At 32.0% G+C, this 144,012-nt stretch overlaps 5 protein-coding genes across 6 annotated transcripts; 1 reads left to right on the forward strand and 4 right to left on the reverse strand.

The window, feature by feature from the left end:
- Positions 1–11,984: 11,984 nt before the first annotated feature.
- LOC139491513 (uncharacterized) lies at positions 11,985–20,665 on the forward strand. The gene is made up of 7 exons (XM_071279243.1): positions 11,985–12,092; positions 12,452–12,539; positions 13,303–13,379; positions 14,730–14,855; positions 16,420–16,510; positions 18,132–18,310; positions 20,363–20,665. Exons 1-7 carry the CDS (start codon positions 11,985–11,987, stop codon positions 20,555–20,557), a joined length of 864 nt encoding a protein of 287 aa, XP_071135344.1. The 3' UTR covers positions 20,558–20,665.
- Positions 20,666–21,428: 763 nt separating this feature from the next.
- LOC139491514 (uncharacterized) lies at positions 21,429–63,700 on the reverse strand. Of its 2 annotated transcripts, XM_071279245.1 has the most exons (6): positions 30,537–30,706; positions 27,919–28,287; positions 25,727–26,080; positions 23,977–24,690; positions 22,757–22,860; positions 21,429–22,355 (listed from the first exon to the last, which is right to left on the reverse strand). In XM_071279245.1, exons 1-6 carry the CDS (start codon positions 30,586–30,588, stop codon positions 21,834–21,836), a joined length of 2,115 nt encoding a protein of 704 aa, XP_071135346.1. In that variant the 5' UTR covers positions 30,589–30,706; the 3' UTR covers positions 21,429–21,833. The 2 variants fall into 2 exon arrangements, with proteins under 2 accessions (XP_071135346.1, XP_071135347.1); XM_071279246.1 differs by lacking the exons at positions 27,919–28,287; positions 30,537–30,706 and adding an exon at positions 63,392–63,700 and having other exon boundaries at positions 21,430–22,355.
- On the reverse strand, positions 35,304–61,783 carry LOC139492117 (serine-rich adhesin for platelets-like). The gene is made up of 11 exons (XM_071280257.1): positions 61,165–61,783; positions 50,093–50,446; positions 48,984–49,475; positions 47,517–47,620; positions 44,325–44,659; positions 43,587–43,655; positions 40,314–40,666; positions 39,392–39,745; positions 37,528–38,034; positions 36,027–36,130; positions 35,304–35,426 (listed from the first exon to the last, which is right to left on the reverse strand). The coding sequence occupies exons 1-11, from the start codon at positions 61,781–61,783 to the stop codon at positions 35,304–35,306; spliced, it is 3,414 nt and encodes a 1,137-aa protein (XP_071136358.1).
- A 3,135-nt stretch (positions 63,701–66,835) lies between the features above and the next one.
- LOC139492842 (uncharacterized) lies at positions 66,836–76,502 on the reverse strand. Its single transcript, XM_071280994.1, has 6 exons — positions 76,439–76,502; positions 75,229–75,609; positions 73,641–73,994; positions 71,323–72,120; positions 68,887–68,984; positions 66,836–67,251 (listed from the first exon to the last, which is right to left on the reverse strand). The coding sequence occupies exons 1-6, from the start codon at positions 76,500–76,502 to the stop codon at positions 67,195–67,197; spliced, it is 1,752 nt and encodes a 583-aa protein (XP_071137095.1). The 3' UTR covers positions 66,836–67,194.
- Positions 76,503–79,490: 2,988 nt separating this feature from the next.
- LOC139491515 (nucleoporin Nup37-like) lies at positions 79,491–96,523 on the reverse strand. Its single transcript, XM_071279247.1, has 7 exons — positions 96,329–96,523; positions 89,107–89,237; positions 88,023–88,095; positions 87,105–87,290; positions 86,512–86,693; positions 86,003–86,138; positions 79,491–79,749 (listed from the first exon to the last, which is right to left on the reverse strand). Exons 1-7 carry the CDS (start codon positions 96,479–96,481, stop codon positions 79,618–79,620), a joined length of 993 nt encoding a protein of 330 aa, XP_071135348.1. The 5' UTR covers positions 96,482–96,523; the 3' UTR covers positions 79,491–79,617.
- Positions 96,524–144,012: the final 47,489 nt, after the last annotated feature.

The following is a 144,012-nucleotide window of genomic DNA, read 5'->3' on the forward strand; positions in this document are numbered from 1 at the left end:
CAAAAGTTCAAACACAACTAACGAAGGTAAAACAACTGTCGTATATGAAATAGAAAGTATGTGATCGAGCTTCAAGCGCTTAAGCATGCGCTAAATGAGGCTTTCTTTCAAAACAGAATTGATATGTAATTTATGTTTTTTTCAAATTCACATACAGAAATATGGGTTAAATCATCGACTTTTGAATATTGACAATCACAAATTATGCAACAAAGTTTAACCAGATTCTAGGGAAAAGTTCAAATTTTCGTTTGTACTTATTATAATTATCGATTACAGCTTCTACGGAATAACTTATCATGTTCGATAACCATACATTTGCTATGCGAGTCCTTGCGCTTCTCATGAATGATTGCATATTTTGCTGAATCGCAATTATGACGGAAAGGATTAAATAACGTTTCCTCTGTGTATATTTGATTGTTTATGACGAACCACGGTTAACACACCAGTTAATTGCAGCCATGTTTCAATTTCCTGTTTGCTTAAGTACTGTTTCACATGCGGTTAATGTAACCAAGAAGACAATTTACTTGGTTTGCTATTAATACGCATATAAACAAATGGATTTCTCCAGAAATATACACCGGAAATGTCTGCTAAAACACGTATTTGTTTCATACTTTCGGATGAAGCTTTCTGGTATTGCATGATAACCGTTTTTAACTAAATGATAAAAATAAACCAGTTGTATAACAGTTTTTAATGTAACTATAATTTGGACAAATAAAAACAATCATTTGTGGGCCCTTATGAGACACAAAAAATGTACATGTAGAAAGAATTACATTTCCGTTATTTGAACTTTCATTATTCACCAATCTTTGTTGTGTCATTTGACCAGGTACCTGTATCAAATGTCTCTTAGATACATTATGTACACTATGGTAGATTCTTACCAACTCTGAGTTTGTCCCATTATAAACACTGGTATCACTCACTGTCCGTAAGATTTACATAATTGCCACTTTTCGGCTCTGTATTAAATCTGCATTTGTTCGAAGAATTGGTTGCACTGAACAATTATACTACGCTTACTCCAGGGAATATTATTGCAGTAGAAATACGTATTATTTTGTTAAACATAGCACATAAATGTACATGTATTTGCTTTCACTAATACTAGCCACGACCTATTTGCTTTCACTAATACTAGACACAACCTATTTACCTACATAACAAGCTAACACACATTTAATACTATGACAAGTTTTTAATATCAATATTTGTTTCTTGGACTGGGTTTGAACTTAGTTAACCAGTTCACAACTGAATCATTATACTAAAACAGGTGTTACAGTTGATTTTTTAAATCAATGAAATTGTTAGATATAAAAAAAAGAATAATACTTGGTATCAGAAATTGATCTTCTATATCTAATGAAAACACATTACTGGTGAAGGCTTAAATAAACTCATCATAGATACCAAGATTAAATGCTGTATTTACTTCAGACGCGCATTTCGTCTACAAAAGACTCATCAGTGTCGCTCGTATCCAAAAAAGTTAAAAAGGTCAAATAGATTAAAAGGTTGAAGAGCATTGAAGACCATCACTCCTAAAAGTTTTGCCAAATACAGCTTAAGTAGTCTATTCCTGCGGTAGAAAAGACTTTAGTTAGTATTTCAAAAATTCTAAAATGTTGTAAACAGTTAATTTATAAATATGACCATATCAATGATAATTCATGTCAGCACAGAAGTGCTGACTTTTAGGCTGGTGATACCGTCAGGGAATTAAAACTCCAACAGCAGTGGCATCGAACGCAGTGGTTGTAAATAAACTCATCATTAAAGAGTTTTAATATCGGTAATACGTTTGATTTCCATAGTCGGAGAGCAACGAACTGATGGCATAATCCAGAAACTAGAATTAATTAATTAACATTCTTTCCACTGTCAAATCCTATCCACAAGTATTCAATCTGACACATAAGACCAGAACATTATATAACTTTCTAGTTCGTTGCATTTTAGTCAAAAATATTGGTTTTAGTGAACACCGTTCGTGCGTTTAGTTACTTACTTCCAATGTTGAACAAGAGGTTGAAAAAATATGATGCTTCTAGTATATTGCAAGGATAATTTGGAAATCAAATACTTTAATTCATAATAAGCACTGCTATCACCAGTGAATTGTGATCAAGTACCAACAGTAGGCATATATAACTATGCCAATTCAATCATGATTAATTAGTTGGCAACAACATGGTGGAACTTGGCTGTTATTCTGGTCAGTGTTTGCAGATCTGGTTATTGATCATCGGACTGTGAGAGAGAAACTGAATAAACTTATGCTAAATCATCCTGGGTTGTTCTTTGTGCATTTTTAATTCTTTACAATTTGGATATATTCTATAACAAACGTCTTACTAAATGAAGCTACTGTTGTTCCTTATTTTGATTCAAGAAATACTTGTCTTGTATCTATATCCTTATTCTCATAAAGCCAATCCATACATCGGTACAGAGATAACAAATACAGCAATACATATTTACAATATGTACACAACATATCAAAAACAGATTTAGCACATAATTTCTATTGCATGTATTCTGAAAGATATTCCAAGGTCATGTGTTTGTCTTTTTTAACATTTTGATATGAGCGTCACTGATGAGTCTTATGAAGACGAAACGCGCGTCTGGCGTACTCAATTATAATCTTGGTACATTTGATAACTATTAGCATTTACTATTACTGTGAAAATTGACACCGTATCAGATACATGTACAATGTACACCATTTTGAATTGTTTCGCCATTTTCATTTCATATGTTGTGTTCCCTGTAACAAATAGTGAAATGTTAGGCTTTTTCTGCATCTAAATAAATAATTAATTATTATCATTGAATAGAACGTCAATAATGTATATGAAAAAAAAAACGTAAATTTTTTACACTTTCGTCGGCACCACAATTTAAAAATAGATACTATAAGTCGAAAAGGCATTATCTAAGGAACATAATAAGCTTAAAATATTACTTTTATAAATTGTTATTTCATGTATTTGGATGAAGAGTTGTCTCATTGGTACCCATACCACTTCTTCCTATATCTATTGAAGTATTGATTGGTTATTAAACTCCTTTTCTGGATATTGACGGTAAAATATATTGACGATATTGACAAATTGACGGTAAAAGCTGACTCGGACTTAAACTCTATATTTGTATTGGTACTATTTGGGTCTAAATTGAAAGAAAAGAAATCTAAAATCGGCTTAAATTTTGGTAAATGATATTTTATGGGCTATTTAAGTTTTACATAGAAAGAAAAATGAGTGTTATTGAAAATCATATTTACCCTGTATCGTGATAAAAAGAAAAAAAATCTTATATCTAATGAACTATTAGGTCAATTCTCAGACATATTCTGTCAGTTATAAAATAATTGTTTTTCATACAATCTGTTTGCTGTATTGCTACCTCTTTTTGTAATACAGTCAACCAGTGTTTTTAGTTTTATTCATGTGTGATTTCCTGCCATGTTTTTTATCCAACATATATTTTTGAATGTAATACGTGTTTATGTAAAGGCATAACCTCGAAAAATAATGATGTAAAAATTTTAAAGAAACCTTGGAAAGCTATAATGTGATGACAGATTAGCCTGTAAAATATATACGAAATATATCAAAAATGTCGACTGATATTACAAAACGTTGTTCCAATAACCCTGACCGTCAACCGTGGAATTCACGGTAGACTTCATCCAATGCAATAGTGTCGTTACAGATAGTATTTTTTATTTAAAACTTTTTTGGATTCGAGCGTCACTGATGAGTCTTTTGTAGACGAAACCCGCGTCTGGCGTATGTACAAAATTTTGTCCTGGTATCTATGATGAGTTTATTTATGTAAGTAGTTTATAAAAATATATTACAGTCATTTCTAATAATTTAATTCTTAATTCCATTTTAAACCGGAGTAAATAATAAAAAAACCGTTAATGACGTCACGGTCACATGACAAAATTATGTCTGTGAGCTGATAAACAAAACGACGTCAGCCAATCAGAAGACACGTTACATCGATAAGTAAATTATAATAAAATAACAAAAATACCAAACTCCAAGAAAATTCTCATCGAGAAATCCATTATCGAATGGCAATATTAAAAGCTCAGCAGTTATCAAAGGTACCAGGATTATAATTTAGTACGCCAGACGCGCGTTTCGTTTACATAAGACTCATCAGTGACGCTCATATCAAAATATTTATATATAAAGCCAAACAAGTACAAAGTTGAAGAGCACTGAGGATACAAAATTCCAAAAGAGGGACGAAAGATACCAAAGGGACAGTCAAAATGTTGTGCCAAATACGGCTAAGGTAATCTATGCCTGGGATAAGAAAATCCTTAGTTTTTCGAAAAATTTAAAGTTTTGTAAACAGAAAATTTATAAAAATTACCATATAATTGATATTCATGTCAAACACTACAAACGAAGGTAAAACAACTGTCATATATGAAGGAAAAAAAGTATGTAAAACAGCATGCGCTTAAAGATTTTTTTTTCCAAAACAGAAGTGGTATGTTGCATATGTTTATTTTCAAATTCACATACAGAATTATGGGTGAAATCATCAAATTTCAAATATGGGCAATCAATTGATATGCGACAATGTTGACCAGCTTCTATGGAATAGTTCAATTTTTCGTTTGTTATTATCATAATTATCTATTACAGCTTCTACGGAATAACTTATCATGTTCGATAACCATACATTTGTTATGAGAGTTCTTGCACTTATCATGTATGATGGCATATTTTGCTGAATCGCAATTATGACGAAAAGGGTTAAATAACGTGTCCCCTGTGTATATTGGATTGTTGATTAAACACGAACCACGGTTGACACACCAGTTAAATGCAGCCATGTTACAATTTCCTTTTTGCTTTAAAGTGTTGTTTAACTGTCGGCTAATGCAATCAAGAAGACATATAATGGCTTTTGTTTCTCCTCCCCACGCACCATCATTTCGGAGTAATGTATTCTGTTGTGAAACATCTTCTTTGTAACATTGCATCATTTTATTTACCATCCATCCATTTGATCCGAAAGTTCCTTCATCTTTCGATAAAAACAATTTACTTGATTTACTGTTATTACGCATATATTCAAATGGATTTCTCCAGAAATAAACATCGGAAATGTCTGCCAAAAAAACATATTTGTATCTTTTTGATTGCAAAAAATTCCGATAATGGATAAACCTAAAATCGTTAACTGTAAAGTCAACAGGGACATCAGTTTTCGTAAATTTAATCAAAGGTGTTTCATACTTTCGGATAAAGCTTTCTGGTAATGCGTCATGCATAATAACAGTTTTCAGCTTATGATAGAAAACAGTTGTATAAAAGTTTTTAATGTAATTAAAATTTGGACGAATGAAAACATTCCTTTGTGGGTCCTTCTGAGACACAAAGAAGGATGCAAGAATCACGTCTCCGTCATTTGTAATCTCATTGATCAGCAATCTTTGTTGTGTCATGTGACCAAGTACCTCAATCAAATGTCTCTTAGATAACTTATGTAAACTATGGTCATTTGCACTCTCATTGTTCAACAATCTTGGTTGTGTCATGTGATCAGGTTTCAGATCTGTTTTATATAATTGATGTTTACTATGGTAGATTCTTACCAATTCTGCGTCCGTCTCATTATAAACACTAGTATCCCTAAGTTGTACATCAGTGCTCCGTTTCGTCACGGTATTCAATGTGAATTTGTTGAAATAAATTAGTGTAATGAACACATATACTACAGTAACTCCAGTACAAATCTTTGCAGTAAACGCATTTTTCCTTATGTTGAACATATCAATTAAATGAATATGGATTTGTATGCTCTACTCAATACTCGGAAAACAAAACTGGTACAAGTTATGAAAGCCACGAAACCCACAGAAAACAGATGTTGATAATGGAAATAAATCATAAGTTATGATTTCAATCCTTTCGTCATACGCCTCACAGTATGCACATATGCTACAGTGATGCTTCAGTTATCATTATGTTATATTAAAAAATTATTAGGATTACCTTCTTTTTTTTCAAATGATAAAAACTTTTTTAGTTTAACATGTGTTTAGTTAAAATATATTGATTTATAAACCAACAATTGGGGACACAGATGTTTTCTAAACTTATTTTATAAATTTAGGTCCCCATGATTGTCTTCTAATTTTATAAAGGAAAAAACGTTTTTCTTGGGGTAAACAAGCTAGTGTTAGGTAAAGTAGGAATACATTGCTTTATAAACCAATCATGTATAATGTCATATTAAAAATTTGGAAATATGTATTAATTATTTTTAATATTTTGTACATTTAAGTCTGATTTTATATGTTTCTGTATATTTTGATATAACATTTTTATTTTTATATTTTACAAACTGGAGTATTTTAGTAACTTATTTTTAAATACAAAATTCAGCAATTTTAAAAATATTTAGTTAAAGGGGCACTAGCTACGAGATATATAAAAAATCTAAAGTTTGATTCTTTTGTTCAATCAATAATGAAAGTGAAATAGTGAAATAACAATTCGCTTTGTGCAGCCAAAAAGGTTCAATTTTGTCAAATTACGCTAAAAAAAACATTGATAATTTGTTATTCACTTGCAAGTGAATGAGTCGACCTCTTTAAATCCCTATTCATATGAACTTCAATTTAACCCCTAGCTAGAGATTGACAACGCATGCGTTGTACGTATACTGGTTATTTAAAGAAAAAGAATGTCAACAATGAAAGTGAAACTACGATAAATTATTTGATTACTAATTCGATGCACATAAAATCATTCTTAGACGGTTAAAAACAATGAAAAATATCTATTTTTAATCTATAAAATAAAATCAAACAGACCTATAAAAATCCAATTACACGTGTTGGTTTAATCTATTCATATCTTTATTTATGTTTACATCGCTTATATGGTCATCTGCGGTCAAATTGATAGTTAATTAGATGGCGTCTGGACTAAAATACACACGAAACGAACCTTTATATTATCTATCCCATGCTCTGTAAACTGTTTATTTTAGACTTTTGATAGTTTGGATAAACGTTTTACATTGTTATAAATCAAATATGAGAATTTGAGTCAAATGGGTGACCATGAATTTGACAGCTAGTGCCCCTTTAAGATAACAAGTTTTCAAAATTTTACTTATTCATTAATAATTCTTTTAACCTTTTTTTTTTAAGTTTCTTGAGTCTTAACTTTTTATAGTTGATTTGAAGTTGTCTGCTTTTAAACATATTTTGGTCTATTTTTTTACTTTGTAATTTTGTGTATGTACGAACTTGTGTGCTTTTGTTTTAGCATGTAAAGCGCTTAAAGTAATTGTAGTTTTATATAATGCGCTATAAAATGCCTTGTAATAATAATAATAATAATAATAATAATAATAATAATAATGATAATAATAATAATAATAATAATAATAATAATAATAATAATAATAATAATAATAATAATAATAATAATAATAATAATAATAATAATAATAATAATAATAATAATAATAATAATAATAATAATAATAATAATAATAATAATAATAATAATAATAATATTATTATTATTATATAGCATAGTAAAGGATTATGTTTGGGTTTTTTTGTGCATTGGTTATTACGACCACGTGATTTAAAGAATATTTAGAAAGGGACACTTTGAATATACATGTATTTACGGTTAATATAAAAAAAATCTTGCAAAACGATCTGTTCCTATTTACATATATATTGACGATCAATATTCAAAATCTTGCAAATACCCAGAACGAACATTGAATTCTATTTCCATATTACACTAAGAACATATGTGATACAAGATATAAGTTTGTACAAATTATAATTTGTACAGGTTTTTTACACCTACCTTCTGGCAACAGGTGATAAATCTGATAAAATGTATCAGTTTAATGTCTTAAAATTCGAACTCATTTACTTCACCTTAACATTAAGTGATATTTCCATTGTTCTAAAACAGGAAATGAGAATACCTGAATGGTTTAAATTATAATCTATTTTTTTCTCTTTATACCAAAATCATATCCATACAATGTCTTTTTTTGTTATCATAATGTTTTTTTGTATCAATGCTCAGTGTTAGACTGTATCATATGACAGATATATGCGGGGGGAGGGGGGGGGGGACAGTGTGCTTACATCTTCCATTTGTGTTAAGTGGTTCATAAACACTTCTAACTTGTACAAAAAATCTGTACAACATTACAACTTGTACACAACGCATATAAATTAAATGCTTTCAATCTGTTGACATGTGTGATGAAATTGAATTTCGGACTTTGTCTTCGTTCAATATAATCTGAACAGGTCCATATATATATATATAATGTGTTTACCTCGTGAAAAGTTTATATTTGAAACTGTGCATGGCACTGTACGTAGGGTGGTTAGTATTTTTGTATTAAGTATTATCATTAGTATGTTTTGCAGTGTTCAATCAAATAAGAATCAAAATCTCAATATGTATAGTTATTGATTATGGACTATTGACGAGATCAACACTTTCAATATATACGGACCTGTTAAGATTACATTGACCACGGAGGTTCAATATGTATATATAAAACGTATTGACTGAGTAAAAGTTATAACAACTTAATATTATTCTCCCCAAATGTAAAAAATTTCAAGATTGAGTTATATAATAAAATATAATATGAAAAATACATATACAGTAAAAATATTATGAATAAACAGTCACACAGTACCAGGACTTTTGAAGAAAAAAGCTAGTATATTTATTATAGAATACCTTCGTAAGGCATATATAAGTTAACTATGGATATTTTAAAGGAATTAAATATAATGTTTTGTTTCAACACTTGTGTCGTCTGTTCCGTATAAAATATGTTTTATGACAATAGCAACTAAGCAATGGATATTTCAAACGTAGGGTCAGTATGTCAAAATACCTCATTTTCTCGCTTTCGACCATTTTGTTTAGCCTTATCCATATGTGATTTCCTTCCAAATTATCCAACATAATATAAGTGGACTTCGTGGTTATATAAAATGTGAGTTTTGTTTGTATTTGCATTAAAAAATATCGGGTAATATTCTTATTATTTTGTTTAGATTTCTTTGCAGAAACGATTTTTATTTGTTTATAATCGTGACCAAGAAGCTGTAATAAAAAAACAGTTATATGCGCATTGCGGTATTTCTATGTCATAAATTGAAACACATTTGAGATTGTTCGTGATCCAAATTTACATACAGAAGCATACGATTTCTCGAAATTTAAAAAAAATTGAGTAAACCAAAACGGAGCAAACATCTTTACCGCAAATTTATATAGCTGATGGCATGCCTTAATAAGAAAAAAAAGTGATTTCTTCATTTCTCCCCGAAAAACCTTTAAATATGCCGATGTTTCATCCTGAAACAACTAGCCACACCATTTCAAGGCTGTAAATAGTTTTGAAAGTTTACTTCAGTCCTGGAATTGTTCAAACTGTCGTTGCTCAGTCCGCAGATAATTTAAATCTGCTTATGTTTGCTTGGATTTATATTAATCTCAACATTGTTCTTTTAAAGTTTACAAATGGGGTCTGGCTGCGCTAAATATTCATTTATATATATTAAGATCCATTTTATTACATCTTGTGATCAATTTTATTTGGCAATCGCCAATGGCAGTCAGCAGGGTTAAAGAACGTCAGTTGTTCGACCTGTTAGTCAAATGCGTTCTGTTTAAATATACTTTTTCACTTTTTTGGTCTTTTGGAAAATGTTGTTTGTGCTGTATTTAGACCCTTCTATGACGAAATTTGTTTACATGCACACGTATAAAAATTGCGGTTTTTATCCAAAGCAATCATAGGCCAGTTTGAACGTAGTTTTCAATTTAGACTTGTTTATATTTTTTCGTTTGGGCTTGTATCATATTTTCCTTCCGGTTTATATGATCTGTTGATCCTATATTGACTCTTAAAATTCAAGAGTGTATCTTAAATTGAGGGTAAATTATATGGCCTTCCAAATACCGTTTCGATCCCTAACATCACTGAAGAGACATTTGTTGTCGAAATCCGTTGTACAAATAAATATTGACACCTTATGTTTGTGGCATAATATCTTGGCCGCAAGTTTATTTTTTTTTTCTGTTTAGTATTAAATTTATATTAAGATCCATTTTGTTACATCTTGTGATCAATTTTATTTGGCAATCGCAAATGGCAGTCAGCAGGGTTAAAGAACATCAGTTGTTCGACATGTTAGTCAAATGCGTTCTGTTAAAATATACTTTTTCACTTTGTTGGTCTTTTGGAAAATGTTGTTGTGCTGTATTTAGACCCTTCTACAACGAAATTTGTTTTACATGCACACGTATAAAAATTGCGGTTTTTTTGTCCAACGCAATCATAGCTTTGAACGTATTTTTCAATTTAGACTTGTTTATATATATTTATATATATTTATCTTCCCCTTGCTACTGACGCGTTTTTTATTATGTTGTTCATAATTATTATATTAATCTTTATATTTTTATTCCTCATATCTTCATTTTTAGATTTATGAGCTTGTTTAAAGTTCCTCATACAGTTGTTTTTCGGTGTTATAAAATGATTCTCTATGTTCATAAATAGCATTTTTTTTTATTGCAATATTTACCTTCTTTCTTAATTTTTCTGAATGCCTATTCAATTTTATTTTTTTGGCAGATTCACTTTTATCATACTTTAAATTTGCGTAGACATTTCAAACTACATCTTTCGCATTTTGATGCCAAATTTGGTGTATGTTATGCATGTCGTAATTATCATATAGAAATTGTTTTAACGAATAAAAGGAATAAATATTAAAGTATTTTAAAGAAAAATACATTTTTCAATTACATTGATTCAATCAGTCATTTTAAAAAACAATTTGAAATTTAGATCTTTTTATGCTTTTCTTTATCAATAAATATAACACAATATTAATTAACCAGTTTATTTCAAACTATAATCATTTTATCCCCGAGCGAATATAACATTGGTTATAATCATAAGCTCTTTCTTATCACAGTTATAATGGAATAGAAAATGGGTGTTATGGTATAACACATTTATCCTGTCTCATAGGAAAAAAAACAAAGAGTCGTAACATCTGACAAAAATTCCGAAACCTGACCTTAACTTTTAGCGATTCTATTTTGATAATTTTCTGTATTTATAAAAATATTTGTTGTCATATTTTCGTCGTAGTTTCTTGGATATACATGTACACATGTAATATCTACTGAACTCTTATATATTGTGAGACCTCATCAAGTGTATGGTGTTGTAGTCCCAATACCTTCTACAGATCATCTCTTGTTGGCATTTGTTGACATTTGTTTTTGTATAGACCAATGGAAGTAGGTTCTTAATACTAACGATATTAAAGATCTGATCACTTTTATAGGCCACTAGTCTAAAAACCACATGTTAGGGTAGTCGGTAAGATAAATTTGTTACATAGTGTGCTAGTGGCGTATACTATATATATGGGGTCAGTACATTCCATATTGGGATTCGAGCTTCACTTTCATCCCAAATGGAATTAACTGACCCCATATATATCGTATTAGGTCACTAAAGCACACTATATAACTAATCTATTAGGTCAATTCTCAGACATGTTCTGTCAGTTATAACATACATGAGCATACATAATTGTTTTTTAATATATAATCTGTCTTCTATGTATGCTACCTTATATCATTGCTTGAATATCTTATCGAAAATGATAACCGATAAGTACTCAATTATAAGGACGTGGAATGTCCTTATGTTACATAATTTATACTAAGTGCACTTGTATTTTTTTTAACAGCCAGGTACTAATAAACAGGTAAATCGGAACGTTTATCTTCAGAATAAATCTTCTTGTTATCTATTATATGTGTATTATACACAGATATTTGTGTAAAACACTTCAGCTGTATGTTAGCAAGGATTTATATAATTTATACATGTATAAAACTAGCTTGTTGTTTGGTGCTGTCAAGATCCTAATGTCTACTTCCCCGAACAAGTTTGCCAGTTCTTTGGCTGACAGCGTCCAGAAAGGTTTTACTGATGTGAGTATATATATATCCTTAGTTATTAGATAATATATTTTTTTAATAAATATTAGTTAAAAATAGATGAAGTACGGAGACCCATTCCCGACAAGTTATATATTAGGCATATCAATATTTCAATTTGTGTTTCTCTCTGAAGTATTCTCGTTTTTTATAAAGAGGTTTTTTATGTTTGAATGGTTTTGCACTAGTCATTTTTGGGTCCTTTATAGCTTGCTGTTTGGTGAGAGATAAGGCTCCGTGTTGAAGACCATACTTTGACTTAAATGACATATTTTTACAAATTGTGACTTGGATGGAGAGTTGTCTCATTGGCACTCATACCACATCTTCTTAAACCTATTGTCAAATTCCAGGGTTCGAATTACGATGCTTACAGACCAAACTATACAGACGAAACGACAAATGAAGTTAAAAGGATGCTGTATAGTGGTTCTCAAAATGGTATGATATTATGTTTGTTAAATTACTAAATATACTGATGGATCCAACACTAGGTTATTCTTTTTAATTGTTATTATCAGATACGCAATTCTTATTAAATAAATATATCAACATTGCCTTCATTCTTTACTTCATAGTCTTATTAATATTTGCTGTTCGAAAGCTGAATTAATTACATAACTTTTAATGTTCAAATCATGTGGTATGCACCAAAACTTTGGGTTTTCCCTTCTCAATGGACGTGTTACCGTCCAATGCCTATAGCCAACGCCTAAAACAGTCTACCATTTCTATTGGTCATGTTTTGTGTTCTGTTTTGTACCTTCTGATTTGACCTCTGTCCAACCCATTACCGTGTGTGTTTGGTAATACTGTAGTTTAAATTTAAGGACAGTCGAATCTTTGGTATTTCTTTGTTTTGTATATGTTTCCATTCGTTTGATGTGTTTGAGCTTTTGATTTTACCATTTGATTATGAGCATTCTGTTTTGAATGTTCCCCGGAGTTTATAAGCTGATGTTTTCTTATCTAAAACTTCTTAAATATAAAAATGATAAAAAGACGTGGTATGATTGTCAATGAGACAATTTCCCAACACGGAACAAATGCTGTGGAAGTTAACAACTGAAGGCACCTTACGAATTTCAGCAATGAACAACAACCAATGCTGAAGTCTTATGTCACAGCTATATTGATAAGTACAAATGTTTTTGCTGTCTTTAACTAAGAACAGATAACTACCTATACTATACATCTTTTACAGATTCAAGCATGACCGTCTTAGAGCTTGGTGCTGGAACGGGAAAATTTACACAGAAAATAACGTCAAAGTTGAGCGATGTAATTTCCATGTAATCCTTAAACATGTTAAAGAAAGAAGGGGTGTAGCATATAAGGGATGACAAGTGCGTACGTGGGATAAAGGGGACAAACAATATTGACAAAAAATGGAATCTGGAGAAGAAAAAAAACGGAAATTGGGGGGAAATTTAAAATTAAGAGTGCTTTGAGAAATAAACATCTCGTGTTTTCACACCTCTTTAAGAATGTAACCTTTATAAAACATGTAATGCATCTGTTCACAATTTAGAATGTTGGTGAATTTTTTTCTAATAAGTTAAAGTGACAAATAGTGGGAATTTTCACTTCCCATGTACATATTGCGCAATGTACAAGCTTTTACATGAATAAATTGAAATAACATGAATATATTGCATATTTTAAAAATAACTAGAACACATTCGCGAAATCGCGGGCATTTAGAGCTTGGCTGAAAGTGTGTAAACTGATGTAGGGAGAATTTTTGTAAAAGATTTTATGTCTGGAGAATTTCATAAAAGGTATCAAAATTCACAGGTACTTGGAGACAGGACAATTTTTTTAAGCCCTCTCCCTTTTTCCAAAGTCCGTTATTTTTGTTTTGTTTTCTGTTAAATTCCATTATTTTTTAAGTTTAAAACAGGAAGTCTTGTATGACTTAAAGGTTAGTCTGATGACGGAAACATTATTCGGACGCCTTTATTTTCGTTTTTCTCCCAAAATAACCCAAACTGAATAGTCATAAGAACAAATGTGACTATGCATGCTACCTATAGAACACAGAGGCTTGTTGATTAATTTATTGTGGTAGGGAAGAGAAGCTACACACAAAATGAGGTCTTCTCGTTTAATTGTATAGATATATACTGACTTAATAATTGATTGGAGTAAATATTTTTGACTTTGTTCAAGTTCATGAATGGTCTCATCTTAGCTTCACAAAAATGATATTAGTGGTAGTATAAAATTGTCTTATAATTTGCTGCCTTCAAACGACACATTAGAAAGATTTTTATCTGCTTATATCGACGATTACGCGACCAAAGATTCATCTCATCATAATTTAAAGTCATGCACGATAATTTGTTGCATCAACGTAACTGTCATCACTTTTTAATTCGAATACTTCGACTGTACGATCACCACAGATGTTAAGATTTGGCGTGAAATGATTTTCTCTCGACATATCATACATTTAACATTGGCAACTGTTTTTCCTTTAAAAATTATGATTTTATAAGATTTTCAAATGCCCTTTATGTAAAACAATATTAGTGTAGAAAAAAGGGGTTAGCTGCAATATTTATTAATGGCACTTCTTGGATAAAACTACAGGACACTGAATTACTGATAATATTATATTTGTTTTAGACAGTAACATACATTGCGACAGAGCCAATGTCAGATTTTCTCAAAATTTTGAAATATAACTGCCCTGAAGTTGAGACAAAGCAGTGTGCAACAGAGAACCTACCTATAGACGATGGATCGATAAAGGTATAATATTAAAATACTCGTCACATATGCATTGGTATAGTCTCGGGGGGGGGGGGGGGGGGGGGGGGGGTATATAAAAATCGTGTAGGCGGTGCATGATTGCCAATCAGAAAAGTATTCATAGACCGAAGGACAAAGCTGTGAATGATAATGAAACTGACCGATGTGCGGTCTTCATATACAAGCGTTGATCGTGCGCACATTTTAAAGATGAAGCGCTTCGTGTAAAGCGCTTCATACGAAACGTGTTTCGGTCAACGCTTTCACATCCAAATAAACTTGAAAAAGAGGCATCAAATTCTTGAACAATAAACGGAATACATAGTAAACGTTCATTAAAATCATTAAATGTGATTTCCTATTTTGTAGTCTTTAAAACTGTCGTAGCATTTTGGGTGTTTTTATTCACTTTATTTTTGTTGTCTATATACTCCAATATGAAAATACTTTTTCTCTATTTTGGCATTTGCTAGTATTTTTAAAAGTATTAGATTATATACATTGTTTCAATGTAATCTTCTAAAAAAAACTGACTGTGTGAGATCTTCAAGCAATTTATACGTATAAAAAAAAACAAGTGACCATCACATTTTGCATAAAGCGCAGAAGTGTTTCATGCTATAAATGCGATAGTTATTTGCTTTATCCGACAATCAGTCTATTATAATGTACAAATAAAGTCTCTTGTTACCTCGCTTCCACGTTGATCAAGCGGCAAAGTGAATATTTCTGTCTGTGTGACAGTGTTTTAGGGTCCTCTTGGCGGTTCGCATTTAAACTTTTCGATTTCTTTGAAAAACGAGAGACACATATTGGGATTTACCCAACCAATTAAAATCTTTAAGAGCCGGGAGTAAATTTCACGATAAAAGATAAATGTTCCTTGTCGGATCTATCAAATTGATTTATACTCGGCGAGCCTCGCTTTTCGTCCTGTTTCGTCCTGTTTTTTAAGCTCGTACGAATAAATTTTATATTTTCCTACAATGTACATATATTGTATATTTCATGTTGTATAAACTTCCTATTAAACACAGCATTCAATTCTTATATTTACTGATTTTCGAAATAAAACAATATATGCACATTTTCAATTTGGAAGAAAAACTTAAAACACGAAAACTCGACATAAAGTGTCTAGTGGAATGAAAGTAGTATCATTCTACGTGAAATCAATTATAATACGTCATATCTACGAAGATGTCGGTTTCAAAGTAGGAAGCTCGTAAAATATAAATCAAATTTACTTTTAACAACTCTCTCTCTCCCTCTCTCTCGTTTCAACGCCATGGTAAAATAAAGAAAAGATCAAAAGACAAAGTTCACACAAAACACCAAACACATCATAGAAAACTGAAGACTGAACAACCAAAACTCCACCAAAAACCGGGGGTGGTTATAGCTGCTACAGAAGGGTAAGCAGATGCTGCTCCACATGTGGCTTTTGCGAAACATCTTGCTCACAACCTATTTGGCATATGATAAAAATTTAGCTCACTGCCATAACTGAATCAAATAAATAGATTTTAAACTGAATTTGCTGAAATTGTTGGGGGTTTTTCAGGGTATTGTTGCTGCACAGTCTTTTCATTGGTTTTCAACAAAGACATCCTTGGATGAAATGCATCGTGTCCTTACTGAAAATGGAAATGTTGGCATGTATAATCCGTATGAGGGTCTTGAACTTTAAAAAGATTTTTAAAAATGTTACGGTCGGTCATTATCGACACTTTATCTGTAAATAATTACATTACATGACTGTATATTTCAGAAGAATCCCTCATTTTGATTGGATAACAACGCTTGTGCGTCATACTAAAATTCATCTTCATATCACAATGAAGTTTAAAATTCATGATGATTTATAATGTAATTATAAGTACTGACTGCTTCTTTTAGTTATTTCATAGTGTTGTAAAAGCGTTGACCGTGCTTCATACAAAATGTACTTCGGTCAACGCTTTTACACCCCAAATGAATTTACAAAAAGAAGCTTTCAATTCTTAAATATATTTTTTTCTCGTATTAAATCGATATATTTGTATTGACTTCGAGTTAAATTTCTTAGATCTTTCAACAGCAAGGGGTACAGACGTGATACAATTCAGTTAAATTGTTCCATTGATCAGACGATTTGAAATACTGAAACACTGACTGGCAAATAGGAAATATGTCAATAAGATATTTAGATGATACTTCATGTAAAGTACCTGTAATGAGTGTTGTTTTCTGATATATTTGTTCTTTGGTAATATAAAAAAGAAAATGTGGTATGATTGCCAATGAGACAACTATCCACAAAAAAACAAAATGACACAGACATTAACAACTATAGGTCACCGTACGGCCTTCAACAATGAGCAAAGCCCATACCGCATAGTCAGCTATAAAAGGCAGTTTCCAACCAGTCACCTATTCCGAGTTATGCAATACATACCATCTATTGCTCGGTGTTGTTACGATGAAGTCTTTGGTTGTTACCATGTTTTTCGTTCATTGAATGTCTTTGTTTCCGTTTTTAATGACATTGAAAATGTGACTTTTGGAATATTAGCTCCGAACATAACCGATGATTATCTTTAAAAAAAACTAACTCTTTGAATGCAACAAAACAGTATGTCCCTATCTTTAATTTATTCTCTGTTATCTCGTGCTAGCGTGTTCGCCTCGAGTGCGGGAGATCGTGGGTTGGAATCCCCTGCTGGGTAAAACCAAATGCTAGTACTTTGAAATTGGTATTTACTGCTTCTCTGCGAAGCACGCGGCATTACGGAGTAGAAGAAAAGACTGATCGGCTCGGAGTCAGCATAATGTTTCCGGGTAGTAATGTGACATGTCTTTCTGTTGACTGTTACCTTGTGAGCTTTCACGTTAAAAGTCCGGCTCAGTATGTCGGTCTAGTACAAAGTAGGGTCAATATTCATATTACCTCAACATTTTCTCGTTATGAATATGCATATTAATTTGCCACTGGACGTTAAGCAGCCATCCATCATTGTCATTATCAATTTATTCTTTTTGGAATGTTTTAGTGTATAGATTCAGGCGGACAATTCCTCATTGGCAACCACACCCTTCACATGTTAATCTTACTTACATTACAAATGTATCTACGTTCAAACAAATGTAATGCAGAACAAAAAATACTCCCTTTTCTGTCAGAACAAGTTGAATGGAGAGTTGTTTCATTGGCACTCGTACCACATCTTCTTAAATCTATTTACATGCATATATTACATTTAAAAAAATCAATCCCTTATTACAATTCAATTTCAGTTTTACTGTGGAATTTCAATGACCGAAAGCTAGATTGGATCAATCAACTTCTCAATAGGATTGACAAAAATAGAACTGATCCTTGTCGGTACCATGGGAAGGAATGGAAAACAGCTATTGATGCTCATCCAGGATTCATGTTTGTAGAAAAGAAAATAACACAAGGACAGGTTTTCAAGGTAACACAAATATAATTTCAACATTAATATAAAGACTTGATATAAAATTTGTAAAGACAAAATATACCAAAAGGGCAAAGAAATTGGTCTACGCTTTCTCTATATGATTAAGCTGGATACAAAATCAGCAAAAAGAAGTATAGACTAAAGGCTATTGAAAACCAAAGATAAAACAATCCGTACATGTAATTGAAAAGTAAAAAAATATTGTTTGATAAGATACATTGTACCACGGTGCCCGTTGGTTTATTTTGAGAAAAGACCCATGTAAGAAGTGCACAAATCAAATTGGAAGAGCTCATTTTGTTTTCTCTTCGAATGAGTATTTCTTGGTTTTTTTCCAGATATCTGACCAAGTGTCCATATGATAGATCAACCTTGTAAACATAATTCCTTTGTAAATAAGATACTGAGATGTGGTCTTATTGCCAATGAGACAACAGTCCATGGGTCCAAATGGTGGAGATTTAAGCAAATATAGTTCACCGTACACAAGTTGTTGTTGCAGTTGTTACACAGTATTGTGGGATATCGTATGCAAAATAACAACAAGGTTTTGAATTTAAGCACTGTTCAATTAAAAAAATTATAAACGGTCCATTTAAGGTAGCACAATACAAAGATTTTTTTACTTCCAATCACTAACCTTTGAAATGCTGTAACTTTCTTATGACTGCATAGAAAATAATAAAAGAGGTATATATAGATAGATAAAAGATTAATCTTTTAAATGAATGCAATATTTTTATTATGCAATCATTATTTTATCAATTATTATGTAATTAGTGGCAAAATCTGGGTAAGTTCACTTGAATGAATTTAGCTCTATCATCTCTTTAACTATACAGAAAATTTTAACGAAATCTTAATCAACACATCATGGGCTTCAAAAGGGTGTCTCAGATTGTCTCTATTGTATTCCATTCTCTCATAAATCTCTAATTAGTGTAAACATCCTAACCACATAAAAGAAGATAATGTTTAATTAGGTGTACAATTTGTTCTATACATTCTATCTGAAATCTGAGACACTCTTTTGTAGATAATGGCCATAGGAACAACATTTAATAAAATCAACCCTCTAGGGATACCTATGCAGAAGCTAATTTCATTTGAAAGTGGAAATTTTGCGAAAAATATTTTAGACACAGTTAACATCATAATTTGTTACATAATTGTTGCATAATACTAACATTGCATTTATTTGAAAGAGTAACCTGTTAGCTATCCAAAACTAGCACTTTTATACACTTTCAAGCATTATTAAGAAAGTTACAGCATTTTAAAACTTCGGAGTTGGAGTTATAAAATCTTTGTATTGTGCTACCTTAAGTGTTAATCATTTATTGAAAGATGAATGGAAGCTAGTACAGATTTTAATCAATTTCGACATTTATTTTTTCCATAATTGAAAAAAAATAGTTTCCGACCTCAAATTTGGCGTCTGGCCAATCACAAATTTCATTCAGGTATCACCCTTAGAATGGTATATTTTTGGAGTTGTCGTAAAAGTCGGTTTGTTTGGAGTCCGAATAATGTGTCTGATTGAGGAGAGGAGCGGCCTCGGTGGCTAGTGGTCTAAGTTATCTTACTGCTGTAACGATATCAAGTCAACATTTAGGTTCTGAGTTCGAATCCTGCACTTGGCAGGTACACCCGACTCCAAATTAAACTGACTAGGATTGTATTTTTTTCTGCCGAAGGTCGGTTAATCTCTCCGAGCACCTCGATTGGTCAACCAATAAAAAATTGACCCCCACGAAAAAGTCAACAGTGCTGAAAGTGGCTTTAAAACCCTATGAATCATTCAATATATCGATAAGGGAACAAATCCACCCCAGCATGTCGATCTAGAACAAATAATGGTCCATGATCATATCGTGTTGATGAGCTTGTAATATTTGCGACTGGAAATTAAATCTCGAGTCAATGGAATCACAACTCATTTGTACATATAATCAGGTAAAAACATTTCAGTAATAAAGCTGACTAAGTTTTTGTTACGCACTTTGTTATTTTGCATCCATTTACTTTTTGTATTTGTCAATTTAGGGCGATGTGGAGTTTATGCTTCGACACTGTTCAACGCATAGTGGATTACAAAAACTTGAGGAAAAGGATAAAGAAACGGAATTAGATGAAATCCGTAAAATTTTAACAACACATCCGGAAACTGAAGGGAAAGACATCATAGAATTTCCGTTTTTTACAGATATATATTTATACAGAAAAGTTGCCAAGAAATAAACAGAGACTTAAGCCTTCGGCGGATATCGTAGCCGGGAGATAATACCAAAGCTCATATTGAAAATGATATGTTTAAATCCATAAATAAAGTATTTTTTATTACCGCATCATCAATGTACTTCATTGAGTCTAGAGACCTCTGTTGCTGAGTGGTCTAAGAAGTCGAATTACTGTATCGCTAGCCTGTCAACAATGAGATAGTGAGTTTAAATCCCGCACGTGACAGGTCTGTTCGACTCCAATCTTACTTTTTAATAGGATTGTCAGTTTTCCACCGAAAATCGGTGTTTCTCTCAAGGCCCTCATGCTTCTTCCACCAATAAAAACTGACCGCCACTAAATAGCACAATAGTCAGTTAATAATCTTATGATTCAATTATTTTTTTCATCGCTATTTGCATTAATTTTGACTTCGGTTATTGTATTGTCGTACACTATAAATTCAAATTTTGTTCAGCGTTCCTTTACAGCCGATTCCAATGAGTGTGTATGTAAATTTAATATATTTGGTTAGCTTGCTTGCTAGCTGAACCATGAAGTCATTATTATGTAAGGTAAACTACCCTTCTTTCGTAGTAGTCTAGTCCTACAGACAGATAGATTGGTTATCTGTCAGACTAGTCTACTCTTAAAGGAGGGTAGTTTGCCTTACCTAATAAAGACTTCACGGTTTCGCTAGCAAGCAAGCTACATGTAACCAAAGACATTACCTTTTCCTACAAACTCATTGAAATCGGCTGTAACAGGAATAAAACTACGAGGGAATCGATTCATTATTCCTAGTTAACTTTAATATACCCGTCTGGCGCTCTATATTTCAAAATAAAATATCGCATGTTTCATCATATACATGTCTGTATTGTGATAACGTCTTGTCGCATATTTACAAGACATGTTTGAGATTTTTATTGGTTTAATGAAATAGATAAATACAATATCAACTAGAACTGTGAGTGAAACTTACAAATTATAACCCCGGCCTGCAATACTATTAATTTCTCGTAGAAAGTAAATGCGAATATTTTCTTTTCTTGGATTGGGATTGCGTTCCTTGGTACAGATCCCCAGGAAGTATTCTACAACTGTGGGATGTTTTTTTATACCAGTTCAGCCAGTCACTTCACGAGAAGTTGCGCGGACATACCACACGGACAAACAAACATACAGACACATGAACGAACAGAGGAAGGAACGGACGGACGGACTGATGGATTTACGGACAGATAGATCCATTTATATCCCAAAAATTGTTTGCGGAAGAATGATAGTTTGTATATCATATATTTGACGACGCATCTTGCGGTTTAACATTGACTATAGTATTGATCTCTACAGATTTCTCTAAATGACCTTGAGGATCAGTTATATCTATAACGGATGTACGTCTGAACCTGTGATTCACATCAACATCCGCCAAAAAATTCCCGATGTCAGGCGAAAAAGTACTCTTTCCGTAAGATCTTGGCTTCGGAGTATACTCGGGTTCACTGTCTTTCAAAATCTGTGATAATTTCTTTTTCTTTTTCTTTTTCTTTGGTTTGATAGGTTTATCAGCAACAATTCCCGACCCTTCGTACTGTTCTTTGGGAATTTGTGTATTAGCCAATCCAGATTTTGTCTCCTTACTTTTCTTGTCTTTCTTTAACTCCTTGTCATTGAAGTTTTTTTGACGTCCTTCATTTAATCGGTGCATTAAAGGCGGAAGCTGTAATGGCTTAGCTCTGTTTTCAATATTAAAATTCTCATCAAATATAGTATGGTATAACGGATTGACATCTTCATTGGTTTCTACAGAAATCTACAAAATTATAAAATTATTATTTGTTGAATAAATTTAAAACCGAAAACATGGTTGACTTATATTTTTTCTTATTTTGTACTTTCACTGTTCTTTAGTTTTATCTCTAGTTCCAGAAAGACAATCTACGAGAAACGTTTGAAATCAATCTTTTTGGTAGTGTTGTTATGAATATTCATACGCATTGTAACAATTGTCATGGAGGGCACGTGTTGGGTTTTTTATTCAGAAATAAACAGTCGTAAACTCTGATTGAATGATGAATGTCAGTCAAACAATTGAATAAATGAGACACATCTATTTAAACATTCATTATCCGTGTTTTGTCTCTTATTTTTTTCTAAATACATGATTGCGTAATGTTTCATTGTTTTCCCCACTAGAAAATCGTTTGCACTTACCTTCTTTTTACAACACTTTTCTTTAATTTTATCTCTATGCAGAAAGAACACCATTACCAAGGCACATATCACAATTAATACAATTGAAACTCCAATGATCGTCGCTAAAAGCAGAAAGAAAAATAAATTACTTTAAAAAATTGATATATTCGCAAATGTATATTACTGTTTAAAAAGTCCTGTCTTCAATAGTTAACTTTGACGAGTACAATTGTATGTCCTATGACCATGTGATGAATAAATTGTGTCGTAAATATTTGACTTCTTTAGTTATTTAGAGACGAACATATATCCTCTAACAACGCCTCAAACTAAGGATGTATTTCATTGGACATAACATCTAGCAGGATATAACCAGAGTTCCAGCGGAGTATAAACGTTACCGTTTGTTTGTTTATTTGTTTGTTTTGTTGGGATTATTTTTTTTTTGGGGTGGGGGGTCGTTTTTGTATATTTTGTTTATAACTTTTCAAGTTTGTCTTTGAGCTTGTCGATATATAATTATTTTTGTTTTAGTCTAAACACTTTATATTAATACTTCAACATATACTACATTGTACATAGGTAGTTTAAGTCATTCGAATAGGTAATACAACATGTAAGCACTATCTACGGAAAAAACAAGTACCAAGAATTTTAACGAATGCTATTGTTTTGTCACTATATCTCTATATCTCTTTCATTCGTGTTCTTTTATCCCTGATTATTTACACTTGCTACTTTTTACCATGACTACGTGCACTTGCTAATTTTTACCATGACTGTGTGCACTTGCTACTTTTTTACCATGATTACTAACACTTGCTACTTTTAACATGACTACTTACACTAGTTCTTTTTCACCATTAATACATATACTTTCTTCTTTTTACAATGATAACTTATACTGACAATTTTTTACCCTAACTAGTATACTGGCAACATTTTACCATGATTACTTACACTTGCTACTTTTAACCCTGAATACTTACTCTTGTTTCTTGTTACATGACTACTAACGCATACTACATTTTAACATTATTACTTACTTCTCTTAACCATAATTAGTTGCACTTGCTACTGTTAATCAGGATTTCTTACCTCTCTTTATCATGATCACTAAACTATTGCCTCTCTTTGTCACGACTACTTACACTTTTTAGTTTTTACCATGATTACTACCACATATTACTCGTTGCCATGATTACGTACACTTGCTACTAATTACCGTGATTACTTACACTTGCTACTAGTTGGTGACGCTTCCTCGTTGTCAGTATCTGTGACATTTGTATGTGTCGTCTGCTCATTTAAACGAGAAGTTGTCGTTTGTAAACTCTCACTGACTGAGGATAATGTCGTAAAAGTTACATTAGCACTTATGTCTTTTTCCGTAGATGTCCATCCAAGAGAAACAAAAATTGGTTTTGTTATTGAAGTATTGGTCGTTGTTTTCAAGGTGGTTGGTTTTGAATTAGTGTTGTCTGTTGTATTCAATATCATTGCCAAAGTTCCCTTTGTTTGCATCCCACTTGGTCTTGTTATTTCATTAGTTGTAGCTGCATTCAATTCTGTTATTGTTTCTGCAGTCCCTTTTGTTCCACCGGTTGTTGTCATTGTGATTTCACTTGCCCTGGAAACTTCCATTTCTGTGCCTGTACCAGCAGTAATTGTTTTCCCGCCGGTAGTATACACAATGGTGTTGACGTCATTTGTTGAAGAGTCTGTGCGAACAACAGAAGTAGATGTTTCTGACTCGACGGTGGTGCTTTTAACTGATGAAATCAGAACAGCTGAACTGAATTTATCTCCTGTTGTAGTTTCTTGCGGCTCAGTTGTACTCTCAGTTGTGATATCGGTACTTGGACAAACTGGTAAACTAGTGGAAGGTACAACAGGTGTAGATTGCGCTGTACTGGCACACGATAATGTTAATTCTGCACCTGGAGATGTTCCTGTTAAAAAAAATCAAATTAAACACGAAAAATAATGCAAATAGTTTCCTAAACTTCTAAATATCATGCAATTACTACGAAGATTATGTGTAAAATATGAAAGGAGATGCAAGACTTATAAAAGATAAAAAGAAAGCGCGACCTATAAATATGTATGTAAAAAATCTGCCACTAAAACCATGCAGAAACAAGAAAAAAAAAGAAAAACAAAACAAATGGAATGACTTTCCACAAATCACTATATACAGTTAAAACCTAAAGCACATTAATTTAAAACAATTTGATAAGAAAAAAAATATAAACTTATAACAATTAAATCAGGATAATTATTATCTGAAGAACAAGTCCAATATTTTAAAACTAGGAAACTATGTAATAATCTAATTGTATGAAAGGAAAGAATATGACATGTTAAATAATTTCACCACGAATAAATAAAAAAATACATATTTCCTATGACTACAATGCTAAGTACGGATGATGTTTCCGCAGTGCAAGCATTATACAAGAGAATAGTTGAACATTGAGTAAGTTGTGACATAAAATCATTCACAAAGAGAATAAATTATGCTTAAATGAAGTAACCAATCAGATATGGAAAATCTACATTTAGAAAAAAACAAACATGTTTGTTTTGGTTGGAATCAGGATGTGTTTGAGTAACTAGTGTTGTTACCTGGATTTTTTTCTCTCAATCGATTTATGACTTTTAAACAGCTGTATACTACTATTGACTTTATTTGTCTTTTTTAAAGTAACGAAGTAAAAATCAAAACATACGTTTTAAAGTGCTATAGATTTGGTACAGTATTCCAGCTAAATTTTCTTGGAAATTTTTAAACATAAAAGCTTTAAATCCTTTCCATTCTACTTCGAGGTGGATTCAGTTTGTAATATTCAATTCTTTTATGTAGTCATATGCGAGGGAAAAAAATGCGCGATGATATATAATCATCCACGTTATATTAAATGCGGATGTCGTGTACATATATCACTTGACAAAAATAGAGGATATACAGTATAATGTGTAAAGTACCTTCAAGTAATATAAAATAATATCCATCTGGTGTTTCTAAGAAACTATTGATCTGTATCTGTATGAAGTGAGAGGTACTAACATAAAGCGTGGTAGGTAGGTAATCATTGTTATCATTACAGTCAAATGCCAGTACTGTAGCTCCATCAGTTATTGTTATACTTTGATTACAAGCAGTACTGGAACCCAGTCTAAGGTCTAGTGCTGTTAACCTTACAGTAGAATCACACGAAGCCTCAATGGAGCATGTGCAGGCTGTCGATCCTGTTAGAGGGGATGAAGGGAATCCAGGGTTCCATAGAAAAACTCGGCTGTCTTTTGTGTTTAAACTTGAACAAGGGTCTAGACCTTGATCTGAAAAAAAGATAAATAGTTCCAAGTTATCAAGAACATGTTAGAACTGGTGAGATGACAACACTTTCTATGTTTTTAGAAAGAAAGATCTTTGTAGGCTTCTGTTTCTTTATTCATTCGCTTTTAGAATAACAATACACATATTCATTTAGGGAAATAAAAGTATTTTCTATTTCATGTATTTCTGTTAAGCCTCGGTTACACCTTACCGGATAGCTCGAACGGACGCCTAACGGATAACTTTTTTTCAATCCGTTCATGTCCGTTAGACGTCCGTTTTTATCCGTTAGACGTCCGTCCATATCCGTTGCATGTCCGTTAATCGTACGTTTTATCCGTCGACGTCCGTTCTGTCCGGTGGAATATTTTGAGCATGTTCAAAACGTTGAACGGACGTCCAACGGATAAAATGTCCGTTGAACGTCCGTTAGGCGTCCGTTTTGTACGGTACTCATCCGTTTCGTTTCCGTTTTGTATCCGTTACGTGTCCGTTATATATCCGTTGAAGGTCTGGAAGATAAATGCATCAACGGACTTCAAACGGACGTTTAACGTAAAAATCGGATGTTGAACGGATGAGAAACAGACTTCTACCGGACGTATAACGGATAAAACGGATGATGAACGGATCTGAAACGGATAAATGCCAATTATTGGTTTGTCAGATTTCTTAAGGTTCATGCATTCTTATTATTCATAATCGATCTTAGAGTACAGGCACGTCTTCACAATCAAGCAGTTCTTATTCAGGCCAGACACTGACCTCTGGCGGAATTCTGAAGAACAAACCAAAACCAGCTACACAGAAACATTTTGAATATTTATACGATTTACATGTATTATTATTGTCGCCTTTGATTTTTCCGTATATCTTGTTCATCCGTTTTATCCGGTACGCTTCCGTTAGGTGTCCGTTGTATGCGGTACTCGGCCGTTGGATGTATGTTCGACATCCGTTCTGTCCGGTACGTTTCCGTTTCTCGTACTTTGCATATCCGGTGTGTGTCCGTTATGCATTCGTTACACTTCCGTTTTATTCGGTCAGAACATCAACGGACTCCCAACGGATAACAATTTTGTCAACGGACACCTTTTATTTTCATCCGTTAGGCGTCCGTTCGTGCTATCCGGTAAGGTGTGACAGAGGCTTTACAGTTCCTAGGCGATTGAAAACTTATATTATATATACAGTCGTGTATTGAAGTAGCTCCTATAAGTCTTTATGTTGTGTGGGTGCTATCTCATCCATTTATACCTAAAATCTTCTTTATTTGGCCTTTTTACCTTTTTTCGGATTCGAGCGTCACTGATGAGACTTTTGTAGACGAAACGCGCGTCTGGCGTATATACAAAATTAAGTCCTGGTATCTATGATGAGTTTACTTTAAACGTATACAATGATTGTAATAAATAAGTATTTGAAAATAAAGTGTCAGATATTTAAAAGGCGTCTCTATAAAAAGTAATCAAAATGTGTTCAGCTTACGTATAAAGCTTGTCATTGGTGTGAGTGTTGTTCAGTGTACAAAACTAAAAGATAGCAAGACGCAAAAATGACTGTCGCTTAAACATTTCTTGCTTAAAATGGAATGCCGTGTTCTTCTATATTGTCAACTTTTAAAAGTAAGTACCATATTGTATCAAAATCATGTAATTGGTGAATACTTGAATAATACAACAATACTCAAAATCAGTCTGGTTTTACTTGTCAATAGGGGCATATCACATTATTCATGTCGTTTAATGATTACACCTCTTTTTGCATATGGCACAGTTACATTCGTGCAAGAAAATCAAAAGACATTTACATGTGTAGATCAATCTTTTTTGTGACTTACTTGATATACAATAATAATCCATCTTCATGTAATTGGTTCTCTCCAGATAAACAGTCTGATTACAATTTGCATTTACCCATGATACTTGTATGGTGCACCCAACGTTGCCGTTGCACTGTTTATAATATTTTCTGTATGTGTCCCCTATGTAACGTATAGAACAGTCTATCGGGTCATATTGACAGCATGTTTCTGGTACAGTATTCGGTGTTGTAACTTGTATTGGACATGATGTACTCAGTTCTTTTGCCAAGGCAGTGAGACCAACGACAGCCATTTTCTCTCCAGTCGAACATGATGGTTGGAGGAAGTTTTCAAATAATATGCCGTAACATGCAGAGTATGATTTCAGTTCTAACGTCGAAGTTCCTAAATATAAATAATTGTTATAATAAATTATAATAATTGTTTTCGGCAAATGATTGGTCGAAATTTAATTAAGACGTGAAGTTTTCTTGGTTTTTCTTGAATTTATTATTGTGACGTCATGCAAAAAGGCGACCATGTGTGAAGACGTCAAATATAAAGAACACAACGTTCTGCAAATCTTTGAAAGTGAAGGACACAATCATTAGAGAAACAAATTTTAATACTATTACACGTTAATTACAATATTTCTTCACTCTCAACAGTTAGATGTGTTCTAAAAAAACAATATTCATTTCACTGCGTATTAGAGCAGACTGGTTCACGGAAGTTGTGTGGTACAAAAACAGGTACTTCAGATCTAAGCAACAGAAAGACTATGCTTTCCTGTCTTAATTTCCTAATTCTTTTTTTAACAAGACTAACTTTTCACAAGGCTTCTATTGTGATCCCAAGTCTTTAGGCTTTGATACCAAATTTACCCAAGTATTTTACTTATCGACATTGTTACAGCTATTTTGGTTAAAAAATGTTCTACCTCCTTGTTTGTTCTTTTTGGTCGGGCAGAATTAGTTGTTTTATACCTTATACTGTGAAAAAAAAAATACCGACAAATGCAACTTTTTTAGTCATAATCGATAAAAAAAAAAAAAAGTAAAATAATAATTTTTTTAATAACAATTTTTTTCTCAATATTTATACTTCATCAGAAACGCGGTTACCCACATTATAACTACATAAACACGAGAGAAACTATATCATGAAAACGAAGCAGCCTGAGTAGTTGTCTGAGGGAATTGTAACCTTGGTGCTTTCTTTCATCATGTATTTATCGAAACTAGTTTTTAAAATATCTTATTTCAGGAATCTGTGATTTACGAATTAGATAGATAACAAATGAAACATTGGAGCAGGTGGGGTAAATTGCAACTTTAAGATAAATAAAGGCAACAGTAGTTTACCGCTGTTCAAAAGTCATAAACCGATTGAGAGAAAACAAACCCTTCTTACAAACTAAAACCGAACAACATCAACTATCAGAGGAAAACAACGAAATAGCAGAACATAAAAGTGCAACAAAAACAAAAAACAATGCAACATACATAGAAACAAACTATAAGAAAAATTGATGGGCTGAACCTGGTTTTGTGACTGGCCAAACCTCCGCCCTTAATGGCAACGTTAAATATCTGGTGAAATGACAACATTTTATGACGGGAATACAGCACAAATAAATGAAAACGCACCAGAGAAGATAAATATATAAATAAATAGTATTATAGTATATTTCGACATGTTAACCACATAATAACAACGAACAACAAATTAATTAAGGACAGTACACAAAAACAGCTTTATAAAATAACGAAGTGTGTGTCTGTAACATGAATGGATCCATGCCACAAAAAGTAAAGTCAAAGGTAAATTTCTAAAAAAAAGAATGGATATAAATTTAGATTAAGTTTCTTATTATGTAATTTGATATATTTTATAACAATTACAAGAATATTAATATAAAACTGTGTTAATAATAATAATGTGTGTAACTAACTATGTCGACCTTTCTTCAAAATCAAACTGTGTAAAACAAATAAATCATGTGTACATTGTTGTTTTGAATTCTTCTAATTGTAATATGTATATAAAAATTATCTGGCAACCATTTATTCTGAAACTAAGAGATTAAAAAATATTTCTCTGAAGAATTGTTGACAAAGATTTGAATCTATTTTTGGAATATTTCCAGGAAAGAATCAACTGTAATAATTAAAAATTCTTTAAAAAATAGTTTTGATACGTTATATGGACTCCTTTACATTCAAATTTGTCTATCTTTCAGTGTTAAATCCTGGATTTTGAAATGAAGTATATTTTTATACCGTTCGACGTAAATAATTAAAATTACAAATGATTTAATCTATATTCAAATCTATAAAGAGGATGGAGAGCTGTTTCAACAGTCATTTCCCGAAATATACAGGAGAAAGTCTTAAGACTTCTTTTAATTGCTTTTTGTCTGGATAAGGAATCTTCAGAATAATTCAAAATGGAGTTACTAGTCTTCTTTAATAGAGGTAACTTTCCATCAAACATCTACTAAAAACCTATAGTCTGGATCTTTGAATATCATTTCTTTTTACGATTTATAACAATTACTTCAGAGACGTTGAATATACATCAATAAAGGCAACAGTAGTATACCGGTGATCAAAATTCAATAAACTTTCATTCTATTCAAAGTCCTTACATACCTTTCAACAAAAGAAAAAGACATCCACAAACAACCACACAGAGTTTAGACATTTCCGTCAACCATTATACTAAACACAAACATTCAAACAGGATAAACATGTATCTGCATTTTAACAAAGAACCAGAATTGAGATGTATTATTGAATGATTGTACATAGAATAATGCCCTATCTAAAGGGTCGGACGACCTAAAAATGACGGTTGGATACAATTGTTTCAATTTAAAATTTAAATGTAATCGTAATATCATCGGGTGTATTCTTAAACAACAGATTAGTTAAATGACTCCTTCCTTTATCATTATTTCAATCAAAATTTAAACACCTATTTTGAATAATGTTATAGTATACCTCAGCGGTTTTTTGAACTTTCAAAAATAACATAATAAATCTTTTAAAATAAATATGATGACATGAAAATGTGTTACTGTTCACTAGAATAAGATACATTTCACATGCAAATTGGATCCAAACATGCTGTTCCGCATTTCCCAAATACTGTGAAATTTTATTTGAGTTGATTAACTTTAAATCGGACTAAGGCCCAGAAAGATCAATCATGCATGTAAAGAGATAATTACGTATGAACTAAATAAACACAAAAATCAAAGGTTCTAATGTTGGTGTTAATATAGAAAGAACTTTTAAAATATATATAAACTTGATACAAGACAGCGCCGTCTTCTGTGTAATGTTTTCAGTTATCTCTGTAAAGATTGATTCTAATCAAACGTAATGAATTATTGAACATTTAACTATTGAAAGGATATGACTGAAAGGTTATTTTGCACAGAGAACAATCAGTAAGAATATATTTGTGATTAAAGTAATTCTTAGGTCTTTGAATGGCCTAGGTGTGAAATTAATCAAAGTGACATTGACCTTACCCTTTTAAGTTTGGCGGAAACAGCATTCGTTTTGTGTGTTTGAATTTTTGATTTTGCCATTAGGTACGGGACTTTCCGTTTTGAATTTTCCTTGCGTCTGGCGCAAATACAAAATTTCAACCAGCTGGTATCTATGATGAGTTAACTTGACGTTTGATATTACAGTTATTTTATATTTCAAACATTTAATTGTCATTGTTTTGATATATATAATTCAGGCCTGTCGATGTAATAAAATTTACTATTTGTTATTCATTTTACCGATTTTAAGATTGACAACACTACAAAGATAGAATAGTTTTCTATGTAAACACATTTGCATTATATACCTTGATGATATATGAGATATGAAAATGAAAAAAGAATTGGTTGTCTAATTAATTATCAAAGGACCAGGATTAATATTTAGTACGCCAGACGCGCGTTTCGTCTACATAAGACTCATCAGTGACGCTCATATCAAAATATGTATAAAGCCAAACAAGTACAAAGTTGAAGAGCATTGAGGATCCAAAATTCCAAAAAGTTGTGCCAAATACAGCTAAGGTTATCTATGCCTGGGATAGGAAAATCCTTAGTTTTTCGAAAAATTCAAAGTTTTGTTAACAGGAAATCTAAAAATGTCGTCAAAGATACCAAGATTATCATTTATTACGCAAAACATTACGTTTCGTATACACAGACTTATTATTCGTCATCATTTATTCTTTCTTTCTATTATCGATATCGTCCACTTGGGCAATACATCATAAATCAGTTCAGTATATAAAGTGTAAATAAGGAAGGGTTTTACCTTGAAAATATCATATAATAAATCTGAAAAATTGATTGCGTGTATTAATTGAGCTTTGAATATATCTTTGTCATTTTAGTTAAACTGTATATCATCCTTTCAAAGTATTGCCTCCTGAACTTTCTAATATTACCTTGCTTTTTGAAAAATTATCCATTTTCTCCAAATTGGAGGTGAAAACTTTTCGACTACTGTTAATTCGCTACCTGCTGCAACATTACAACACTAAAATCCGAATTAACAGTGGTCGAAATCTCAAATCAGGACAGTAAATGGACAGAGCCCCAACAACTGAGACATATGAGATTGTTTCACTTCTAATTCAAATGACATCATGGGTGTTGGAATCAATCAACTGGGGTTAATTGTCTTCACTTTAATTATACAATGATTTTCAATTTGAGCATAATTCTACAACTTTATCAAACTGGTCATCATAACAGGTAGTTTGAAATATATCAGTTAAAATTTAAATTGACGGGTGCTATGCTGTTTGAATTTTGGTCTTTTTCGTATTTATTTTTTTTTATGTCCCCGTCGTTAAGTTTGCCTCAACTAAATATTATGAAACGTATAGGCAATGCTTATCACCACAAAACTCAAATCAAGTACAAATTAGGGTAGCATCACTTTGACAGTTCCTGAGTTATGTCTCTTTATAACTTTAAATATACAAGGGATCATCTGAGTCATATGGAAACATTCCCATTTATTTTGTTTTGTTTTGCTTTTTTTTTTGTTTTGTTTGTTATGGCGCTATCTTTTTTTCAGACCTAAATTTGATTATGCCAATTGTATCTTTCTCTCCGCTTTTTAACATACAAAAAGTTATCAAAGGTATCAGGATTATGATTTAATACGCCAGACGTGCGTTTCGTCTAAATAAGACTCATCAGTAACGCTCAAATAAAATTGGTTCTAAAGCCAAACAAGTACAATGTTGAAGAGCATGGTGTAGCCAAAATTCAAAAAAAGTTGTGCCAAATACGCCTAAGGTAATATATTCCTGGGATAAGAAAATCCTTAATTTTTCCAAATATCCAAAGTTTTATACACAGGAAATTTAAAAAAAAAATTACCATATAATTGATATTCATGTCAACACCGAAGTGCTGACTACTGGGCTAGTGATAACATCGGGGACGAAACGTCCACCAGCAGTGGCATCGACCTAGTGGTGTAAAAAGTTTTCAAAGGTACCAGGATTATAATTTAATACGCCAGACGCGCGTTTCGTCTAAATAAGACTCATCAGTGACGCTCAGATCAAAGTGGTTCTAAAGCCAAACAAGTACAATGTTGAAGAGCATTGAGAAGCCATCAAAATGAGATGTGTGTTAAATTTTGATAATATTGGGGCTACCTTATATTGGTTAATAGATTACATGTGTGGTTAGCTTGTGTTTTGCTGGAATGTTGTCATTAAAACTAGATATAGAAAACACGTCCTCTTTTACAACACATTTTATATGCATCCATATTCAACAAGTATAAGAATCAGAATTCGTAAAAACAGTTGTGAACGGCAAACATTGATACGTTTGTAAACTAGGGGTCTAATTATTATTTACTTTGCATCCCTGTATTTCTAGAAATTATACTAGTGCCAGTATAGAGATAAAATAGTCATGTGGATTATATGAGTAGAGATCAGATGACCAACCGATATCCATCCAATTATTTTTTGGCATCACATGTAGACTTTTTGACAGTGTTTGTGTATTCACAAACATTCAAATTTGAAAACTGACGCCACATATGGGCACGACCATCTCATCTGGTCCCTGAAACTAAAGATGACTACGTCAAATTTCAAATAAATTTTCAACGTTTACCAGGCAACTCCCGTTTAGTTTCAGAATTCATAGTCTTGTTCATTCAGTTCATTGTCTTGGTAGAAATGCAATTTTAAGAAAATAACACACTTGGAGTAGCAACATCATATCTCTTCATAATAAATCATAGGGTGTGTAAGATATTATAAAATAAATATTCTATTTTTTTAATTGTTAAAAAAATATATTAACATGATAAACGAAATGCAAATTAGATGATAAGAGTTATAAAAGAGGAACGAAAAGTACCAGAGGGACAGTCAAACTCATAAATCGAAAATAAACTGACAACGCCATGGCTAAAAATGAAAAGACAAACAGACAAACAATAGTACACATGACACAACATAGAAAACCAAAGAATAAACAACACGAACCCCACCAACATCTAGCGGTGATATTAGGTGCTCGGGAAGGGTAAGCAGATTCTGCTCCACATATGGCACCCGTCGCGTTGCTTATGTGATTACAAACCCGGTAAATTGTCTAATTCGGTAGGTCACATTCATGAAAGGGAAGCATATCAGAAATATACCGATATAATTAACCAGTTGATTTAATAATATCTACCGTAGTATTGGGATCGAAACGGTTTTCTCATAATGACATTGAGGATGAGTACTATCTTTGTTTTATGTAGATCCAAACAATTAATCCATGATGACGTGAGAAACTTACCCTTCCATAAGATTTTAACTTTATATATATTTGACTTCAGTGTATGTTCACTCGTATTAATATGTCTTTTGAATGAGTAAAGCCATATCAATTGATATTTTATAGTGTGTCTGGCTAAGTTGTCATGTTACACTATTGTTTCAAATAAGGATGAAGGTTTGGTACCATTAAAACGTTTAAACCCGCTGCAACTGTTTGCACCTGTCATAAGTCAGGAATCTGATGTTCAGTAGTTGTCGTATGTTAATGAAGTTCATAAGTGTTTATGGTTTCACGTTTTTTATCAAGATAAGACCGTTGGTAAAGGTTTTACCATTTGAATGGTTTTACACTAGAATTTTTTGGGGCCCTTTATAGCTTGCTGTTCGGTGTGAGACAATGCTCCGTGTTGAAGACCGTACTTTGACCTATAATGATTAACTTTTAGAAATTGTGATTTGGATGGAGAGTTGTCTCATTGGCAGTCATACCACATCTTCTTATATCTATTGATATGTTCTCTTTCAACAACAACTCATGATATTTTATGTTTCTCTTTTGGAATTTGTTTATTTACAGATCTTTTTTCTGTAAGTTATATTTGCTGATGATCATTTCCATCAAGAGTTCTTTGGTGTCTTTCCGTAAAACAGTGATTTAAAGGAGGAATTTGATCAGGTATGTTTTCAATATCTCCCTCGTCAATTATTGAAGAAACCTACAAAAAAATGTAAATAAGGTATGAAACTTTAAAAACATAGGCTATTCGGGGTCAGTGATGATGACGTTTAGAAACACGGTATGAATGCAAAATTGCTTTTTCAAATAAAAAAAAAAACAAGGAATTTTTAATATTGAGTTCTTCTAAATAGCCCATAAAATTACTTACAGTATAATCTAAACTAATTTGGGGATTTTTATAGACTGCACCAAAAGTTCACTCATATTTTAATAAAATTAAAAGGACAGTTTAACAATTTTTAATTCATATCCACCGATGCAGATTCCTAATTCGATGTATTTCATTCATAATTTCTCATGAAAACGTAAACAATGTCGACATTTTGGACTAGACGTCATTTAATTAAGATTAACAAAAATAATTGTTTTCGCGCTCAAAAGTTTGCAAAAAATAATAATTTCTTACTGTAAATTACTGTAAACTACCAAAACAAGAAAGATTTTTCAATATTTTACATTTTTTTTTCAATTTACCTTAAAAAAAACAGAGATACTCTTGTCATTGCCTTTGAAAATAATCTTTTTGTTGTTTGAATTGGTTTTTATTTTTATTTTCTCAAGTATTGTTTATACCAACCTTCTTTTTTCGACACTTTTCTTTTATCTTATATCTGTAGACCATGAGCGATATAACCAATGCACACGTTAAAATAATTGTAGCGGTAACTCCAATGATCAAAACTGAAACCAAAACAAACAAAAGATGAATTCCAAATACAGTAATCGTCGTAATTTTTAATTAAGTTGTCCTTAGAACCCTGCAACTCAATGTAAGTTTAGCTGATTTATAGAAAAAAATCGCTAAAAATAGTTTTGGTGCACACTTTTTTTGATAGATTGACAGGTTAGATTCGGTAGGTTCTTCTACATTTTTATACACTTCATGAATTTAGCCTTTTTATTTTTTTATCCAAGCGTCACTTGTAAACAAAACGCACGTGTTGCATACAAAATGTTAAGCCTATTATCTATAATGAGTTTACTTATTTTCTTTCCATTAAACAATTCAGTTAGAAAAGTAGTATACAGTTAAATCTTAGGTTTGAAGATAACAAATGCTTTGTTTGATCCTTTGAATCAAGTGTTACCCGAACAAAGCGTCGAGAAACAAAGAAGAATCAAGTTAATGATACTATACTGTAAACTGAAAATCTGTGAACATTTTTAAAGAAACAAAAATTTAAAATATGTAATAGCGTCAAATACACCCTCCCAAAACAAATGTTTTAACGTTTTCTCGGAATAACTTTCGAATTTCTTTTAATTTCCAAATAGACTGAGAGAGCATATTTGAATAAAAGATGTGAAGTAATTGATATGCACGCTCTTTTAGTATTCTGTACTGAAACTTCCATTAAATGAATATGAATCTGAAAATAACCGAAATTTACAATATAAGGCATCTTCGAATTATTTTTGTTGGTATAAATACATGTATTATGAGATATCATTCGAGTCAAATCACGAGTGACACTCAAAGTAATTTACGAGTAGTAGTTATTGAAGACAGTAAACAGATGATATCACACTAAATAATCATAAAAACGTTAAAATTTTCCTTTAAAATTCCTGAAATGGCCATAAAAAACAAAAAAGCGGAGAAACATTCGTTATCAATGAAAAAAGTATATCAGAGGATAGAAAAAAATTACACTATACTTTCTTTATATAGATACAGGCACCATCAATCAATTACCGGTAATCAAAATCAAAAGATGATTATATCAATTGATTTTGTTTGTGAACAATTCGTTAAATTATCCAATTCGAACTCGAAAATTAAGCAAACAAAGGTAACACCGTAATAAAATATTTGTTTGAATCCATTTCAACGACAGATTGCAGAACCATGGAATCTAGAAACAGATAAACTTCGATTAACGAAACCTCCAAATATCGGTTTTTTGTTTGTTTGCGTTCTTAGGTAGTAAGATGACTAATAGTCGTCCTATCTGTAAATTTACTAGTAATTTATATTTCTAATTTTGACATTTTGACTGCAAAAGGATTTACATGACCTCTGTCGCCTCTTATTTCTCAGATATGAACTCATATTGCTTCTTTCTATTAATACTAACACACGTTTGTAGTTGGAGACGATTGTTCTTCAGTAATTGTCACATTTTTTGCCGTTGTTTGCTTAGGTGCAATAGAAGAAGTCTCTGTGATACTCTCACTGACTGATGATATTGTTGTTAAAGTTCGGTTAGCAATCGTGTCTTTTTCTGTTGAGGTAAATCCAGATGAGGCTAAATTTTGCTTGGTAGTAGTGACGATTGGCGTAGTTGTACTGTCCGTTGTGACGATTGACGTCGTTGTGATGTCTGTTGTGACGATTTGCTTCGTTTGGATGTCTGTTGTGACGATTGACATCGTTGTACTGTCTGAGGTGATGATTGGCGTCGTTTGACTGTCTGTCGTGACGATTGGCGTCGTTGTACTAACTGTTGTGACGATTGGCGTCGTTGTACTAACTGTTGTGGCATCCGTGTTATGACAGTCCGGTAAACTAGTAAAAGGTACTGTAGGTGTATTTCTGGCTGTACTTCCACAAGATAATGTTAGTTCTGCGCCGGATGAAATTCCTGTGTTGAATATAAGAATGATTTAAACTTATGATCGAAATGAAATTATTTCAAAAGAGCTTCCTTTTTATGATACAAATCCCCATAAACACAAATTAACAAGAACGAAAGTTAAGAAATTTCATAAAGCAAGGAATAACTTGAATCGGGAATAATGTCGAATTAGGAAACAGTTGACTAGAAATGAATAATCAAAACTTACCCAACTAAATAGGGCCAACCATACGCGCACGGCTAAATTTAATTGTACCTGCACTGCTATTTCACTATGTATTATCTATCAAACCTTAGCCATGCATGCATAGCTAACCATAATCAATACATCTTAGGAATAAATTAGCTTAGTCGTATTTGGCACAACTTTTTGGAATTTTGGGTCCTAGGTGATCTTCAACTTTGTACTTGTTTTGCTTTATAACTATTTTGATATGAGCGTCACTAATGAGTGATATGTAGACGAAACGCGCGTCTGGCGTACTCAATTATAATCCTGGTACCATTGATAACTATTTACTTAGTTTTCATCTTGCATTTCTTATCGATTTTCTTGAATTCAAATATTTTCTTGTTATAAATCGAAGAAGGAAACATAACCGTTTAGTGGAAAGAAAAAAATTGAAGGAAAATAACAGTGCTGTCTCTCGGTTTCTTGTTGGTGTATTTCTCTTCCACCTTCTTTAGTCATAGTGTTGTTTTCTCGCGTATGACTAATGATGTTTTACAACTGCTTATATCTCCACTATTCTGTAAGCCTTATCAATATACTTCAACAAACTAAGGAATAACAGTACTGTAAGTGAAGAGTTGCCACCGTCAATTGTAGATTTGACGGTCGCAAATGCAGTTTTACTGGCGACGCGTAGCGGAGACAGTAAAACGGAGATTTGCGACCGTCAAATCAAAATTGACGGTGGCAACTCTTCAACTACAGTACTGTTATTCCGATTCTAATGCATTTCAAAAAGAAATTGGAAAAATGTCTTAATTTGACAAATAAAAAAAAATCCGCGAAACTTCATGAATGATTTTGGCGCCAAGACGTCATGGGTAAATGTGACGTCATACAAATGAAAACTTACAAACTGGAGGTTATTACGTTACCTGTACGCTTCAAATTCGGATAAAATAACATTTAAACGGCGAATTCGAGGTAGGTGTTGTTTTATTTTCGATTATATAGTAGAAATCGAACATTTGTTGATTCAATCATTTCAAAATGGTTGTCCTTCCTTAGTTACGTCTGGTCAACTGTGGATTTGACGGCAACTTTTAGCCAATGAAAAAATTGTTACATACAAATTGCATTAGAATAACGTATCCGTGAAAACATATGATTGATAGTTAATATGCAATTTACCTTCAAGCAAGATAAAATAATATCCATCAATCGACCACCATAAGTTATCAACAACCTGTATCTGTATGAAATGAGAGGTACTGGTATATAATGTTGTAGGTATGTAATCATTGTTATCACTACAATCAAATACCATTACTGTGCTTCCATCTGTTATTGTAATGCTTTGATCACAACTTGTGGTGGTACCAAGTCTAAGATCTATAGCTTTTAATCTTATTCTAGAGGCACATGATGCTTCAACAGAGCATGTGCAGGTTGAAGTACCTGATAAAGGTAATGGGTATGCAGAGTTCCAGAGGAAAACTACGCTGTCTTTTGTATTTAAATTCGTGCAAGGATCCAGACCTTGATCTGAAAAGCAAACAGCAAAATATACATAATTCCAATAATGAAACGAGGAGAAGGATGATAAATTCAGATCGAAAACGTCAATGGTTTTTAATTGTCTGCTGACAAATTAAGCTTAATTGTTTGTCAGATATGTGTTTACATATTTAATCAGTTCCTCAAAATATTTGATATCGAAAAGATAAAACAATGATATAGGATTCTCTTTGTACCCATGACAATAATGTACATTTATTTTATTATATGATATCGAAAAAAGGGTATGAAAATGTCAACTGTGACCAAGCAATATTCAATTTGATTGTTAATTTTCCCGAAACCATTAATTGACATTTATCAGTTAAAAATACAAATCAAGTACTTTCGACCGCACTATCACTCGGCTATTCTCACAACGGCTACATTTCTAGCGATATGGAAGAGTAGTAACGATTATCTTCTGCATTGACAAATTCAAGGAAACAATGTGTTAGGACACTCAACATTGATTTCTTAACCAATATTTGGAATTGGATAAGTATAGCTACCTAAATCTATTGAAGAAATTTATATTCTACATGGTTTTACTCACCAGAAATACAGTAGTAATATATCGTCATATAATTAGTGTTGGCTAAATACACAAACTGATTACATGTTGTAGTAACTGACGCTACTTGTATGTCACAGTAAGCGTTTCCGTTACATAGTTGGTAGTAACTTCTGTACGTCGATCCAACATAAAATATATAACAATCGTCTGAATCGTATTGACAGCAGGAATCTGGTGTTACTGCAGCATTAAATATGGTGATCTCTGTTGGACATGATGTACTCAATTCTTTCGCAAAGGCATACACACCAACGACTGCTATTTTCTCTCCAATCGTACAAGTAGGTTGAAGATTTTGCAGCCCAGTGTTTCCATAACATTCAGTATAATATCTGAGTTGTATTGTCAAAATACCTAAATATAAACGATTTATATGAAAACAAGACTCGTGTATGTTTATTTAAAATTAATTTAAAAGTCATCCTTTCACTTTTTTTAAAGATTGTTTTTGGCAGGGAAAACAATTAGATAACCAATTTAAGTTATAGATAGTGCATATTTTAAGGTTATATTTTTCGTAGAACACACCGAGGGGTGTAAGGATTGGCAATCGTGACAACCTAAAAAATCAGCGAATTTTCACATGCCACGTAAAATATTTCTTCGTGACAAAAACAAAAATCATACCCTTCGAACGCGCATGTGCTCACTGCATGTTTTTGTATGATTTGTTGTTTTTATTCTTATTTTCTGTGAATATTGGTAGGTTTTCATTTTTACTTTTCGTCTTTTTTTGTTTGTCGCCATTAAACATATCAATTCAAACCTACACTAATCTAAAATAATTGGTCAACAAATAGATATCTCCGGAAAAAGTCTCAGGCACAATTTGACGGATATTTTGAACAGATGTTTAAAGTATATCTATTTATCTGCTTATGTTTAATTTCATTATTTTTTTATTTATTTCAACTTTCCTAATATTGATCTCAGTATGAAAAAAATATTAAATCATTTGTGTTAACCATGCCTCGTATCGACACTCTTCGAAATATTTTTTCCAGATGGCAACGCCTTTCTTCTTACATAGAAGTAACTATCCGCTATGCTGTATACATGCCAATATAATTATGTATATATGCATTAAACTTCTTCATAATTCGTTGAGGAAATATATACGATTACTTTCGGGGTGTTGAAAACTATGTTAACTATCTTTCAATTCTAAAAGGATTGAGAGATTTCAAATAGTTTTCAATTATTTATTTTTTTTGTCAACAGTTTTTTATGTATTTAACTAGGATTTTTAAATATGATTTACAATGACGTTAAGCAACGAAAAAAAATAATATGATGGTAAATATCTTTTTGTTTATCTTTTTGTTTTAATTAATGGAATTGTTTGCAATTGTTTTCTTACATACCTTGAAATAAAAGTAAAAAATAACCACAAACTCCCAACCTTGGTTTAGACATTTCTGTCAACAGTTGTACTGTATACAAACATAAATGAAATATACCTGATTCTGCATTTTTTAATTGCACAAAAGAAACAGGGTTGAAAAAATGGTTCAAATGTATTCGTTAAAGGAGCCAAGAATGAATGATGACTGCTGATTCAGGTTGAAATTTTAAATCTAATCATATCATCCAATTGTCTCATATAACAACTGATTGTTAACTGATGTTTGTCTTTATCATATATACAATTGAAATTTAAACACCTATCTGAATAATGTTTCCACACAGCTGGGAGCTCTTTGAAACTTTAACATTAAGTGAATAAACCATGGAAGTGATGACTTCTCAATATTGAATTTTTCAATAGAATAAGATTTATCAGAAAATATTATCCTGGGTAAATGCATCCATAGCAGGACACGTTTATCCTGTCGATGTTTACAAACTACTTCATCACGAACCCTACCAAAAACTGAGGGTGATCCCAGGTACTCAAGACGGGTAATCAGATCGTGTTCCACATATGGCATCCGTCGTGTTGCTCAAATTATTACAAACCCGGTAAATATCAATATTTATTTCTTACCTTAATTTTTTTTTTTATCTATGAGATTTTAACATCGGTAACTTTTTGTTGTCTAAATATACAACATACTGTGAAATCGTATTTATTGGATTATGATTTTTTGGTTTAAATGTTACATAGCATAAGATATCGATCAAATGCACCGAAATGTATTGTATTCATACCTTAGGCATGTGTAAGTATAACCGTTTCAAATAAACCAATTTTCTAGAAATAAGACTGTCTAATCATATCATAACCAAATGAAAACTGAATGTCGACAGTTATTCTATTGATTTGTATTTCTCAATGATGTTATAAGTTGTTATGATGTTTAACGAAATAAATTTTGAAATAAATACTGTAAATTCAGAAATTATTGCGTGCATTTGATATTGCGATTTTTCATTTTAGACTTAGATGCGATTTAAATTTTTGCAATATTGAGAAAAATCCTGCACAATTCATATAAAAAATATGAATTATCGGAACATATAGTTATTGACTTCTATATCATTTGGTCTCTGGTGGCGAGTTTTTCATTGACAATTATACCACATCTTCTTAATTAAGATAAGTTAGTTCAAAATATATGTTTCTTCTCAATTCCGGAAAATAGACACTAAATGTACCAACTAGTTATCAAAGGTACCAGGATTATAATTTAGTACGTCAGACGCGCGTTTCGTCTACATAAGACTTATCAGTGTCGCTTATATCAAAATATTTATAAATCCAAACAAGTACAAAGTTGAAGAGCATTGAGGATCCAAAATTTCAAAAAGTTGCTAAGGTAATCTATGCCTGGGATAAGAAAATCCTTAGTTTTTTCGCAGTTTTGTACACAGAAAATTTATAAAAAAAATTACCACATTATTGATATTCATGTCAACACCGAAGTGTTGACTACTGGGCTGCTGATACCCTCTTGGACGAAACGTCCACCAGCAGTGGCATCGACCCAGTGGTGTAAATAGTTATCAAAGGTACCAAAGTGACATTCAAACTAATATATCGAAAATAAACTGACAGCGCTAAAATTAACAAAAACAAAAAACAAACAACAGTATACGAAACACAACATATAAACTATAGACTGAGCAACACGAAATCAACAAAAACTAGAGGTAAGCAGATCCGTCTCTACACTTGTTCTTATATTAGTACACATCTGGTATTAAGTCTAATTCTATAGGTCGCATTCGGGAAAAATAGGACTGGATTGTAGTTATGACAATTGGTACATATTATTCGTTAATAAGATTCGGAATAATACTTTGAATTACTGTAAATCAATATTGATATATTGATCATCAAACTGGTCATGTTTTGGAGTTTCATAGTGGATATCTTTCCTGTATAATAAATCAGTTATATGAGTTGGATTCTTAAAATTTAGCTTGACTTTGAGTCTTTAAAACCAAACATTCTAAATAGTGTGCCAAACACATCTAAGTTAATAATTACTTTTAGTTAGACAAACTAAGGTCTATGGAATAATTTTTTTTTCAACCCGTTCATGGTTCTTGTCATGACTTTAAGGAAGGAAAAGACTATTGTCTTATATTTTCTATTGAATCAATTTCTGGTCCTGACATTTACAAGGAGGAAAAAGTCTTATGAATTCATTTAATATATCCTATCTATCGCTGCATATAAACAGAGTTTGAACACATATGCATATAAAAGTAAAATATAATAAACATGGAACATTTTAAAACAATTGTATTTTTTCATATCAACCAGTAGTTATAAAATGGGTCCGGTTTATTATTCATTAATCAAACATATAAAAGGTATACAAATCGAGTAAGATAAGAAGTGCCTAATTATCATCACATCAGACGTTTGAAGATATCACCAAATGTCCTATCATCTACAATAGTTACAATGAGGATCATCTATACCTATGCTGTATGTTCATGGTTATTTATATCTTTGACTCACAATAAACATCCGCCAAAAATTTCTTGATGAAAGGAGAAAATGTACTCTTTCAATAAGATCTTGGCTTTAACTTATACTCAACAAGTGTACTGTCCTTTATTTTATTATACAATTTCTTTAGTTTCCTCCTCTTTTTCTTTTGTTTGACACTGTTTTCATTAATTATTCCTGCTCCTTCGTTTTGCTTCTGAGGTACTTGTTTTTGTTTGTTTGCCAATCGAGGGTTTGTCTTTTGCGTTTTCATTATTTCTTCTATTGGTTCATTTTCTTCAGTTAGTTGTTTAGGTGGTTCATGAAGAGAGTGCTTTAAAGGTGGCAGTTGTCGAGCATGAGGTCTGTTTATGATGTTCAAATTATCGTCAAAGATAGAATGGCATGACGTATTGTCTTCTACGTCTTTACTTGTCGACGTCTACAAAAAAAAATTGTTTAAACTAGTGTTGTCAAATCGTACACTTTTGCCTAACCGGTTACTCGGATAATCGTTCGACCGATTAACCGGTTAACCAGTAACATAAGTTGGTGTTTGAAAGCCTTATCAATAGAACCCTACACATAGATATAAGATGTGGTATGAGTGTCAATTTGACAACCTTTCATCAAAATCATAAATACGCTTTTAGAATTGAAGTTTTTCCTTTGGAATTATAAGGCTTGTCTGTGAGGATTCCTGGCTAAGTTTGACTTTTAATAATCAAATACACCGTATCAAATTTAGCGTTTGTACCAACTTCAGATTAAAAATCCCCCAAAAAATCTTAATCTCGTAGAATTGAATATGTGAAATGTCTGAAACATATTATTCTTTCCTTTTCTCTTGTTGTCTCCGAAAATAATGGGGTGTGTTTCAATTTGAAATGATTAATTATAAAAAAAGAAGATGTGGTATGATTGCCAATGAGACAATTCTTCACAAGAGACCAAAATGACACAGAAATTAACAACTATAGGTCATTGTACATGCTGTACGACCTGTTTCTTCACTGTGTTTGCTTTTTTCTTAAAGAATGTTACTCGTACTTTCACGTATACATTGAGTACATTCACATTGGTATGCATTTCACAATTTTTGAATTGAAAGTTAGACTAACTACGGAGGTTGCACATTGAAATGTAGGTTTACACAATATTAGATCGAAAACGAAATAATGAAGTAATTAGTAAAATTAAATCTTATTACTGATTTAAAGTTACTGCTAAAAAAACATGTTTACTAATTATGTTTTTTAAAGATCATGCCCCGAACTCTAATAAATTTTATGTTTTTAGGATTAACAATAGCAATCAATATACTGGACAATTGATCTGTCAAACTAATTACCACGACGACAATTTTTAAATAAAACATAACTATTTAATGATTTGAATTTCAACACAAATTTATATCAAATCTATCGAAATTGAAAAAGGTCCGGTTAACCGGTTAGTGTTTTTGGTATTCGGTCGTTCGACCGATTAACCGGTTAACCGGTTAACCGTTGACAACACTAGTTTAAACCGAAGGCTGGGTCTGATCACAGTCTTTATAAATAAGATGATGACATTATGGTATGGGAATCGTTAGGTTAAATTTTACATGCAAATAACACAAACCTCCTTTTCTTGCTCGAAAACTATTTAAATCTCTATAATATATTTTATTGTTATGCATCTTTATACCTCGTTTAATGACTTACTAAATTCCCTTTGTCCTATTTAATGAGCTGACAAAATGGATAGAAAATATATAGCAACGACACTTAAGATAGATATAGATAATTGTTTGTTTATCACATGTTAATTTTTTTTACATGATATACAGTATAAATAATAGAAGTTAAATAGTAAAAACCAAAAACAATGAATCAACTTCAATAACCAGAAAGTGTCCTTCCATAAAACCGTGTATGGTTTCATAAGATGTAGCAAATTAACCTGACGATATCGGGATATGGGTATTTAGTCGGATCTTAACACGTACTTGTGATTTGTTTAAAACCGGTTTTAACGAAGAAATGTCGAAATGTTCAGAACTTAATTAAATATGATTTTGGGTAAGATGGTGTAAGCATACGATTTTTATTGCGTCTTACACTTTGAGAAGCGAATAATCTTTAGTTACTTTATTTAAATATTGTGTAAAAACGTTAATTATGAGCTATGAAAGTCAAGTGGCTCAAGCATTTTACTGACGAAGTTTTAAAAAAATGCAAAGAAATATTTTAACAGTGGGTTAGATTCATTAGTCTTTACTATCTATAGATTAACAACTTTTGGTTATATTTATAATTTAGAATCATCATTGAAGGTGGAGCGCGATTGTACAGTTAATTAATTATATTGATGTGCCATTTGTATGCAAGAGTGACATTCCGTTCTATTATGTGCCAATTCGAAAAAGTTATGCGAATATTGTCTACCTTTAACAGGTTCATTATTTTATAATTAAGTTTAGGTTTCTGATGTATCAATGTATCAATTCAATATATGTCAGTTTTTGTTATTGGTGTATCAAAAACATTGATGTACGAATATAATTTCATAAATTTGAAACGTTTAAAATGATTACTTACCAATATAAAGAACCGTTCGTCATTTTTAAAAAAGACTTTGATTGAATTTCGTATTATTTATCTTCCCTTCATGATAGATTGATTGGGAAATGAACCAAATTCTCTACAGGTAATCACAGAGAGGGACTAGGAAGCAATTTTTAATTGTAGCTTATTTAACGTTAAAAAAACTTTCCACTATAAACAAATGTTATTTTATACAAATATAAGAACCTTGTTAGCTAAATCTACAAATGTTATTAGATATTATGAATTTATATTACAATAGATTAATATGTTATAAGATGCAAAAAATAAAAAATCAGAAGGATGTTTTAAATTCTAAAATATATTTTGAAACAAATAAAAATCATATGTGATTCGTATTTATTATTATTTAAAGATAGTGTACAGTATATTGGATATAAACTTTTCTCTCGTTCAGATCATTGTAACTAATGATTTTACCGACTTTACCAGATTTGTAATAAAATGAGCAACACGACGGGTACCACATGTGGAACAGGATTTGCCCTTTAGGTGTACCTGAGATCACCTTAGTTTTCTTAAGCTCCCTATTTTGTGACTTGTGTACTAGTATATTATTGGTCTGTTTTTCTTTTTCATTTTTAGCCATGGCGTTGTCAGTCTATTTTCGATCTATGAATTTAGATGTCCCTCTGACATCTTCGCCCCTCTTTGGTGGTGTTTTATTTCTTTATTGTAGTAAATATCTACCTCCTTTTTTCCACAACTTCCTTTTATTTTATATGTGTAGAGTATCAACAATATAACAATGGCAAGAGTCACAAGCGTGGCAATGAAAGATCCTATGATCCAAGCTGAAACCAGAAGAAAAGATATGAAAAATGAAAAATAAAAATTATTTCCTTTTTGGAGGCAGCGCAGTGTTATACAATATGTAGTCTTATAAGTTTTATTTGTCTATTTTTGATAACTTTACAATGTATGTATAAATAAAGATAACAGTAGTTTACTGATAAAAGTTCTTGAGTGTTGTGTATTCATTGAGATGTATAAACGACATACAAAAGAGAAGGCTGTGCTTTGTGTAATATCGTGTCCGTCCATTTTTGTGATCATGCCTCTCTCTTAAATATGGCAGTTTTTATCAAATTGACCGCTTTATTATGTTAGCCTTTGAAGCAGTTCGTTGTTTGTTTCTTTCTGTTGTTTTCTTCTTAAAATTCCCTTGGGTTTTGGTTTGTGACCAAATTTTTTTTCAGTTGAATCGATTAATTACTACTGAACAGCGGTAAACTACTGTTGCTTTCAGTCTACATCTGTACACGAAACATATTCCTCGTTTGTTATGAGAAAGAGCGACTGAAATGACACAACATAAACATTTTAATAGTACTATCACAAATTGGTTGACCTTTACGATGTACATGTCTCAACTCATTAGCTACGTGTATTTGGGATCCTAGACCTTTTGACTTGCTCTGTACTTTTACCTATTACGTGGTAGGAGACGCTTACTTGTCGAGGCACTGGGTCTCACTACTTATTGAGATTTCCTTAGCCCTTGTTTAATAGCTTGATTTTTCATTTCTTAATCTATTTACTAGTTTTAACATCGGTGTGTAGTCGCGTCAATTTTCAAAAACTCTCGTCTTCATAATTTTTATGTTCTACCCAAAAACGACAAACATTTAAATGAAACATATAAAAGAATATTGATTTGTTAAAATGGTTTTGCATATGTGACATATCAATATGCTGTGCAGACTTGATTGTTTTGTTTATATGTATTACAGAATATAGTTATCTGATTGTACAGCATTAGGCTCACAAATAGTTCAAACGTAATACAAATAGGAATATACAAACAACTGAAAACATCAATTCTTAACAAAAATATACTGAATATTAAGTCTTGTGCTTTGTGTTGCTGAGGGGATGTATCGGACTAATTAGTTATCAAAGGTACCATGCTTTTAATTTGACTTTATGTGGATTTGCATGACCGGTGATGCATGATTACAAAATTTTTAAATATTTGAATGATACACTGTGTGTATGGTTATCCTACATTGGCTAGAGGGTTAGGAGGAGGTCTAATAATTCACCCTACCCCAACCCCAACCCCCGCATTTGTGTGCCTATCCCAAGTCAGGAGCCTTTGTTGTTAGTCTTGTATGTTTTGTTTTTTTAAGTTGGTTCATTTAATATTTCACTTACACCTGCTTGTCGACGATTCTTCGTAAGTTAAATGTCTCGGTGCTGTTTGCTCAGATACAATAGAAGACGTCTTTTGAAAACTCTCACTGACTGAGGATATCGTTGTGATGGTTCCGTTATCAATTATATCTGTTGATGACAAGCTCAAAGAGAAGACAGGTACCTGATTGGTTGAATTCATTGTCATTGGTTTAGAAACAGTTGCCTGAGAATTAGAAACTTCTGTTGGTATCGTCACGTCTGTATTTGATGCAGCTGCATTGACGCCAGTTGTTGAAGTGTCCATATCAGCAGCAGTAGAATTTGTCATAGATTCATCGTTGGTACTTTGAATAGTTGAAATTGATACATCTGAACTAATGGACACCTCAGTAATAGTGACAGGCGGTATTGTTACATCGGTACTTGGACAAACTGGTAAACTAGGTACAGTAGGTGTGACTTGAGCAGTACTACCACAAGATAATGTCAATTCTGCACCATTTGAAACTCCTGTGGTATCATAATGGAGTTAAAACTTATCACATGTAAGTAACTTGAACGAGGTTGTTTAATTTTAAAACTTGTTATTTCATATGTATTAAAAGAAACCAGGTAAACTATTCATTGTAAAGAAATAAGAACATTTAACTGTATGGCCAGAAGGAAAAATGAAAAGAAAAATAAACGAGCTAAAACGCCAAGCTGAAGGTTAACTATTATTAAATTAGATATAGGAATATGTGATGTGAGTGCCAATGAGACAACTCGCCATCCAAATAACAATTTTAAAAAAGTAAACCATTATAGGTCAATGTACGGCCTTCAACACGGAGCTCACACCGAACTAGTATGTCAAACTTATATATAGCATCAATCGGGCAAAATATGCTGGAGAATATAATTCCAATTACCTCCATGTCGCCCATTGATCATGCCCTAACTTTATTTAAGTGTTAGTGCATTTTTTTATGTAGCATTTATTCTTATTATCCTTGTTATTTAACTTATTATAATTGAATTTTCTTTTTTATTTCCTACATTTTTAGTCAGCCTTTATTTTATTTCTACTTTTATAGATCAACTTCTCATAACCAAAAGAATTAAACAGAAATTATTTGTTTACCTACCTTCAATTAAGATGAAATAATATCCATCAGCAAATCCTGAGTTATCCACAATCTGAATCTGTATGAAGTGAGAGGTACTGACATATATTGTTTCGGGTAAGTAATCGTTGTTATCACGACAATCAAACCAAATCACTGTACTTCCATCTGTTATAATTATACCTTGGTCACAAGTTGTATTTGTACCTAATCGCAAGTCTATTGCTGTTAACATTACAGTAGAGTGACATGAAGCTTCAATTGAGCATGTGCAGGTTGAAGATCCGGTTAAAGAGGATGATGGGTATCCACTGTTCCAGAGAAATACTCTACTGTCTTTCGTGTTTAAATTTGAACAAGGGTCTTGACCTTGATCTGAAGGTCAAAAAGAAATTTGATATAATGATTTATAAATTTTCAGGTGAAAAAGAAAATCGATGACGGAAATAATTTGAGTAAGCCGGATACAATTAAGTCTCTTTTAAACTTAAGGCGCATTGTTTGTATGGTACACCTGTCTATTTTTTAATAAAATTGAGAAAGGAAATGGTGAATATGTCAAAGCGACAACCACCCGACCATAGAGCAAACAACAGCCGAAGGCAACCAATGGGTCTTCAATGTAGCGAGAATTCCCGCACCCGTAGGTGTCCTTCAGCTGGCCCCTAAAATATGCATAATAGTACAGTGATAATGGACGTCATACTAAACTCCGAATTATACACAAGAAACTAAAATTTAAAATCATACAAGACTAACAAAGGCCAGAGGCTCCTGACTTGGGACAGGCGCAAAATTGCGGCGGGGTTAAACATGTTTATGAGATCTCAACCCTCCCCCTATACCTCTAGCCAATGTAGAAAAGTAAAAGAATAACAATACGCACATTAAAATTCAGTTCAAGAGAAGTCCGAGTCTGATGTCAAAAGATGTAACAAAAGAAAATAAATAAAATGACAATAATACATAAATAACAACAGACTACTAGCAGTTAACTGACATGCCAGCTCCAGACCTCAATTAAACTGATTGAAAGATTATGTCTTCATCCTATGAATATCAGGTACAATCCCTCCCGTTAGGGGTTTAGTATCATACTTTCATAAAATATATGAGAAAAATATAACCCGTGTCATGCCAACAACTGTTTTTTAGAAATAAATGTGTTTAGTTCCGATGCAAAGACCCTATCAGTGAATCAATGTTAAAGCCAAAATATGCAATCTTTAATGACCTGACAACAGTATCGTAACTATATCCCCTTTTAATAAGTCTATTTAAAGGTTTTGTTAGTTTCTGAGGAGAATACTGACATTTTTGTGCTTTATAAAGAATATTTCCATAAAATTTTGGATGTGAAATACCTGAACGTATAAGATGTCTGCATGTTGAGTTATATTTACGAATTATTTCCTTATACCGGTGATAAAATTTAGTAAATGTTTTGACCAGTTTGTGATATCGAAAACCCTGGTGTAATAATTTTTCAGTAATACATAAATTTCTCTCGCTAAAATCTAATACATTGTTACATACACGAGCGAATCGTACAAGTTGAGATATATAAACACCATAAGATGGTGACAAGGGAACGTCACCATCTAAAAATGGATAATTAACAATAGGAAATGAAAAATCATCTCTTTTATCATAAATTTTAGTATTAAGCTTCCCGTTTATGATATAGATATCAAGATCGAGGAAAGGGCAGTGGTCATTGTTATCATTAGCTTTATTTAAAGTAAGTTCTACAGGATAAATTTCTTTAGTATACATACTGAAGTCGTCATTATTTAGAGCCAATATATCATCGAAATATCTAAAAGTATTGTTAAATTTTTGTATCAAATGTTGTTTTGATGGGTCTTTGCTAATTTTAGTCATAAATTGTAACTCATAACAATACAAAAACAGGTCCGCAATAAGTGGTGCACAGTTAGTCCCCATTGGAATTCCAATAACTTGACGATATACGGAATCTCCAAAGCGAACAAAAATGTTATCAAGTAAAAATTCAAGTGCATAAATAGTATCAAAGCATGTCCAATTGACATAGTTCTTTTGTTTATTGCTACTAAAAAATGATCTAAAAGAGTTTGAACATATGTTCTCGCATTCCGACTTTTTAAATGCCCAGTTAATTAGGGATGTGAATTTTTTCTTAATAAGAATATGAGGCAAAGTGGTATATAGGGTAGAAAAATCAAAACTTTGAACAGATTCAAAATCACCAATATATGCATGCAATTTATCAAGTACTTCCAACGAGTTTTTGACACTCCAAAAGTAATTAATTCCACTATTTTCAAAGGCCTTATTTGAACAATTTATTATCAGGTTTTTTATTGTACCAAGTGTACTAGTAAGTAAAACAGACAATTTAGTAGTTGAACAATGGCTGGAAGATGAAATAAATCTATATTTGTAAGGTTTTTTGTGCAGCTTAGGAAGCCAGTACATAGTTGGGACTTTCATTGTGTTTGGTTCTGCTTGTAAAGAAGTAGCTAAAAGTTTATGTTTGTTACAGATGTCGTTTTCTGAAAATGAAGTAAGTTGGAATGTTGGTGAATTCGTGATTTCCTTTTGCAGAACCTCTATATAAAATTTACGTCAAACAATAATGATATTATTAGCAGCTTTATCAGCCGGGACAAAAACAAATTCCTTGGCTAGTTCTGTTAGTTTATTTTTGATACGCGAAATAGGGTTTTTATAGTTTTTGTTGAGGGTAAAATGTTCTTTAAAATGTTGTATTCGAATATCAACTATCTTCATTACTGAATTAAAAAAAGAGTCCAAAGATTTTTTGTCAGCTTTTTCCCGTTTTACCCATTTCAAACAGTAGGCGCGGAGTGAGTCGTTGATGATATTACGACACTCATTCCAGTTAATAGTTGACGGGGGACGATATTTAGGTCCTTTACTGAGGAATGATTTTAACTCTCGGTCGCGAACGATGTTAAGGTCTCCTGTTATAACATGGGAAATTGGTCCATAGGTGTATTCTGAATTACTGCAATTACACGACATAGGTGTATTTTCAGTGATATTTACATCTTTACACAATTGGCTATAATTAATATGTAGAGGTCAACATGCAAGACTGCATGTTGACCTCTACATATTTTTGATTTAGTAGAGTTGCTTTGTGTCTGTCTCATTGTTGTGAACCATAGATAAGTGATCAAATGCCCATCATAGGTAAGAAGAAAATTGTAAGATGTATGTGTATTTCTTTCAAGCTGCATCAGAATTAACCCAATACATATGGGAAGGGGGAGGGTCAAGAATTATATAAATATAAATAAAATTTTGGCGCTCTCACATAAGCATATTTGCACATTTGCATCAAATCAAAAGACATTTAGATCCCACTTTTAGTCACTCACCGAAAATACAATAGAAATCCATCTTCATGTAATTTGTTCTCGCCAGATACACAGTTTGATTACAGGTTGTAGGTACCCATGTCACTTGCCGAATACACTCTTCTTTTCCGTTACACTGTTGATAGTAGTTTCTATATAAGGAATTGTCGAGGGGAATAGAACAATCGACTTGGTCGAAATGACAGCATGTGTCTTTTGTTGCTGCAACATTCGATCTGGTAATTTCAAAAGGACATGATGTACTTATTTTTTTGGCCAATGCGTGCAGACCAACGACAGCCATTTTCTCTCCTGTTGCACACGATGGTTGAAGAAAATTGTCCAGTCCAATGCTGCCATAACAAGCAGTATAGGATTGAAGTTGTAGTGTCATGATTTCTAAATAAAAAAAAAACACCTACATCATCAATATAGCTACTTATTTGTACTTCAAATCAATTTTATAGTAATTTCAAATGTGATGATGAACTATTTTTAACTTTGAGAACCCGGCATCATTAACGGCTCGATTCGGATCTTCTACATTTGAAAATGTCTGTACCAATTCAGGAATATAACAGTTCTTGTCCATTCGTCTTTTATGTGTTTTGTCATTTGATTTTGCCATTTGAATATGGAATTTCCGATAAGATTTTCCTCTGGGTTCAGTATTTTTGTTATTTTACTTTTTATGATCTTGAAATCGAAGTTGTGTTAATACACATATTAAATTTGGCAGAAGTAGTTTACCATTGTTTTCAATAATTTGAGGACACAAATCAATGTGTTAATAAGAAACAGTAACAGTCCAAAATTATTGAGATCCTCTTTGTTTTAGAATGGTTTGTGTATTTTATTTCTTTCTCCCCTGGTATAGTATTATTGTTTTTATTACAACTGTATACTATTTAGCTTATTTCTTAAACATTAAATTAGAATTACGAATAAATTCCGTTGATAAGACTCTCTAAATTCAGAAGAAGAAATTTCTAGCATGACTAATAATATACACACATAATTCACGTGTTACCAATCTCTAGCTAACGTTTTAATTTGCAGTTTACATGAATACGGATTTAATGAAGTCGAATTATTCACTTGCAAGGGAATATTACTGTATCAATGTTTTTTTTGCTTATTTTGACAAAATTGATCCATACAGGCTGCTTACAGCGAATAATTATTTCACTATTTCACTTTTACAAATGATTGAACAAAAATATATCATCTTGAAGAGTTTAATATGTTTCGTAACTTTTCAAAGTCTATTTCGGCTGCTCACCAAAATTTGTCAATGTAACGGAATTGTCTGTGATGTGTGTTTACACCGTTGCCAAATCAAAAGTATTGCCATATTAACCTAATATATCCACAATGCCGTCCTCTTTTATCCAAATGTGACCTACTGAATAAGACTGATACCAGGTTATCATATAAGCAACATCACGGTTGCCACAGTTTGAGCACAGTCTGCTTTCAACTTCGGGGCACATGAGGTCATCCATGGGTCAGTTTCTAGTGTTATATGTTATGCTTTGTATACTGTTGTTTATCTTTTGTTCTTTTTCGTTTTTTGCCGTGAAGTTGTTGGTTCTTTTTTACTTTTTGCTTGTTCCTTTGGTATTTTTTTCTCTCTTTTTTTATATTAAGTCACGATTCTTATATTTGTTTTATTTTTTAACTCGGACTTATAAATTTGCATTAAAATTCAGCAAATGATGAAATGAGAAAACTTTAATCTTTTTTTTTTGGCACATGTGTTCAATGATTCCTTTACATACCTCGGAATAGGAGAAAATAATATCCATAAACTGCAACAAAAAGTTTATCCATTTCTTTCAACGCATAAATAAAAATTAGACACAAACATACACAAATGATATATATAAATCTGTATTTTGATAATTATCAAAAGAAGATAAGATTTGAAAAGATTTTAAAAGAATAACAGTATATCTGATGCGTTGAACTACTTCAGAAATTTAAATGTAATTGTTTTTGTTTGAAAATTTAAACGTTATCCTACTATTCATGTGTATTCTAAAAGCAACATATGTAAATCCTTGTCTTTATCATGAATTCAATAGAAATTCAGATAACAATCTTATTCAAAAATAGTGTTTTTGACGAAAACAATTGAAAATATATAATGTGCAAATAAACTAAAAAGTTCAATAATTGATATAACTCACCACAGATGCTATCTATTTCTAAAATACTTATTTCAAAACATAAACATTGAAAATAGCTAGTAAAAGGGTTCCGTCTTACTATTTATAAAGCATTGTCTCATTAATATTCATATGTCATGTTCTATCTTTAACCAATAATGTTTGACATATTATGTTTTGAAAATAGAAAATAATTTATTAGATATGTTATATCCATTTCGGTTCAGAAGATGACAGAATACCAACGTTGATTTAAATGTAAAAACCCTGTTTGTTTCTAAAGATGGAAATTGTATATAGTAGTTGGACATCATTGACATGAACTCCTTTCGCGATATCATCAATGCATCACTTTCGCCATGTTTTAACATTGGCCATGTTGAATTTCAAGTTTGAATATGGATTAAACTTTAAATCTAGACATACTGATACTTAAGTATTAACCGTAACCAAATATAAAACATAGGATTTCTTTCCGACTTCCCGAATACCCATTTCGACAATCAATGTTTCTTCAGTGACGATAAAGGACAAAATATATAAAAATCCAAATCCCATTAAACAGATAAAGAGTGTTAAAACCAAAAAGGGCAAAAACACATGTTAAATGTATTTCCAAAGCCTGGCATGGAATCAGAGCTTTCCACGAGGGAGATACATTTCTTAATTTTAATAATTTCTAATATTTTGTAAAAGCAAATATAAATAACAGGATCAAAGTAATAGGTGCTAGGCTGGTGATATCCTAGGGGACTAGTCAACCAACAGATGCATCGACTTTATAAAATACGTTGTCATAAAATCTTCTTAAAAGTTGGAGATTCGAAGAATAAAATTATTTATAGTCGAAAACAAACTTACAATGCCAAGATAAAAAAAAATGGACAAACGATTAAAAGACCATCAACAGTACTCAAGGCACAAAATATGAAACCATAGATTAAACTAATTCGAAACCCTCCAAAAATCAGAGATTATCACAGGTACACCGCAAGGGTAAGCAGATCTTGCTCTACATGTGAAACACATCGTGTTGCTTGTGTATGTACAAATCCGATTATAAGTCAGTAGGTCTTATTTGAGGAAACGAGGACGAGGTTATGGTGCAGTCAATTGCAACATATCCATCAGCATTGGTGAAACAGACATCTGAATCACCTCTAGAATAGGTAGTTTCAAAATAACTTTGAAGTCTCTATACATTTATTATTTTTGATACATCTTTTGGTGCATTCCGTCTTTTTGTATGATGACACCTATTCTACAAAATATAAAAACGTTGGGTTGTTACTTACACAAAACGTAAGATGAACATATATTTTTTTCAAAAAGTATTTCACTTTATGTGATGCTGAATACATAAAATTCTATTTGACAATTTTTTAATACTGATAGTATGTTCGATCTTCCATCGCCTTTCAACAAGTTCAAATGGTGTATATAATTGACACAGGTCTCAAATTCAATCTTCTTGAATTAAGATAAAAGATCAAACACATATCTGTTTTTTATTACAGAAATTTGATAGATATTTTGGGGGAAAAGTTGACATATCTCGGTTTATTTCAATGAAACGGCAGACCATATGTGTGATATCTTTTTACCCAACTGTAATTACGTCAACAAATTTCCCGAATTGAACATAGGAATAGTTACGTGCACATCACTAAGTCCGGAATATAACAAATGTTATCCATACGTATGATGTGTTTGAGCTTTAAATTCTGCCATTTGATTAAAATTTCCGTTTTGAATTTTCCTCGGAGTGCAGTATTTTTCATGTTTTTGTGATTTTACTTTTCACATTTTCTTAAACAGTATAAAAATTATATCAAATAATTAGATTTATTTTTGGAATCCTGAAAACTCGTTCACAGTTTTATTTGTTACATTATACGCTTATATACGCGCGTATGATACTAATTGTATCCATGCGTTATTACCAATGTTATTTCAACTGATCGGGCGGAGCTTACGTTTTAATTTGCATGAGGACAGTCGATTTGAAAATGTGTGTGATTACGATGATTGCCGTTATAATTATTACTGATTTCTAATCACCTATCAGTGACCTCAAATGAATTTACAAAAGAATGACTTGACAATGCATTGATGAGTGTATCCTAAAACACCTACCTATAGATGGACTGGTTTATTATGAGCGAACTGGATAAACTCCGCCCAGTCACGTAAAATAAATTGAGTAATACCTCTGGAGAATCATGCACATGATGCATGAGTTATGCTAGAGGTTATAAAATGAATAAACATGTGAAGTTTAACTTCATGAAACGTGTATCATCATATTGTGTTATGAATTTCACTTTTATATTGAATTTAAATAGTAACCAATTTTGTATAAAGGGCTGTTTTTGAACTATATATAATATAAAGAACTGATTAACTTCTTCCATTTACGTTTATTTTTGTCTCATAAAAAGCGCATCCAAGTGCTATGTTAGCGTGCATGCATATAAAGATAGTATATCATGAGTGTATTTTAAATAATTGACCAATTTTAATTTATTTATATATACCGTACGTTTCAAGATACGTTATTATATCGAATGTTTGAAGATTCGAAATGAATTACTGATTTCCATGGATTTCTCACAATGACCTTTAAATCTATAAAACAATTTTTTATCCCAATAAACTTAGTTGTTGATGTCAGAAGAAAAAGAACTAGTTTAAAAAAAGCTTGGTTTTGGTTTTTACTCCAGTTAACCCTCCTTCATTGTATTTGAATATTTGTTGTAATGCTTCCTCTTCTTCTTATTGTTTGTATCTGTATCAACACTTTGCTTCTTGATGTTGTTGCTTGAAATATTTTAGCATCATCTAATCAGGATTCGTTCTCTTAATTTTCAATGTTCTTTATATGGTTCTCTATGTATAAAAGTTTGTTGATGTTGGATAGTAATAAGCAATGCATTAAAGGCAGAATATGAAGTATATCTCCAATGTCTAAATAATTGTCATTTGGTGTATTGTACAATCGTCATCATTGGTTCTTGAAGAAAACTAAGAAAAACAAAAATATTTAACGTTAGTTTTCGACCTTATTTAGTATTGCAACACAGAAAGGAAAAAGAAGGAATATTATAAAATGTATTTAAATAAATAAACCCTCAAGATGAAATTGCAAACATTTAACAATAAACGTATTAGAATAGAGGAATATATTACCTCAGCTGTATTTGGCAAAACTTTTAGGAATATTTTTGATCCTCAATGCTCTTCAACTTGGTACTTTATTTGGTCTTTTTAATATATATTTTTATTCGAGCGTCACTGATGAGTCTTTTGTAGAAAAAATGCGCGTCTGGCGCAAATATAAAATTTGTATCATGGTATCTATGATGAATGTATTATTAAAACGAGAATATAAATGTCAATTAAATCAAAAAGAAAGATTGGATGGTAAATTCGTAAACTGATTTTCAATCAATAAAAAAATACCGTTTTTAATCTTTTCCTCGCAAGGACAAAATGTCACACGCAACGGATCGAGAAAATGTTTAGGTTATACGAGGATGAACCCTGAACCGCTGATCCAGATTTCTAATATACTACTTTAAGTTAACAAAGTTAAAGTCAGCAGAGAGATGAACTACCCTACACAGACACTTTATTTTCACTCTGAGCTGACTAGAAGTTTTCACGTCGTTGATATGACCCGGTTCTGGATTGAACACAGGATCTTATGAAATAACATAGATTATATTTATTCAGATTAAGTTGAGTTTCTACATTCTGATGGTTTTTTTTTACTTTTTTATTTCAATCTTTTGCATGCAGTCAAGTTTATGGTTAGGGAATTTAATAGTGCCGATGGTTTATGAATTTGAAGATTTCTCCAGTTAACATTAGTAGCGTGTTCAACAATTCACTATCATCATAATACAAAGCCAACTGATATGGTCCTTCAACGTATGTGTGCAGGACAGGCGGCAATTGTTTGGCAGAAACTGTCGAACTTTCTGTTGCAATTAATTTAGGGACCAACTTTGTACTACATGCTTTCTCATTTACTTTTCCTTTATTTTTATGTCTTTTAGTCATTTTTCATTTTGGTTATGGTGTTGCGTTTTTTTTCTTTTTTTATTGTTTTTTTTTTTAGTTGATCCTTTGTATCTTTTCTTTCTTTCTCTAAGGTTTCTATTACCTACCTTACAACACTTTCCTTTTCTTTTATATCTGTATACGATAAACAACATCACCATGATACATATTACAATTACTGCAATGGAGAATCCAATGATCAAAGCTGAAATTAAATGAGAACAGATAAAAATTAAAAGTTGAAACGGTTTGACCCGTCTTGAAAAGTACAATATTTAGAGATGTCCAGTTCTTTTGTTATAAACGAAGAAAGAGTGTTTTTTTTTGGCATTTGAACTGAAATTTTTTTTCTTAAGATTGTCTATAGTAGAACGTTTTCATTATCAGCAAATTTTGTTTGTAATAAAAGATATAGTCTAGGGGAACATGATTTATTCATTAGTTGCAATTAGTTTTGAACTAGCTTTCAGTAAAAGAGGGACGAAAGATACCAAAGGGACAGTCAAACTCATAAATCTAAAACAAACTGACAACACCATGGCTAAAAAAGAAAAAAGACAAACAGAAAAACAATAGTACACATGACACAACATAGAAAACTAAAGAATAAACAACACGAACCCCACCAAAAACTAGGGGTGATCTCAGGTGCTCCGGAAGGGTAAGCAGATCCTGCTCCACATGTGGCACCCGTCGTGTAAGTGCGGGTACTCTTAGATCGGTACCATTTGTCTTTTGTCTTTATGAGTATTGGTGTTGTGCTTCGTCAAAATCTATTGAGCTAAATATAGGAAGATGTGGTGTGAGTGCCAATGAGACAACTCTCCATCTAAATAACAATTTAAAAAAAGTAAACCATTATAGGTCAATGTACGGCCTTCAACACGGAGCCTTGGCTCACACCGAACAACAAGCTATAAAGGGCCCCCAAATTACTAGTGTAAAACCATTCAAACGGGAAAACCAACGGTCTAATCTATATGAAATAAAAAAAACGAGAAAGCTAATTCATTTTAAATTGTACAGTTTGTTCTTCTGTTGTGATGTTACACCAATGTCGTCTAAGGTTGAGTAATAAATTGGTTGTCGGTCATAGATGTCGGTCAAATTTGTTATCGTGAATTGTTTTGTTATAAATCAAGTCCCTGGTTTAAAAACTGAAATTCTTTCATGTTTGTCATGACTGGGCTTTGTAAAACTAATTATGTGATGCGTTTTGTTTATTGTTGAAGAACAATAGTTGCTTGAACCCACACCATTTAGACTTTTGTGTATAATTATACTCATTGGCAATCATACCATATCGCCTTGTTTTGATAATGCGCAACCAGTCAAATAACATAGAATTGTCACAAGTATCATGTCTTAAGGAAAAAAACGTTCTCTTGGTAAAAGAAGTTCGGATTATATAGACTGTTTTCAAAGATAAAACTAAAAGAAATATATTAGGAAAACACCATCAATTTAAACGTTCAACATGGCTACTTACGACGGATGTTATTTGGTGAAGATTTGTCAACTGAAACGGTTACATTTGTGTATGTTCTTAGTTCAATTTCAGTTGAATGTGTCTTTTGAGAACTATCACTTTCTGAAGATATTGGAGTAAAAGATCTTGTCACAGTAAAGTTTTGAAGCGTTGATGTCCATCCTAGAGAAACATAGAATGGTTCTGTTGAAGTGTAGGTCACTGTTTCCGAAGTAGTTTGTGAATTGTTTATTTCTGTTGAACTTGATATCCTAGATGTTGACCTTTTTGTTGTGTTGCCATTTGGTATTGTTATTTCATTATTTGTTGTTAAATTTGATACTGTAGTTGTTTTTGCAGTAGCATTTACTTCATTGATTGTTAGTGGTGTAACTTCACTTTTTCTAACACTCGTAATGTCAGTGTTAGTACCAATAGAATGTGGTATAATGCTAGTCGTATGTGAATCTTTAATGACACTATATGTTGCAACAACAGTTGGAATTGTCATTGTTTCTACATTGGTGCTTTGCATCGATATAATCGAAGCTTCTGAACTAATGTCAGATTTTGTAGAAGTGAAATGTGGTGTTGTTGTGCTTTCCTTTGTGACAACATTTGGAGTTGTCATGATGGTCATTGTTTCTTATTTTGTACTTAGCAAAGATTGATTGGGAACTTCTGAACCAATGTAAGGGTTTGTAGAAGTGACAGTTGGTGTTGATTTCATTTTTGTTGTGACATCGGTTCTTGAGCAATCAGGCAAACTAGTGGAAGGTACAGTAGGTGTAGCTAGGGCTGTACTGCCACAGGATAACGTTAATTCTGCACCAGCCGAAGTTCCTGCAGAGAACAAAAAAATGATTTCAAATTTACCTTAAGAAATTTACATTAATAAGCAGTAAATAATGTTCTACAAAAAAAAATGGTATTCCAGTTCAGACTGTGAATGAATTGCTCAAGTTTCTGAATTAAGTGAACAATCTTGATATCAAATCCTTACGAAATTCAAAATTGAGCCTATGAACAAATTACCTTGAAGTAAGAGAAAGTAATATCCATCTGCCAACCCTAAGTTATCATCGATTTGTATTTGTATGAAGTGAGATGTACTGACATACAGTAGGGTAGGAAGGTAATCATTGTTATCATTACAATCAAATATAATTACTGTACTGCCATCTGTTATTGTTATACTTTGGTCACAAGTTGTAATGGTACCTAATCGTAGGTCTATTGCTGTTATTTTTATACTAGTATCACATGGAGCTTCAACTGAACATGTGCAGGTAGAAGATCCTGTTAGAGGGGATGATGGATATCCAGGGTTCCACAGAAAAACTTTGCTGTCTTTTGTGCTTAAACTAGAACAAGGGTCTAGAACTTGATCTAAAAAACAAAACGCAATATTATCACAATAATGTTTGGAATGGGCAGGTACACTGCTGCGTTGAAGCCCCATTGGTGGCCTTGGACTGTTTTCTGCTGTTTGTTTTTTTTTTTGTTTCACTGACACATTCCCAATACCCGTTATAAATTTTATATGTACAATGGCAATAATAAATTTTGATTTGAATAGACAATATCAGATATTTGATTGCATTTTTTCTAGTCGAATTTTAATTTGTATTACGGTATGAATGGAGGCGATCTTAGTAGACGGCGATAAATCCGAAAAGAGGTTAAATGACACATATTTACAAGTTAATTCTGATCAACTTAAGTAACTATTATTTTTGTTTTCAATAGATTTGTAAGACTGTGAATTATTGTATAAAATTGCAATTGGTACTTTCTGGCTGGTTTAACTGTTTAAAATATGTGTAAACAATAATTTTTGTTATGTTTAATAATTAAAACCCATTTAGATCCATCATTTTTTACATACCGGAAATACAATAGTAATCCAACTTCATATAATTGGTCCTGGTAAGATAAACAGTCTGATTACAAGTTGTAACTACCCATGATACTTGTATTGCGCAAATTTCTTTCCCGTTACACACCTGATAATAGCTCCTATATGTGGCCCCTACGAAACGTATAGAACAGTCAATCGGGTTGTATTGACAACATGTTTCTGGTAAAGTAATTCGGTGTTAAGACCTGTATTGGACATGCTGTACTCAGTTCTTTTGCCAAGGCAGTGTATAATGATTACACCTCTTCATGCATATGGCACAGTTACATTCGTACAAGAAAATCAAAAGACATTTACATATGTAGATCAATCTTTTTTGTGACTTACTTGAAATACAATAATAATCCATCTTCATGTAATTGGTTCTGGCCAGATAAACAGTCTGATTGCAGGTTGCAGGTACCCATGATACTTGTCTGGTGCACCCAACGTTGCCGTTGTACTGTTGATAATAGGATCTGTATGTGGCCGCTACGTAACGTATAGAACAGTCTATCGGGTTATATTGACAGCATGTTACTGATACAGTATTCGGTGTTGTAACCTGTAAAGGACATGACGTACTCAGTTCTTTTGCCAAGGCAGTGAGACCAACGACGGCCATTTTCTCTCCTGTTGAACATGATGGTTGTAAGAAGTTTTCAAATAATATCCCATAACATGCAGAGTAGGATTTGAGTTCTAATGTAGAAATTCCTAAACATAAAAAAAATAAATGAATTGACTGCAATTATTGGAAAACAAATCTGAATCTTAATACTACCACCGGTTCGATACCTTCCTGTTAGTACCCGAACGTATCATCAGCCTAGTTGTCATAACTTTTATATTGGGATGAAAATAAGGATAGTTTGCTACAAAAATGATTTCTTGAACAAAGATTGGAAATTATTTTAAATCATGGAATTTATCCTCGTTATACAAAACTCTGTTTCCTTTCACTACTTTGGCCATAGTTTTTGTCCCTTTTTGGTTTACAGGCTCTTCTTTTCTTTTAATAAGTTTTTGGTTTTTACATGTTTTTACCTTGTGAATGTACAATTATTTGCGCAATGCGCATCTGGTGCAGAAAATGGAACCGTTGAATGACGTTAATGTAATTTAATGATAAAGGTTGAACACTTTTTTTTATTTACAACTTCCAATATAGACAGGGTCTTTCATTGTCTTTTAAAAGACTGGACCCTGTGTTATAGTATTTTAGTGCGTTTTGTCCTTCGCAATTGTTTTATCTATTTAATAGTTTTCTCTTACAAATTGTTGATATTTTAGTCATCCATGTACACTTTTTTATTCTTCGTTACCGTATACTTTGTACGTGGTATAGGTTTCCTCATTGTCGAATGTCGAACGGACCCATTTTTATGCTCACAGCCCTTTCAACGTACATGAATTTAAATGCCCAAAGAGGTACAATTCATCTAAAGAATAGTATGCAGACTATAACAAGAGTGCACTAGCTGAAATGTCTCGCCTTCTATACTAATCATTGATATTATGCTGATAGTCCTAAGTATAAAGCTAAGCTTTATTACAACTGCCACATAAACTTAATATTAACCAAGATAACTAAACAAAGACCAATGAACCTTGAAAAAAAGGTCCAGGTCAGATGAACCATGCCAGGCAGACAGGTACAGCTAACAATGCTTCTATACAACATATATAGTTGACACATTACTTATAGTTTAAGAAAAATAGACCAAAACACAAAAACTTAACACTGTGCAATGAACCGTGAAAATGAGGTCACGGTTAAATAAAACCTGCTCGACTGACATAAAGATCATAAAGTATTTCCATACACCAAATATAGTTGACCTATGGCATATAGCATTAGATAAAAAGACCAAAACTCAAAAACTTAACTTTGACCACTGAACCATGAAAATGAGATCAAGGTCACATGACATCTGCCCGCTAGACATGTACACTTAACAATCATTCCATACAAATATAGTAGACCTATTGCATATGGTATGAGAAAAACAGACCAAAACACAAAAATTTAACTATAACCACTGATTGTCACAACGCAAGTTACTGCTGAAAATGAGTCTTTGGCAATTGGCAGGTCAAAATCGTTATGTTTGCCAAAATTTTTAATTTGAGGCGTACAACTTTGTCAATATCAAAGAAAATATCGAGTTTTAGTAGACCTACTTCTGAAGCTTTCTTGAAACTCACTAGGAAATACGAGATTATTGTACTTGCTGATATAAGAGTCATTGGAATTCAAAAGTTGGCAAATGACTTTGAATGGTTTTTTTTCTTCAAATTATGTCAAAACCTATTTAGGGGCGTCCATTTGACATTCTGAAAGAGGACTTTAAACAAGAGGCTCTCAAGAGCCTGAATCGCTCACCATTTATTGTTTTGCTTAAAACTTTCCTCAATGATAATTTTTGCTTTTCACAATATACTAATGAGTGCTATTTAAATGTTCATTGTATCTTTCATATTTTCTTCAAAAGAAAATAAATGCATTTTACCCATATGTTCCATTTGAGCCATAGTGTCTATGTTTCTTCGCGTATAAGGAAATCAATTACAAAATTTAAACTATATTCATTTGAGGAGACTTTTCAAGTTAAAAAAACAAATACAACTTGTGTGAAATTGTCCTTAAAGGGCTATAATTCCTTAAGGGTCAATTGACATAATTGGTCATATAATTTCTTTTTGTCGATCTTACTTTCCTGAACATTTTTTATGTTTTCAGTTTATCTTTATCTTCACTAATATTCAAGATAATTACAAAAAACTGCAAAAGTTCCTTAAAATATCCAATTTAGTGGCAGCAACCCAGCAATAGGTTGTTCGGTTTTTCTGAAAATTTCAGTGCTGATACATTTCGACCTTTTCAACAGTATTACCCTTTGTCAGATTTACTCTAAATGCTTAAGTTTCTTAGATATAAGCCAAAAACTGCATTTAAGCCCTATGTTCTATTTTAGGCCATGGCGGCCATGTTTGTCGATGGATAAAAAATTCGGATACAATTCATAAACTACATTCCTAAAGGAACATTCATTTAAAGTTAAGAAGTTTTAGGCACAACAATTTCAGAGAAGATTTTTAAATGTTAGCAAACTTGATGAACAAATTGTGTAAAATTGTCTTTAAATGGCAATAACTCCTTAAGGGATCAATTGACAATTTTGGTTATTTAATTTTTTTGTAGACCTTATTTTGGTGAACATTATTGCTGTTTACAGTTTAAATATATCTATGATAATATTCAAGATAATAACAAAAAACTGCAAAATTTCCTTAAAACTACCAATTTAGCAGCAGCAACCCAACAATGGGCTGTTCGATTCGTCTGAAATTGGAGGGCTGATAGATTTAGACCAATTAAACAACGTAACCCTTGTCATAATTGCTCTAAAAGCTTTAGTTTTTGAGATATAAGCCAAAAGTTGCATTTGACCCCTATGTTCTATTTTTAGCCATGGCGGCCATTTTTGTCGATAGATCAAATCTTAGGATACGACAGACGACAGACAACGACGGACGCCAAGTAATGGCATAAGCTCACATGGGGTCAGGTGAGCTAAAAGGGCTATTTTAGAAATATGTATATCTAAAGAACTGATTATTTCTACGATTTACATATAATTTGCGCAGCTATATGCTATGTTAGCATATATGCATAAAACTATAGTATATTATTTTTTAAATAATTGAACAATATCTAAATTAGATATATATATTGTGCATTTCAAGATACGTTAATATATCGGGTGTTTAAGATTCGAGATAAATTACTGATTACTACGGTTTTCTCATAATGACCCTTTAAATCAATTAAACACAATTTTATCCGCATAAACATAGGTGTTGATGTCAGAAGAAAAAGAACTAGTTTGACAAAAAAAAATCTGGATTTGGAATTCAAGTTCCCTCATCTTCATTGTCTTTGAATATTCGTTTATCTTCTCTTCTACTTATGTTTTGCATCTGTATCAACAACTTGCATCTTGATGTTGTTCTTGAAATCCTTGAATCAAGATTTATTGTCTGAATTTTTAATATTTTTTACATGGTACTCTATGTATAAAAGTTTGTAGATGTTGGATTCTTTTACGCAAAGGCGGAATTTGAAGTGGTTAAGTCAATTTAAATATTTAAATTTTCGTCATTTGATATACTCTACAACTCTCTTCATTGGTTCTTGAAGAAAACTGAAAAATTAAAAATAAGACGTTAGTTTTCTGATTCGATCTTACTTATTGCAACACAGAAACAGAAGAAGAGATATTTTAAAATGTATTTAAATAAATAAACCCTCATGATCAAATTTTAAATGTTTAACTATAATATAGAAGCATAAATACAACTTGTATATGAATGTCAATTTAATCAAAAGAAAAGATGTGATAGCCAATTCGTAATCCGATTTTTATTCAATAAAAAATACCTTTTTTAATATTGTCTTCGCATGTTCAATTAATGATTTGATGAGGAATGTTTGCTACTTGAATAATTCATATTCATATTATGTAAAAAAAATATTATATAATAATAATAAGACAGTCAAACAAATGGTGAACAACTTGTGTTAAGCGTCTGGTAGCAAATGTCATACACATAACGGGCCGACAAAATGTTAATATGATACAGAGATGAACCATGCTTTGTTATTAACCAAAACGCTGAGCGTTAAATATGCTAGTTAACCATGTTAACAAGGTTAAATTTAGCAGGGAGACAAAAGAGGGACGAAAGATACCAGAGGGACAGTCAAATTCATAGATTGAAAATAAACTGGCAACGCCATGGCTAAAAAAAAAATATAAACAGACAAATAATAGTACAGAAGAAACAACAAGGAAAACTAAAGACTAAGCAACACGAACCCCACCCAAAACTGGGGATGATCTCAGGTGCTCCGAAGGGTAAGTGCTACCCTACCCGGACACATTATTTTGACTCAGAACGGACCAGTCTTTGCAAGAAGCATCAAATTAAAATGTTCAAGCATTTGGTTGGACCTGGTCGGGGATTGAACACACGACCTCATGAAATAACAGATGATGTTTATTTAGATTGTGTGGAGTTTTTTTTATAGATTTATTCATAACGGTTAACGTGGACCAATTATCTTTGAAAAGAACGTAAAAAGCTTACTTGGGATTCCTAAATAAATTTAACACTCTAAATTTGTTTGAACATTGTACCGTTTAAAACGCAAGCTTTGTCACCAATATTAATTTGCGACTTAGAAGGAATGGTTTTTTGAATTGAATTATCTTCGAAAAGCGTTTTTCAAATAAACTCGTCATAGATACCGGATTAAAATAATGTACGCCAGACGCGCTCATCGGTTACTGTCGAGTCAAAAAAGTAAAACAAATACCAAACAAAGTACGAAATAGAATAGCATAAAAAAGGTTTAATAAATGTTACAGTATTTTGGATATACGCGAATATACTTTGACCCTTGTCTTGTCTATTTTTCCTTAATGGTGTTCTAATTATTTGAAAATGTATAAAAATACGAAGATGTAGTTTATTGATTCGATGATATAATAATGACTAAAATAGTAGCAGATTCAACAATTCACTAATTTAATACAAAACCATCTGGTGTTACCAACCAACGTGGGCGTCAATATTGGAACAGGAACTGTTGACCTGTCTGTTACAACAACGTTAAGGCAGTGGTTTTGGTGCGACTTTTGTTTGTTCAGGTATGTTGTTATTTTCTGTGTCTTTTCATCGTTTTTTTTTCTTTTTTGGCCATGGTGTTGTATGTTTTTATTTTTCTAACGATTTTGTTTATTGTTCCTCCGTAGCTTTTCATTTTTGATACCTACCATACAACAATTTCCTTTTCTTTTATATCTGTAGAGCATGAACAACAGAACCAATATACATATAACAATAACTGTAACGGACAATCCAATGATTAGAGCTGAAAACAGAGAGATAGACATACACTGTAGCATAATAATCTATTGTAATAAAAATTCATAATATCTAATAAAATTTGTAGATTTAGCTAAAAAAATCCTTCTATTTGTATAAAGTAAAATTCGTTTATAATGGAAAGTTGTTTTAACGTTAAATAGGCTACAATTAAAAATTGCTTGCTAGTCCATCTCTGTGATTAATATTAGATAGGTTAATTTCCCAATCTTTTTTTTTTTTTTTTTTTTTTTTTTTTTTAATCTTCCAATCAATCTATCATGAAGGGGAGATAAATAATCGACTTTCATTTATAGTCTTTTTCAAAAATGATGAACGGTTCTTTATATTGGTATGTAATCATTTTAAACGTTTCAAATTTATGAAATTATATTCGTACATCAATGTTTTTGATACACCAATAACAAAAACTGAAATATATTGAATTGATACATTTTGTAATTATTCAAAATTATATCAGAAACCTATACTTAATTATAAAATAATGATAGTTATCAAAAGTACCAGGATTATAATTTAGTACGCCACACGCGCGTTTCGTCTACATAAGACTCATCAGTGACGCTCAAATCGAAATATTTATAAAGCCAAACAAGTACAAAGTTGAAGAGCATTGAGGATCCAAAATTCCAAAACGTTGTGCCAAATATGGCTAAGGTAATCTATGCCTGGAATAAGAAAATCCTTAGTTTTTCGAAAAATTAAAAGTTTTGTAAACAGGAAATTTATAAAAATGACCACATTATTGATATTCATGTCAACACGAACCTGTTAAAGGGAGACAATACTCGCATAACTTTTTTTCGAATCAGTACATAATACAAAGGAATGTCACTCTTGCATACAAATGGCACATCAATATAATTAATTAACTGTGCATTCGTGCTCCACCTTCAATGAAGATTCTAAATTAAAAAAATAACCAAAAGTTGTTAATCTATAGGATAGTGAAGACTAATGAAAGCTAACCCACTGTAAAAAATATTTCTTTGAATTTTTTTTTAAACTTCCTCAAAAAAATGCTCGAGCCACTTGACTTTCATAGCTCATAATTAATGTTTTTACTCAGAATTCTCTTTTATAAACGAGGATATTTACTGTTTAAACATATAGTTTAAATATTGGACAGGCTTGTTGTTTCTAAATTGCATGGGTTTTTTTATTACTATACTCTGATCCGTTCAACTAAAAATGAATCATTCCAGTCTTTTATCCAATGATTAACAATTGAAAATTAAACAATGGTATACAAGTATTAATTCGGATTGAAAACAGTAGCTTCTTTTCGGTGGTGTGAAAATAAAACTTTTAACCGATCCGAGAGGGGAATGATTTGACATCTATCGTATAAAGTCCGACCCAATATCATGATATAAACAGTTGCATCAAAGTACAAGTAAAATTTAATAAAGAACGATTTAAAAATGCTAGCGACAATTTTAAACTCCATTTCAACTTTTAAAAAAAGCCGAGTAACTGAGTGAAATTTGAACTTTTAAACACAACCTTATTTTTTGAAAAATGTCTATTCCTGCAGAAAAGGCAAAACACAGCCATTAATCTTTTACGCTGATTCTATAGGATTCAGGTTTTTCCAATTTAATTTAAGGATATCAATAGTAGCCTGTTTTTACAATACTTCATTTCGTCATCAGGAAGTTTTGTTCATACGCATAGTCTGGGAGAACATGACTTATCCATAAGTTGTAATTTCTTTGAACTATCTAAGTAAGTGCGGTTAGTTACTCTAAGATCGCTACCCTTTGTCTTATTATCTTTTTTGTTTGTTCTGTGCTTCGCAGCAATCTGGTAAGTGAAGCAATTTCAAATAGATTTTTACAGTTTTTTTTATGTTATATAATTACATCAATGCCTAAGGTTGGGGAGGGCCGGGTACATGTATTGGTTTCGTCACTTTACTAATGTGCCGGTAATTCAGTGGATTTTAATTATAGATGTCTGATATATTTGTTTAAGTAAACTGCTTTATTATAAATGAGGTTGCTGGTTTTCTATTTTGATTTTTTATCACGCTTGATATGCTTGATATGCGTTATGGAATTTGCTCGTTGCTGATGGCCATACGGTGACTAACAGTTGCTTAAATCCCAGTCAGATGCTTTTGAGGATACTCGTTCTTATTCCCAGTCAGACGTACCACATCGCGTTGATTTGATAATGAGGAACTAGTTAAAAACACAGAATCATGTCTTAAAAAAAGGAAATGATATCTGACGCAAAAGAATTAGTAATATAAATACAATATTAAGGGGAAAACTGAAAACACTGGTAATTAAAATGTGCCGTTCACCATGATAACTTACGGCTCCTAATTGGTGAAGATTTGTCAACTGACAATGTGACATTTGTGTATGTTGTTTGCTCAACTTCAGTTATATGTGCCTCTTGAGAACTATCACTGTGTGATGAAATTGGAGTAAAAGATCTTGTTACAGTTAAGTTTTGTACTGTTGATGTCCATCCAAGAGAAACAGAGACTGGCTGTGTTGAAGAATAAGTCACTGTTTCCGCAGTATTTTGAAGATTGTTTATTTCTGTTGAATTTGATATCCAGGCTGTTGATCTGTTTGTTGTGTTACCACTTGGTATTGTGAATTTGTTATTTGTTGTTGAATTTAATTCTGTAGTTGTTTTTTCAGTTGCCTTTACGTCATTGGTTGTTGTTACTTCACTTTTTCTAGTAATCGTTAGGTCTGTACTGGTAGCAACAGTTTCTGGTATATCGCTAGTCGTATATTCAACTTCAATGACGCTGGATGTTGAGTTGGTCGGAGCAACATCAATTGGAACTGTCATTGATTCTACATTGGTGCTAAGCCTAGATGGAATCGGAGTTTCTGAAGTAATGAAAGTTTCTGTAGAAGGTACTGTTATTGTTCCTTCTGTTTGAGTTGTCATTAATTCTATATTTGTACTTTGAAAATATGAGATCGGAGCTTCTGAACTAATATAAGATTCTGTAGAAGTGACAGTTCGTGATGGTTTGCTTTCTGTTGTGACATCGGTATTTGGGCATTCAGGCAGACTAGTGGAAGGTATAGAAGGTGTAGCTAGGGCTGTACTGCCACAAGATAATGTTAATTCTGCACCAGAGGAGGTTCCTGCAGAGAACAAAATAATAATATTAACAATAAAAAAAGAAGAACGTGGTGCGATTGGCAATGAAACAACAATTAACACGAGACCAATGACACAGAAATTTTACACTAAAGCTCACCTTACGGCTTTCAACAATAAGCAAAACCCATACCGCATAGCTATATAATGCCCCGACATGACAAATGTAAAGCAATTCAAACGAGAAAACTAACGGAGTACAACATAATGAAAGATAAATAAATATGTAACGCAGCAACAAAAGACAATTACTGAATTACAGGCTCCTGGGTTGGAACTGGCACATACATACAGAATGTCAACAATGTAGGCGTGACCTCAACGCTGCACCTAACCTGGGATATTGGTGTGTTGTAAATGTGCACTTGTGGTTCCCAAATAATGATTTAATATCAGTTTTATGTTTTGAGAGTGTTAAATGTGTTAATATTTATATATAGTTTCTGTGACTTTTTAATGCACAGAAAGCGTACGTTACATTTTTAGTTATTAACTATATTATCAGTGCCGAAATGGCGCAATTTCGTCATGCACGGTTCAAGCGCAGCCATTTGATAAATATTCTAAGTACGGATCCAAAATTACACAAGAAGCATAAGCTTAAGTTAATCTATGCTTTAACTTAATAGTTTTACCTATTTTCTTACAAAGAAAGAATCATTTTTAGTCGAGGACTACCATGTTTTTGTCAGCGTTTGACGTTTCATTTCTGTTCCGGATTAGAATATTTACTTCCGGTAATTTAAAATAAATACTAGTGCAAAGGTCAAATTCCTCAGTCTTTGCTGTTTACATTTTGGCATATTGCAAAGATCCCGGGTGGTTCCTTTAGAGGTAAGAAGCAGCGCATTAGCTGTATGCCTCGCATGGTCTAAATTATTTAGTTTACATATATCGTTTGGCAATTCCTTGTCCCAGTTCCAAAAAACACATGCGAAATATTATTATTGAGATCAGCTCCGCCTATTTATGCAAATTTACATACTATTTATAAGACAAGTATCTTGAGAAAACGTACGGAATTACATGTTATATATATTTTACAATAGTTTATTCTGTACATTGTTGAATTGTGCCGTAATAAATATACTATTTTACTACGAAATATTCATTCACGCTACCAAGAGAGAATAGACAACATATTTAACGTCCGTATTTATTTACCCTGTGTATTTACTAGTTTTATGAGATATTCGTATTTGCTGGCTTTATAACTATATCAAAACATAGCGAGAAGCAGAAATTACAACATGGTGTAACAGTACAACATAGAGAAGATCTATAAAAATCAGTTGAAAAAGGCTTAAATAATCAAATGGGTTAACTTACCTCCTGAAAATGACATATTGATGAAATTATAAGATTGGTAGGAAATAATGCATATACTAGTAACACAAATAAATAGGTGGTTTTTTTTTATTAAAGGTCTGCCTGGATTGCAGAGTAAAGTAGTAAGGTATTAATTCCTTTTAAATTACAAAATTAATATCTAGAAACAAATTACCCTCAAGTAACAGGAAATAATATCCGTCTGCCAACCCTAAGTTATCAACGATTTGTATTTGTATAAAGTGGGCGGTACTAACATACAATGTAGTAAGTAGAAAATCATTATTATCACTACAATCAAGCACCATCACTGTACTTTCATCTGTTACCATTATACTTTGGTCACAAGCTGTACTGGTACCTAATCTCAGATCTATTGCTGTTAATCTTAGAGTAGAGTTACACGAGGCCTCAATTGAGCATGTGCAGGCGGATGATCCGGCTAGAGAAGACGATGGGTATCCTGGGTTCCAGAGAAAAACTTGGGTGTCTGTTGTGTTAAAACTAGAACAAGGGTCTAGAACTTGATCTGAAAACCAGAAGGCAAAATTATCTCAATATTGTTTGAAATTAGTAGGTAAGAATTCACAAGCCCTCCTCCGTTCTGGATGTTCTTGTGTTCAAGCCCCATTGGTGGCAATTTACTGTAACAGTTTTCTGCTCTTTGTTCGGGGGGCTGTTGTCTCTTTGACATATTCCCCATTCCCAATTTCCGTTCTCAATTTTGCATATACAATGCTAATAATACATTTTGATTCGAAAAGACAAATATAAGTAATTGGGTAGCAGCTTTTTAGTTCAATTTTAATTTGTATATTGGTGTGAATGGTGGCGATCGTAGACGTAAAAAGAATTAAAATTACTCAAAATAATGTTTAAAAGTAAAATACTAATCAACTTTGGTTGCTATTATTTATTTTCAAAACAGGGTTAATACTGGGAATAATGGTATAATATTTCAATGTGTAGTGTTTAAAATAGATGGAATGAAATTGTAATTATTATGAGTATTCATCTTGGTCTAACTTGTTTTGTGTGACCTTATAAGATGTTTAAATAATTGGATTGTGCCTCTTTCTTTTTTTTTTATAGTTGGCTACAAAATAATTTAGAAATCACTGTATAAATTGTATATATTGATGATAAAACTTTCTAATTAACTTGCATAATGATTCTACAATGATCATAATCTACGATGCGCACTACCAACTTATACATTACTAGTATTCTAGAAGTTTCTATTCTAAAATTTTCCAATTAGTTTCCGTAGTAACTTTATATACAGCCATCAACATTAGACGAAATTAGTAATATATAAATATTCTCAAAAGATCTCTGGAGTAGTTGGATTGCAACTTTTTGTTTATATTAACAATATCATACTAGTGTGAACTTATTGGACATATTATTTTGTTTTGGAGTCCGCAACAGTTAAGAGAATAGGTAATGGAAATGGGGAATGTCTCAAGAATTCCGATTAAATAAAAGACGTTAAAGTTGGACATTCTGCTATTTTAACAGTTAATTTGACTTTTCTATCTGTATGATATTTCTTGTAAAAATTGTATAATAGATCTTGTTCAATTGATTATAGGTTGTTTTTTTTGGTCTTGTGTTGGCTATGATTAAAAGGTGATTTATGGCGGAAATAATGTTAACAACCATTTGGTTTTTTTTTTAAAGATTACACTTGGTTTTTTTACTTTGCATTTTTAACGGCAAGTTAAAGTAAAACCATTTAGATCCATATATTTTTCACATACCGGAAATACAGTAGTAATCCATCTTCATGTAATTGGTTCTTTGTATATACACACTTTGATTACATGATAGTGCATCTACCCAAGATACTTGTATGGTGCACTCTATTTTCCCGTTACACTGTTGATAATAGTTTCTGTAAATGGATTTATCATAACGTATAGAGCAGTCGTCTGGGTTATTTTCGCAGCATGTGTCTGGTGTTGAGGCAACATTTGTTATAGTGATCTCTACAGGACAAGATATACTCAGTTCTTTGGCGTAGGCAGTAACACCAACAACAGCCAGTTTCTCTCCTGATGCACAGGTCGGTTGGAGGAAATTGTTCAGCCCTGTGTTGCCGTAACAGGCAGAATAGGATTTGATTTCTAACGTCGAAATTCCTAAACATAAAAAGCGTCATTTAAAGAATATTTCTTTTAGAAATACCAGTCTGTGTACAGACAAGGTCATTCAACGAAACTGGTTGAAGAGAATATAACTTATTCTGGTTTTGCCTGTTCTAAGACGGTGTCCTGTATTAAAGCATATCTAGTGCTTGTCGTCCTTCCTTATTGTTTTTCTATATTATACGTTTTTACAATAAAAACTAAAATAACTAAAATACGGAACTCCAAGAAAAATTCAAAACGGTAGGTCCCGTATCAAACAATGAAATCAAAAGCTCAAAGACATCAAACGAATGTAAAACAACTGTCATATTCTAGACTTGGTACATGCATTTCCTTATGTAGAAAATTGTGGATAAAACCTGATTCTATAGCTAGCTGAACCTCTCACTTGTATGACAGTCACACAAAATTTTTTTATTGAACAAACCAGATTTTCGGTATACTTAGTAAATTGTATAGGTTTGTTCGTTTTTGAAGGTTGCACGGTCACTTTTTGTTGTTCACAAATTTTTTCGTTTGTTTTTAGGTGTATACATCTAAAATGTATAATTTGAAAGAATATTTATTAAATGTACAAGGATTATAATTTAATACGCCAGACGTGCGTTTCGCCTACATAAGACTCATCAGTGACGCTCAGATAAAAAAAATTATTATAAAATCTTTAATGTCTGGGGATCATTGAAAATGAAGACTATCTGGATATTGAATGTCCGTGAATTCTTTCCAAATTCCTACTTAAATCAAAATATTCTAGAAAAAATAAATAAATGAGTGTATGGTGGATGAGAAACGTTCTGTAGCTTAAATTCTAGCATACCTGTCAACAAAGGAAAAAGACATCCACAAATTACCACACAAAGTTTAGAATTTCTGTCAACCATTATACTATACACAAACATTTAAACAGTATCAACAAGTATCTGTATTTTAATAATGCACAAATTAAAATGTGTTATTAAAAGATTGTATAATTAATATAGGCCTTTGATAAGGGTCAAACGACTTAATAATGACTTTGAGATACAATTGTTTCAGTTAGAAAATATTTTTGAAATCATATAACTAATACCATCCTTGTGTATTCTCAAACGACAGATAATTTAAACGAGTCCTTCTTTTATCACAAATTCAATCAAAATTTAAGCAATTACTTTGAATAGTTTTACAACACGGATGGCAGATTTTCGAACTTTCATTATCAACCGAAAATTGTAAGGGAATGATGACTTCACAAATATAATTATTGAATTGAATAAGATACATTTGGCCTATATATGATTATTTCTAATTATATACAGGAAATTGTATAATTGTATTGTAATTGTTATTTTTTCATTAATAAATCTTATCAAAGATCACGAAAATAAAATCAATGCAGATTGTCTTGTTGACATGCATTCTACAGCAAACAAAAAATAAACCTATTATTTCACATATGCCTTATCAGTTAGTTTAGTTAGTTACATAACAACTTCTAGTAATTTAAAGTATTTTTGACTTCATAACTATTTAATCAAAATGCAATGAACAAAGAAGTAGGGTAAAGGATATAAACAACTAATATAAATTAGAACTAAAACATAAATTTCACTCAAAAAGCATTATATTGGAAAAAAAAGATTAAAGCAGCATAATGAATATGTCCCATGTTATATTTTTTTGATAATAGTGTTGGCATATCTGATAATCTGATGGCTGAGGCTTTAACCGTGATTCTTACCAAGCCATGTAGGGTGGGGTTATTAATGCATAATTTATCCAAATTTTTGTTATCATTTTAGGAGGGAGCAATACGGGGGTCCGTTAACATGTTAACAACACCTCGATTTTGGCAAAAACAGTTAATAAAAAACAAATTGCTGATAACAGTTAACACGGTGGGTTGAAAACAGTTAACAGTTTAAATTCATCTCGGATAACAGTTAACAACACCTTGAAAAGGGCCAAAACAGGTTAACATAAAAAAGGTATTGACCCCCCCCTCATTTTAGGCAACATTTGTTTACCAATATTCGAATTTAAGAAAAAGAGAATAAAATACAATAAATGGGGAATGTGTCCATGGGACACAAATGATGCCCCCGATTCCATATTACGTTATAAAGGGTCATAATTATAGAACGGTGAAATGACGCTACCGAAATTCGTACTTAATCCATGATTTGTGGTAAAAGGCATAAGTTTCATAACATTTGTTGGAGGCAAACGTAAGTCAGAAAAAGACAAATTCGGCAATGTCTCCATCTTTAAAGGTGTATAACTCTAGAATGGTAAAACGTGAAATCACAAAACTGCTGAACTCCGAGGAAAATTCAACACGGACAGTCCCTAATCAAATGGCAAAATCATAAGCTCAAACACATCAAATGAATGGCCAACAACTGTCAATATTCCTGACTTGGTACAGGCATTTTCCTAATTAGAAAATGATTGATCAAACCTGGTTGTGTAGCTAGCTAAACCTCTCACTTGCATTACGCCACCAAAATTCACAACTTATCTGTTTTTGTAGTAATAATCCTCAATCAATCAGAGTATCACAAACAGGGATAGAACACAATCGGTAGATCTACAGTTCAGACGACTAACCTGGTTTAAAAAGACCGCGAAAACAAGAGTAGCTAGTGAGTTAAAACACAGACACAACATTATCATCATACAAGTCAACGAAATTGTGTCGGTGACTGTATAACTAATATGGTCAATTGCAGTCATTCTTTCTTAAAGCTCTGTTGCTGTACCCCAATATTTTATATTTTTACATGTTATGTCTGTTTATTTTGTCCACAAATCGTTGTCAATATAATGGAATTTGATGCGAATGTCATACAAGAGAGAGGTTTGACTAGCTTTAAAACTGGGTTAAATCTACCGTTTTCTACATAAGAAAATGCCTGTACCAAGTCAGGAATATTTTATTTTTGAAGCAAGTTTTGTATCAAGAGCACACCATGTTAATGATGTCTGTATAATGAAAAATGCATGCAGCATTAATCATAAATTGAGATATGAGAAAGCTTTGCACTGAGCCCGAGATAAATAAAATACTAAATGCTTTTCAAGCAGATGATGAACCCTGAAAATGTGGTCAAGGATACAGAAACTTTATAACATAAGTCAATACAAGATCTTCTACTTCTGAAATATTAAGCTTTCTAAATAAAATGTACATGGTCACAGCAGCTGACACCAATTCTGCTACTTTCATCACAGGTAAGACAAAACTTTGAGTAAAGCTTCTGCATTAAATCTTAAGACATTTCTCATACAAAATGAAATCTGTCTTATGCATCTTTTGAATGGCTCCTAATTGCCTCTATCTCCTGTTGAACTACATGCCAATAAGTCAGTGCTTCAGTTCAGGAATGTTTTAAATGATATATTTCGTCTTTAAATGATAAATGTATTGTACCTTTTCTTTTAAATTATTACTCATTCAGGAATATGTGATTTCGCACAATTTGGGTTATTCTTTTTCAGATCATTGGTTTAAAACTCTTTCAAAACTTTTTGTCTTGGTTCATGTTTGGATAGGATTTTTCATGAAAACTATATGAATTAGTATGCAATCTTTCCATAGTATTCTTCAATATATATTTAATATCAACTGATTGGTTGGTGTTTAAAAACACTTTCAGCAGTATTGGCTATCTCCCTGTTGTCAGTTTTTATTGGTTGAAGAAGTCGAGGTGCTGTAAAAAACCACAAACTCTCTATTTTAATCCATAATAAAACTTATATATCCAATGATGATGCTAAACAGTGATTTAATTCAAATTCATAATTAGTAGCTACAGTGGCAATTGCTAAAATAAAATGTTGGGTGATGAGTGATCAAGAAATATAAACAAATAACTAAACTCATATCAAATGGTGTTCTAAATTTTTATTGAGATAATAAATATTTTCTTCAAGATTTCAAAGTCACTTTTCATATTGTGCTTTTCTTTTTTTGTGTTCTTTTATAGAATATCTGCTGCTCTGGCAATTTCACTGTCAGCTTGGTTGTGACCTTGCTGTCTGTAGTAAGTACACATGAACCTGTTTGTCTCCACCAATCGCCAATGCTGGTATTTTATGATGCCAGCTCATACCATAGGCTACTTGAAGTGTTGTACTTAATGGCATCTAGTAAACAGAAAAATATTATCTTTTGTCAGATACAAATATATATAAAATATATAACAAATTTAACTAAGTATTGTCGAATAGAAATCAACTTTATGTAAATGAATATCAATACATCTGTTCACCTAGTATTTCGGGTTGAAAAAAATATCTATCGAAAGTCTTTAACTGTTTTAAAATTGAATTGTATAAGCGTCCTTCCAACAGACCAAAATACATAATTTATTTTGTTTTCCAACATTCTAAAAACAATCAAAATATTACACATGTACATGTATATGTGCACTTGCATAAGATTGATTTCTATAAGACGCAGCTCATATCTTGTTTCAACTTATTGGGTGTTATTTGTTGGTTTAGAGTGTCAAAGGCTAGATTATCTAAAGAGCCTGCACCACTTACATTCATCTATAATTTCCAAAATGGCTAACTTCAAAACTTATTTATCATGTGAACACTGCTTAACTTTATAAATTATTAACACACCATAATTTTACGAAAAATGTATATTGAATTTGGTTTAAACTGAACATAAATATGTATTATAGCAGGCTTTCATGCAAGTGTCTGTTTTGCTGAACGGAAAGAGTGATTTAATGCACTATTATTTTCAACTAGTTTTAAACGTTTTCACCAGATGTTTCAGAATTTTTTTCAGAATATTTTCAGTTGTTAACTCTTATATGTTCTTTTTTAGCAATAACCACTGTTGGATTGTCAAAAAGGTTATTAGACAATACATTTTAAATAGAGTCAATGATACAAGCTATATTTGGTCAAAACTGACCTTGTGATTCCAGATGAGATTGAAGCTGGTTGATAATAAAACAACATAGTATCAAAGGGTACCACAAAGTAATTATTTCTATAGTTTGGTCATTCATATGATTTTTCATAATTTTGGAAATGACATTTTTGTTAATTTTACCCCTGGATTTATACAAGTTTCAATAAATAACAGACATAAGGTAATGGCAGTACCTCCCACTTACCCTTTTGGTCAGGTAAGCTAATAAGCTCCATTCAGACTTGCCAACTATCCAGATTTATGGGGGATATCTCCCATAAAAAGTAAAAACACAAAAATACTGAACTCCGAGGAAAATTCAACTAGAGGCTCTATTAAAAGAGCCTGTGTCGCTCACCTTGGTCTTGTGCATATTAAACAATGGACACGGATAAATTCATGACATAATTGTGTTTTGGTGATAGTGATGTGTTTGTAGATCTTACTTTACTGAACATTCTTGTTGCTACAATTATCTCTATCTATAATGAACTTGGCCCAGTAATTACAGTGGAAAATATTTTCTAAAAATTAACAAAAAATTATGAAAAATGTTAAAAATTAACTATAAAGGGCAATAACTCCTTAAGGGGTCAATTGACTATTTTGGTCATGTAAACTTATTTGTAGATCTTATTTATATTCTTAATATTCAAGATAATAACAAAAAACGGCAAAATTTCCTTAAAATTACCAATTCAGGACAGTAACCTAACAACGGGTTATCCAATCCATGTGAAAACATCAGGGCAGATAGATCTTGACCTGATAAACAATTAAACCCTGTCAGATTTTCTCTTTATGCTTCGGTTTTTGAGTTGTAAGCCAAAAACTGCATTTTACCCCTATGTTCTATTATTAGCCATGGCAGCCATTTTGGTTGATTGGCCAGGTCACGCCACACATTTTTTAAACAAGTTACCCCAATGATGACTGTGGCCAAGTTTAGTTTAATTTGGCCCAATAGTTTCAGAGAAGAAGATTTTTGTAAAAGATTACTAAGAAACAAGAGGCTCTCAAGAGCCTGAATTGCTCACCTGGTAAACAATGCCTTATTGAACATATTGAACCATGCCAGGCAAACATGTACAGCTAACAATTCTTCAATATTACAAATATATATGACTTACTGTTTATAAATAAAGAAAATGAGACCAAAACAAAATAAAACACAAACTTTATTTTATACACCCTACTGATCATTCAGTTGAAGTTTGGTTGAATTTGGTTGAGTAGTTTTAGAGGAGAAGATTTTTTAAAGTTAGCAAATATGATGAACAAATTGTGAAAAAATTGTCATTAAAGGACAATAACCCCTTAAGGGGTCAATTGACAATTTTGGTCATATTTAACTTATTTGTAGATCTTACTTTGCTGATCATTTTTGCTGTTTACAGTTTATCTTTATCTATAATGATATTCAAGATAATGACCAAAAACTGCAAAATTTCCTTAAAATTACCAATTAAGTGGCAGCAACCCAACAATGGTTTGTTTGATTCGTCTGAAAATTTCAGGGCTAATAGATCAGACATAATGAACATATTTACCCTATGTCAGATTTGCTCTAAATGCTTTCGTTTTTGAGATATAAGCCAAAAACTGCATTTGACCCCTATGTTCTATTTAAAGTAAGGGCGGCCATGTTTTTTGACGGATCAAAAATCGAAGCACACACTTTGTGCAGGATAATCTAAGGAACTATCATGCTAAGTTTCATCCAAATCCATTCATTAGTTTCAGAGGAGAAGATTTTTTAAAGTTAGCAAATATGATGAACAAATTGTGAAAAATTGTCATTAAAGGACATTTACCCCTTAAGGGGTCAATTGACAATTTTGGTCATATTAACCTATTTGTAGATCTTACTTTGCTGATCATTTTTGCTGTTTACAGTTTATCTTTATCTATAATGATATTCAAGATAATGACCAAAAACTGCAAAATTTCCTTAAAATTACCAATTAAGTGGCAGCAACCCAACAATGGTTTGTTTGATTCGTCTGAAAATTTCAGGGCTGATAGATCTTGACCTAATGAACATTTTTACCCCTGTCAGATTTGCTCTAAATGCTTTCGTTTTTGAGATATAAGCCAAAAACTGCATTTGACCCCTATGTTCTATTTAAAGTAAGGGCGGTCATGTTTTTTGACGGATCAAAAATCGAAGCACACACTTTGTGCAGGATAATCTAAGGAACTATCATGCTAAGTTTCATCCAAATCCATTCAGTAGTTTCAGAGGAGAAGATTTTTTAAAGTTAGCAAATATGATGAACAAATTGTGAAAAATTGTCATTAAAGGACATTTACCCCTTAAGGCCACACCAATTTAATTTCTTGTTCTACGGATTTTTGGACTCAAAAATTTGGGGCGAGCGAGCGATTTGAAAATTTTAATAAAAAAATATTTAATTTGCAAATTTTTGAGGCGAAGCTTGAAAAGTAAAGGCGAGCGACTATATTTTTTTTTTGTTAACATAAAATAGTAGGTTTTGACAATAATTAAACTTGATTTGTACTTTGACATTTCTTTAATTTCTGAAGTATTTTTCCCTATCTGTATCTGTATCTATATAGTACTGGAAATGAACTCAAAATACTGAGTAAAACTTATCCCTATACACCAAGAAATAATTAAATCTGGTCTATGTATGTGTGACTGACAATGAGACAATTCTCCATCCAAGTCATAATCAGTTTGGGGGCAACCCCTTAATGTTATAAATATCCCTTTTACATGTTTTATGAGGGATCAATATAAGTTATAATATATTTGTTTGTTTTGGCTCATATTTTCTCAAAGAACTATATATCTATCTAGTATTAAATGGTCAAAGCATGTCCAAGAATTTTTGTAATATTCCTGGACTAATTAACCATGTTAAATTAACACATTTACTTTAACAGTTTAATATTATTCAAAATAAGTGGACCCCTCTTTTAGAAAAAGTTTAAAATATGATGTAACTCTCCTCTTTTTGAGTACAAAATTCTAAGTTTTCAAAGGTTTTGTATAGAAGAACTATACAAATCCTTGGTATTTCTATTTTCTTTTCTACATCAGTAAAATGACCCCTTGTCTGAGGGAGGGTTGTTCTCAACCTGACAATAACAAACACAGGTCAAAGTACGGCCTTTTACACAGGGCTTTGATACAGACCAAACAGCAAGCTATAAAGGATCCCAAAATTATTAGCGTACACAATTCGAACAGGCAAACCAACGATCTAATTTATATATCCAAACGGGAAAAATTATACCAATGAACAACATCAACAAACGGTAACTGCTGAACGACAGGCCCCTGAATCAATCAGGACAGGTGCATAAACATGCAGCGGCTATAGATAGTTTTGTTTTGCCAGCATAATATAATTGCAGTTGAAGGCAAATCCTTCATGTGTTCTTTGTACTTTATTCTAACAACGAGCATTTTTTAATAGGGAATATAAGTAAGGGGGAAAGAAACCAATGTTGATATCTTTTTATAATATTTACAAAAAAAACGGTGCGGGAAATAGACATGATTATATTTCCGGATGCGGGAAGCGGGAATAAAAAAAAAAAAAAAAAATTCTGTTTTGAAAAAAATAGGTGCGGGCGGGTCCGTCGAACAAGGAATCAAATTGGTGTGGCCTAAGGGGTCAATTGACAATTTTGGTCATATTAACCTATTTGTAGATCTTACTTTGCTAATCATTTTTGCTGTTTACAGTTTATCTTTATCTATAATAATATTCAAGATAATATTTTAGGCCAGGTGAGCTAAAAATGGTTAAAAATTGACTATAAAGGGCAATAACTCCTTCAGGGGTCAACTGACCATTTTGGTCATGCTGACCTATTTGTAAATCTTACTTTGCTGAACATTATTGCTGTTTACAGTTTATCTCTATCTATAATAATATTCAAGATAATAACCAAAAACAGCAAAATTTCCTTAAAATTACCAATTCAGGGGCAGCAACCCAACAACAGGTTGTCCGATTCATCTGAAAATTTCAGGACAGATAGATCTTGACCTGAAAAACACTTTTACCGCATGTTAGATTTGCTCTTAATGCTTTGGTTTTTGACTTATAAGCCAAAAACTGCATTTTACCCCTATGTTCTATTTTACGCCATGGCGGCCATCTTGGTTGGTTGGCCAGGTGACGCCACACATTTTTTAAACTAGATATCCCAAAGATGATTGTGGCCAAGTTTGGATTAATTTGGCCCAGTAGTTTCAGAGGAGAAGATTTTTGTAAAAGATTACTAAGATTTACGAAAAATGGTTAAAAATTGACTATAAAGGTCAATACCTCCTAAAGGGGTCAACTGACCATTTTGGTCATGTTGACTTATTTGTAAATCTTACTTTGCTGAACATTATTGCTGTTTACAGTTTATCTCTATCTATAATAATATTCAAGATAATAGCCAAAAACAGCAAAAATTACCTAAAATTACCAGTTCAGGGGCAGCAACCCAATAACTGGTTGTCGGATTCAACTGAAAATTTGAGGGCAGATAGATCTTGACCTGATAAACAATTTTACCCCAGTCAGATTTGCTCTAAATGCTTTGGTTTTTGAGTTATAAGCCAAAAACTGCATTTTACCCCTATGTTTTATTTTTAGCCATGGCGGCCATCTTGGTTGGTTGGCCGGGTCACGCCACACATTTTTTAAACTAGATACCCCAAAGATGATTGTGGCCAAGTTTGGTTTAATTTGGCCCAGTAGTTTCAGAGGAGAAGATTTTTGTAAAAGTTAACGACGACGGACGATGGACGACGGACGACGACAGACGACGACGACGACGGACGCCAAGTGATGGGAAAAGCTCACTTGGCCCTTCGGGCCAGGTGAGCTAAAAAGGAAAGTCCAAAATCAAAAGGCAAAATCAAAAGTCCAAACACATCAAACGAATGGATAACAACTGTCATATTCCTGACTTGGTACAGGCATTTTCTAAAAGGTGTTGACCTGATTCTGAAATTCTTTATTATATTATTTGAACACCTCAAACCAGGAATTGAAATGAGTCCAAACGGTTTATAAGCACATATATACTCATTCAAATAATATAGTAGTAGTTCAGAAAGACACTCAACAAAAAAGGGGAGCTTAAGTTCCCCTTGCACTTCAAACCTCCATGGAGATTTTGTAAAATTGGTAAACATATGCATTCCCTAGCAAAAACCTTTTGGCAATATCTAAATATATTTTATTTTGTTGAAACTAAATTGCAAGATTTTCCTTATCCAATGTTATTCGAGGTTGGCAAGATTTCATAAGCTTTAAAGGAACAATAAGTGTTTTTCTTCATGTAACCAATAATTTCTGTCTACTGGTTCCTTAACTATAAAACATCTTACCTGATGATGTCTGGTACTGAATACTTTGATTTGTCTTCCTGGTCTCCCAGATGTAGCCAGTAATGTCTGTCTACTGGTTCCCTTACTATATAACATCTTACCTGATGATGTCTGGTACTGAATACTTTGATTTGTCTTCCTGGTCTCCCAGATGTAGCCAGTAATGTCTGCTGGTTCCTTGCCCATTTAACATGCTTACAGCCCTCAGTGTGTGCCTGTCTCCTCTCTAATGGCTGACTGGAAAAGATTTTTTAAACACTAATCAAACATAAAACAAACAGTTTTACAAGAGAAAATATTTTAAGGGATTAAACTTGCAAACTAAAAATTGTTTACAGGTCATCGATTTTGTTTTTTCACACATAATTTAGGAGTAGGAGCAAAGACTGAGAATAATGTATCAGACAGTTAACAACTTGTGATCCTGTTTTTCTGCCTTGAACTAAACACAATTAATAAATAAATTTTTTGCTGATGATGAAATGTCTACTTTACGTTTGAAATTATAGCTAGGTTTTTAAAAGTTTCTAACTGTATTTAATGAGAAGTGGTTAGTGGTCCAATGAAATACTATGACACTTTTATTACTCAATATCATTATGTTTCTCACCTCGACCTAGACATTTGAAATATTAGCCATTCAGTGCCACATGCAGCCACAACAAAATCTTCATTCATATAACTCCAGTCTGCTGACATCAGTGGTGCTTGGCAACAATCAAGGGACATAATCTGTCTCTGTAAGGCTAAGCTGAATATTTTTATTATACCATTCTTCTGTGCAACTATAACCTATAAAGATTGTGAAGAAAAAAGGAAATATTCATGAAGTGTGATGTGGACACAAATTCTTAACATTCAAGAAACCATAACTACAAATAAAAATCAGATTTGATTCTGTGTTTTGCCAAAAAAACATATAGAAGATAATAACACTTTAGCATATTGGTTTCATCTAAGATATATAATTTTTAATGTGTTTGTATGAGTGGAAAGATTTTTAGGTTTTTTGGGGTTTTTTTCAGGAATAGATGATTTTCCCAAAATTGCACTGTAGCAGATGTTTTGACCTATAATTTGAATACTTTAGCTTATGTCTTTTCCTTAACTATGCTTTCTGCCTTATAATATAAAATTAACATTCTAGTTTTTTTTTTTTTTAATTTGACCTAAGCTCATCCTTAATAGTATTTCAATTCCTACCTTTCCTGGTTCTCGTTCATGAACACAAACAGACATTCCAGGGGCAGATAACTGGAAGCATCCCTGCTGTTCCCCTTCCTTGTTCCACAACCTTAATGTATTGTCATCACCAGTTGATACCAGTTCCCCTGCTGTGTCAGGTATGTAGGCTATTGAGTTAATGAAGTCAGTGTGACCTTCACAAATCTAAAATATAACATGTTTATTACTATATACTGTAAATTCAAAAATTAATACATATATTTATTATTCTGCAACACTGATTACTGGAAAAAATGTGTGAACCAATTTAGGTGAGTTCAAACTTCTGCAGAGGAAAAATTGCTACTGAAATTAAATGTGTTTTTTTATCATTGTTAGAAACTTGATACTGGTGCATTTTTGAAACAAATAACAACATTTTTAATTTTACAATACAGTATACCTAGTAAAAAGATGGAGGGCAATTAACATGGTTCAATATAACTGATGAAACTGACTAGTATATTATATAACAATTACAAAACAGGAATTCTGCATAAGAAGCTGTGCTTTTGATTGGCTGAATATAGTCCTCATGCATTTCTAAATCATAATTTATTTCTAAATAAAATGCAACATTCATGACTGCATGTGCTTCCTATGACAATTTTATAACAATGCATTGGGAAAGGCATGAAAAGCTTGACATAACTCACTGTTTCATGGCTTTAGCATATAAATGTAATTTTAAGAATTGAATGCTTCCATTTTGTCATTTTAAAGGGTTGTATAACATTGTATAAGCGTTGATCTTGCACTCATTTACAGTATGAAGTGCTAACAAGTTTCATACAAAATGTGTTTCAATAAAAGCTTTTGTACCCCTATACCATGTATACCTGAAATCTATTCCGCTTTCAAGTTTGCTGCGATCAAATAACAAATTCTTAATCTTACCTGACATGTATTGTCGCCTTTCAAGTTTGCTGAGACTATCTTTATTTTCTTGTCACTCCCACCAATTGCAAATCTACATATATAAATTAGAAGCTGTTTGCAAAATTAATCATAGAGTACAGGAAACAGAATTATTCATAAAAACTAAATAAATAGAGCACAACAACGTCACATGAGATAATGGATGCAATGTAAAATTTAAGGAATGGACTGAAAAAACAACCCTTAATATAGAAATATATGTTTGACCTTGGAATATTACATGTACAAGTATCAATTGGATGAAAAATATCAATATTAGAAATAGTCTATATAAATTATGTTGAGTTTTATAGATTCATTGTACACCGTGTGAGATTCAGATTCATACTTTTTTGTTGGTTGAAACAGCAAAGTCTTTGTTTTCAAATTGCTATTCTATTTGAAACCCTATGAATTAGTGTGAGAGAAAAAGTTACGCCATGTACATATACCCGTCAAAGTATGACTTCATTCTGATTTTTTAAATTTCAATCCTACATGTTAGAAACTAAGTTGACAATCCAAATAACTTTAGCTTGACCCTGCAATATATATGTTCATATGCCGTCCAATGCCACGAATCTCGTTGGTGATTGTCTTTTGTCATTTTGTGTAATTTTGTATTGATGGCAAATCAATGATACTTTTGGTTTATAAATTCCTCAATATTTTTTAGAATCCTGGTGATTAAAAGCAGGACATAGTATAGAGACACCTTTATTTTGTTGAAGACTAACAGTAAAGATGTCTTTGGGGTTTGTTTTTTTGTGGTATTAATCTGCTGTCTCATTGAATTATATTTCAATTCTTCTTATTCACATGTGATCTGTAAATTCAGAAATGTTCGCAATATTTTTATTATTGTTAAATATCAATTTGTTAGGGCATGGGATTCTCAAAAATAAAGACTCTCATTTTTAAGTTACAATGTAAAATTTTGTTTTTAACATTTTTTTAAATTGCAATAATTGTTCTCACATTTTTGCGTATTTATTTATCAAAAGTTACTAGGATATAGTTTTGATACAAATAAATCTAAAAAAAGATGAAACTTTAATGTAACCTAATAAAATCTTCCTTTTCTCTGGTCATAAATGTTGTTTCTGGACACCATGATATAGATGTGACACGGAAACCATTTTGAAAATCAAATATGGACCTCCATTCAAATTCTTCACCATCAGGTTCTTCTTTCTAAAAATATAAATCGAAAATAATAAAGTTTTGAAACAGAACAGAGGAATATAACATTCATGATTTGTGAGAGTATTGAGCATGTTTGTATAGGTAACGCTACTGTTTTTTGATAACCATTACAGGCATACCTTTTTACTTTTGTCCAGATAATATTTCAGTCATATATATATGTATGTGCATGGTGTCTTTTAGCAAAATGTTGTTCTTTATCAGAATGTTTGCACCATGACAGCAAATTTCTGTAAATCCAAAGATTATATTCTTATAACTGAAAATAAATACTTGTTTTCGAACAAAATACCAGTAAAATGAGGATAGAACCCATTTATGAGGTTCCTCCAAAACCTTAATAACACCCCCTTAATGTTGATGCGGTAATTCTCCTCGTTAATATTGTTGTAAATACATTAATGGCAAATCTCCACCAATCGCAATAGGGAGTGTATACTGTACCTTTGTAGCTCATAATAGTGGAGGGATCTACATAGATAATTGTTTATGTAAAATGTATCCTCTACATTTAAATTTTCACAGTATTTTCTCTGTACAAAATCTTTATTCTGAATAAGTATCTCTTTGAAGTAACACAAATTATACTTATTATTAAATAATTGGTACAAGTCAAATCAGCGCCGGGTCAATTCTGAACCAATATCATAGAAAAAGTTGAGTCAGCAGCCAGTCATATCAGCACCTATTTAAGTCATTTCCAATAACGGTTTGTTATTTTTTACTTTTTCTTTGCTATTTATTTGAGATATTGAGATATGGGGAGAGCTGTTTAATATTTTTTTTTTTTATATATATGTATTCATTTTCAAGAAGTATCATCTTCACAAAGCAAGGGTTGCGATCCACTCCCAACTCTCCACCCTTGGCAGATTAAGAGAGAATTTTGGATTCATGAGATAATAATTTTCATTGGTTTGCATTCATAACTGGCTGCATCCAATCAAAAAGCGCCTATAACATGATCATGTAAAAATGTAGAAAATGTAGCTAGGTAAACAATTGCCACATGCTGATTGTGCATCAATTCTTTTCCCCCCAAAGCATAGGATAAAATAAAGTGACAATTTTTGTATTTTTGTTTCCTGCTTCACCCAAGTTTGTAAACTCTAGACTTTACTGTGCTTTTACCACCACACTCAGAAGAGAGTTCATGTGCTAGCATTGGTAAGGAATGATGTACCAAGAAGGGCGTGACTTTAATCAACCAACAGATGGGGAAAAAACAAAATGTTGGCTTAATCTGCCAAGGTTTGAGGGAAAGGGAGTGGATTGTAATCCTTGGCTACTGAACCGGCCTCACCCCCTATGGATTTCACTAACCCTCTATGGATCCGTATGGGGTCAGTAGCGAACCATATAACTTATAATATCCATGTACATGATGTACTAGGATAAAAACAAATGTTGTAATTGTTATCAATTTAAATTGTTTTTTCTGCATTTCCTGTCTTTTTATATTAATTATAAAAAAAAAACTGACACCAATATTGCGTGTTGACTAGAATCATAAAATGGAAGTCCGTAATAATTTACGATCCAGTAGCAACAGATATAATTTATGGAAATTATAGTTTTATTACAACAAAGTTTCAATAGGTACATTTGTATTTCTGTTTTATATAATGCATGATAAATTTATGTCATGTATGTTGACACCTTGAGCAAATTTATCATAAAACATATTATAGAAAAAAAATCTATTTCTTTTAAATTTAAGTATTCATATACATTCAACATCATCTTACAGAAGTATAGTTCATATTGTCATCATAATAATTGATTCTTCAATAATTTTTGCAAAACAAATCATTGATGCTGAATCAACCAAGTCCAGAATAGACAACTTTCGAGTTTGATGCATTTCTGTCAAAATCTTTGGTTATAGTGATCATCATTCCAGCATTTAGGGGCATTGTCACTTCCGTTTCAATGTTGAGCGAGTGGTTGGAAAACAATAAAGCTATACTGTACGAATTTTTAGGCAAATTGAATTCTCATAATTGTCATTCAGCACTGCTGTCATTAGGGAATTTTGATTAAGGTTCATCATAACAAATGGACAAATATGGCCATATTTTCACCTCAAAAACTACTCTGTGTACAGACTTACCTGTGCTGTTTGAAAGTTTTAATGCCTTGCATCCACTAGATATATAAAAGTTATATGCATTTTGGGTTTAAGAAAGATAAAATCTTTCTTGGCTTTTGATGGGCATATTTTTTCCTTTTTGCAGAAGGTGCAAAAATAAACCAACACCTGAATTACTTTGTAATTGACTGTCCACTCACTGACTCAGATAAACTTTTAACTCACCTATAATTGTAAAGATACTTGTTGTCCATGTCAATTAAGGACATTCAAAACAATACAAACAGGTTTTTTACCTGAGGGAGCATCTCATAGTTGAACCACAACTTAGTTAATTTTCACACCTTTTGCACGAAGGAAAAAAAATCCCTTCAAAATCCAAAAGAGATTTTATCTTACTGAAACACAAAATGCATTTAACTTTGTTATATCTAGTGGATGCCAGGCATTCAAACTTTTCCGACTTCACAGGTAAGTCTGTACTCAGAGTAATTTTTGGCATGTAAATACAGCCATATTTGTCCGTTTGTTATGATGAACCTTAAGTATCTACAGTACAAACAGTATTTCTATTTAACCCTCCACAATAACAATCACTTAGATGCTCAATGATCGTTAATAGTGCTGCAATACAGGTGATCCCCTCTCATGCGCGTAGCTACGTTTACGTCAAACCGCCCGGGCGTACACTTGAATTTTGAAAATAAAACAAATAATCGACATGGAATAAGAAAAATTGGTCAAAAGCACACCAGCCTTGTGCTTTTCTTTTCAATGGATTGTAATTTTGAATAAAAAGGGACTAAATTTACTCAAATAGATCATTATAAGTCTGAATCTACTATGAATTCTATATACTTTTCTTACATTTAAAGCAATTCATTATCTGCTCAGATTTTATATGCTGTTTGTATTTTTGTCGACCCTGTGATTTATGGGTACCACAATTTACCCGTGGTACCGGTGATTTATGTTCGAAAAGAGAAACAAAGCGGCGTCAATATTTAAATTCCAAATGTGTATCTCTTTTGAATGAGTCTCCGTGAAAGTTGGACAGAAACTGTTTATGATCAAAAGAGTATTCAGAGCAATATAATAATGCAATTGTATCTTTAATTTTCCCCCATTTTAAGGACAAAATGTATTTCTTTCTGCAATTAATAATTGGTCGCAGTTTGGGCTTACATTTGGTTATTTCTCAATAACATTAACTACTTGTCGAACCTTCTTCGAATTTTATGAAAATGCCAAAGAAGCTTTTTCTATGACTAATGTCTAAAGCTAAAATTTTGAAAGCATTTGTTTTTGTTCATTTTTCTTTTCTTTTCTGATAGACAGATAGCTAGACTCTTCTTTACACAATTAATTGCTAAATTTATAAACCTTCATAGATTTTCCTGAAATATTCCAGATCAAGAAAAAAATATCAAAAGAAAATTTAAGATTTTTTTTTAAATCCCTTTAAAGTAACGATATATATTCATTCACTTTTTGTGGGAAGAAATCCTAGGTGTTCCATAATTTTTTCATATTGCACCTCTTACATGTCTTAGATTTTTTTTTCATGTTCATTAAAACAAGAGGCTCTCAAGAGCCTGTGTCGCTCACCTGTTACTGTATTTACTGATGTCGGTCATCTTGGTTGGTAGGTGGGGTCATTAGACACTTTTTTTAAATAGATACCCTAGTAATGATTGTGGCCAAGTTTGTTTAAATTTGGCCCATAGTTTCAGAAAAGAAGATTTTTGTATACAAGTTACAAAAATGACGAAAAGTTGTTCAATATTGACTATCAGTCAGGGGTACTACTTGTACAAGTGTATTTTATTTACTTGAAGAAGTGAAAAAAAATATACACATATAAGTAAATAAATAATGTTTGAATAATCTCCCCTTAATTTTCAGAAAAAATTACTTATATAAGTAAATTTTTCTTACAATCCCACAAAAATCCTCAAGTTTTGAGATGTAAAATCATGCCTTTAATGATTTTTCCCAGGTTTCCTCAAATTTTTTCATTAAAGTTCAATGTTTCATCTCATTAATTCATCAAAGAAATTGATTGAGCAAAGATCTTGTATATTTGGGCAAGGCATTCAAAAATTGCTTCTTTGGGGCTTGTAAATAAGCAGTGTTAAGAAGATAACAGACAAATGGGACTTTCATAGTCCATGAAATTACACTTAAATGATTAGTAAAGACATCTGCAAAGGGTACACAGTTCAAAATTCTATTAGAGCAAAGAAATCTTAAGAATTCAAGAAAAGAAGAAAGGATGATTTTTTTACTTCTACAAGTAAAAAATTCTGAATGCCAAAGGGACATAACTTAGCCAATTTATTTTTTTACCTATACAAGTAAATAAAATTCACTTGTATAAGTATCCTACAAATTTACTTATATGTGTATATTTTTTTTTACCTCTTCAAGTAAATAAAATACACTTGTACAAGTAGTACCCCTGACTGATAGTCAATATTGAACAACTTTTCGTCATTTTTGTAACTTGTATACAAATAAAATACACTTGTACAAGTAGGACCCATGACTATAAAGGGCAATAACTCCTAAAGGGGTCCTCTAACAATTTTGATCATGTTAACTTATTTGTAGATCTTACTTTGCTGAACAGTATTGCTGTTTACAGTTTATCTCTATCTATAATAGTATTCAAGATAATAACCAAAAACTGCAAATTTCCTTAAAATTAACAATTTTAGGGCAGCAACCCAACAACGAGTTGTCGGATTCATCTGAAAATTAGTGAGGGGAAAGATCTTATTCTGATGGACATTTAAATCTTGAAAGATTTGCCCTTAATGTCTTAGTTTCAAAAATATAATTCAAAAACTGTATTTTACCGCTATGTTCTAATTTTAGCCATGTCGGCCATTTTGTTTGGTAGGCGGGGTCATCGGACACATTTTTTAAACTATATACCACAATGATAATTGTGGCCAAGTTTGGTTAAATTTGGCCATGTAGTTTCAGAGAAAAAGATTTTTGTACAAGTTACAAAAAATGACGAAAGTTGTTAAAAATTGACTATAAAGGGCAATAACTCCTTAAGGGGTTGACTGACAATTTTGGTCATTTAATTTATTTGTAGGTCTTACTTTGCTGAACATTATTGCTGTTTATAGTTTATCTCTATCTATAATAGTATTCAAGATAATAGCCAAAAACTGCAAAATTTCCTTAAAATAACCAATTCAGGGGCAGCAACCCAACAACAAGTTGTCCCATTCGTCTGGAAATTTCAGGGCAGATAGATCTTGACCTGATCAACAATTTTACCCCCATGTCAGATTTGCTCTAAATATTTTGGTTTCAAAGATATAAGCCAAAATATACATTTTACCCCTGTGTTTTATTTTTAGCCATGGGGGCCATCTTGGTTGGATGGCCAGGTCACCGGACACATTTTTAAAACTAGATACCCCAAGGATGATTGTGGCCAAGTTTGGTTAAATTTGGCCCAGTAGTTTCAGAGGAGAAGATTTTTGTAAAAGTTTACGGACGACGGACGATGGACGACAGACGACGGACGCAGGACGACGGACGCAGGACGACGGACGCCAAGTGATGAGAAAAGCTCACTTGACCTTTCAGCTCAGGTGTTGTTGATTATATGCTCACTCACTGCACCCTTTAAACTTATTTAAAAGTAATATTGGTTTGGACGTTTTCTCTAAAACCAATGACCATTAGGCTAGCTTCCAGGTTAACACGATGATTATAAAGTTAACATATTACAAAATTTAACCAAAAACAAATGAACCATTTAGATTCAAAAGTATGTTGCTATCAATGTTTTTTTACTGACAGGGCTCATTACACAGTATCTCATTCTAGATAGCTTTCAGCAGGTTGGGAACAAACCCTCTCTATGGTGATTATACCTGTAATATAGAGGGATAAACCTTCTATAGAGGGATAAAATTATCCCTCTATAAAGGGTATTTTTGTTTAGACTGGATTTAAATCAAAACAGGGCAGAATGGCATCCTCTACTTATTATGGCAGTTACCTGCAACAGTTGATGCACCAATTGATGTACTTAGTTTAATATGCACATGCCCAGTTTGCTGCTTATCTGACTAATTATAAAATCTATTGTTCACCATGATTGAAAGCTGTGATGATCAGGTAAATTCTACTCACTTATGCCTCACTGAACAGAATTTCTATTGTTAGATTTGACATGAAATTTATAGGTCAACTATTCCTTTTGATGTTGATCAGGTGTTCAGATAGGTATACAATAGATTTCAAGTTTTGTCACTTTAGCAGAAAACGGGTTATCTCAATTTTTAGTAAAGTGTATATGTTGATGCACATAGTGCTAGAGATTATAGCCAATATACATGTAATTAGAAAACGCCATTCTGCCCTATTTTGCTATAAATCCAGTGCAAACACAAATACCCCTCTATAGAGGGATAATTTTATCCCTCTAAAGAAGGTTTATCCCTCTATACAGGTATAATCACCATCCAGGGGGTTTGTTCCCAACCTGTTCAGGGGCTTCGTCCCTTTCGAACCCACTACCAGCAGGTGATTTATCATTGAGCCGTTGGAACTCCTCATATACATGTTCCTCGCCAAGGTTCGGGTGTACACATAGAAATGACCCAGCTAAGCCACTGCCTCTATTGGATAAATGACGTTATATAGGAGCGCATTATTGACGAGTTTTCTGGTGACAGACAGGAGCGCATTATTGACGAGTTTTTCCGGTGACAGACAAACTCGAAAGTGGTTTATTGACTAGGTATCATTATAGTCCAAGATTACTCTCACGTCCAACAGCTGTTTTGCCGTTGGATGTCAGAGAAATCTCGTACTAGGTATCAAAATGACTATTTGGCTAGGGGATATTTTAACCTGCACGTGCCGAAGTGACTAAAATAGTGTTATGTATATACAAAGACAAAGTAAAACAGTAAGAGGATATGTTATTGTATGTGTACACGAGTTTCTTTACCTCCTGGTCAAACACACATTGGTAAATAGATACTCTTGAATTTGTTCCCACTGCTAGAAGAGTAGAACACCATTCATAAGGTGCAAACTCTACAACATTCGCAATATCATGACAAGGAATAGAAAATGTGGAATAAACGTTGTTTTCAATCATCCCGCGATTTCATGTGTGAATTATCAACCTTCTACACAAAAGAGTTCATCTACAGTTTGTCTGAAATCCAACAGAAAAGTAAAGTTTTTATCTACTGCTACGTTCACAAATCACGCTTCATAATTATGAAAATAGATAAATAAGGAACTCAGTACATGAGCATTGGGATATAACGTTGGTATGCTTTATTACAAGATTGGCGATGAAACGCAGGGTGAAACAAATTGAACAATTGTTGCTTATTTTAATTGCATGCTATGTATACATGTGAGTTTCAACTTTGTATTTACAGGTTGTTTTAAATGTAAAATCTTTAAAGTTAAAATTTCAAAACAATAGAACAATTTATTCAAATATTTGACAATGCAAACTTGGTTTAACAGTTTCATTAAGCTTATCAATGAATATATTAATTATAGTCTAGATCTATGGATTAATCGATATTCTTGATGAATGTAGGACAGAAAGTCACAGGACAAAAAGTCACAGACAAAAAGTCACGGACAAAAAGTCACAGGACAAAAAGTCACAATTCATTTTTTTCTTTGAATAAAAACCGCTTATTTCTACAAAAATATTTTTGTATTTTTCTTGAACTATTGTATATAAACCAACTTTGTTAACAAAATTTATCAAAAAAATATCAAAGATGATCAAATAATTGTTAAAAAAACAAAATGTCAAAGTGGTTTGGCACTTAAATGGCTTCATGGTGCCAATAAATGTATCTTTTGCCTGATTAAAATTAAATAAATCTTGGTTTTTCAAGTATAATGACACATTTCCTAAACTTTAATATGAATATATGTATTAAAAAGTAAATATTTCAAAATATTTCTCTTATATATTCAAACAATTGTCACCAAATTATTTGTGACTTTTTGTCCTGTGACTTTTTGTCCTATCAAATTTGTGACTTTATGTCCTGTGACTTTTTGTCCTGTGACTTTCTGTCCGTTTACCTTCTTGATTATGGCAGCGCGGAACTTGAAAGGCACTGGCTACGGTTACATGGAAATGTAACAATAATAAAATTATTATTGTTACATTGGAGACTAATTGCCGGAATGCAAAGTTGGGTAAGGAACTGATTAATTACGAATGTAACAATAATTATTGAGGCTACGTTTACATTGCGTTATTGTTGCATGAAAAACGGCAATGTACGATGGGAGTAGTAATATGTACTAACTACATTTATTTTATATTTACAATACATACAATTATTACATACAATTTTTTTATTTATTTTTATTTACAATGACAGTTTCTACATATCCAGTAAGTGTTTTTTGGAGCATTTTAAAGTCCGACACATTTTTTTTTTAAAACCTCTCCAAACAATATTTGTATATAATAAAAAAAAAATGTGTCGGACTTTAAAATGCTCCAAAAAACACTGTGTAAACGTAGCCTATTTTGCTTTAATATTGAATCACTTATATGATATTTGCATCGGAACTAAACCGTGTGACATTTATTTTTTAAAACCAGTTGTTTTTCTTGATATTCATATGAACCGGTGCATATGATGGAGAAATAATCTTTCAACCAGTTTGAATGAGGTCTGGAGCTGGCATGTAAGTAACTGCTAGTATAGTCTTTTGTTAATGTATGTATCATTGTCACTTTGTGCAGTTTCTTTTATCATCTATTCTGCCATCGGACTCGGACTTCGTTTAAACTGAGTTTTACTGTGCGTATTTGTGTGTGTTTTTTCTACAATGACTAGAGGTACAGGGGGGAGTTTAGATATCGAAAAAAACATGTTTACCCTTCCGCATTTAAGCGCCTGTCCCAAGTCAGAAGCCTGGACTTTAATTTTTGTTAGTCTTTTGTGATTCTTTTGATTTATATATTATGTATATTGGAGTTAAGTATGACGTTCATTATTACTGAACTAGTATTTTTGTTAAGGGGCCAGCTAATGCACGCCGCTGGATGCTGATTTTTTTCGCAGTATTGAAGACCCATTGGTGGTCTTGAGTTGTTTTTTCTGCTCTTTGTTCGGGTTCTTCTCTTTGACACCTTTTCCATTTCCTTTCTCAGAGTCGTAGTTCTCTTATATTTGATACGTTTCCCTCAGTTTTAGTTTAAAACCAGGATTATTTTTTTCTCTATTGATTTATGAATTTCGAACAGCAGACTGCTGTTGTCTTTATTATGCAACATTTAAACAAAATTTGCACGAAAGATTCTATGATGATCCTACATGTATATATACTAATAAGTATTATCCTAATTTGTAAGTTTCTTTTTTTGCCAAACCAAATGAATATTAATTACCACTATTAGTGTGTTGCAACATAGTAGACCAAGATAGGAGAAATAAAGGCAATCGTAGTATACCGCTGTTTGAAAGTTTGATAGTTAGAACTATACAAATCCTTGAACTGACTAAGGTAAACACGTCAACTATAAGAGGAAAATAATGAAACAACAGAAGCACTGTAGTGCAACAAAAATCCAAAAACGACAATGCAACACACATAGAAACGAACTATTAGATAACATATGCCATTTTCCTGACTTGGAACAGGACATTTTGATAAAAAAAAAAAATGGTGGGTTGAACCTGGATTTGCGGCTAGTTAAACCTCCCGCTGTTATGGCATTGTTAAATATAACATTAAAATGATAACATTACATGACAGGACTACAGTACAAATAAATGCAAGATCATCACGGACAGAGAATTACACAAATAAACATTACAATAGGATATTTCGACATGATAATTGTTATCAAAGGTTTCAAGTCTAAAATCTAATACACCATACGAGCGCTTCGTGTACATTGTACATAAGACCCACCAGTGACGCCCAGATCAAAATAGTTCCTCCTCATAACTTTGTTGAATCAGTTTATGTGTTAGAAGCACACTCATGCATACGAAATCCGTAAAATCAACAACTTTTACCAAACCATCTCAAACATTGATACCAGATGATGCACAAATACCCGAAGATCAGAGAGAAATTCTAATGAACAATACTTGAATTTAATTGCAATTGCCTTTTTTTATTTAATGAAACGAACAGTCATATATTTTGAATTTAGCCATTTTATATAAGTATATACATAGTGTGTCCCTTATGTTGTAATGTAATACTATTGTTTTAGACAAGGGTGAAGGTTGGTACCTATTAAAACGTTAAAAACCGCTGCATTTGTTTGCACTTGTCCTAAGTCAGGAACTGGTGTACAGTGATTGTCGTTTGTTGAAGTGGTTCATTAGTGTTTCTCGTTTCTCTTTTTTATATATAGGATTTTCCCGTTTGTACAGTTTTATGCTAGACATTTTGGGGTCCCTTTATAGCTTGCTGTTTGGTGTGAGCCGAGGCTCCGTGTTGAAAACCGTACTTTGACCTATAATAGTTTACTTTTACATATTGTTATTGTATTGAGCGTTGTCTCATTAGCACTCATATGGGTCAATATCCATAAAGCGCCTTGAAATGAGGAACTCAAAAGTTGTTGGTAAACAAACAAATCTCTGTGTAGTGATATCGGACATGTTTCTATTTTTTACAAATGACTGAACATAGAATAAATGTTTAAAAATTATGGAACTATTAATGTGTTCAAAATATTAAATTTTCAAAGAACTTATTGTGCCAAAAAATGTTTTTATTTACCACAAGGAGCCGCATCACGAAAGGATGTTCGGGGTATGCAAATTTACGGAACAAGTCATCTCACTTCGTACCCGAAAATGAAACCTCATATGTGAAAATGTCACAGCTTCGAAACGAGCTATCATACATATCCATGTTTACGATAATGATTGAGCTACAGGGAAAAACGTTACCATTACCGCCTATGTAAAACAATTAAAGATATTGACCCGTATACCACATCTTCTTATATTTATGTCACGGATCCTTTATCCCTGTTGTCTTCCTTTCACCAAAACATGTTTTGTGACTGTTCATTAATACAATGGGTGTCTTACTAAGATACTCATTCAAATGTATTCCAAATGTTGACAAAAACCATGATTGTTCCCTCTTTCCTCCTTTCAAAACGAATAATTTTAGCAGATGTACAAAAAAGCCATTTAACACCTGACAGAAAATAATCAGCATCACGATTTCAACAATACATAAAGGGTCATCTCGTTTTGCACAATGCAAAAATCGCCGGATAAGTCAAATTGTTGGAATGTGGATGGGATCACGACTTTGGTGAGTAGAAAATATCAGAAACAATCTTAAGATACAGACGTCTTATCATAATGAGTTTCGTATAATTTTAATAGATATCATTTCAACAATCAGATTTCCTATTTGATAACTGTCTTTTTATCAGAAACTTTTTTTAAGAGAAAAAGCAATAGGAGATAAAGTGAACAGAATATGATGTCAATTGGGAGATATTTACTCCATAAACAAATTGCTAGAATGCTGCCTTAATTAAAACATTATGTAATATGTGTTGCTGCTATAATACCTTGGCATTGTATAGCTTATAGAGTCATGCTTTTTCATACTGCCTGGCATCTTTCAGTTCACCCTTTGATTTAAAAAAAAGATTTGGTATGATTGCCAATGAGACATCTTTTCACAAGAGACCACATGACACATAAATTAGCAACTAGAAGTCTCTATACGGCCTTCATCAACGGGCAAAGCTCATACAGTATAGTCAGTTATAAAGGCCCCGAAATGACCAATGTAAAAACATGTTGTTTTCTGTACTACCACGTGCCATTCTGATGATTCAAGTCGTTTTCAACTAGTTTGTTTACAGTTTCCTCTTATGTTTTGTTGTCCACAACTGTCATATGATCTCATAGGTAAGGTTGGTGTTTTGGCGATCGCAAACATTTTTTATTGCAATTAATGCTGGGATTTGAAATATTAAACAATCATTATTTCAAAAATAACCTGAAATTCGAGGACTGTAATTAATATTTTTGTAAGATATATTTCTTTGTTATATTATCTTTATTGGCAGAAATATTGACAAATTTGCAGTGATTTTAGGTTAACAATCGGAGGAAAACACCAGTAAAGAGTGCCATTGAAATGTTTTTTTTGTTCCTGTATGTTTTAAGTTAGCCATAACAACGTATTAGATTTTAGTGAGAGAAATTTATGTATTACTGAAAAATTATTACACCAGGGTTTTCGATATCACAAACTGGTCAAAGCATTTACTAAATTTTATCACTGGTATAAGGAAATAATATTTATAATTAAATAATTTATTTTAATGCAAACATCTTATACGTTCAGGTATTTCACATCCAATCTTTTATGGTAATATTCTTTACAAAGCACAAAAATATCAGTATTCACCTCAAAAGCTTAAAAAATATTTAAACAGACTTATTAAGAAGGGATATAGTTACGATACTGTTGTCAGGTCATTAAAGATTGCATATTTTGCCTTTAACATTGATTCACTTATAGAGTCTTTGCATCGGAACTATTTAAAAAAAACAGTTGTTGGCATGACACGGGTTATGTTCTTCTTATATATTTTATGATAGTATGATACTTAACCCCTTACGGGAGGAATTGTGCCTGATATTCATATGATGAAGACATAATCTTTCAATCAGTTTAATTTAGGTCTGGAGCTGGCATGTCAGTTAACTGCTAGTAGTCTGTTGTTATTTATGTATTATTGTCAATATTTAAAAAAAAAAAATTTTTAACATCTTTTGACATCGGACTAGGACTTCTCTTGAACTGAATTTTAATGTGCGTTTTGTTATGCGTTTACTTTTCTACATTGGCTAGATGTATAGGGGAGGGTTTAAATCTTATAAACATGCAATTTTGCGCCTGTCCCAAGTCGGGAGCATCTGGCCTTTGTTAGTCTTGTATGATTTTTAATTTTAGTTTCTTGTGTATAATTCTTTAGTTTCTTTAGTATGACGTCCATTGTTTCTTTAGTATGACGTCCATTATCACTGTACTAGTATACATATTTTAGGGGCCAGCTGAAGGACACCTACGGGTGCGGGAATTCTCGCTACATTGAAGACCCATTGGTGGCCTTCGGCTGTTGTCTGCTCTATGGTCGGGTAGTTGTCGCTTTGACACATTCCCCATTTCCTTTCTCAATTTTATAATTGTTTGACCCGAGAAATGAAATTCATTCACAAAAAAAAACTAGTATTGTTGATGCCATTACAAAATGCTTGTCGGATTTCCTTAATCAAAACATACAAATAAGATAAAGGAATGAAAATTGTTTTAATAGTTTCAAATGTGGTATGCTAATGTCAGTCCAATATGTTTTAATTCTAATAGTTAGGAAACAGTAGAATATGTAAAGACAAACGGAATCGCATGACAATTAAACAAACTGAAGTACTGTCTCTTGGTTATCAAATATTGCATACATTTTTTTTCTTCATCAGGACAAAGATCTAAGTAGGAATAATTTGAATGGAATTGGAATAACTTAATATTTTTTCGAAATTGGTTGATTGGTGCTTTCTTCATCATTGAAGCTTTATATCAATCGTACAGCAGTAAGAAAATCCACCAATGACTGTAACATGGCAGCTCCAGACGGGTTCAGAATTACTGATTTCTCCTGAGCTATAACGAGGTCAACTACACTTGATTGCAGCGGTGTTGCAATCTTAACTGCACGCTTCAGATAGCCAGCTCGGGTGTGAAAGTTGACAATCCCTGCGGCAACATATGCAGCATGGAAGCTTTTATCATAATCTCTCATCTGACCACGAATTGTTGATATAACCTTAACTTTTGAGAGCATCGAATGATCGGTATATGTCCCAAAACCAATTTCAGAATAAAAAAGTGCAGTGTGAATAAATTCATGCACAATTTGTTCTGCATATGACGGTACTGACCAATCAAAATTAACACTTGGATCCAGCCATATAACACCAAGAGCGGTACTTACAGTGCCGCCAAGGTTACCTTGTTTCTCGGATTTATAAAATGCAATGCATGCAACTAGCTGCTGAATTACCTGGTATAAGATTGGAGATGTTTCGTTGATTAATTGAAATGCTTTATCGACTGTTTTTGTTAAATCATGAATTTCATTTGCCTTAAATAAAAGTTTCTCATTATTTACATATTCTTTGCTGATTTCCAGAAGACCAGATCTGTTCATCCCTTCCACTAAATTCGGATGATTAAAGCTGTAAACAACTCTAGATTCCTCCACAGGTATTTGTATCGTTTGAATACCTTCTAGGGCTCTTTAAAATTCAGTTTTTTTGGTTCGTCTTTACAATTTTACCAGTCATCCCAAGCAATGCTAATTTCTGATTCATTAATCCAATGTCTAATCTAAATGGCCAAAATAAAGTCTGAAAAATATTTGTCAAACCTATTTTGGAGATCGATTTATCGACAGGCAATTCTTTATATGCTTTTGAAAAAAAAGCACGTGAATCATTGGAAAATAGGTGCAAAAATGAATTCCATTCTTTAAAATATGTGTCAAGGATGGGACTGGGTTCTTTATTCAAACTACTGCAAAAACTAAACCAGCTCTTGTCGTCCTGATTTAATGATGAATGCATAAGCACTGGACTGTTTCCTTCGTCCCTTGTAAATTTTTCAGTATCAATTACGTCTCTGATTTTCATTTGAAGTGGAAGAGGTTGGGGTTGCCTTTTATATTCGTTCCTAGTGTTTTTAGAAATGGAAGCAGCATCAGTTTTCAACATAAAAGGAAAATGTAAGATCCTTTTATACTCGTTGTTATAATTATTTGATTGTCCAAGATCAGAAATTTTCATTCTCAAAGGATATGATCCTTGGCGGTGTATTTGTCTTTTATTTATGTCGACGTTATTAGTGCGGTGACAGAAGTGTAAAAAGTCGTCTAGATCGCGAGTTTAATCTCCCCAAATAACACACGGCTAAAAATGGTCTTAACTTAAAGACAAATATGTCTTCTTTAGTTTTTGCCCTGTCGTCAGAATTTCGTACGGTCACTTTTTTCTAAAAAGTCGTTTTAATGACTGGTAGTATATTGGAGAGTTTCAACCCCCCTTTTTCAAAATGAAAAAATGTGTATGCTTGCTTACATTTAATTGAAATAGTTTTTCCTGAAGCTATTTTTATATGTCAAAATATTCCATTCAGTATTTTATTTTCTTCTAATCTATAAAATTTGCGAAGTCTAGACTATTTAAAATTGAGGTAATTTTAATTGCAAATTCAGACTCAAACTTTAGTTTCCTCTTCATAGTAGTAATAAAAATTATCCCATAATATTTTATGCATATAATATTAAATAAAACTAATTAGTGATAAAAATTACGGAACCAAAATATGAAAAAAACCTTAAGAAATCAATGGAAAAAGAATGGAGTAAATATCTTCAATTTCAACACGGAAATCAATCACTTGCCTTCCGTCACATTTTGTGTATTAGTCAATAATTTGCTCTCAAATGATATATGAAAAAACTACCTTTTTCGCTATTATATACACATATTTTCAATTAAAGTGCACTGATATATGCCACATACTTTGTTTGTATATGTTTATATTCTATGTTTTTTCGTTATAAAACATCAAATATACTTTGTCAGAAAAGTCTTATTGTAAAATCAAAATAATTGACGGATAGTTTCAGTAAATATTCCGTGATATGTCAAGTCCTTTGCAACTTGCTCCATTAAGTTCAAAGAAAAGACAAAAGTCGTTAAATTTATTCAGTGCATAATATGCCAAAAAAAAAAAAAAAAAAAAAAACTCGATTGAAATTTTGAGTCAATTTACCAGTTGAGGGAAGTCGATTTTTGTATCTGCATTGCATAAAAGATTGGATGAGGTGAACATCAAGCCGTTTCATGCAATAGCTGTTAATTTGAAGAACTCCGTGCAGGCAGTTTATCATCGTTCATGCTACAAAACTTACACAAGTAAACATATATGTTCCCCCTTTTAGAGCGAGGAAGCTTTTAGTCTAATATTTAATGACGAAATACAATTATCTGACTGTTTCCCTCAGTTTCGGGTATTTGTACTCGCTCTAGAATGCAGTCGTTAAACTGGAGCGCTTGTATATTTTGTTGCAACAAAACATTTGAGAAAGATAAAAAATTACTCAAGTTTGAATCAGACGAGAGTATTAAAAATGAATGTTTTATCCGTGTCAGATAAAGTTAAAGTTGAAATAGTTTCCCGTCCATCTTTTAAACTTCAATCACAGTCTGTCATTTTGGTTGCATTACAAATTATTTGCTAAAAACGTTAAAAAAAAATCCAAACCCGTGGAAGCAGATATCTCAAAACACGATACTGCTTTTAGTAATTTTATTTTGGCTATTGACAACGATTTAATGGTCATTCCTCATGACACCGTTACTCGATAAATATAGATCATTTCTTGCGGCTGATTCTAATTTAAAATATTCTACATGTAAAATGCAGTCTTAACTAATTTATTTCTATAGAAATTCAGTTGTCAGACAACTTCAACAAGTTCAAGGCAAATATAACATAATGTTTAGTAGCAAAATAACTATTTAAGATGCCATATAAGCTTCTAGTCAATTGAAAACTGACCTCAAAATCTCAATGTCATCTGTAATTATTTTATAGACACAAATAACGGACAGATATTTCATTCCGCTGCATGTTTACTTGGAAAAGACATCGAAACTCTAAAGAAGACTACCCAACTTCGGATGAATTGTCTCTTCCTTCTTAATTTAGCCAATGCCTTCGTATTTATTGCAATTCATTCTATGGTTACTCAATGAAAATGCATACAGCCAAGACTATTCTCAGGAAATGGCACCACAGAAATTGTGGAAATGCTAAGCAATTGTTGATGCAATCGTTTTTGTTTTACTCCTTTTCATTTAGGATTGGCTTTACAAATGTACCATGAGTTTGGTTCAAAACACCTTGTTGAAACATTGAATGCCAATGGATTTTATGCTACTTAAAGTAAAGTGCGACGCTATCTAATGTGTTGCCAACCATGACATTGAGCGAATTCAAGATAGTGTGTACGTCTCGTATAATGTTTCCCCAGCATCTTTGCAGACAAGCATATGAATGTCATCACATCTTCCTAAACCCCCTTTTAGATCTCTTTTAAAATCTTGGGATGAATTGATAGGGATGGTTTGAAGCTGGTATTTTTTTAGGAACAAATGTCTTCGGACTTCCTATAATAACTTGTCTGTACTTGTAAAGAAAAACTCAAAATAACGTGTTTGCTTTGAGCAGAACCTTTCATGTTCAGACCTGTGGCCATGAGTGCAATGTGTAGAAATATTAAAACATGTCTTGTGACGGTTGATGAAAATGAAGATGATGGAGATAACGGTTGATTTGGTATAAAGCTTGTTGCACTGGTACACACGATTCCAGTCCCGAGGTTAGGGTAGTGTTGGCATGCCCTTAAAAAAGTTAAACCCCGCCAATATCTGTATGTGTCTGTTTCAAGTCAGGAGACGGTAATGCAGTGTTTGTCGTTTGTTTCTATATACTATATTTGTTTCTTTCTTATTTATTTTGTACATTAATCAGCTCGTTAGATTTTTTGTTTGTTTTACATTATTCATTTCGGGAATTGAAGACTATGCAGTATGAATTTTACTCATTGTTGAAGCCCGTACGGGACCTATAATTGTTTCATTTGGTCTCATTTGGAGAGTTGTCTCATTTGCAATCATATCACATCTTCTTTTTTTTTTATATGGAATACTTTTGAAGTTTGGGGTACGTTGCAAGGGATAAAAGGGGGGATATAGTTACAAAACCTATAATGTAATAGATATTAACCAGAGTTAAATACACAACAAAATATAATACTATGGTAGCAATAATAATTGTGAAAAAAAAACCAAAAGCATCGAGTAGTCTATAAAAAAAACCTGAAGTATCCGCAAATTCAATTTGAGGTCATATTTGACTGTAGTGTGCTATGGCTTTGGTTTGATGACTCACCCACTATGATAGTTTAAAAAATAATTTTAAAGTATTGTCCTGCATGACACTTGATTTTTACCTGAAATTGATATTTTTCATAAGGTTAAGGTGCTCTAAACATTTTATAGGTTGAAAACTTGATTTTTGAAGTTTTGTTTATAAAACGTTGTTTTAGGATTTTTTTTGATAAAAAAATCTCAATGATTAAGGTTTATGTATAAAAACAAACATTACTAAAGCCAAAACAGTATCATTTGTTTATAGGTAGAGTTTAGAAATAGAAAAAAAATGTCAAAATGTAAACCCTCCCAAACTTTCACAGATTTTTACATATGACCTTTGACCTCAATTTAAAAAAAAATGTGACCATATCAAGTCTTGACGACAGGCATATTATTATAGTACACGATTTCCTCTTTCCAATGATATATTATGTAGGTGTGTGTTCGGTGGGGAGATTAAATTCCAAAAAATCTGCCTTCATTCACCGCACTGTATTCATCGAAGGAAGATTAAGGTTCCTCCTATTTTCGTATTCATCATCTGATAGAGCGCTTATTTTCAATCGTAGAGGTGGCCTTGGTCTTGGTCTGTAAACGTTCCTTTCTACATTCTTTGTTTCCTTGATGTCATTGTTAAGAGTCGTTTTTAAGTCGTCTGACGTATCTCTTTGAGTTCTCTTGTAATCATCAGTAGACACAGAACTATCAGCAATTTCCGTCTGTAAAGGTCCACTTTTATCATTTAGGTTAAGGTTCCTCCTATTTTCGTATTCATCATCTGATAGAGCGCTTATTTTCATTCGCAGCGGTGGCCAGGGTCTGGGTAGGGTTATTTGTAAATACCGTCTAATTTTCTTTTCATTGATGTAATCAGTTTCCAACCTTAAAGGAAAATGTAAGTTCCGTTTATACTCGTTGTTATTATCATTCGATTGTCCAAGATTAGAAATTTTCATTCTCAAAGGATATGAATTTTTGTGGTGTAATTGTCTTTTATCGATATCGACGTTATCAGTCGAAGGGAGATTAAGGTTCCTTCTATTTTCGTATTCATCATCTGATAGCGCGCTTATTTTCATTCGCAGTGGCGGCCTGTGTGGTCTGGGTCTGTAGACGCTCCTCTTTCCTTTCTTTTCTATGGTGTCATTATCTAGTGGTGATTCATCAGATGGTTTTTTTTAAAGACATTCTGTCTTATAGAAACTGGAAAGCTGTTCAAATTACCATAAATTGAATTATCTAAAAGGGAAATAGTTTCTTAATTACTATGCTAAAGGATATAATGATGAGAACAGAACATCAAATTTGAAAATAAAAAGATGTGGTATGATTGCCAATGAGACACTTATCCACACAAGTTCTAATGAAGTTAATGACGAGATTAGTTAGAAGGTCAACATCGAACATCTAGGCTTAGAAAGATAGGAATCCAAATAACAAAAAAAGATAATAGAATGTCCAGCTTAATCACTCTCATATGGGTGTAGGTCTACACGAAATCAACAGAATTAACTCATTAATAACCTTAAATTTTGTCGTTCATGTGAGAGGTTTTCCTAGCTATAAAACCAGGTTCAATCCACCATTTTTTACATAAGAAAATGTCGGTACCAAGTCAGGCATATGACAGTTGTTATTCAGTCGTTTGATGTGTTTGGAATTTTGTTGTGTCATATCATTAGGGAATTTCCTCTTTGAATTTTCCTTGTAGTTCAGTATTTTTGAGATTTACTTCTTATCTCTCAAGATCAAAAGATGAAAATTCAATCAACATAGAATAAGAATTAGAATAAGCTAACTTGCAACTTAAAAAAGTCAATTTAATACTTGGTTTAAATAAGTGGACAATATTCTCAGATCTTATGATTTACCTTCAGCACATGCAGCTATAATTAGTGGGACCTTTAAAGACGCATCGTATCCGTATCTGATGCGTTGACGAATCTTAATGTATATATGGGTTATTATTCAAGTAATCATTTACGTGCTTTAAAAAATAGTACTATAATCGAGAAAAGGGAAAAGAGATTGGGGGGAAAAGGAAAAGGCAATGTATTTTTTTTTATCTCTTTCATTTCTGATATATAAATAATTGCGCTAAAAGTGATGTTTCTACTTTATTTCAGTGCTGACTCAGTATTTATAATATAATTATGAAAACATTGCACGGACGACAACAAAAGTTAACATTTTCACACATATAACAATCACGCTTTTTCCGTGTCAATCTATATACTTGTATATGTTTTGAAACTTCACATTTAAATCATAAGAACTACCCAGGCGTAAAGTTGAAATTTAAAACAAATAAAGGTAACGTTAACACTATTCATACACTTACTTTAGATTTGCTAATAAAAATGAATTGAATCATCCACATCATATGAGTGGAATTGATTACTGATACCCTTAAACTAAATTAATAAATTAAAGTCATAAGAAACGAGTGACCGGTGAAAAATAATGTTCTTCCAATTCTTGAACCAATGCATACAAACATCATAAACTTAGTCTTCTGTGCACCAATTGATCATTTTTTTCGTGTATATTTCGTATAATCGTCATTTTTTTTTCAATCGGTCAGTGTTGTTGTGAAAATATGGCAGGTAATTAAAGTTCGTGTTTTGAAGCCAAAGTTTAACGATTGTCACCTGTTTGTCAACAATCGACAAAAAATCAACAAAAAAGCATGGAAATTGAGCACGTGTTTTACATGTAAATTCAGATAGGAGGAAGCAATTAAGTTATAGATAATGCATATTTTAAGGTTTTTCTTGTCGTAGAACACACCGAGGGGTGTCAGGATTGATCAAATGAAAGACCGACCGGAGGGAGGTCTTTCTTCGAACAATCCTGACACCCGGAGGTGTGTTCTTCGACAAGAAAAACCTTAAAATATGCATTATCTGACTTATATACCGTGAAAAAATATCAATTTTATAAAGATTTATAAAATTTAGTATCCTATTTTACCGACAACACTAAGATGGGATATTCATTTCTAATGCGTTCAGGTTTTAATACGCCCTGCGGCTCATTTAGAATGTGAAATAAAACTCACTAAATAATTTAGATATAAACCTTTTAAAAATTATTATCCATACACAATAAAACTATTACTGTAACTGCATGAAGTAAGACACAAATGTATTGTTGCCATCCGATAACAGTGTATGACAAATACAAGACACATTGTAAGTAATTTATTGTACCACTTGGCTTATGGAAAAGGGGAGAGGGTATGGTTTTTTTCTATTTGTTATGTTATTTCTATCGCGGAAAAGTTTTTTTTCTTGAATCGAATGAAAAATTCAGAAAGATTGTCTTTTGAATAGCAATACATTTCATTGAAAGATAATCAGGATATCATTATATACCCTCCGCACCCGACCCTTTCGTGAGTTACGTTAATGTTATTCAATAGAATATAAGATTATCGTATTAGTTTTGTAAAAGGTATACATAAATTTTAAAAAGTTTAGAACTGACACGAAGACGAATATAAATACATGTAGGATACAGTATGATTTCTTATTCAGTGTGTATCGTTCTGAACATGCATGAAATATTTGCCACTGGACGTTAAGCAAGCAACCAAAATTCAATCAACCTATTCATTTGACTCAATGAGATTTTCAAAATCTTACACATGAATATGTTATATCTTATTTTATAAATAATTTTTGAATATTTATTTATTTTTGAAAGTCTACATTAAAATTCATCTAACGTATATGATAATGTTTCTTTATTGTAGCGATGAATTAACAAAACTTCACGTTATTTGTTGCTAAAATTAAAAGCGGGACTACAATGCGGTTTCTTTTACACCTATCATCGATTTAACCTTGAAAAATAAATTTCCAAATCGGCAACAAAAAACTATCAAACGAATAAAGTTTCGAAGTAAATCATAGATTGCATGTTTATCAAGGAAAATAATGACATCACACAGGTCATTATTCTATGCCTTGGAGCATATATCATTGAAACATGGTATCGTCCGGGTTGATTCTGAAAAAGAATGACCTGTCGTTCTGAAAGAAAAAAACTCCATATAGGTATATAACATAAAGTAAATTTCTTCTAAATATGAATGAATTAAAGAATTTTCTTCAGAAAAAAGTATATGTACATATTAAGTTTTATAATGAAAACTATCCATTGAGATATAAAAAAAAAACATATGCATTATTTTTATAATTTGAGGTTTCTTATGACTTTAAAATGTAGCAGGCAATCATTTTTGCAAATATGTAGTGAAGTACACCTCTGAGGGTGCGCTCGACTTTAGTGACTTAATCTCGGACTTAATACGAGTTTTGGTTTTGAATAGTTGTTAATGACTATTTGTTAACAATAAACGCTAGCACATCAAGAAATGTGTAAACTATGTTTAAAATTTTATAATCAAAATCTATTTATTCTAGTCTGTAGATTTTAATATATTTGCCACAAAGTCGCGATTTTCTGAACGAAGTTTTCTTTGTATACATGCACAATATGACATATCTCTATTGTACCATTGCTGTTTTGATTTTATTGCACAATTTTGTAATACACATGGCTACATAAGGACTCATAAATATTAAATTCACGACGGAGAAGTGGTGATGGTTTAAAAATCGAGTGATAATTGAAAACTATCATGTAATAAAAAGAGTGTAGCAATTGGTATAAATGAAAGAAAGATATCAAACATAAAAAGACATATATTTAAACCTGAAATAATCTATTAAACAATAACACATAGATACTTTCTCAGATACGTCAACGTATCAGAAACGGATACGATACGTCTTTAAATGTCCCACTTCTATTAAACCAAAGAAAAAAAGAACAGTTACCCACTATATGATAGATTCAACCTGGAAATTGGATGGACGGAAATAGCAGAAAACTAAATTTACTCTTGAACACACGGAAATAAACAATTGGAATTTCCGAAAACCGAATATCTATTGGAGAAGTATCAAATACTTGAAAGAGATATCAAAAGCTAAAATTTTCAGAAGGACTTATAAACCTTAAATGTAATTTCCTATTTTAAGAAAACCGGCTGAATGTAAGTTGCGTAAAAAATACCCTGAAGATTACAAACTTTGTCTAGTTACTTGTTTTAAAAAGTCTAGATAATGTGAGAAATTATCACCACAGTAGATTAATACACATAGATTATTTATAATCATGTCATTAAATTAGAAATAGACCTACATGAACTGTTAATCGACTATATCACCGATACCTGCATACCTATACCTCATTAAAATGCTATACAAAGAAAATGCAAATATTGGGTATATGCATTGCATATCAAGAGAGTTGAACTACTGTGTTAATTAAATAAACTCATCATAGATACCAGGACTAAATTTAGTATATACGTCAGACGCGCGTTTCCTCTGCTAAAGACTCATCAGTGACACTCAAATCCAAACAAGTTTAAAATTCCAAATTAAAAGAACTATTACCTAATAAAAATTACATTACGACAAAAAAGCAAAACACAATACAATTTCTACATCAAAATTTCAGAAACGGGTATACAGGCGGACAGAAGGTTAATATGTTCAAAGATATAAAAAGGAGCATATAAAACAAAAACTTGTACATTAATTATTATTATACTTCGAAGAATTCTCAGCTGATGCTATGCGGTGTAGGTGCATGTACAAACATTTTTCTTTCAACCTCATGCAGTCTATTCCCCCAACTGGTGCTAGCACTACATATATTATTACTAGCAAGTTGATATTCTGCTAATATATACATATATATATATTTCTCTAACTCTATGGAAATTTATCCCTTTCCGAACCCATTGTATAAAAAAATTTAATCAACGTGTGGTTGCTAGTGATCTCAAAAGATCATTGGATGATTTAAAAGGTCATGACCTTTTTAGCTAACTGAATGAATCAAAATATGATAACAGGTGTTAATGAAATTGACAACTTCGTGCAATGTGAAAGGCACTCGAAGGGGATTTTTGGTTAACAAAAAAAGAAAATGTCTTATTAATCATTAGAGAAACAGATTCTTACATAGTTACTCGTGGATTATCGGATTTATCCAATCTCGATAGTTAAATTATAAATTTTAAAGTCCTCGCCGAGGCGGCTCGGACTTTAAATTGATAATTTAACTATCCAGATTGGATAAATTCGATAATCCACTGGTATCAATGTAAGAATCTATATATATACAACTCGTCTAAACATCAACCCAACAATGTTAGATCTGTAAATTTGCTTTCGCAAATTTTTGGTTCTTCCCTCGCCGGGATTCGAACCCATGATACTATGATATCGTGACACCAAATCGCCTGCACTGCAGCCGTCCCGCTAGACCACACGACCACCTGGGCTCTCGAAAAAGAGCTTTCGGTGGCCATATGTTACCTTTCCACGTCAGTTTTAATCTAGCGGCGTACTACAGTACATGATATATAAGACATGAAGATGTTATTGTTACAGATCAGCTAAATTATTAATAGTAAAGGATCCTACAAATTAATGTAAGATACAGTCACAGAAAATAATTATATTCATAAGTACGTCTGAGTCAGTGACAACCCTACAACAGATGTATCCATCGGATCGCCATCAATGATGGTGATACATGGCTGTGGACATATATATTACCTTACATGTATATAGTTAACCTCAATTTTACCATTTTACTTGTTAATTGTTGGCGATAAAAAGATGACTTATAATGAATAAACCATATTTGGAAAAATGAAATAAAATTGTTATTATTTGTTAAACAGGTTCAATGTCATGTTGGCATCGTTTATTTTCATGGAACGATATATTGTAACATATTATTGTATTCCGGTTGGTCAGTCAGAAATTTATTGTTCTGTCGTGGTAACACCTGTGTTTATCAGAATTATTCACTAGTAAATCATTTTTTGTGTACTTCATTTAGCTTTAGCATTTTCATTATATTGGTTATCAATTTTAAAAATTGTATGCTACCAATTTGACGAAGTTGTCAATTTTACATGTTTTCATATTCTTGAATAGATAGTTTAGTACTTAGTCCTTGTACTGTTAGTATACTTCTCGACGTACTTATAGTTATCACAAACTGCAGACATGTGTTGATTAGGATTTGAGGTTTGGGTTGCATTTTAGACAGCAACTCAAAGCAAACATTATGATTTCGGTGGTTAAAGAGTTATATAATAGGATAAATGAAAGAAACATCAACTTTAATTGGTTATTCTAGAACAAGTGAATTCATAAATTGTGATACATGGCTGTGTACATATATATTACCTTACCTTACCGTTATATTCCCAGAATCTTTTATTCCACAGGTAGTAAGTATCACTGTAAGTGTCAATATTCGATTTAAGCGCCTCCAATACTTGGTCTCCATTTCTATTTTCTTTGATACAAAACCCTACAATTTCAATGCTTAGTTATTCATTATTCTTAATATTCTTTTTTTTAAATGACATACCTGGTTCTCGACCAATACAATAAAATTATTTGTGAATGGTCAGTATTTCACACAGAACTTCGAATAAGCGTTTATTAATGTTTACCGTGGACGGTGTCGATATCAGGATAGGTTTATATTATGCAATTGTCATGCAAAGATAAAAAAGAAAAAAAAAACTAATGAACATTAGAACATTAGAATGAACAGTTCAACATGTACACCTGCAGAGATTTCATTTCACTAAACGTAAAAAAGTCAGGGAGTATATTACAGTACATTTATGAAACTATTTCCTGAAAACATTTAACGTCTGCATATAAAAAATCAAGAAAAGTTTTTGCATTTTTTCAAATTTCCAAAAAATCAAACTGATGAGTTCACGAATATTAAGTTGTCAGTTGTGTATACATCCAAGATATAAACAAAAGAGTAAGAGCTTACCTTTTTCGGCAATAACCATAAAATTGGGTAATAAGAGAAAGAAAGTCATTGTGAGTGTAACTCCGGAGCTTTCTTTCACTTTTTGAACAATTCCCTACTTTTATTGATTTTAATTGAGTCAGTCAAATCGATTGCTACACCGGTATCCTTTTCTGTTGAATAACTATTCCAAGAATTAGAATACAATCAACTACCATCAGTTGGTGACCAATCATATATCGAATTCGTACCGAATTAGGAAACCTTCAATATTTGAAACATTAAAACTTTACTGTCTTTTGGAAATCTATGAATTCATGTTTTATTTTGATTGTTCTGTTAGATAAAGTATATACCAAGTAAAACAATGAGGTAGAGACACTGCAAGAATTGTACATTTTTACAATTTTTAACGTTGATGTGAAGTCCCTTTTGGGATTTTTGTTTTACAGAACATACATGTTTTATAAGATTGCGACCAGTTTCTGCTTTTATTTGTTTTATTCACGGGGTCAAAATCTAAAAGTTTTGAAGTCCCAATGACAGTATAATATTGAAGAGTATATATTATAAAGTAGCACATTCCCGTACATTTCTAATTAGTTTTCAGCTATGCAGTGGGTTGTTGTATCTTTGACACATTCATCATTTTCATTCCCTATTTTATGTTGCTATTCAAGGCATTTTGATACAAATTTTATGTTTTTGTGTAATTTTGCATCGAAAGACGTTTCAAACCGAATTGAAAGAAAAAATATAGCTTTAATTCTACTTTTTTTTTCAGTTAACGGTGTCCTATTTTTAATACATTTTTTTATATCAATACTCAAAAGTTGACAGCTTTGGGGTATTTTCAGGCGATTATAAATTGGAGATGTGTATTTAGAAATAAGTCATAATATTATAAAAACCTTTCAAAGAACAAACATTAGGTTGTGATACTATAAGGAAACAAGTACGAAGACACATTCTATAAATTTATTTTTATATAACAAGTTTACTGCGATAGTACAAAACCAGGAACATGCTAAATAGATATAATGTTCCCAGATAAAACTAATGTTCAGTTAGCTGTACATATGTTAACAGTTATACTGTTACAAAATGTATTAACACGATAGTAATAGCTAGGCATTATCTATATTTGTATTCTTTTTTTTTCCAATATAAAGTTAAACTATTATAAAAACAATTAGACAAAAATGAAATGCATTTAGACATATATTAATTTGATTTCGTTATTTAAAAAAAAGTAGGATAAGTCGATTTTGATAACCATTAAAAATAGAACTTCAATATATATTTGACACAATTCCATGTATATAGTTAACCTCAATTTTACCATTTTACTTGTTAATTGTTGGCGAAAAAAAGATGACTTATAATGAATAAACCATTCTTGGAAAAATGAAATAAAATTGTTATTATTTGTTAAACAGGTTCAATGTCATGTTGGCATCTTTTATTTCCATAGAACGATATATTGTAACATATTATTGTATTCCGGTTGGTCAGTCAGAAATGTATTGTTCTGTCGTGGTAACACCTGTGTTTATCAGAATTTTTCACTAGTAAATCATTGTTTTGTGTACTTCATTTAGCTTTAGCATTTTTATTATATTGGTTATCAATTTTAAAAATTGTATGCTACCAATTTGACGAAGTTGTCAATTTTACATGTTTTCATATTCTTGAATAGATAGTTTAGTACTTAGTCCTTGTACTGTTAGTATACTTCTCGACGTACTTATAGTTATCACAAACTGCAGACATGTGTTGATTAGGATTTGAGGTTTGGGTTGCATTTTAGACAGCAACTCAAAGCAAACATTATGATTTCGGTGGTTAAAGAGTTATATAATAGGATAAATGAAAGAAACATCAACTTTAATTGGTTATTCTAGAACAAGTGAATTCATAAATTAAGGTTACTGTCGTGAAAGTCATATGAAACCTCAACTTACAATAAATTATGCATATAGATATAGGAAGATGTGGTGTTAGTGCCAATGCGACAACTCTCCTTCCAAATAATAATTTGAAAAAAAGAAACCATTATAGGTCAATGTACGGCCTTCAACATGAAGCCTCCGCTCACACCGAACAACAAGCTATAAAGGGCCCCCAAATTACTAGTGTAAAACCATTCAAACGGGAAAACCGACAGTCTAATCTATATAAAAAAACGAGAAACGAGAATAACGTATAAATTACATAAACAAACGACAGCAACTGTACATCAGATTCCTGACTTAGGACAGGTGCAAATGGGATTTTACGTTTTAATGGTACCAAACCTTCTCCCTTTTTCTGAAACAATAGCATAACATGACAACAAAGAAAAATATACCATAAAATATCAATTGACAGGTTGAACTCCATAAAAAAACGGAAATTAATACACTATGGACGAATAAATTTGACCTGCGATATCTGAATGTAAATGCACAGTAAATAAAATATTAGGGATAAATATTCAAGGCCAAAAAGTCAAAACAAAGCCATGGCAAGACATCACTGTGAAATATTTAACTCTACGACAATTACCACATTTTTACAGGTAAATCTTGAAGTTTATACAAATGTAGTGAGTGAAAATTAGCAGATATTCCAAATAATCAAAGCTGGTATATAGACAACTAAGTTCCATACAAATTAAAATAACAAAAAAGCACTAAAAACAGTATCAACAGGTCGAAATGAACAAGAAAATATCATTTTAGAGTACTCGCAGTTACTGTCAGCTAGTTTAAAGCCAAAAGCAATCAATAATAAAAAAAAATCATGGATCAGGGATTTAGTATTTTAACGCCATGAATAGTCAGAGAAGACATGACTTGTACAATGCCAAAAATAAATGTATCGACAGGTAGTAGGATAGTGAGGAGCGACTTCTATAGAGATAAAAATCAACGTGTCTGTGTCTCTATACATCCCGCCTCAAAAGAAGATACAATTTAGTTATGTTTTAATTTGCTAATGAAAAAGTCGATATTAATGCCAATGTAAACTATATTCAGAATTCTAATTACAATTATTGGTACGATAACCCTTACTTACAAGTTTGTTTAAAGGTTCGATAAGTTTACACGGATCACATAGTGATTTCTTCGCTTTAAGTACAATATTACCATACAATTTAGGATGTGAAATACCATTTTTAATAAGTTTTCTACAGTTAAAGCCAAATTTACTAATCAAATCTTTGTATCTATGAAAGAATTTAGTAAAAGTTTTAAGTAATTAATGGTATCGAAATCCCTGAAATAACAATTTCCAAGTGATGCATTGATTACGTTCGTTAAATTCTATGACATCATAAACACACGGGCAAACCGAGCAAGTTGGAATATATAAACACCGTATGAAGGAGCCAAAGGCACATCGCCGTTTATAAAAGGAAAAATAACAATAGGAAATGAAAAATCGACTCTTTTATAGTATATTTTAGTATGAAGTTACCCGTTTGGATTTAAATGTCTAAGTCTTATGTTAGATAACCAGTTCTTTGATAGTAGTAATGGAGGTAGTTAGAAGCACTGATAGATTAGTAGAACACTTACTCGAAGCGGAGATGAAACGGAATTTGAATGTTTTTTTTTGTAATTTCGATAACCAGTGCATGGTACACTGGTATTAAAGAGATAATAGTAACTGCAATTACGATTATCCCAATATGGCGACGGTAGATATAGGTAAAATCTTTACACTCATTTTTCTTAAATGTACATGCTTTTGTCAATAGTTACTCAGCTGCAAGGTTTATCTATACCATTACATCATATTTGAATCGTAACGGTGCACTGGAATCTTCTGAGCGCTTTGAAAATTGCCGTTGAAAAATTCGGTATGATAATCGTAACTCTATGCTATTTTTCTTCTTTGATAATCGTAATTTTCTTTATCGGATAATAGTAACTGAAACATAATAAATGTGTCTTTCAGCATTTCAATGGTATTTTGTGTGTTAAAAATGCAAATGTCAAATTTAACGATGACATAAACGCATATAAAAATAAATGAAGAAACTTACAGGTTAATATCTAGGACAAATTTACCTATATATATATATATATAAACGAGTCTAAATTGAAAACTACGTTCAAACCTATATATATACAGTCATGGGACAAAAGTGAGTTCCCAGTAAAAAAAAGTCCTATCATTTGAACTTGTATATCTATTTATAACTGACAACAATATGCATAACCTTTTAGTTTAAACATATTTTATTTGCAAAAGTAGCAAAAGGGATTGGACACAAGTTATAACAACATTAGAGACGTCCTCTCCCAATATAAATATAAACAGAAAGTACATTAGATAATGGCGAAAAAAAAACCACAACATAGTAATAATGCATGTGATACATACTTCAAACAAAAATTAGAAATAAAAAGAAAAAAGAAAAAAAAAAAGAAATATAATAAGGAATAATAATGAAACAACTAGACTGAAGTGAAAGGTTGTAAAGTAGAAATTTAGAATGTTAATTGATTGTTTTAAATCTTTGTGTTATTCTGATATAGGATTGTACGGACTCAAAAATGTCTTTGTTTTGCTGAAAAGAAAGGTCACCGTCACCAGCTAATAGAAGCTCAATGGATATAGCATAACTTTCTAATTTTGAAAACAGTATTTCTCTGGCTTCGTTGTGAAGGGCGCACTCTAAAAAATAGTTTATACTATCCTCAACAGGGTGGCCACAGCTGCATGCGGGACTGGGTTTAATATTAACACGATGTAAATCTGAATTTAAAGAACTGCACATATTTCTCAAACGTGTATGAATGATATTAAGTTTTCTATCCCCACAACTAAAATAGGAAGGTGGCTGTATCAATTTGGACTTCATCTATTGTTTAAAAATATTTATGTTTTTGGACGTACGTATGTCGGGGAGAAGGCTATTCCGTTCAATAGTAGTGGATGGGAAAAAGGATTTTCTAGTTATGTCTAGTCTATAACCGGGTACTACATAATTATTACTGTTTCGCAAATCGTAGTTAGATACTTGACCAACACGCGGGGGCATTAAATCAAAGAGATAATCAGGGGTAGTCCCATTATGTAAATAATAGAACATATTGAGCTTTCTGGATTTTCTTCTGTCCACACGCAATTGCCAGCCAGTTTCAAAATATATAGCTTCCCGACTAGCAAACACGGGCAACCCAGTTACTAACCTCCCTGCTTCTAACTGAACATGTTCTAAATTGTCGGCTTCTTGTTGAGTACAACCATCCCATAAATCACATGCATATTCCATAACGGGTCTTATAAAAGTTTAATATATACGAGCAAGATAATTACTATTCAATACATATTTCAATTTTTTATGAACATTTAATCTCGTGCTTGCACACTTTAAAATATTTTCTATATGTGTATGGAATTTACCATTGGAATCAAAAGTAATCCCTAAGTGTTTATGACAGGAGACAAATTCTACTAATTGGTTTTATTATTCTATTTCAATATCATCTGGGGAAGTATGGCAGGAGAATATCATAGCCTTTGTCTTATTAGGGTTAAAGTTAATAAGCCAATCTTTAGACCATACTGAAATTTGTTCTAATTAAATCGCTGTTTAAGACATCCTCTATAGTGTAAGGATTATTGCTGGAATAAGAAAAAGATGTATCATCAGCAAACAATCGAGTTAGGCTTGTCAAATTATCAGCTATTTCATTTACATAAATAAGAAATAGTAGGGGACCTAATACAGAGCCTTGCGGGAACTCCTGCATTAGTATTATCAAAAGGCGAATAGGCATTTGAAACAAAAACGCTTTGTTTTCTATTTGAAATATAACTTTCAAACCATTTATACAGATTTCCATCAATACCATACGCTTTTAGTTTTATTAAGAGGCCACTATGCCATACCCTATCAAAAGCTTTCGAGGTATCACATAATATAAGAGATGTTTTACAGCGATCATCAAGTGACATGCATATCCTATAATAAATTTCTATTAGCTGGTGAACCTTTTGATATATACATGTACCTGTTAAAGATACGGAAAAATGAAGCAGCTGTCGAGTCAGCTATTGTGGTAAGTAGATATTTTTTCCAAGTTTCAATGTTATGTGCGCGTTTAAGTCCGTTTTTGTTTGGGTTTTTTTTTAGGGGGGAGGGGGATGGATTAGCTATATCCCATATTCCAAAAGTGCAATCCTTTCAATTCATTGCTTAAAATGAAAGTCACGTATACCACATTTTCATATGTCATATATATGTTTTGCCTCCAATATCACGTTTATATTAAAATTTTGCGCGAAATGAACAAAAGTTTCCGTCAATAACTTTATAACTGCATTATCGGATTTAACAGTTGATTCCCTTTTTTCTATTTTTATACTGATATACTATATGATTTTAAAAATTTAATTCAAATGTTTTGATCAAATACCCATGTATTTTAGGACGTTTCTTTAAACAGTGTGGATGGTAAAGGATCTAAAATAGTTACAGTTTATTGTTACTATTGTTTATTGTTACTTTTGTTAATTGTTACTTTTGTTTATAGTTACTTTTTTTTTTTTTTTTTTTTTTTAGCCTTACCTATAGTCTTAATACGAAGCACTTGACGGACTGAAAAAAACACACACAAATATGTATATTGATAAATTACATCAGAAGGCATAACATGTACATCATCACAGTCGGAACTTGTTTAATTACAAAGATTTTTATAGATTTTACAACAAATAGTTTGTGCTTCAGAAAAATGCATGACAATTAGGTTAGTTCATTTAATAGAAAATAACTTATTATATGGCAAGTATACAAAGACAAAAATGTTCCTTGTTTAGTACCTTCAATATTTGTCTCTACAATATCTTCTATTCATATGTATGCATCATACTTTTCATATACCGAGTATTTATGAATTTTTGAATTAGTTTGTTTCTAATATTGCGGAATATGCGTTATTTTATTCTCCACTTTGCAGTCATTCTTTGAATAAGTATTTCTTGTAAGACAATTTAAAGCCACATCAACTTCATTTCTTCATTTTCGGGCTTTTGGCCAAACTATAAGAGAACACAAATCCATGTTTGTCAAAGAACTCCACGTTACTTAATTTCAAAATACACAAAAAATCCCAACCTTTCTCTATTCTTATATAGCATTAAGAACAGCTCTTCATAAGAATCAGGCAGAGTGCCATATACATGTGATTTATGAAGGTTTCAGATTTTATCTATAAATGGCCTAGAAGAAGCAGTAACCACATACTGCTCAAAAAATAAATTTGAGTGGGAAAATATGAGTGGTTGCCATGGTAACGGACACTCTATTTTTGGCTTGCTAAGCGTGGTAAAATCTTTCAAAAATCAGCTAAATCACTACAATTCAGAGCCTGATTATGAATAGAATCATGCATTTTTCATTAATTTTCATATGTTTTACTGATACAACTTGGTTTAAGCTTCATTTTAATTAAGACTGCATGTAAACCAAATTTGTAATTTTTTTGAAAAAATTTGCCAAAAAATGCATATTTTCAACTTTTCCCCAATTTGGAATTTTTGCGATATTATCAAATTTTCTCGGGTGTTTTTCAGAAAACTGCAAATGTATACAAGATAGTTAGCACTGTAGTTATGAAGTTTGGACATTACCTTACCAAATTAAATAAAAAAATGCCTGGGACCTTTTTTAGTTTGATCACCATAGCAACCGATTTTTTCCTTGGAAACGGAGTTATTATTTGCAGAATTTAGCAGTTTAAGAGCTTAAATGTACTGAATTGTTTCATAACCGATAAGAAAATACATAAAAGCATATGCTAACTCTAAATAACTATTGGTAAGAGTTGCTGACTTCAATAGTTACCATGGAAATACATATTATCAATAGCAACATCTTTTTTAAAATGTATCAATGGAAATTTATGTAAAAAACATACATATATAAAGGGTATATATTCAAATTTGAATATGACAGCATGTTTTGCTTCACTCACAGTCTCTTCTGTTCTTTTCAGAAGGTTCAACAAATGTAATATATAATGTAACATTTTGGGTTGGAAGGTTGGGAAAAAGGGGGGGGGGGGGTAGGTTTATTAAAAAAAAAAGCATAAATGTCACTGAGATTCTTAAAACGATAACGTTTGGTCGTAGAGTCTGATTATGAATAGAATCAAATTTCTTTTCCAGAAATTTCATATATAACATGTATAACATCGATATAATTTTGTTTTAGCTTCAGAGCTTAGTTAAGATTGCAGTTCAACCAGACTGTTAGTTAAATTATACTAAAAACACATATTTTTATTTTTCTGAATCATTGAGTTTTGTGACATTATCAAATTTTCTCGTATGTTTTTCCGAAAAGTGCAAATATGTAAAGCATATATAAAGCTAGCATTGTAGTTACAAAACTTGAATACTAATTGACAAAAAAAAACAGATGCTCTGCAGGGCGCAGCTTTATACGACCGCAGAGGTTGAACCCTGAACGGTTGGGGCAAGTATGGACACAACATTCAAGCTGGATTCAGCTCTATATTTGGATTGTGATTAAATAGTTGACACAGCATAGGTTTCTGACACAGAATGAATGTGGTCTAATGAACTTAAATTTTTTTTTTGCCTTTGAGCAATTCACTATGCTGTTGAATATAAATCCTCTCAAAAAAATGTTTGAAGAAATTTTCTTTTTATTTATGAAATCTGAAATGAGAAAAATTGACCCCCTCCCCCGAATTTCTTTTTCACACACCCCTTTCCCTTATTCCAAAACTGATCTCAATTCAAATTCCTAATGGAGTTTGCAACAATAACTACTCATTTAAATACATCATAAAATATTGAAATGTAAAATAAAGTGCTTGTTATCACTGAATGGTAAAGATTGTTTTAATTTGTCAGTTGGTAGTAAAAGTGAATATACATTGTATATTGTATAAAACAATGATTTAAGTTGATTCAACTACTATTCTGGACAAAGAAAGATAACTCCAATTGAAAATATCTTGCTATTGCACAATACTGTGCAATTGAAGATTTCTTGCTATTGCGCAATACCGTGCAATTGAAAATTGCTTGCTATTCCACAATACTGTGCAATTGAAGATTTCTTGCTATTGCTGAATACTGTGCAATTGAAAATTTCTTGCTATTGCACAATACTTAATATAATAATTTTGGATCCTGATTTGAACCAACTTGAAAACTGGGCCCATAATAAAAAATCTAAGTATATGTTTAGATTCAGCATATCAAAAAAGCCCAAGAATTCAATTTTTGTTAAAATCAAACTTAGTTTAATTTTGGACCCTTTGGACTTTAATGTAGACCAATTTGAAAACGGGACCAAAAATTAAGAATCTACATACACAGTTAGATTTGGCATATCAAAGAACCCCAATTATTCAATTTTTGATGAAATCAAACAAAGTTTAATTTTGGACCCCGATTTGGACCAACTTGAAAACTGGGCCAATAATAAAAAATCTAAGTACATTTTTAGATTCAGCATATCAAAGAACCCCAAGGAGTCAATTTTTGTTAAAATCAAACTAAGTTTAATTTTGGACCCTTTGGACCTTAATGTAGACCAATTTGAAAACGGGACCAAAAATTAAGAATCTACATACACAGTTAGATTCGGCATATCAAAGAACCCCAATTATTCAATTTTTTATGAAATCAAACAAATTTCAGTTTTGGACCCTTTGGGCCCCTTATTCCTAAAATGTTGGGACCAAACCTCCCAAAATCAAACCCAATCTTCCTTTTATGGTCATAAACCTTGTGTTTGAATTTCATAGATTTCTATTTACTAATACTAAAGTTATGGTGCGAAAACCAAGAATAATGCTTATTTGGGCCCCCTTTTGGCCCCTAATTCCTAAACTGTTGGGACCAAAACTCCCAAAATCAATCCCAACCTTCCTTTTGTGTTCATAAACCTTGTGTTTAAATTTCATTTATTTCTATTTACTAAAACTAAAGTTATAGTGCGAAAACCAAGAAAATGCTTATTTGGGCCCTTTTTGGCCCCTAATTCCTAAAATGTTGGAACCAAAACTCCCAAAATCAATCCCAACCTTCCTGTTGTGGTCATAAACCTTGTGTTAAAATTTCGTAGATTTCTATTCACTTTTACTAAAGTTAGAGTGCGAAAACTAAAAGTATTCGGACGACGACGACGACGCCAACGTGATAGCAATATACGACGAAAAATTAAAATTTTTGCGGTCGTATAAAAATACATAGAAGCATATATATACTCTAACTCTAAACTACAATCGTTAAGTATTATCACAACAGTTGCCATGGTCACAAATATCACCCATAACAACTTCCAATCAAAAGATATATAATATAATTTTATGTTAAAAATTACGTATAGTTAAGTTTAATAATGTTAACTGTTATTACTGTGCTTAGAATATGAGAGTTTAAGATTGGAAAGTAAAACATTTTTTCTTGTTTATCTAACTTCAAATCAAAAGATATATAATATAATTCTATGTTAAAAATTACATATAGTTAAGTTTAATAATGTTAACTGTTATTACTGTGCTTAGAATATGAGAGTTTAAGATTGGAAAGTAAAACATTTTTTCTTGTTTATCTAACTTTCTAAATTAAGGAACATTTTCCCCGGTTCATTTTTCTCTCAAGCATATTATTGAGGGAAAGAAAAGTAATAAATCAATATTCAATAACCCTTGCAGTCATGATTTTTCAAACACCTATTTGAAAGTACACCAAAACGGAACTTAAACTGTAGATGTAGGTTGGGCGTCAATAACACAGCAATCAAACGACAAAAACAATTAATGACATTTAGCAGGCAACATACAGATTTCAACAATAATGTAGAAAAGAAAATAGAAATACCAAGGATTTGTATAGGTCTTCTATACAAAAACTTTGAAAACTTAGAATTTTGTACTCAAAAAGAGGAGAGTTACATCATATTTTAAACAACCTTTTTTAAAAGAGGGGTCCACAGTAGTTATAATCATTTCTAATTTATCTTTATAAAGATTTTATTGAAAATGAATTTATATATTGTTGGAAACCAACTTTGAGACAACTACCGTACTGACAGACATGTGTAAAACGTATCCCCCACCATTGCGGCATGGCCATAAAAGTGTGTATTTTAGCTTTTTGCCCTTGTACAATGTACCTTGAATAGATAAAATGTGTGTAATGCACGAGACATTAAATGTGTTCTTTAAGTCGTATATCCAACTTGTTGGGACTAGAAATCATTGATAAAAAGACACGTAAGAATGTTATTTACTGTGCTGTTTCTAGTGTTGCAGTTAATTGATTAAGACCATGTTTGTAATTTGTCTTTAAATTAACTGTTATTAATCTTGAATTTATTCACACATTCTCAGCTTAGTGTTTTCATTCCAAATCTCGGGATTACTGCACAGTCTTTTATAAAGGTTACAGAGAGAGATACGGTAAATTGGGGCGTAACTCATGAAAGGTTAAAAAAAAAGACATTGAGAGTAGCAAAACGATTTTTTTGAAGATTCAACCTAAAAAAATGATACATTTTTACATGTTTACTATCTTAAAGGAGAAGAGGGTGATTTCAGATGGATTAGAAGTGTGCTTCAGCTGACCCCCTCCCCAGCAAACACACACACACAAAACAAGATATTATGTTATCGGAAGCATGAACATATGAGATATTATCAGATTATTACATGGCATTTTTCATATCGCATGTATTATCAGCCCTAGGTTCAATATCAGCCCAAGAGCCGCACGGCTCGAGGGCTGATATTGACCGAGGGTTGATAATACATGCGATATGAAAAATGACATGTTATGATCTTTTTATCATATGCTTCAACAGTAGAGAAAAATAACAGATTCATATATTGATCCTTTTACGAGAGAGAGAGAGAGAGAGAGAGAGAGAGAGAGAGAGAGAGAGAGAGAGAGAGAGAGAGAGAGAGAGAGATTGTTTGGACAAGTCAACTTTTTAAAGAAACTTTCTAAATTATGTTTCAGAAAAACTTAAAAAATGCATTTATTAAATGATTTGTTTGATTTTGTTTTTGTTTTTTTATTTTTATTTTTTTTTTATTATTTTAAACAATATACTTTCCAGTATTGAAATAATTGTTTTGTACAATTGACCGAGTATTACCGGAATGCCATGTGATAACGTTACGGAAAGGCATGTGATAACAATCGAAGCATGTGATAAACTTTTCATATCAGCCCGCTAGGCACCGATTCGAAAAATATGGAATTTACGTCAATTTAATGCTATTATCATACGGTAAAATTTATATGTTATTTAGTCTAAGTATATGATAAATATATAGTACGGTGCATAGTAAGGAATGATTCATAATTATTACAATTATTTTGTACAATAGTTTTGTTTTGATAATTTTACCGGTAATAGCATAATCATTTTAGCGGATTAGCACAATTCTAACTTAGAAGATGTGTCTATTTGTCTATCTCGGAGATCCTGAATTCCAATTGCGGAATAGTAGTACAACAAAGGAGTTAATAATGATATGATAATAGCTATATATTAAGAGGTTTCCATTATACTGGACTTCTAATGTCAACGATTACCAATTGACTATTAATATTTTTTAAGTCCCCACCGACTTAATATGTGTTCAATGTGTCTGTCGGTCTATCCGCCCGTCCATCACACTTCAGTTTCAGTTTAGAAATGCTTTGACAAAATTATTCTACTTTTGGTTTGTAAGCTTATTATTATATTACAGGTCAAGTTTGTGAAATATGCTGGTGGGATAACATCTCAGACTTGTGTGTGCTCTAAGAAATTATGAATTTTCTTACAACCTTTAAGGGCCATATTTATCTTGCCTTACCATAAGCAGAGACATATAATACAATATTGTATTATATATGTCTCTGCCATAAGCCAGGTTTGCCCAGCTATTGCAATCCCATGACGTTCATCATCTGTAAACTTTCAAAAATTGATTATCAGATTATGAACTCGAAATTAAGTCCGACAAAACACAATTATCTTTTCAAGGATCCACTTGTATGAAACATTTGAAAAAATTAACATACCCCCTTTTCGCCAACCCTCCGACCCCAATGTTACATTATATATTACATTTATTGACCTGTATGAAAAGAACACCAGCCAAGACTGCGAGTGAAGTAAAGAATAAAGTCATATTCCAATTTGAAAATAAACACCCTCAATTTATGTATTTTTTTACATAAATTTCCATTTATGCAGTTTTTAAATGGATGTTGCTATGGATAATCTTTGTTTCCATGGTAACAATTGAAGGCAACAACACTAGGCGATAGTAATTTAAAGTTTGTGTTCGTGTTTATGTATTTTCTTATCGGTTATGAACAATTCAGGACATTAAAGCTCTTAAAAACTGCAATATTCTGCAAATAATAACTCCGTTTCCAAGGAAAAAATCGGTTGCTATGGTGATCAAAATAAAAAAGGTCCCAAGCATTTTTCTATTTAATTTGGTAACGTAATATCCAAACTTCATAACTTCAGTGCTAACTATCTTGCATAAATTTTATGATATACTAGTATGTAGATATAGGAAGATGTGGTGTGAGTGCCAATGAGACATGCAACTCTCCATCCAAATAACAATTTATAAAAAGGTAAACCATTATAGGTCAATGTACGGCCTTCAACACGGAGCCTTGGCTCACACCGAACAACAAGCTATAAAGGGCCCCAAAATTACTAGTGTAAAAAACAATAGCATAACATCACAACATAGAAAAACACACGTTAAAATATCAATTGGCAGACTTAACTCAATAAAAAAACATAAATTAATACACATATGTAGCTGTTTTCCTAAGAACTGTTAATAATATATGCATAAAAAGAAATGTCATAAGATGTTGGAACGTTTCGTAAATAATTCATCGACATAACTTCATTATATGCTATCAGATATATGTTTTTAGTGTCAATATCAATAAAACACTTTCCAGTTACGATTATCTTTCCATTTTTAAATACCATAATTACGATTATCTTTTTTTCCGAGTTACGATTATCATCCCGAATTTTTCGACGGCAATTTTCAAAGGTCTTAGACAAATCCAGTGCACCTTTACGATTCAAATATGATGTGATGGTATAGATAAACCTTGCAGCTGAGTAACTATTGAAAAAAGCATGCTACATTTAAGAAAAATGAGTGTAAAGATTTTACCTATATCTACCGTCGCCATATTGGGATCATCGTAATTGCAGTTACTATTATCTCTTTAATACCAGTGATGGTAGGGACATTCGAATGTTCGGAAGAGGCTTAAAATTAAGCTGGGTAGTGGCAGTGGTATGCTTGTTAACGATTTGACTCTCTGTTGTGCGCACAAACCTACCAGACACAAGTTGGTTCCTTTTTCCTTTTTCCTTTTTCGATATTCAAATTTTATTCAAAGTCCAAACTGAATTTTTTTTTCCTTCAAAATTTTTTTCCTCAAATTTTTTTTTTCCTCAATTTTTTTTCTTCAATTTTTTTTTTCCTCAAATTTTTTTTTTTCCTCAAATTTTTTTCTCAAAATTTTTTTTTCCTCAATTTTTTTTTTTTCCTAAAAATTTGTTTTCCTCAAATTTGTTTTTTCCTCAAAATTTTTTTCCTCAAATTTTTTTTTTCTCAAAATTTTTTTTTTCTCAAAATTTGTTTTCCTCAAATTTGTTTTTTCCTCAAAATTTTTTTCCTCAAATTTTTTTTTCCTCAATTTTTTTTCCTCAAAATTTTTTTTCCTCAATTTTTTTTTTCCTCAAAAAGTTTTTTTCGTTTCCTTATTCGTTTTCTTTTTCCTTTTTCGATTATTTATAGTATAACTAATCGCCTTATGTGTATATCAAAAATAAGACAAGGCGTGACCGAACGACGCATTGATTAATAGGGTGCGCAGCACGAGTTTAATCCATAGCGGCGTTCGGTCACAAGTTGTCTTATTTTTGATATTCAAATACGGGGATTAGTTATACTTTTTATTACATTGGCTAATGACTTTTTTTTAAGAAATTAATGTTAGAAATGTAAGGAACTATATGTTTTTCCTACGCATTCACAATTTGTTTTGATCCGACGTTATCGACGTCTTGACCATGCCTATTATTGTATGAGGTCAGAGAGTGAAATAACCACGTTTATTTCACATGTGAAATTATCGGTTTTTATTTAACTGGGAAATCAATGTAATTCATTGCAACCAATGTAATAACATTCCTTATTCGGTTTCTTTTTCCTTATTCGATTTTCATTTCCTTATTCGGTAACGTTTTACTTATTCGGTTTCTATTTCCTTATTTGGTGTCTATTTCCTTATTCAATTTTCATTTCCTTATTCGGTTTCTATTTCCTAATTCAATTTTCATATCCTTATTCGCTAACTTTTTCCTTATTCGATTTTCATTCCTTGTTCGGTTTCTATTTCCTTATTGGGTTTTTATTTCAATGTTATAATATTAGATTTCCATTTCCTTATTGGGTTTCTATTTCTTTATTCAGTTTCTACTTCCTTATTAAATTTTCATTTCCTTATTACTCTTTATCGTTAAAAAAGAGTTCACCAATTTAGACAAAAATGAGATCTTTCTAGTATACAATAAAAAACGAACTGGAAAGTCTATGTGAGACATCAAAATGTTGTAACAGTGGCGGATCCAGAAGGGGGTTCCGGGGGCTGGAACTTCCCTTTTTCGGCCGATCAATGCATTTGAATAGGGACATATAGTTGGAACCCGCCCCCTTTTTAAAATGGCTGGATCTGCCCCTGTATAAGATGTGCATTTATAAGCTGTTTCGTAAGAACAAATGTCCCTACGTAACAATACATGATAGATTATTCCCGATTTTGATATTACATGCCCCGTTTTTTTTTCTCCTTTTACAGAAGCAACAAATGACAACCTCAGTAGCAAGGTCAATAATTTTCTATATAGATCGGAATTCCTTCTAGTTATTTAAAAGACTCTGATCAATATCGGTTAGGGAATTTTTTTCCGGAACTTTATATAAATAAAAAAGAATAGGATATAGATAGCAATTATCGTTACTAAGTGATGAAAACATCGGGTTATTCAATGAAATATGACATATAGTTTAGGGGGCATTAAGTTTTTCCAGCTTTGTCTGTGTGTATGTCCGTACGTCAAGAAATTAGTTTCCGTTCTTTTATCTTGAGTTTGCCTCAACAAAATGTTAAGAAACTTATACACAATCCGTATTGCAACAAAATACAGATCACATTTGAATTTTGGTGGCGTCATTTATACCATTCTAGGGTTCTGCGCCTGAACAAATTAAAAAAAAATACTGATTTTTGTGTTTCCGTTTTCTTTCATGAGTTTGCCCGACATCAAAATCAAGACATATACACAATACATTTGCAGTAAAGAAACAGCATCTTTATTGCTGTTCTCTTGACAAACACATTGAGATCTTTTACACAGAGAAATCATTCTCGTTTCAATGAAAGTTGAAAGGCAGTCCCTAGCACCGGTTTGAGCAGAATTGTTTGCTAAAGTCAATATCGTCACAGTTGTATATGGCATAGAAGACAAACATATGCGAGGCAATATGAACAATTTAATATGAACAGCTGGCAAAGGCTACTTTGCAAAATCTGTCATGGATTGCCCGACTATTTCACTTATACATTAGTATAAAACGGGACACATTTAAAGTGAAATACAAGGTAAGTTACTAGAGGTTGTATGTATATATATAATCCCTCAAAAATGAAGTTTTAGGTGGTATGTACATATGATTAACTAAGAGTGTTCCGTCCTGTCTGTCGGTTTGTCCATAGATCTGGGAAGTACTAGAACACTACATTATGTAGGTGGTCTTTTTACCGGGCACAGAAAAAAATCCATCATACTTGTCAATTTTACCGCGCTGAAGTACGTCCATTATTCATTATTCATTATTCAAAATTCAGTAATGAATAATGAACTAGTTCACTATTCACTATTCAATTTTAAGTAATGAATGATGAAATAGTTTAGGTTTCATTATTCAAGTTGGAGCGGTGAATAGTGAAATAAAAATAACTGACACTGTAGCTAAATTCCGTATTTTTAAATTCGTCATTTTAGTGTTATCAAACGATCATTCAAATTATTATAAAAAAACACTCTGTAAATCTTTAATTTCATTTATTTATTTAGTTTCGGAGGATATAAACTTATGGCTTTTTCTTAACTATTTTTAAAAGAAATTCCATGTATGGACAACCTGAATACCAAAACATATATATATAACATCTTCATGCCTTATATTTCATGTATTGTAGTACGCCGCTAGATAAAAACTGACGTGGAAAGGTAACACATGGCCAGCGAAAGCTCTTTTTTTGAGAGCCCAGGTGGTCGTGTGGTCTAGCGGGACGGCTGCAGTGCAGGCGATTTGGTGTCACGATATCACAGTAGCATGGGTTCGAATCCCGGCGAGGGTAGAACCAAAAATTTGCGAAAGCAAATTTACAGATCTAACATTGTTGGGTTGATGTTTAGACGAGTTGTTTATACATTATGTACTGACATCTATGTATCACCATCATTGATGGCGATCCGATGGATACATCTGTTGTAGGATTGCCACTGACTCAGACGTACTTATATATATATAAGTGTCTAAGAATGTACCTTTAACACACTAATGAGTGTTATAAAATTAGGTGTTATATTTTATATATTATTCACGCAATATTTCGCTAAACAAATCAGCTTCATCGGGCGTGTGCATCTATCGAGGTGAAATCGGATGCATGACAAAAAATATCTTTGTAGCTTGAGCTACACAAAAGTTTAACATATTGATTGATGATCTGTATAAAACAAATTGTTGCCGTTTATTGTACATAAATATTTTTTTCAAAAATTAAAACAAATAGTTGTTTTAGTTAAATAGAAGTAAAATTGATGATTTATTCCTTTGGTTTCGGGTAGAACTGTTTTTCATCCCTCTCATTAAGTCCATCAGGTTCAAGAGTACGTAGCTGATGCATCCAGAACCTTTCTCTCTTTTTTCTCATTTCGGAGTCCAAATTTTGGTTAACCTCAATTATTTGAAAGGTGATATTTTCAAAAGTATGTCCTGTTCTTAAGAGGTGTCTCGTAATTGGACAGTTTCTTCCTTTTGTATAGAACAACCGGTGGTTGTTTAGTCTGATGTTGAATGTGGTTTCTGTTTCACCAACATACTGCAGCTTGCAAGTTCCACAAGTAAGAATGTAAATACTATTTTCCGTTTTGCAATTAGATGTGACATAGATGTTGTATCGCTGCTTTGTTACTGTGCTGCTGAAAGAGTGATCAGTGTTGGCGGCTTTACAGCACTTACAGTTGCGTCTACCGCATTATTTGTAACACCAATAATTTCATAGGGAATCATAAACAAAGTGTTCTAGAAACGTTGAAATCGTTATCAAATAAAACGTGAAGCTAGTTTTTTTGCTGATATGCTTTTCAATTCTTTTGATGTTATCATGATGAATGAAATGACCTCATTCATTAAATGATTTCTCCAAAACAGCACCAACCGTTGAGTTACGTACCAACCGTACCAGATACGAAGCAAATCGGGAAACCTCTAGTAGAAGAGTACCGACGGACTTAAATATCGAAATACGCACGAACTTTGAGAAATGGCTTATTTTGAATGATTGAACGGACTGCCTTAACCCATCTGCTCATATTATACACCAAATTAAAGCCTATTAGCAGCCGATCAAAATAGCAGCCACTTCGAAATCGAAATCGAAACCGAATAAGGAAATAAAAATCGAAAAAGGAAAAAGAAAACGGATAAGGAAACGAAAAAAAGTCTTGTGAAAAAAAATTTGAGGAAAAAAAATTTTGAAAGAAAAAAATATTCAGTTTGAAATTGTCATATTTTTTCAAAATTTGAACATCGAAAAAGGAAATGAAAATCGAAAAAGGAAATAGAAACCGAATAAGAAAATGAATATTGAAAAAGGAAAAAGAAATCGAATAAGGAAATGAAAATCGAATAAGGAAATGAAAATCGAATAAGGAAATAGAAACAGAATAAGGAAATAGAAACTGAATAAGGAAATAGAAACCGAAAAAGGAAATAAATATTGAAAAAGGAAAAAGAAACTGAATAAGGAAATGAAAATCGAATACGGAAATGAAAACCGAATAAGGAAATGAAAATCGAATCAGGAAAAAGAAACCGAATAAGGAAATGATAATCGAAAAAAGAAAAAGAAAACGAATAAGGAAACGAAAAAAAAAACTTTTTGGAGGAAAAATATTTTGAGGGAAAAAAAATTTGAGGAAAAAAAAATTTTGAGAAAGAAAAATTTAGAGGGAAAAAAAATTTGAGGAAAAAAAATTTAGAGAAAGAAAAATTTAGAGGGAAAAAAAATTTGAGGAAAAAAAATTTGAGGAAAAAAAAATTTGAAGGAAAAAAAAAATTCAGTTTGGACTTGTAATATTTTTCAAAATTTGAATATCGAAAAAGGAAATGGAAACCGAATAAGGAAATGAAAATCGAAAAAGGAAATAGAAACCAAATAAGGAAATAGAAACCGAAAAAGAAAATGAATATTGAAAAAGGAGATAGAAACCGAATAAGGAAATGAAAATTGAATAAGGAAATGGAAACCGAATAAGGAAATGAAAATAGAATAAGGAAAAAGAAACCGAATAAGGAAATGATAATCGAGAAAGGAAAAAGAAAACGAATAAGGAAACAAAAAAATTTGAAAAACTTTTTGAGGAACAATATTTTGAGGAAAAAAAAATTTTTGAAGAAAAAAAAATTTGAGGAAAAAAAAATTTGAGGAAAAAAATTTGAGGAAAAAAAACTTTGAAGGAAAAAAAATTCAGTTTGGACTTGTAATATTTTTCAAAATTTGAATATCGAAAAAAGAAATAGAGAACTAAGAAAATGAAAATCGAAAAAGGAATTGAAACCAAATAAGGAAATGAAAATCACAAAGGAAATAGAAACCGAGTAAGGAAATAGAAACTGTAAAAGGAAATGAATATTGAAAAAGGAAATGAATATTGAAAAAGGAAAAAGAAACCGAATAAGGAAATTGAAATCGAATAAGGAAATAGAAACCAAATAAGGAAATAGAAACCGAATAAGGAAATAGAAACCGAAAAAGGAAATGAATATTGAAAAAGGAAAAAGAAACCGAATAAGGAAATGAAAATCGAATAAGGAAATGGAAATCCAATAAGGAAATAAAAATCCAATAAGGAAATACAAACCGAATAAGAAAATAGAAACCGAAAAAGGAAATGAATACTGAAAAAGTAAAAAGAAACCGAATAAGGAAATGAAAATCAAATAAGGAAATGGAAATCGAATAAGGAAATGAAAATCTAACAAGGAAATAGAAACTGAATAAGAAAATAGAAACCGAATAAGGAAATGAATATTGAAAAAGGAAAAAGAAACCGAATTAGGAAATGAAAATCGAATAAGGAAATGGAAATCTAATAAGGAAACGAAAATCCAATTAGGAAATAGAAACCGTAAAAGGAAATGAATATTGAAAAAGGAAAAAGAAACCGAATAAGGAAATGAAAATTGAATAAGGAAATGGAAATCGAATAAGGAAATGAAAATCCAATAAGGAAATAGAAACCGAATAAGGAAATAGAAACCGAAAAAGGAAATGAATATTGAAAAAGGAAGAAGAAACCGAATAAGGAAATGAAAATCGAAAAACATTATGAGGAAAAATATTTTGAGGAAAAAAACAATTTGAGAAAAAAAAATTGAGAAAAAAAAAATTGAGGAAAAAAAGATTTAGAGAAAACAAAATTTGATGAAAAAAAAAATTGAGGAAAATAAAATTTGAGGAAAAAAAATTTTGAGGGAAAAAAATTTGGAGGAAAAAAAATTTTGAAAGAAAAAAAAAATTCAGTTTGGACTTGCAATATTTTTCAAAATTTGAATATCGAAAAAGGAAAAAGGAAAAAGGAACCAACTTGTGTCTGGTCATTCAACCTGAATGTAGAGAAATTGATAATTACGTTTTGAAGAACTTCCGTGTAGTATATGCGTCTCACCACCACTTCACTATTGGCTGACTTGTCTGCTGGTACGAACACAAACCGCTTTGCGAGTACCTTGAGTTTATTTTTTATTCTATAAATGGGAACATCATGGTTCCTATTATTAATTTCAGAATTGTTTTCTAAATGAGATATTAGAATATTAACAGTATTCATGATTTTATTCAAATAACTATCAAAAGATTTTTTATCAGTTTTTTCACGTTTGCACCAATTTTTACAGTAGGCAGACAGAGCGTCTTTAATGACCTGACGACACTGTTTCCAATCTTTTATAGATGGAGGACGGTTTTTCGGTCCTTTCTTTAGAAAATTTATGACTTCATGGTCTTCGACGATGTTGAGGTCTCCTGTAATAATACGACCATATTACATAGGCAATATATTTAAAACTAGATGTTTCGCAGTCTCAATGCAAGTGGAAGGAACATTGTTTTCTATACTGCCGTCTGTTGTAATTGACGTATAATTAAAAATCAAATTTCTGCTTGGTTTTTTTTAAAAAGAATACGAAATAAGGGGTTGTTCTTTATTATCAAAATATGGAGGTATTAAGCTATAGACAGAAGAGTCATTGAATATGCTAGACAAATTAGCAACTTTACCTGACCATATCGGGAAATAGGTATTTAGTCGGATCTTAACACGTACTTGTGATTTGGTTAAAACCGGTTTTGATATAAATATACGAAGAAATGTCGAAATGTTCAGGACTTAATTAAATCCGTTTTTCGGTAGGATGGTGCAAGCATACGATTTTTATTGCGTCTAACACTTTGAGAAGCGAATAATCTTTAACTACTTTATTCAAATATTGTGTAAAAACGTTAATTTTGAGCTATGAAAGTCAAGTGGCTCGAGCATTTTTCTGAGGAAGTTTTAAAAAAATTGCAAAGAAATATTTTACAGTCAGTTAGCTTTCATTAGTCTTCACTATCTATAGATTAACAAATTTTGGTTATATTTATAATTTAGAATCATCATTGAAGGTGGAGGACGATTGCAAAGTTAATTAATTCTATTGATGTGCCATTTGTATGCAAGAGTGACATTCCGTTGTATTATGTGCCAGTTCGAAAAAGTTATGCGAGTATCTCTTCCCTTAACAGGTTAATTTTTTTATAATAAAGTTTACGTTTCTGATATAATTTTGAATAATTACAAAATGTATGCATTCAATATATTTCAGTTTTTGTTATTGGTGTATCAAAAATATTGATGTACGAATATAATTTCATCAATTTGAAACGTTTAAAATGATAACATACCAATATAAAGAGCCGTTCATCATTTTTGAAAAAAGACTATGACCGAAATTTGAAATGGTTATCTTCTCTTCATGATAGATTGATTGGGAAATGAACCAGCGTTATCTAATGGTAATCACAGAAAGGGACCGGCGAGCAATTTTTAATTGTAGCTTATTCAACGTTTAAACAATTTTACACTATAAACGAATGTTACTTTATACAAATATAAGGACTTAGTTAGCTAAATCTACAAATTTTATTAGATATTATGATTTTTTATTGCAATGAAACGTCGCACGCTACTGATGTTACTTTGGTGAAATCACGGACAAGACACGTTCATCTTGTTAATTTTTAAACATAAAAAATGTTATTATAAAGTGTTGTATATCATTTTAAAGCTTTTAAACTCTTCTTTCAGATTATGTTTGTGTAACAGACCATTTTCATAAATCAAAACTCAATTAAACCTTTATTTTGCAATATGATTTCCTTGTCCCGCGTTACACTTTTAGTTTTGTGAAATTCTGAATACCGTAAAAAACATATAAATATTTTTACCAAACGATATGAAAGTTTGTCTAGAACAAGTAATTTATAAGTGGGCGATGACGTAATGTCGATTTTTCTCTCTCTCGAAAACGGAAATATAAAAAAAAAAAGGAATCAAGATGATACAAATTATATGTCCCATGCACGAAAATGTGCCGTAATTTTTTTTTAGATTGTCCCAAAAAGGGAATTCCAGAGAAATCCCCATGTCGAAAGTAAATAATTCTTATACTAGTATTTTGTACAAAGATCACACTTTCGCCTCATGCAATAATCAGGAATTTTTATTCGAGTTGATTAGCAATGTCCGACATTTTGTCCCCTTCAAACCAAATTAAACATAGGGTTACGTTTTCTGTTTTTTCATGATGTTTATTTTATACAGTGCCATTCGCTACATAAAAAACATTATAATGGGTAAAAGTACAAAAAATAATTCTATTTTGATATCAAATTCCCATAAATCAAATCTAATATACGAGATATTGGATAAAACTAAAATGTCCGATACAATGTCCCCACATACGATTTTGACGTTATTTGATAAAATATGCTTCTAACGTTCCGTCTAATTGTCATGATTGCAGGTTTTACAGACGATTTGGAATACGGCTATTTTATTTTGTTGCTTAATAAGAAAACTTTAAAATTAATGTTTTATGTTGAAGCTCTACCGATTCATAAATAAGGGGTCGGGAAAGAGATTTCCTCGCGGAACTGAAGTGTTTTCCGGACTATAATAATCGGATCCGCTACAATACAAATTAATAGAAAAAAATAACCCAGCTTTAATAATTGTTCCCGCTAATTCCCTTGCATATATTTGTGCAGAACTGTCATGCTAGAGAGGCCGTAATCCTTTTGCCTTGACATTCTGGAGTGCAAAAATGAATGCATTTGCAGTGCATAGTTTATCCATAAAAAAATCGATTGCCTTTATAATTTAAATGTACATATAATTTTAAAAATAATTTCAATTCAAGTAACTTTTTTATTTTTAATTTGTTAATAAAAACTAAAGCTTAACATATTTTATCTAAGAACAAAAAATAATCCTTTCATAGGAAAAAGATCAATCCTTTAAAATTTATTGTAAAATGACATCTGAACAACATGCATTCCAACGTTTTTATTTTGTCTTAGGCAGCAACCATTTGATTTTCTGGGGGGGGGGGGGGGGGGGCTATGGGTTTTTTTTCTGTGCAAACTTTTTTTGTCGCCTTCGGCGAAGAACAATCTATTTTTAAAGCGACATACTGAAAACATTTTTTTTCTTTCAATTTTAGCTTTTCATATAGTGGCAGCTGAGGGTGAAACAAACATTTTTTTTTCTCAGGGTCCAGAAAAAAATATTTTTTTCACCAAAACCTGGAAACAAACTTTTTTTCCAAAAAAAAAAATAGCCCCCCCAGAAAATCAAATGGTTGCTGCCTTACGTCTTTGTGTGTGTAACGTTAGGTGACACCAGTATCGTGCGACGTTTCAATAGATTAATATGCGAGACAAATTAATAAAATCAATACCTCTTTTTATATATTTTAATTTAAGAAAATGTCGTTTATGATTTTCAGGTTTATCAATACTAGGAAATAGCCTGTGATGACCAAAGGCTGTAATAATACGGGTGTATTCATAAAACTGTCTAAAAAAAGTTAAAATTTATCACACTCCAGAAAAATAGCATATAATTTACTTATAATATATATATGACCCAGTTTGCGTAATACTTGATGTCTGCCATTATTCTTTATTATATCCACATGGAAAAAAGTATTGCAACACCAAATTGAAATTGAAATTAAAAAAACACTCTTAATTTTTGTGAGATATAATTTGATAAAATAGAACAAGTTAAACATTAATCAAGTATCACCTGAGTTTAATCAATAGATATCGACTCGATAATTTTTTATCTGCACATGCAGCTACTGTACCCGTAAACAGCAAAACAGATGTTTTTATCCTCATTGTTTTCAGCTCTTTAAATAACCAAGTTTTTGAAAATATGTGATTGACACCTTGTAATGGGTCCTTGACAACTTTAAACTGCAGCAAGATGGCAGATTATTAGCATAAGAAAAGCAGGGATGTCGCTGTAACAACAGCACGTAGTGTTGGTCATCACCATTCCACTATAAGTCGTTTTGAGAATAAAAATCAAGCAATAAACGCTGTAAAAGACCTTCCGAGATAATGAAGACCCCCTATACCATTTGCTAGGGAAAATCAAGCATAATGAAGGTTGGTCAGAAGGAAACCATTGCATACAAGACAATCCTAAAAAGAGAGTGGTGACCATACAGGTGCCTTTTGACAAGAACTGTTCGAGATCGACTCATCGCTACTGGTTATCGTGCGATAAGACCATTTCGGAGACCTTTGATAACGAACAGACACACAGTTTTCCGTATCCAATGTAGTGCAGAGCTCACCAAAGTTGGAAATTAGCATCGTGGAGGAAGATCCAATGTTCAAATGGAATTCGGTTCATCTTCCTTGGCCCGGTCGTAGCCCGGATTTGAACCATATCGAGCATATTTGGGACAGTATTGGGCGGAAAGTGCACGAAGGGACACACCAGTTCAAACACATCATGAAATAGACAATGCCCTACATCAGAAATGGTTGCTGCTACCTTAGCAACAAATTAGTCGATTTATGGCAGGAATCAGAAGACGTTTAGATGCGGTTATCCGTTTGAATGGAGGCTGCGCACAACTGTACTAATTCTTATGCGTATAACGATCAACCATGATATGAACAGTCATTTGAAGATTAATTTTGAAATGTCTGACATTGTAAAGTTCGACTACGGTAAAAGTTGTAAAATGCATTTTTTGTACAAACACTTCATTTTGTTATTTAAATTGTGGTTATATAAATCATTTTTTTTTCAAAAATTATTTGTTCGTTTCAATGCCAATATTATCATAAACTATGTTTCAATAATATTATACACATATTTTATTATATTTCATCCAAAAAAAGAGGTTGATTTTTCAAGTTTTAAAAAATCAAGGTGTTGCATTACTTTTTTCTATGTGTATAGATAACAGATCATCAAGTGTATAATTTATACAATGTTTAATACGTTGATTACGGTTTTTGCATTCACCATGAGACCGATGTCGTTCATCAAAAATATTAATGATACATAGAAAAAACAACAGCAAAAGGTCACCAACAGGTCTTCAATGTAGCGAGAAATTCCCGCACCGGAGGCGTCCTTCAGCTGGTCCCTAAACAAATATATACTAGTTCAGTGATAATGAACGCCATACTAATTTCCAAATTGTACACAAGAAACTAAAATTAAAATAATAAAAGACTAACAAAGGTCAGAGGCTTCTGACTTGGGACAGGCGCATAAATACGGTGGGGTTAAACATGTTTAGGAGATATCAACCCTCCCCCTATACATCTAGCCAATGTAAAAAAGTAAACGCATAACAATACGCACATTTAAAATTCAGTTCAAGAGAATTCCGAGTCTGATGTCAGGAGATGTAACCAAAGAAAATAAACAAAATGACAATAATACATAAATAACAGCAGACTACTAGCAGTTAACTGACATGCCAGCTCCAGACTTCAATTAAACTAATTGAAAGATTATGATTTCATCATATGTATATCAGGCACAATCCTTCCCGTTAGGGGTTTAGTATTATACCATCATAACATATATGAAAAGAACATAACCAGTGTCATGCCAACAACTGGTTTTTGAATAAATGTGTTTAGTTCCGATGCAAAGACCCTATAAGTGAATCAATATTAACGCCAAAATATGCAATCTTTAATGACCTGACAACAGTATCGTTACTATATCCCTTCTTAATAAGTCTATTTAAAGGTTAAGATAGTTTCGGAGGTGAATATTGACATTTTTGTGCTTTATAAAGAATATTTACATAAAAAAATGGATGTGAAATACCTGCACGTATAAGAAGTCTGCATGTTGAGCTATATTTACGAAATGATTTCCTTATACCGATGATAAAATTTAGTAAATGTTTTGACTTGTTTGTGATATCGAAAACCTGGTGTAATAATTTTTCAGTAAAGCATAAATTTCTCTGGTTTAAATCTAAAACATTGTTTCATACACGAGCAAATCGTACAAGTTGAGATATATAAACACCGTAAGATGGTGACAATGGAACGTCACCATCTAAAAATGGATAATTAACGAAATGAAAGGAAAAATCATCTCTTTTATCACCAGCCCAGTAGTCAGCACTTCGGTGTTGACATGAATATCAATTATATGGTCATTTTTTGTAAATTTTCTGTTTACTAAACTTTGAATTTTTCGAAAACTAAGGATTTTCTTACCCCAGGAGTAGATTACCTTAGCCGTATTTGGCACAACTTTTTGGAATTTTGGATCCTCAATGCTCTTCAACTTTGTATTTATTTGGCTTTTTAACTATTTTGATCTGAGCGTCACTGATGAGTCTTATGTAGACGAAACGCGCGTCTGGCGTATAAAATTATAATCCTGGTAATTTTGATAACTATTATCATAAATTTAGGAATGGATGTACAGACCAGAAAATATGATCCCCCTTCTTTTGCTGGTCATGATGATAAGATAATACTTTGACCCTGTCGAGTCATTTTTTAATCTCATGTTTCTGGGTACATAAAGGGTTTTCATTGCAATTATTTATTTAATCAAAAAGTATATGATGAATCCTTCGAAATGGTCACATGGTATAAAATAGCAATTATACATTTCTATTAAAACGATTACGTCCAGCTTTAGCCAAGAATTTCCAGGAAAATATTGTAATTTTTTTAAAGAATGAAAATAGGTTGTACCCCTTATGTAATATAGAGGTGGAAGATGAATCCAAGTAAAATAATGTGTGCACAACTCAATAACTCTACAGTAGAATAAAATATCTAATAAAATTTCGGATAATGTTTTTAGTTTCATTTTGATTAGTAATTAAGGAGAAAAAAAATAGTAACAGCCCTAAAAAGTGAGTATACCTTCCAATAAAACCTCATTACAGTTAATACAACGACCTTAAAGTTACAACGGCGGGTTGCATCACTACTGACAGATAGACTAACAAACCCTTGCGATTTTGAATGCTTCTTTATTTGTGGCATTATAAATTTCAAAGCGTTGACCATGTGCACGTTTTAGTATCGCTCTGCATAAACATTGTTCTTAGTTGTGTCATTGTCTATACACCACAAATTGACTATACAGAGAAGCCTTCAATCCTGAATAAACACGTCAATGAATATCCGAGCATGCAACTCGAGGCTTTGTTCTACAACGTCACCATTATGACCTTGGAAACGTCCACTTCTGATTTGCATCTTACTGCAAGTAAGCTGTATCAAAAGATCATCCCCAACCATGGGAGCTATGCTGACGAAATTGAACTGTTGTAAAAATTGCAGGAAATCGAACAAGGTTCACCCAACATTGAGATCAACTGACTTTGTTTTGGGTGAATCGTCACGACAAGAAAATCTTCAATCGATATAATCAAATATTTAACAGACACTGGATTTATCATACAGAAGACAGGAGGGGTTAAATTTTCTGTAGACTTATTTCATACAAGTCATGAATCTAAAACACCAAGACGCCTTCCGGCCTTAGTTTGTCCGGAAAGACAAAAACTAAAAAAAACATTCACCACGTTAAAACAAGGTTAATGTTTTGTACGCATTATGTATCACATTATCTGTATGTTTTACTCAATATATTAAACAATGTTGAAATTCATTGACTGAGTTGACATTGAAGTTTAATTCATAACCCTCATATGTCATGAGTAAATTATCAATAAAAACATAATTTGAATTGAAAGTAACAGTCTATGGATATATATTTGTAATGACACATACGTGCAATGTAATTATT

Source organism: Mytilus edulis, chromosome 10, assembly GCF_963676685.1.
Source record: "Mytilus edulis chromosome 10, xbMytEdul2.2, whole genome shotgun sequence".
NCBI classification, from domain to species: Eukaryota; Metazoa; Mollusca; class Bivalvia; order Mytilida; family Mytilidae; genus Mytilus; species Mytilus edulis.

What these genes read in the sequence shown, in the direction of transcription:
- LOC139491515 (XM_071279247.1), bottom strand. Translation starts at nt 96,481, where the DNA reads ATGATTGAAAACAACGTTTATTCCACATTTTCTATTCCTTGTCATGAT. An exon ending in AAGGCGACAATACATGTCAG is followed by an intron (nt 87,291 to 88,022) that starts GTAAGATTAAGA and finishes GTTATATTTTAG; the next exon opens with ATTTGTGAAGGTCACACTGA. An exon ending in ATGAACGAGAACCAGGAAAG is followed by an intron (nt 86,694 to 87,104) that starts GTAGGAATTGAA and finishes CAATCTTTATAG; the next exon opens with GTTATAGTTGCACAGAAGAA.
- LOC139491513 (XM_071279243.1), top strand. Translation starts at nt 11,985, where the DNA reads ATGTATAAAACTAGCTTGTTGTTTGGTGCTGTCAAGATCCTAATGTCT. An exon ending in TAACGTCAAAGTTGAGCGAT is followed by an intron (nt 13,380 to 14,729) that starts GTAATTTCCATG and finishes TATTTGTTTTAG; the next exon opens with ACAGTAACATACATTGCGAC. An exon ending in TAGACGATGGATCGATAAAG is followed by an intron (nt 14,856 to 16,419) that starts GTATAATATTAA and finishes GGGGTTTTTCAG; the next exon opens with GGTATTGTTGCTGCACAGTC.
- LOC139492117 (XM_071280257.1), bottom strand. Translation starts at nt 61,783, where the DNA reads ATGACCATCATGACAACTCCAAATGTTGTCACAAAGGAAAGCACAACA. An exon ending in TATATCAATATTGATTTACA is followed by an intron (nt 40,667 to 43,586) that starts GTAATTCAAAGT and finishes AATACAACTCAG; the next exon opens with ATATTATACTGAATGTTATG. An exon ending in TTATTTTATCTTGCTTGAAG is followed by an intron (nt 38,035 to 39,391) that starts GTAAATTGCATA and finishes TATTCAACACAG; the next exon opens with GAATTTCATCCGGCGCAGAA.
- LOC139491514 (XM_071279245.1), bottom strand. Translation starts at nt 30,588, where the DNA reads ATGTCTAAACTCTGTGTGGTTGTTTGTGGATGTCTTTTTCTTTTGTTG. An exon ending in GGATTATTATTGTATATCAA is followed by an intron (nt 26,081 to 27,918) that starts GTAAGTCACAAA and finishes TCTTTTTTTCAG; the next exon opens with ATCAAGGTCTAGACCCTTGT. An exon ending in GTCACCAACTAGTAGCAAGT is followed by an intron (nt 22,861 to 23,976) that starts GTAAGTAATCAC and finishes TTCTGCTTTTAG; the next exon opens with CGACGATCATTGGAGTTTCA.
- LOC139492842 (XM_071280994.1), bottom strand. Translation starts at nt 76,502, where the DNA reads ATGGTTGACAGAAATTCTAAACTTTGTGTGGTAATTTGTGGATGTCTT. An exon ending in GGATTACTACTGTATTTCCG is followed by an intron (nt 73,995 to 75,228) that starts GTATGTGAAAAA and finishes TCTGGTTTTCAG; the next exon opens with ATCAAGTTCTAGACCCTTGT. An exon ending in ATCTTCACCAATTAGGAGCC is followed by an intron (nt 68,985 to 71,322) that starts GTAAGTTATCAT and finishes CTCTGTTTTCAG; the next exon opens with CTCTAATCATTGGATTGTCC.